The sequence below is a fragment of the Podarcis pityusensis genome (assembly GCF_964106645.2).
Source record: "Podarcis pityusensis genome assembly, chromosome: 3".
NCBI classification, from domain to species: domain Eukaryota; kingdom Metazoa; phylum Chordata; class Lepidosauria; order Squamata; family Lacertidae; genus Podarcis; species Podarcis pityusensis.
The window spans coordinates 99596554-99740732 of record NC_138026.1 but is presented as its reverse complement, the minus strand read 5'-3'; the positions used below and the strand labels follow the sequence as shown (position 1 = coordinate 99740732).

Genomic DNA, 144179 nt, shown 5'->3' with positions numbered 1-144179 from the left:
TGTAAGCATTGCAGCAAAGTGATCTGCGTGAAATCATTTGGGCACTTGCAAGTGCTTTTGGAAGGTTAAGTGTGATTAAATATTATGCCTTGTGTCATAGCAACTTCATATCTCCTAAAAACTATTGTCCATCTCTATTTCATTTATCACCTTCTACACACATCTTAATGTATCTTACAAAAAAATAATAAAAAGCAGTGTGTGTGTGTGTGTGTGTGTGTGTGCCTACACACACACACACACACACACACACAAAAAACCCACAGTAAAGAGCAAACACAGGAAATAATGGCAGATCAATTTAACAGCAATACCAAGTAGGGACCTCGAGCCCATATATGCTGTCAGATTCTGCAAGCTTCCAGACCACAGGAGTAAGTTAAGGTACGATTTATTTTTTATTACCTGGCTGGGATCTTCTGCATAGTTAAACTATGCCACTCATTCCCACAGAGGGCAGTTACGGCCCACCAATGTGGAAGGCTTTAAAGGGGGATTAGACAGATTCATGGAGGAGAAGGCTGCCAATGGCCACTAGTCATGATGGTTATGTTCTGCCTCCACAGCCAAAGGAAACACAGTTACTGGAAATGCAGAAGGGGGGTGCTCTGGTCCTTGGGTCCTGCTCACAGGCCTTCTCCTGCAGCCACTTGCAAGGCTTCCAAAGGAAAGGGGTGGGGTAGCTGGGAACACCCCTACCATAATGCTGTGCAATGACAATTCTGCACTTTCCGTCCTAAATTGATTGACTGGTTTCCGTTCAGCTAGTGCATGGATAGCCAAAGTTGTGCCCAGGGGTGCCTAGGTATCCACAGTCACCTGCAAGGTCCCTTGCCTTGCCTCTGAAAACAGGCTTAAAGAGGCGTTCTATTGCAGCCAAGAGACTAGGCTATTGTGTGTGTGTGTGCCCGTCCCTACAAGATTATTTCCATTTTCAAATCTGCCTACGGGCCCAAAAGGTTGATGACTAGGGCTGCCATATGTCCTGATGTCCCCGGACATTACTGAAATTTCAAAGGCGGAATTGATGTCGGGAGAGAATTTCCAAAAGACTTTGTCCTGGATCTTAGGCAAGTCAATTGAAAAATCAGGGTGGTTTGTTTTGTTTTTGTTTTTTTGTTTTGCATGGGGGGTGGGGGAAATAACTCAACAACCCTGGGGTTTGTCAAAGAAAACCCCAACAATTTTGAGGTGTTCCTTTAAAAAAGCTCAATAATTTCAGTCGTTTCCCAAAAAAAAAAAAAAAGAAAAGAAAAGAAAAGTTCAACAACTTCCAGGGTGTCCTGGTTTTTACACTATTGGTGACCCTTAACCCCAGAAGCTAAAGCATCTCAGTTCCAAGGATTATTTGGAGACTGAGAAATCAGTCAGTTGCACAAAGTCTTTCCCCATGAATGCTGGTGAAAACTCTTGCCTCCTCCTCCTCACCCCTACACACTGGTCCATCATGCGTCACATCTTCCGCTGCATAATTTTTTCTGGTTTCATATTTTCCAGATCAAATCCAATTGCTCTTCTTGATTCAGGCAGCTCTCTTCCCTTTGAAGTTTTGCACATTTGGCAAAGGTCAGGGCCCTCTCCCCTCTCCTTCCTCCTTTGGCTTCTGTATTCAGTCAAGGAACTCGGGGGTTTGTCCATGCCTGGCACAATGAATCAAGCTTCCCTCTCCCCGTCTCCCGGCTTGCAATTGCTGCTTTTCATGCTGCTCCTTGGTCTTTCATTCATTCATCTTCTCTGACACACCAAAGAAATTGGGCGGCAAGAGAGATTATTTGTATTTGAAGCTAAATTGATTGCACATTATGTTTGGGCACAATCTGGCAATCCGAAGCAACACTGATACATCACAAACATTTCCAGCTCCGCTGCATGTATTCATCAGGGCGAAAATCAACTTGTCTCCACATCCTACTGCTTGTCAGCAAGGACCCCATTACAGTCTTTACAATGGTTTTGCCTTGTAGAATACAGGGTCTAAATATCATCCCTTGGTTTCTGGAAGGAACTTGATGACCTCCAGATGTTACTGAACTACAGTTCCCATCAACACCTACCTGCATGGCCAGTAATCAGGGATGATAGGAGTTTCAGTCCAAGAATATCTGGAATGTCAATGGTTCCCCATCCTATATAATCATAGTTTTGGTGACTCGGGAATGTAGGAAGTTGTCCTATACTGAGTCAGACTATTGTTTCTTCTAGCTCAGTATTGTCTACACCAGGATTTCCCAAACGTGGGTCTCCAGCTGTTTGTGGACTACAACTCCCATTAGCCCTATCTAGCAGGACCAGCGGTCAGGGATGGTGAGAACTGTAGTCCAAAAACAGCTGGAGACCCAAATTTGAGAAGCCCTGGTCTACACAGATCAGCAGTGGCTCTCCAAGGTTTCAGGCAGAGTTCCCTACCTGGAGATGCTGGGGGTTGAACATGGGACCTTCTGCATGCAAAGCAGATGCTCTACCCCTGAGCTGTGGTTCTTGCCCTAAAACAGGGGTGGGGGAACCCATGGTATTCCAGATGTTGCTGGACTCATTGGCTATGCTGGCTGTGGCGGGTAGTGTGGGATGTGATCCACGAGAGGCAGTCAAATACAACATTCCTTGTTTTCCTAGAGTGGACATGCCAGGGGATGTTTGGTCCAGCCAGTCAAAACTTCCTGTTCCTCCTGGCTGGAGCATCCTTCCTTTTGCATGTTATAGAAGGTGGGCATGACCTAACCTGTCCAGGTAACAAAAGGACAAGTCACGCAGCACACCTCTCTCTTTTTCACTTCCTTCGTCTTTTGACCAGCTTTTAGCTAGGACTGCTCTGCTAGCTCTCTGGGATTATCCCCCCATATGGGGTAGATCCACATGTACATATTTGTAACTAAGTCTGCTTTCAGGGATCCAACTGTGAACTGATGTAAGTAAACTTCTTCTATTGACTTTGAATGAGATTGTGGCGTCTTTATTCTTTTAAGAGGGATTTAAGGGAACTTACCAGGAACGTATAATTCAATCTAAAGACAGATTGAATTGTATAATAGTGAGAGGCTTACACAAGCTTGCAACCAGTTATCTGCTGTGCATGTAAAAGGGGAATGTAAACTCTGCTAAGTAAAGAAATTTGCTAGAGCAAGTTAGGAAGGATATCAATAAACAATGTATCCTCTCCTGCCACCCTGAACATTCCCACAGGTAGTAGTTGGAGTCCACTAACATCTGAAAAATCACAGGTTCCCCATCCCTTTCCTATAGAGGAGCTGCAGGACTTAAGAAGCATAAGACACTCTCCAAAGAGTGGTTCCACTCATTCTTAGCAAGGTGGTCCCAAAAATAGTGAAGGGCAATCGCATGTTATCTGATTACAGTCTTCCGTGTAAGTTGCTGCAAGGTACCAACTTCTTTCTCTTTCTGCTCTCTTTCTGCAGCTCTCTTTCGAAATTCACATTTCTCCACATTTAATGGTGCAGGTCTCCAGCCCCAAAGTGGAGGAAAGTAGTAGAAATGTGCTTTAAATATACAGGATGGGTGTAACTAGAAGAGAGCAGGAGGGAAAGAGAAAATATGAAAGGATGACTAAGTGCTGTTCTCTTGTATCTTGGTACCTTGAAGCGGAAAATCCAAATTAATTCAGACAGAATCTACCAGGAAATTCTCCGGCACGCATGCTGGCGAAATGAATGTAAACTTCTGGCAGCACAAAAGCAACACATCAATTTGTTGGCTCTTGATGAGCAACATGAAATCATTCGGCTGTGTTATATTGCTTCTAGTAATTCATTTCTACAGGTCAAGAGACAGTTTTATGGAAACATGATTGCAAGCGAAACATATCGCACGTCTGTGTTAAGCCATGATTTAACAGAAGGGTGGGGAACCTTTTCAAGTTCCAAGGCCGACCCTCTAGGCTGGGTGAGTGCCAGGGGTGGGTGTGGTCAAAACAAAAGTCGGGGGATGGCAAATCCCATCTATAAAAGAATGGGAGCAGGCAATTTGGCATAGGCTTCTACTGTATAATATATATATATATATATATATATATATATATATATATATTCTCAAAACAATGAGAAGGAACTTTAGGCAAGTGCAAAGACTCATTAAAATCTTGGTATACATGTAGCGCTTATTGGCACAATAAAGAGGGGGGGAAATCCACAAGTACTGGGCAAGTTGTCCAAGAGTAAAATCCCATGCTAAAGTTAGCTATAGAATCATTACATCAATGTAGAAGAAGAAGAAAACACCATATGCAGTGCTTTTTTCAGGGGGTATTCAAGGGTTTTTAATATTTGAAGTTTTATTGTGTTTTTAATATTCTGTTGGGAGCTGCCCAGAGTGGCTGGGGAAACCCAGCCAGATGGGTGGGGTATTATTATTATTATTAATAATAATAATAATAATAATAATAATAATAGTTGTTGTTGTTGTCGTTGTTGTTGTTACTACCGGCATCTCTTTTTTTTTGTTAAAAAGTGTGGCACTTACTGTAACAGCTTCATGGTGAGTACCAGCACCTATTTTTCTAGTGGGGGAGGGAAGCACTGACCATATGAATAGCATTTCCTCTATGACTGTCTAGAACAGGGGTAACCAGCCCTGCAGAAGCTGTTGGACTCCAGCTCCCATCATCCCTGATCATTGGCCATCCTGTCTGGGGCTGATGGGAGTTGTGGTCCAACAACATCTGGAGGGCATTGCAGAACAGCTACCATGCATCTTTGCTCTTTTGCTCTTTATTCATTTATCAAGACTGTTTTCCTGTTAACAGCAAGTTGTTTTAAACTGGGCTTAACGTTGTGTTCTAATGCTGTAGCCCAACCTGGGACCTTGGGGTGAAGGTTGGGTAATTAATAGTAGCAGCGGTAATGGCTCACACATGCTGCAAATGCTTATGAATGTTCATTTATTTTCAAAAACTAAAAGGAAATAAGCATAGGTGGTGCAAAACTAGCTGAGATGAGCTGTCCATGTGCCGGGCCACCCCACAATTTCAGGCACATACATGCACCATACATGCGTATGGGCATACACATACAATACATACATGTATTGTATGGCCAATACAAACACACACTAACAGACAACTCTATTATAGACCTGTAAGATCCCTTGGATCCTCTGGATAATTTTTTACAATAAGGTCTACAGGATATCACAGAAGGAGTGACCCAAAAAAGGCATCTTCCACTATACAATACGATACGATAATCTTTATTGTCATTGTCCCATACAGAACAACGAAATTGAAAAAATCTACACCAGACATTCAAAAACCAACAAGTCTGCTATCCCAGCTAGGTTAGCCCCTTAAAAACTCTGATACCCCATAACTGAATACAATATACTCCCATAGAGACTACCTTACACTGCGTTTAAAACCAAAATCGCATTTGGATAGAAACTGTTTCTCAGGCGGCTAGTCCTAGTCTTTATAACCCTGTACCTTCTTCCAGAAGGCAGAAGCTGAAAGAGATCATTTCTGGGGTGCACACTATCCTGCACTATCTCTGCAGCTTTCTTATGACACCTGGAAGCATAGATTTGATCCAAGGTGGGAAGAGTGCACCCAATTATTCTCTCCGCAGTCTTTACAACCCTGGATTGTACAGAATTGTAAACCATTGTCCCTGCATTGTGGGATCCACTTCACTCTGCCATATGTGAAGCATCAACCACCAGTTGCTTCATGCGACTTGAAAAGACATATCTTTTCACCCCAGGTTTCCCTGACCTGTAAGACTGGCGCCTGTTATTATATCGGAATTCCTGTTTTCTATCTGTTTGTAGAGCACGACTTTACGGGTTTTCATGTTAAATCTCTGTTTTTATGATCCTGTTTTATTGTTTCTGTGTTGCATTTCTACATACCACTTGGAGATGCTTGAATATTAAGTGGTTTAGAAACACTTTTAAACAAAGAAATAAATAAAATGCATGCGCACGCGCGCACACACACACCCCAGTCCAAGGACTGCTTCCACCCATAAATTTTAATAGCTACTTTTACAGTGCAGATTCATGATGGAACTTGTACAATGCAGAGAAATGAGTACTCATTACAACCATTCTATCCCTGGGAAATGAGCAACTGGGCAAAGTGTATCCTGTGGCCACTCTCATTTTCCAATTTTGACATTTCTGCAGGGGGCAGACGAGATTTAACTGGGAAAGCAAATGCAAACCGTTAACCGTCAGCCCTTCAGATAAAATCCCAAAGTTGGCAATTTGGGGGTTTGAAATTGTAGACTAAGAGCATGTTTCTCATTTCAGCAAGCTGGAATAAATGGCTATTTTTCAAAGAGGCAGTTTGGAACGGGGGGAGAATATAACTGCACCTTTTGAACTTTCAGTAAATACAGCTAGACTTTGGAAAGCTGAGTGGATAAAGATTTTTTTGCCCACAACGTTTCTGATAAGACTGTTTCTCGCTATGATCATTAAAAAATAAAATAAAAAAATGATAGTGTGAAGTAAAGCCAAAAACATTTGTAAGAAATTCAGTTGGTCTGCATGGATTCCCATAACAAAGTTCACTTCTAGGACTCTGACTTGCTTAATTACTGCAGACCTTGAACCTGCAAATTGGGCACGTCCAAAGACTGGCTGCACATTTGACACGTTCTGCAAAGTTTGTTCATCACAAACGTCTGCATTCTCAAAAGTGAGCAATGGCAAACTTGTGACGGCAGGACAGGGTGTTCTAAAATAAGTTATGTCCAAAATACAATATCATTGGCACTTCCTGACCGTCGCTATTTTGGGGTGAGGTTTAGTCACAAATCAACACATTCAAGCTGCACAGTGAATGTTGATTCAGAGCTCCCCTGCTCTGCCTAAAGCAGGTTTTGGTTTTGTTTTGCAGTAAGGAAAGTGACAGGGAATTGTACTGGAAAGTGTGAGATGACGTTTCTTTGGTGCAATGTCATTTAAACTCCCCCCAAACAAATCAAATGTTCAATCAACAGGTCATCTGGAGGCAGCTACAACTTCACCCTTGTGTGCCCTATAATACATTTGTAGTTCCCTGGACCTCCAGTGCCAAACTCTCCCTGGCGTGAAATGCATAATTACATCTAACGTGTAAGGTTTTTAACAGGCTAATTGCATCAGCGAAAGATTGAGAAAATGAGAAGCTGAAAGGAACCACAGCAGATGGATTCACTTTTACAGTTCAGAGTAAAAGGTGTCTCCAGGATCGCTTTATGGGAAAGAATGTGCCCTTTTGCGCACTCCCTTCCTTCATTGTTTAAGAAGCAGCTACCAGGTGGTGAGGTGAAGTTTCCTACCATCGATGGGCCCAAAAACAAATCCCTGGCACCTGCTGGAGAAATAATTGGAGGAGCCCTTTCTCTGCTGGCAGCCTGTTTTATGTGGGCATTCCTAAGTGCTTTAAAATCCTAGTCAGATGTGGGAGTGTTACCTTCAAAGCGTCCTGATAAATTCCAACCTGGGTTAATTCCATTTGTATCTATGTAATTATTTCTCTCTAATCTTCATTTAGGAAGGTTGGGCGGTTTATACACCAAAGGATTGGCTTAAAAACAATAATCAGTCAATGCCAAAGAAAAACAAATTGCGTGCTCACAGTATGCAAGCTATGGTCTTGGAATACAAGTCCTATTTTCATATTGACTTCAACTGTTGGGACCAGAATGAACAGAGCAGAATGGAATGAGAGGCCTCCTGGATCATACCTTTGATTGCTTTAGTTTCCTCTGGGGTGGTATCCACATTTGGCCCCTAGGCCTGAGGTTTCCCACCCCTGCTTTACAGCAAAGATGAAGAAGGACACAACACTTCCTGTCAAGAACGTATTGCCTCACTGAGCATGATTCTCCCAGTGAGAATAAAAGTGGGGCACATACTGTTGTATCTAAAGAGTGCATTAACAGCCCACAAGGCAAGCACACTCTCCAGCATTAATCCCTACAGGCATGCCTAATGCTGTCCTTCTTTGTTCACCTGAATTCAACCTAAAGTGCCCCGGGAGGTTGGGGAATGTTAGGTGATTCCACTGGTACATTTATTACCTGCAACTTTCAGAAGATTGCAATAGGGCTGAGCATAACTGCTGAGGACAATTTTTTCCTTTACACAACCATTTTGCAAAAAGAAAAGCAAAAAGTCGGGGAAGCAGATGTTTTGCTGCAAATGAAAGGGAGATACATTAGCTGGCCAAGAATCCTGGCCAATCCAACAGCCATCTCCCTTCTTCCCTAGGCTAATTGGGTGGCTTTTCTGATCGTGGAATTAGCCCTCTTTTTGGAGACAGGGTTGGGGTGGAGCCCCAATACGTGGCAGGACTATCACTTACCGTACTTTACAGATTGCAGCAGATTTTAAATATGGATTTGTTTATTCCTTCTTTCCCCCTTCCATTGCAATGTTCTGGTTTTGGTTGCTTCTCATCCCTTCCACAACTATGTTTTTCGGGATAATCAAAGGATGGCAGGAGTGCTAGCTTGGCCCCCTGACTGTGGGTGCCTGGGGCTGTGGATGCCATGCAGCGTGCATGGCCCTGGCACTTAAATTTGTGGGTGCCCAGCCCTTTCATGGGGAATTTTGTGGGTGCTCAGGCGCCCAGGAACCCAGGGAGTTGGCACCTATGATGGATAGTGTTTCATTGCTTATGGGATTTAAGGAATGCCCATTCCTTAATGAGTCATCAATAGTGTCTCATCATTCTCTCTCCCCCAGTTCAAGGCCCTAGCATTAGCTTTCTTTTCTGTTCTAGAAGGCTCTAATCTGAAAGCAGGGTTTGCTGAGGCCATCAGGAGAGAGATAATATGTCCCCACAATGCATACTCCGCAACATGTCCAGCCCAGAAACCAGGATGCTCGTCTTCCAACCCACAGTGTCAGGAGAGTCATGTGACCTGCTCAAATAGCACTTTGGGGGGGGGCAAGATCACGGTGCCCAAAATGGCCTCCGTGCTCTCACACAAAAATGGGATTTCCCAGTTTTTCCAGGACAGTTAAAGCAGGGGTCAGCGACGTGTGGCCCATGGGCCGGATGCAGCCCACAAAGACCGTTTTACCAGCCCACGTGCCACCCCCAAACTGAGCTGCCCGCTCTGTGAGTCCCCCACGCACTGCACTAAACTGGTGCAGCGCAACACAGGGACTTGCCTAGCGTTGCTGCAAATCGCGTCTGTGCACACGCAGATACCAGAAATCACTTCTGTGCATGCCCAGATGCATGATTTTTGGCATCTGGGCGTGCGCAGAAGCAATTTCCAGCGCCGCGGACGTGCGCAGACATGATTTCTGGCGTCACGCTGTGCCGGTCCAGCCCACGGACGATCTCCAAGGGAGTGATCCCACCCATGGTCGGTAAACCTTGCCGACCCCTGAGTTAAAGGGTATGCACAATGTCCATTTTGTTGAATATACTATACCTCCAGAAACAAACAAACAAATAAAACCACTGAGTATTAGAAATTAAGGAGAGCCCTGCTGGAACAAGCCAAAGGCCCATCTCGTCCATCATCTTGTTGTCACAGTGGCCAACTAGATGCTTGTGAGAAGCCCATTAGTGGAACCTGTGCGCAACAGCACTCTCCCCACTTGCAATTCTCAGCAACTGGTATTCAGAAACTACTGCTATCAAAGGTCAAGGTAAAGGACCCCTGGATGGTTAAGTCCAGTCAAAGGCAACTATAGGGTTGCAGCACTCATCTCCGCTTTCAGGCCGAGGGAGCGGGCGTTTGTCTGCAGACAACTTTCCGGGTCATGTGGCCAGCATGACTAAACCGCTTCTGGTGCACCTTAGTGGTATCAGCAGTATAGACACTGAGTAATTCTACTAAGTCCAACATAGGGGCTCCCTGTGATCTAGAGCCTGGACTTGGGGTGAGGAAGACACCCATGAGGACTTCCGGGGGAGGCGCCTCCAGCAATGGCAGAATTCCTCTGACCGGGAGGAATCTGCTCCGTGGAAATCTGGGTCTGGCCGCCATGGCGAAGGCGGAGACCCGTTAAAATCACAGGCGGAAGAAGCCTGTGAATGTGGGATTCGGCGGGCACCTTTTGCGCCTCCCCCACTCGTGGGGAACCCCAGTTTTTGGGGCTCCGGAGCGACGTGGGGTGAGCGGCGCGGTGCATCGAATCGTCTGCTTCTTCCACGGAGCGAAGCTGCATAGCTGTTGCCGGAGAGCGCTGACCTTTTCCTGTGGACAATTTGACTTTAAAGGAATTACCCGTGAGTAGAGCTGAAACGGAAGAATTGGATCTCTAAAAGCTTAATTTGGTATCGTAACGGGGAGGTTCAAAACAGGAAGTCCGCCTTCCCTTTTTGTAAATAGACTGAGGCAATGAAGTTGCAAGCTGGAGTCCTGGAAGGTCTTTTGTAAAAGATCAAATTTCCAACGGTAAAGAACATTAAACCCCCTCTTGCAGGCAGGAGAAGAGAGGGGGAAGTTGCGGATTGAGTATGCCTGCGGGAGAGAGCGAAGAGGCTTAAAACACCGCCGCTCTGACCCTGGAAACGGGCTGCTAGTAAGACTGACGGTTTTTTTTTGTTTTTTTTGGAATGTTCATTGACAGCGTTTAGAACGTTCATTGACAGCTAGTTAAATAAGAGAAATACATTGTTTCTACTGTTTCCGGTTGTTTTTAAAAAAGGAGGAAAGTAACTGAAAATTGAAACTAACTTCGGATTATTGAAACTGTGTTTAAAAGAGGACATATTGACTGATACAAATACAATCTGTTTTCCCCTAGTGGAAGCTTTTGAAATTGGTTACTTTATAGGAGCTGGGCTAGGGGAATTTCCAATTAGCAGCTGTAAGTTAAAAAAAGTGTGAGACTTTGGAATTGACCTTGAATCTCTTAAGTGTTATGGCAAACGGAAAGGAAAAAAACAGATGGGATGTCGACAGAGGAGGCCTTAGTGGCTGTATTATTGAAAATAAATGATTCGCTGGAACAACTCCATAAGAAAACAGATGCGATAAATGTGAAATTGGATGTTGCAAATATTGAAACTGATTTAATTGTAGAAAGTTTAAATAACTTGGGACAAATGGTGAATACCAATTCAGAAGCCACCCAGAAACTGATACAGGAATCTACTCTGAAACGGCAAACTGCAGATGAAGTCAGGGAAAAAACCCTTGCTGCTGGATCTAAAGTAATACAACTGGAGAGGAGAGTCCCACCCATACAAAGACAACTTGATGAACATAAGCTGACATTCGTTATGATTGAACTTAAAGAAGAATGGATGAATTTGAGGACCAGAGCCCTATCTGAATTGGAAAAGGAAAGCCTGACAGAGTTTCAGGAGGCGACAGGACAAACATTGGTTGAGAAAGAGAGGTATTTGGGGGTTAGTATGACCGCCAAAAATGTGAATCTGCTTAAGGACAACTGTGAAGGATGTTGGATTGAAGAGAAGGGGGATTTGGAAATATGGACAAATCAGAAGTTGTTACTGTTGGGCCGAGTTATTGTGGTGGGGATGAGGGCTGCTGTGTTGCTGGGGATGTTGCTTTTGTTTCAAACATTGCAAGTTCTGGATGGGATGGAGGGTCTCAGGAGGTGGCAGAGGGTTGCTCCTAGAGTTGTTTGGCAGGGCAGAAAGCCTCGAGTCAAACTTAAGATATTGATGGATGCTAAAGAAGGAGGTGGACCTGCCCTGCCAGACCTTTAAACTTCGTTGTGAACCATCTGCCTTTTGCTGGTTGAGAGAATGGTTGCTTCTTGAAAACATTGAAGTGTTGGACAATGGCAGACGAAGTTGATGGACTATTGGCGGAAATGACTGGCAAGATCCGAGACCAGGGTGAAGAGTCGGTGGAAGAAGATTGGAAAAAGTTTAAAGACTATTTATAGAAATATTGTAAAATTAAGGAATGTTAGAAAAATGTTGGAATGAAATTACATGGCTTTAGTAGAAATGTCATAAGGAATTAAGTATAAATAGATTAATAGAAAATTAAAGGAAAAGTATGGCAAGAATGTGTTAAGATAATTATAGAACAGAAAACAGAGTAAGATGGAAAGGAATTGCTGAAACAAATAATAGAAGTGGAATACAAAAAGGGAGGTGTGAGGAAGTCGCTGGAAATAAGTGAATGAAATATAAGATATTGAATGAAATTTGATTTACTTTATTGTTGTTGTATTGTTTTGTTAGTTTAATGTATTGTATTGTATGTGTTTTTTCTTTTCTTTTAGTGTTTAAATTTTTTGGAAAAGTAATAAATATTAATTTTTTTTAAAAAAAGAGGAAGACACCCATGAGAACAGGATGGGAGCCAGCTTGGCAAGGCGCCATTTGGGGGAGGTGACGGGGAATGTTAGGAACAGTCTCATGCAAGGTCACACTATTCGCCATCTAGCCCGCTCTGACTGGTAGGGGCTTCCAGGTTCTCAAATGTGAGCAACTGTGACCTTCAGCTTGCAAAGGTTTTACCTGTTGAAAGTGCAGCATCCGGGATCATTCAGTTGGTAACTTAAGGGTTAACACTGTCAGGGTTAAAGCCAACTTGCAAAGAGGGAGATGGTTGAAGGTATCATGGCATGATCTTCACTGAGGTAACACACACTCTGGCTGCATAGTTCTGAGGAGTTTTCCTCCTGTATCCTTTTGGTTGAATGTCCTCCTGCTGTGTACAAGGCCCAAACTAAAAAAAGGTAAAACTCTGTTCCTTTCTCCTCAAATTTTACACTCCCTTTGTTCAGTTTGCTCAGCAAAGTGTTATCTGAATTCTTTCCCCCTGGATTCCATTCACATTATTTAAGTTTCTTTGCTAACACTAGCACTGTAGTGAAGGCCCAACCAGCCAATGTCTCATCCTACACCTTTCCCCAACCTCTGCTCATTTATCATTTGATACAGAATATTTACATGATGAATACAAGCAGGTTCAAAGAATGTACAGAAACACAGGGTGTTATGGGCATAGGGGTGACAGAACATGCTCTCTGTACAGTGACTAATGCTGCGGTTGGTTCAGTCCTTAAGTATATCTAAACAATCAGTCACCCACAGTTTATCTGTTATCATACACACACAGCGCCTGTCAGTTGGGTTCACTAGTGTTAGGGTACCTACTTTTCCTTTGTGCCTCCACATTCAAGGCAGGAATACACCCTCCATTAGGTCGGTGTTGTGCATGGTATGTCAAAGGCAAAGTCTGAGAATCAAAAGCAGTTGGAATGAGATTTTCTCATAGCTCCCATATAGTTGAGCTTCCTCCTTTTTTAAAAAGCAATGGGAGTTGGGAGCAAATCTAATCAGAGCAGCAGCACACAAGAGAAAAAGTACAATCCATAGGTTGCCAATGGGTAGCCACATGAGCGCCTGTAGAGGTCTTCCTTATTGCAGATATTAATATTCTGCAGCTTTAAACAATAGGATGCATAAAAACTGACTCCTCTTGGAATAAACATTGTCCAGACCCATAAAGATAATTCAATTTTTTACTCACATAACTTTTTCAAAACAGAACATAAAGCAATCAATTAGTTTCAAAAGACATATGCTTGTCCAAGCATAGGTTTAATATCTTCTTATAAATATTATGAAACTCTAAACCTAAAATCAAAGATCTTTCTCTCCCTGCAGCCTCCATTAGCCTGTAGCTGTTTTTTCTCTCAGAGAGACTCATTTGTGCATCTTTCTCCCACTGTGGCTGAAAACCGGGGGGAAAAACAACCCCAAAGGCAACTCCCTTCAAAATGGTGATTTGCAACTAAATACTTTACTCATGTGATCTAATGTTCAACACCACGTGAAAGAGCAGAGAACATCAACAGTTAATTATAAACCAATCTAAGTGCTGAAATTAAGCTTGGAAGAAACTTTGTGGGGTGGGGTGCATTGGTGGGGGCATTTTTGGGAGGGTCATAGATGTTGAGGCCACTACAAGTTTTGGTTCCCTCCGCCATTGCCTATAGCCTCATCCACTGTCAGATGCCAGCCCCAATTGACTCTTCCCCTGGGTTACTGGCCCTTCATAGAGTAATTTTTTCTTGGCCCTGTCATAAAGGACTGAACTGACTCAGGAGCAAACCTTCAGCAGTTAACGAGCTGTTGGCTAAACCATGAACCTATGAATCTGTCTGAATTTAATCATTGCTCTGTCTAGCGCAGGATAGGCAATGTGGTCCCTTCCAGATGTTGTTGGACTCCAACTCCCATAATCCCTGCCTATTGACCATGTGGGCTGGGGCTGATGGGAGTGGTGGTACAACAACATCTGGAGAACATATGTTGGCTACAGCTGATGTAGTCCGGCAGCGGCTTTCCAGAGTCTCAGGGAGGGATCTTTCTCGGGATCCTTAAATCCTTTGAAGTGGAAATGTCAGGATGCAAACCCAAGACCTCCTGCATGGACGCAGTCTATGCATTATTGGGAAGGGCCATAGCTCAATGGAAGAACATCTGTTTTGCATGCAAAAGGTCCCAGTTTCCATCCCCAGCATCTCCAGCTTGGGCTGGGAGAATCTCCTGCCTGAATCCCTAGAGAGCCACTGCCAGTCAGTCTAGACACTCCTGAGCTAGGTAGACCAAAGATCTGACTCGGTATGAGGCAGCTTTCTAGATTCCTACAGGTTTTGCTTCTCTTGAAATATAACCAAAATGCATTGCTTTTAATAACCAGGCTACTTTCACCTTTAATAACCGGCCATAACAGAACATTGCCATGTTTCATTTTTAATAACCAGCTTAGTGTTTTTAAGACCCCTTCCCCTAGTCTCCTGATTCGCAAAGGAGACCTTGGGCATTTCAATTCATTTCTCAGATAATGTAATTGATGCTCCTGCCTATAAAACGAAGCACAGAGAGATGATGTCTGTGGAATCAATCATTTCCCCCCATTGACAAGTCTGGTTAAATTATCAGGTTGTATGTAATTTTATTTGAGTGTAGGAAAATGAGTGTTACAGCCAAGAGCTTGGTGGGGTTTTCTTTCCTGAGACAATGATTTATTCTTTTTGGCTCCAATAGCTACGGTGTCAGGCATATTTTATGTATCTCCAGCTTTGACACTTCAAACATTTGATTTCCCTTTGCAACTTCCAAGCTAAAACATGTTTCCCATTATGGGATATTCAAGCGACTGCCATACACACACTGACTCATGAAGCTGTTTTTTATTCTCACAAAATATATAACCCCATTTGAATAAAATACAGATGGCCTCCAATGTGTTAAACATAGCAAATTTGCCATTTTCTTTTCCACTGGTCTCTCTCCCTGCCTCCCCCTGTTCCCAGCCCAAGACTTTCTGCTTGACAGCAATATGAAATCTTATCACCCTAAGCTTGAATAGATCAGAGATATAATGACAGCACCATGTCTGAAATGTCATTAATATTTTGTCTGCAGTACAAACTACCATGTATAGGTAAAAATGTGGGGGGGGGGGAGAATGTGAAGATTTTATTTAAGATGTTTTGGGATAGATTCAGATAACAGGGTTCTTTTTCCACTCTGCATCAACATAAATGGTTATTGCAAACGCCAACCTATGAGAAAGGCCACAGCTCCGTAGAATAGCATGATCTTTGTGTGCAAAAGGGCCCAAGATTCATCCTGGCAACTCCATTTTAAAAAAGGAATTAGGTGTGTATGTGGTTGGGACTTGGGATGGGGGAGAATTCAGTTAACATTAAAACACAAAGCTACCTAATTTGTGCTTTCCAGAACAACACACAAACTGAAACGCAGCTGTCTTTCAGAATTTGCACTTCTACGAATTTTGCAATGCAGTTGCCCAGTCAGGTAATGTGTACAAAAATGCATATACTGAGGTAGCATGCATAAAAATGCATATATTAGCAAAAGTAACAGACAAAATTGCATTGTATTATTTTGCAGTTTCTTTGCAAAAATGGGCGCATGTGGGCAAAATTGCATAAAAACATACACAAGTTGTGAGAAATTTGCACTAAAATGCAGATGGATTTTCCGGAGGACCTAAAAAAAAAAATAATTTGCAAACCGATGCGGAAATGTGAACTTAAGTTGGGGAAATAAGCAGCTGAGAACAACAGAAATTGCTAGGCTCACCCACCTCTACCCAAGATTAGAACAGTTAGAACAGTTAGAACAGACTTTACTGGGCTGGTTCTAATGGTGCTGTTGGGATTTGAGTGAAACGAGGTTGTCTGACCAAGTCCTGTGTACAATGGACTGTATAGTCAAACATGCATTGGCCAAGCAAAATATTTTCAGTTTGTTCAGTCACGTAGTACAATAGATAATTTTAGACTCTGGACTTTATAGTCTAAAGTCAGCCTACTTCTTTACATGGTAACATTCATTATTTTGCTTCCTTCGGAATCTGGTCAGTCAGCCCCTCTCTTGCCAATTTTGCTGAGCGGAGCCCAGGACTTCTACTCCAAATACTGCCTTGGCATCACCACTGTGCCCAGCTAACACTCTCTGAGGAATCCCGTCATTCCTATGAAATCACAAAATGGAAACCTTCAGTTTGATTTTACAGCTTTAGAAGGAATTTAAGGGTTCGTCCACACTTTCACTTAACCTATATTTTGATCATATTGCATACTGACTGATTTCCCTTGGGCCCAAAACCTTTTCTCTCTGTTCCACAGCTGTGCCTTGTGAAAATCCAATCATACCAGTTGAACTGAAGCTCGGCTAAACAAAATCTTTCTTCAGATTTTCCGCATATCTAATAAATTCTGATTCTGTGGGTGAGTTCAGATTTTCGCAAGGCACAGCCACAGAGCAACAAGAAAAGCTATTGGTTCCCGGGGGAATTGACTAGTACACAATATGATCAAAATATGAGTCAAGTGAAAGTGTAGATGAGCTCAAAAACTGAATCTCTCCATTTGCCAGTTTGGGACAAAGATTATTAGGAGACTCCTACTACTTTAACTAGTTAATGAAGTGTAATGGTTAGGCCCACTCTGCTATGTGGAAAGAATGATACTGGGGTTTCAAGGTTGTTGTAAGGATGCTGATGCAAAATACTGTATGCACACCTCATTGGGTACGTAAGAAAATGCAGCATGGATACTATTGTAGTGATGTCTTTAAGTCTTCAGATGAAATACATTGCACAGCATATTAAACATCCAGTCAGAATGAAGAGCACAGCAAATGTGTGTGAAAGAGATAGAGAAAAAGATACCCAAGGCTTTCCCATGTAGTATGTGTGGGATGGGTTTTAATAGGTAAGAGAGGATATATTAACTGCAATTTATCCCTCCAGGCGCCCACATGTGTGGGTTGAATGGAGTTTTAAAATCCCATCCTTGGCAGCAAAATTTAAAACATAGGAATGTAAAACCTTGTTTTGAGCAAGTCCACCTATGAAGTGCACTTCCTCTCTTTTTGTACCCCACTTAATAAAGACTCAAGCAACAACTTGGGAAGCAAGTTTAAAAATAAGATTTGCTTACTTTATAATCACACATTGGTTCACAGCAAAGGCAGCAGTAAAAACTATGCAGGCAAAATGCTTATATTTACAGTATAACCAGCTTCATGCATGTGCCTAAAAGCTGGAGCAAGTGGAGGCATGTCTACATCCAATACTGGGCAAAGGAAGAGAGAGAGGAACAGGAAGTACTCTGTGGTCCTTCCTACTCACCCATAAAGCTCACAGGGTGACCTTGGGCCAGGCACTGCCTCTCAGTCAAACCTACCTCACAGGACTGTTGTGGGAATTAAACAAGGCAGGGGAAGAACCATTTATGCCACCTTATTTATTTATTTCTATTTAGGGGGGGACATTTATTTACTGCTGTGTCTTAGAGACACATCACAGCAGCTTACAATAAAGCCATACAGTAAAATCATAACTAGTTAAAAACAACTTAAAAGCAAAAGATTTAGAAACAAACATCAGCAGATGAATGTGGTACCATGAGCTCCTTTAAGTGAAAGAGGGGATAGAAATGCAACAAATAAACAAATAATTAACATTGTTTTGAATTTACTTTTGTCTACCCATATGAAACACTATTTTATTTTATTTTATTTTATTTTATTTTATTTTATTTTATTTTATTTTATTTTATTTTATTTTATTTTATTTTATTTTATTTTATTTTATTTTTAAAGGATAAGCAAGGTGAAGAAAGGGCTTCTGCAGTTTGAGGACCCGTTTAACAAAATAAAAACCGGCTGGGAGCAGACGGAGGGTTTCTGGGTAGCCAAGTTAAAAATGATGTCTGAGCAAGGTGTTATTTGCATGCAGGGAGCATAAAGTATCCAGCGATTGGAGCCGAGAGGAGCAGCAGGATTCAGGAACCAAAAGGAGTGTAAACACAGACAGCCCTGGACTGCAAAAAGGAATGAAGGAAATTCTTAAGGAGCTGGGAACTGAAACAGCATGAGCTGTGCTGTATCCTGATTTGGCTTTGGGGAATTAAAAATTAATCCTTCCTTGAGTCTCTGAGTGGAATTTCTGGTACTGTTTCTGTCATGCAGCCACAACCAGTTTAGCACATGGAGCGAGCATCTACCATGTCTTTGTTCAGGCCTGACTGATATATTTCTTATTTTGACACTTTCTATTCCCTTTTCCCCTTTACACATCACCTGCAGGATTAGATCTGTTTGCCAGCTTGTGCCAGAAGCATGCTTTTCAAGCACTCATATCCTCCTCGGAGGTAGTGTGCGCACATGAATACAAAGATGCTAGTCTTCTGCTGTTATGGGCAAATCCTGTGCAGCTTCCAGCACGGCTAAAGCTGCCAATGGCGGTACATCGCTTCGCCTGACTCTCCGCGGCAAACCGTTCAATATCAGCAGAGGAAGGCTGCAAAAATCACCACAGGGATGCTGTGGGCAGTGCCTCCCTGCTGAGCACACCATGCACTATGGGAAGCCAGATTTCACAACCACTTGGAAATAAGGAGGCGAGAAGGGGGGAAGATCAGTTCAAAAGAGCTAGTGTGACATGGTGGGTAGAGGGTCAGGCTAGGACCTTGCAGACCAGAACTCAAATCCCCACTCAGCCATTCACTTTCTCTCAGCCTCACCTACCAAATAGGATCATTGTGAGGGTAAAATGAATGGGATGTCAGGGTTGGAGTCAGATACAGTCCGTTGTCAGTGAAGTTAACTCTTTATTCAAGGAAACAGCATGCAACTCTGCAACACTTCCCCTATAGAGCAGTTTCCCAGGACTGAAGGTCCCTGCCTTCCATTCTCTCTAAGGCTCCTCCTCTCCTGGATGTTTCCCAAGCAGTCTCAAACTGCGCCTATGCACCTCTTGTCATTGTTCTGCCTTCCTCGTTATCTTGGTGTTCTTGGAGACCGGGGGGGAGGGAGCTTGTCGTAGCAGGAGAAGGAGACTCCTTGGATTCTGCAGCAGCCTCTTGACACACATACCCCTCCTCTACTTCAGCCTCAGAGTCTGAGCTGCTCCCTGTCACAGGCTCTCCCTGCTCACTAAACCCTGTTGCCCCTTCAGCATCCAGCCTAGTGTTATGTACTGAAGTTCTCACCCTGGGCTAGCAGTGGGATACTGTAGATAGTTTTCACTCAGGTCCAAATATGCAAATAAGCAATTGAAAGTGATGTTCAGTGATTGGATAGTTACAGAAAATGGTTACTGTTGCGTTCTAGTGGAGCTCTATATAAGAAGGCTGGCTGAACCCTTCAGTTCAGTTCTGTTCTGTTCTGGCCTGTGAATAAACAAGAGCTGTTTGAAGAATCACTGTATCGTCTGATATGTTCACCCACAACTTAACACCCTCCTTCTAATCTTCTCCCTCAGACCTCTCCTCCACCACCACCACCAATCCCGTAGCTCTGAGCCTTCCTCCTCTGGGGTTTCTCTTGGGGGTTCCCTGGCAGGTGCCTCCCACCACTCCTCTGCTTCCAGCCAGTCCTTGATATAGGAGGAGAATCATGTACTCCACCTTGAGCTCCTTGGTCCTCTTGTGACAACCCCCCCCCCCCGGGATGCTGTTGGCCAACGTGAGACCAGGAAGCTGGACTAGATGGGCCTGAGCCCACAGAATTCTTCTTACATCCCTCAACTTCCATAGCGCTGAGCAAGACATATCCCTGGTCAGTTGTTCCATTACGTCACTTAGTTTATTAACGTCACTTTTTGAGAAGTAATACGCCTCTGAGCATCAGTTGCTGTGAAATGAGACCAAGGGAGGGCTAAGGCTAGAAGAAAAGGAAGAGGAAGAGGAAGAGGAAGAGGAAGAGGAAGAGGAGGAGGAAGAAGAAGAAGAAGAAGAAGAAGAAGAAGAAGAAGAAGAAGAAGCAGCAGCAGCAGCAGCACATGGTTTTTGTATGCTGCCCATCTGACTAGGTTGCTCAAATAATAATAATAATAATAATAATTAATAATAATAATAATAAGTTATTATTTGGCTGAGTTTCCGCAGCCACTCTGGGCGGCTCCCAATCGGGTGTTAAAAACAATACAGCATTAAATATTAAAAACTTCCCTAAACAGCGTGGCTTCCAACGTAATATACAAAACAACAATACCACAGAATATCACACATTAAAAGCGTCCTGATTCAGGGCTGCCTTCAGATGTCTATAGAAGGTCATATGATTATTTATCTCTTTGACATCTGACAGGAGGGTGTTCCAGGATCCGGCCCTCTTTCAGTGCATGTATGACCCCTACCCCACCCTCTCAACTGAGTCTTGGGGCAAACCTATGAATGCATAGATTTAGTTTACCACCGATTGGATAGTAGAGAGAAACAACCACGAACAAGAAGCCCAAAGTCTGTGACATGCTGAATGCTCTTTGAACTTACAAGCTTATTTTCAAAAGATACTGGTTTTGAAAATAGACTTCTGTTAAACATTAACCTATAGCATGTGGTTTTGTGACCACAGAAAGAGAAGCAGGATGAATAGAGTGGCTCAGGAGTGGTGATTGCAGCTGAAACAGATACCAGAGGAGAACGTTGAAACTAATGAATGCAATCCATTTGGGCGCTGCAGTTTTGAATGGCGCTCCAGCCCTCTTCAGTCTTCTGTGTTAAATCAGCTGCATGAACAGAGAAAGGAGGGATGAGCACTCTAGCTCCCTCCCCCTCGCAGGAGGGCCTCTATTCGTCTCCTCAAGCTGGAAGGTGACTGTCTGCAGTCTGGAATATCAGGGTTGTACATCCTGCAGGACCTTCCATGGGTGCCGCAGGGTCCCCACCTCAGCTGAATGCCCTCCAGCTCATGGAAGTGTAGGGAGCAGAGCCAGCATACTCATCCTTGCTCTTTGTTGGATTGAGCACAGAAGATGAACCCATGAGTAGGGCTTCCCTAACTGAAGCACTAAAGGGACTTTGGGGGACAAGGAGAACTGAAACTGCTACAGGTACAGCATAATATCCATTCCACACCTGCAAGAAATCAATTTTTTAATGTGGTGGCCCCCACACACTGGAATTCCCTCCCTATTGACATCAGGCATGTGCCTTCACCGTACCATTTTTGGTGCTTGCTAAAAAAAATTTAAGACAAGCCTATACCAGACGTTAAAAAGTTGGCATATGTTTTAATCTGATTTTTAGCTTATTTTTCCGTCTTTTGGGGGATGTTTTAGATAGCTTCTAATTTTTTACTTACAATTTCGTTGTTTTATTCTTTTTGCAATGTACTCCGAAGATTCGAGTGTTATACAGATTTTATGAAATAAACAAAAATAAACAAATTTCTCCAAATGTCCCCTTCCACAACCATCTGAATATCCCAGTCTTCTAATAATGGAATTTGCAGTTAAACTCCTTCAAATCAGAGCACGGCTGACATTTCTGAAGAACGCTGCCTCTTAGAGACAAAACTTCACCTTCCCCTCCACTCCCCCTGTCCCATTCGATAAGTTGTCCGCCAGATTGCTCATTTCATAAGTTGACAGTTCCTTTTGCTCTCTGTAAATAATATCTCTGTGTTCCGATCTCAGGAATTTTCTCTCCCCTTTATCCCAAGGATCAATTGTTTAGAGCAGAGTTGGTGTCTTCTTTCATTTTCCTACCTTGAAGCTGCAGGAAGTTGTTTAAAAGAAGCCAAGGAAATGTATAAACCAGCTAGAACTTTAAACAGATGATTTTTTTTCTATATATGTAAAAAAACACTTTTAACCACAAATAAATCCTATACATGTAGTGCTCTGTAGTGAGAGTATGTGACATTAACATATGAGAGTGCTGGAGGTGAAATATTTAAACAGGTTACCCAATCAGAACCCAGAGGGTGGAGTCAGAGGGACTATAAAACCAGCTCTGGGAGGGGCGAAGGGGAGAGTTTGTTGGGAGTTGGTTGGAGTGGGAGTGAATTGGGATAGAGTCTGTGGGGAGGTTGAGTTAGTGTAGCAAAATAAGCTGAGTCAGGAACAGTAAGGAGCTAGGAAGACAAGTAATTATCTGAGAGGTGGTTTAGTGAGTGAGAGCAGGTAGCGGATGTTATAGGTCTGGATAGGCACCCCATGATTGTAATTGACCGATACCATTTATGAAACCACATGCTTGTTAAACTGCAATAAATAAACGGAAGTTTATGTTCCAATTTAACCCTGACTGGACTCAGTATTGTACCAGGTAGGGCCTGGGTGGTGGCAGCGAGAAATAAAGTGGTGGCACAGGGATCAATAGACGGTGAAACGTCCGGGGACCCTGTGTGAACTGAACCGATCCTTCTCAAAACAGAAGGGCTTGCTTAACTAGGCCAACGGCCTAGCTAGTCCAGCATCTCTCAGAGTAGCTGATCAGATGCCTGTGAGGAGCCCACAAGCAGGAAGTGAGTGCAATTACACTCTCCCCTCATGTAGTTTCCAGTTACTGGCGTTCAGGCACTGATAGCCTTATCCTCCATATGTCTAATCCTCTTTTAAAGTCATTGAAGTTGGCATCTATCGCCGCCTCTTGTGGAAGGGAGTTCCATCGTTTAACTACCCACAGTGTGAATAATTATTTTCTGTTCTCTGCCCTGAACCATCCAGCACTCTGTTGACTAGGGTGTCCTTGAGTTCTAGTGGAGGAGGACAAAAATGACTCTCTATCCATTTACTTTAATTTAATTTGCTATAGGCACCTTTTTCGCCCGAGGCAACTCAAAGCAATAGCTAAATGAACAACAACCCTCCTCCACGTAAGTACATTAAAACCAAAGGTGGCAGGGAATCTTTCACCATTCCATGCATTAGTTTTATAGGCTTCTATCATGTTCTCTATTACTTGCCTTTTCTATAAACTAAAAAGACCCAAAGGCTGCAAACTTTCTTCATAAGGGATTAGCTTCTGACAATCTGGGGCATCTACAGTACATCTCCTATGGGCATCATAGATATTTTGATGTCCCTAGGAACCACAGTAGGCCGGAAACGACTTGAGTCCATCAAATATGTGTTTGCCACACCCACCTAGAATCATAGAGTTGGAAGAGACCACAAGGGCCATCGAGTCCAACCCCCTGCCAAGCAGGAAACACCATCAGAGCACTCCTGACATATGCTTGTCAAGCCTCTGCTTAAAGACCTCCAAAGAAGGAGACTCCACCACACTCCTTGGCAGCAAATTCCACTGTCGAACAGCTCTTACTGTCAGGAAGTTCTTCCTAATGTTTAGGTGGAATCTTCTTTCTTGTAGTTTGGATCCATTGCTCCATGTCCGCTTCTCTGGAGCAGCAGAAAACAACCTTTCTCCCTCCTCTATGTGACATCCTTTTATATATTTGAACATGGCTATCATATCACCCCTTAACCTCCTCTTCTCCAGGCTAAACATGCCCAGCTCCCTTAGCCGTTCCTCATAAGGCATCGTTTACAGGCCTTTGACCATTTTGGTTGCCCTCCTCTGGACATGTTCCAGTTTGTCAGTGTCCTTCTTGAACTGTGGTGCCCAGAACTGGACACAGTACTCCAGGTGAGGTCTGACCAGAGCAGAATACAGTGGCACTATTACTTCCCTTGATCTAGATGCTATACTCCTATTGATGCAGCCCAGAATTGCATTGGCTTTTTTAGCTGCCGCGTCACACTGTTGGCTCATGTCAAGTTTCATGTCAATCTTCTCTATCCACAATTCTAAGGAAATATTGGTTTGTTCCATAGGTTTCCAAGCTAAAACATGTTTCCGTAGATTTCTAAGCTTGTGCACAATTGTTGGCACCTGCTAGCTGACACCATGCATAACCCACCTTTCCTCCAAAGATCTCAAGGCAACATACACAGTCCCTTCCCTGATCCTCACAACAACTTTGTGTGGCAGGTTAGGCTTGAAAGACCGTGATTGGCTCAAAGTGAGCTTCATGGTTGAATTTGGATTTGAACCTGGATCTCCCCAATCCTGGCCCAGCTCTCTAACCACTACACTGCACCACACCATACCAAAGTTTGACTACCGTTTAATCCTGCCATCTCTTACATTATGCCACAGTGGGAAAGGGGTTTGATACAGTGTTGCAGAGAGCCTATGGGTTATGTCCAATGCCAGGCCTACTCAGAGTAGACCCACTGGAATCCATTGATATGACTAATTTAGGTTCAGATCAGAAGAATCTTTATTTCCACATATCAATAAAATAAAACTTAAACTATACCAAAATACATTTTGGAGGTTTACGTGAATAATCAAATAATAGATATTATCCTAATAGCCCCTACTAAAAAATTAGTTTTAACTGTCACCTGATTATCTTGATCTGCTAGAAGAAAGGACACAGTAGCAATGGTTGAGCGACCAGGCATGGGCAATAGAGGGGTAAAAAAACCACCCTCCTCAAATCTTTATAAAGAGTGCAAGCCAGAAGCACACGATCCACTGACTCAATACTGCCACCTCCACGTGGATATAACCGTTTTTCCAGCGGAATCTTTTGAAATTGACCCTCACGTACAGCTGAAGGCAGAATATTCAATCTTGCGTAAGTGAAAGCACATCTGTATTTTGGAATTGTTAAATTTTGCAAATAGGGTGCCAGCGTGTCAAAATGACTAGGTGGAAAATAATCATGCCACAAACAAAATTTCCTTATCGTGGCCAAATTATTCTGTCGCTCAGTATCATATAGGCACTGTCTAACTATTTGCTTTACTGAAGCCCAGTGTGAATAACTGTTGTGGTGATAAACCGGAAAAGTAAAGCATTTGGTTGGCAATTTTAAGTCCAAGCGCTAAGTGTGTAACGTAGGTTCATTAGTATACTTCATTGCAGAACTTCATTGACTACAAGCCCCACTATACATTTCCAGAGTTCCCTGGGCAGAGGGATTAATTCTTAAAGCTTTCTGCGAATTATAGCTCTGTCAGGGGAATAGAAGTGTTCCATTAAAGACAGCAAAGACAATTTTATTGATTTCCTGCCTGTATTCCATCATGGAACCCCAGGCAGCATGCATGTGGTTCCAGCCGGCCACCCATCCAGGCACTGACCTGGCCCAAACCTGCTTAGCTTCAGCATGAGGCAGCCTAAGGTACCTTCAGACCAAATCTACAGCTCTGGAACAAATCAGTTATAAGGATCAAAGATCCAAAAACAAAAGAGAGTGGGGGGGGGAGAGGGATTGAGATTAAATCACAGCAGTGGCGAAAAAAACAAGTCCATCCATTTCATTTCTTTTTATTACAAAAATAAACAATTTAAGAACCAAAGTACAAAAGATTCTGAATGTACAAACTAGAAAACAGTATGACATTTGTCACTTTTAAACATTTTCTCGCTTGCTTTCACTGAAAGCATATTTTTAGACACACTCTGCCTATTAAAAAAAAAAAGATTTTGCTATTTCTATTGCATTTATTAAGGCTCGGGTTCATTTGCTGTCAAAGGTTATTTGTTCTTAAAGACAGGAAAGCAGCAGCACCTTCAGAATGCAAAAGATCCAGTGGCAGAAATGCACCTTTTGTCGCAACTACTGAAAAATTGTGCTTTTTGAATAGCGGCTCTGCTGGTGTGTCAGGGATACACTTCTCTGTGGCAGTCCCAATGCGACATACGCGAATCAGATGCCATGTTTTCCTTCAGGTGTTCTTCTGAACACATACATTTGCAGAACTTTGGTCAGCATGAGTTATCTACATGGCTTCCTAGAGGGCGAGGATAGGGAGCCTGTGGACCTCCAGCTATCATTGGACTCCAACTCCCATCCACAGATTACCTTGGAAGCTGAACTCCTGCATCTGGAGGAGTACAGGTTTCCCATCCCTATTATAGAGCAATCCTATCATATCCATTGGAGATACCAGCAATCCAGAACATCTTCCAGAGTCAGAGCTGGCCTGGGGAATTTTGCTGCCTAAGACAGAGTACAGGGTGGCATTCTACATACAGAAGCAAACATGACAGGCAGCTGAATCTTACTTCAACTGGGTGATGCAGTAGTGCCTTCGCTGCACCTGAGGTAGCGGGTCTGATGAGGAACAGGCCATATGGCAGCAAAGTGGAATGGCTGGGGAGGCTCAGGAGGAATAGCCAAGGGCTGCAGATTCTGTGCCACCTGAGGCATCTGTCTCACTGGGCCAAACAGTAGAGCTGGCCCTGATCGAGTCCCCAAGAAAGCCCATTACAGTGGTGCCTCGCAAGACGAAATTAATCCGTTCCGCGAGAGTCTTCGTCTAGCGGTTTTTTCGCTTTGCGAAGCAACCCTATTAGCGGCTTAACGGATTAGCGCTATTAGCGGTTTAGCGGCTATTAAAGGCTTAAAGGCTTAGGGGATTAGCTGCTAAAAGGCTATTAAAGGCTATTAAAGGCTTAGCAGATTAGATAAAGGGGGGGGGAAGCGAAAAAAAAATCTCTAGACTCGCAAGACATTTTCGTCTTGCGAAGCAAGCCCATAGGGAAATTCGTCCTGCGAAGCAACTCAAAAACGGAAAACCCTTTCGTCTAGCGGGTTTTCCGTCTTGCGAGGCATTCGTCTTGCGGGGCACCACTGTATTTCAGCCTGACTATCCAAGCCTTTTAAATTCACCCAACACAAACGATCTGCGTTAGCCCAATGTAATGAAATATCACACGAACCTAGATGATACTACTCATTGGTTTTGAGATAAGCAAACAAAACTGGGACAGGCTTTCAAATTAAGACAGCTGCTGATCAGCTTACTGAAAAACCAGTTCCTGGGTTTTGCCTCTTGGTACTCCACTATCCTGTTCTATTGGGATCAAGCCAAGAGTATTGTGCAGGTAAGGACAGGTTTGATTGTCAATGGCTCCCATTAAGTGATATGGGATAATGCAAGCAGGATGCATTTGTCAAAAACTGATTGAGGCAGGGACAATATCTTCCTCCCTTTATACAGCAATAAGGGGTAGGGTTGGCGCCTAACCTCAATGCTGTCTTACACCCTTCTACTTTATCCAAGAGCATGGCTCCCATTCACTTGTATGGGAAAAGTAAATAGCCAGTTAGGACTGAGGCATCATTTGGTGCACTGATAGAGACAGATGCAGTGTGTCCATTTGATTAATTACAGGCACAAGCATTGGGTCTCTGTAGCAAGCGGCTCTCTTTTTCCTCCCTCCATCACAATGATCTTGCTAGTTTATTTTAAACTGGAAAATCGCTATGTTTTTGACTCTGTAGATAATCTGATTGCAACATTTAGTCAACTAACCAATTAGATTTCCGTTCTCTCCTACATAAGAGTGGAGGATTGTTTTCCCTAAAACAATGCCTGCTGCAACATGCACATGTATCATCTTTTTAAAAAGTTGTCCTCTTTTTGAACTATTGCATTTCCCCCCTCTTAGGCAAATAATGCAGATTTATATCCATTTAAGCTGACTTAACGCAAGCTTTTTGTGTGTGGGGAAAAATGTGTGACAACTTTAACAGATGCTATAGCGTTCCATCGCACAAGGACAACCATAATTTTTGGTCTTGCATATTTGGTTCAATGAACAGAAGTACTGATTGTCTCCCAGGAGGTTTCATCATAAGCTTTGGAACTCAATGAGGCTTTTAACAACGCTGCAGTGATTGTACTTGCCTGTATAAATATCTGAACTGGAGGTTCCAAACTCACTGTGAAAATGAACAAGAATTTCCAACCAAAGCCTACGCAAACCCTATACATAGTGAGAAAAGCACACTAAAGGTGGCTGCTCCTTTTTAGCAACCTATAGATAGCCACACAGTGTATCACATTTTGGATTTCATTCTGCTTCTTCCAAGTCACATCTTAAAAATGTCATCCTATTGCACATTCGTCCTGGTCATGTTGGTCTCTTCTTTTTAAGGTTTGATTTCACGCTCTGCAGATTAGAAGGAGTGATATAGTGCAATTCCCCCTCCATCCTCAGTTTCTTTGCGTACAACAGCCGTCTCTACATTGGCGTGCTGACCGCAGTCATATTTTACTAGCTTGCAACTAGGGCTGCAATCCTATGCATGCCGACTGGAGAGTAAGCCTTGCTGAACTTCATAGGAGATACTTCTGGGTAAATTTGCACAGAATTGGACTTGTAGGTCAGGCTAGCTTTCAGTTGATCACTTTCACATAGGTCGTCTTCTCATGATCAGATGCAATGGAAGTGGAGCCCATCTTGAAGTAGACCAGCTGACGACCTAGGCAGAAAACAAAGAAGAACGGTGATTAAAAAAACACAAAAACACTGGAGCTTTTTCAGATTAGGAAGTGATGGGAGTCAAGGAGGCTGCAGAGAACATGTTCATCACCCATGGCCATTTTGAAACAGTAAGATGAGCTCAAAACTCTGCACCCACTGGAATTCTGAAGTGCCCTGAGAATGAGGCAGAAAAATGGAGGCACATTTTGCAGAGGGTGAAAACTTACAAAGAACTGGATGAGAGATTTCAGAACAGCATTCCAAATAATACTAAATGCTGAAATTTCAGGTTTCATGTTCAAATGGGAATAAATATCACGCTATGCAGGTTTCCAGCACTGTGCATAATTTAGGGTGCAATCCTGAAAACCTCTTACTTAGAGATAAGCACCATCGAGTTCAATGATAGTTACTTCCAAGTAGCAATGCATACGAGCTCCCTGTAAACCTCAACAGTGCAAACCTGCATGTTTTTAATTGGGTTTAACTCTTTGAAAGTTCCTCTCCTAGGTAGGAAAGAGGGTTTTTTTAATGTTAATATTAAATAAGTAAGACTGCCAGAAACATGCATGACCTCTAACGTATATCCCCACAAAGATCCCAGAGTTCATTTGAGGCTTCCCTTTGAGTAAAGTAGCATTTGTTCGCATCTGCCAATGTCTAGATGGGAGGGCAGAAGGCTCTGCTTGTCAAAGGAAGATCCTGCTCACATTTCATCCAGCTGGAAGCGGTCATCCAGCACACACACTAATCTCTATGGCACTCGTGACGACCGATAAAGGCAAGGTGCTGGAATGCATTTTGCAGGATTGCTTCTGCAGCTGCTCGGCTGTTTTCTACCTTCTGCCTAAACTTAATACAATTTCTACCCGCCTCTCAAGTGCTTCCATCAGCAACATAATGTTGTGCTCTGGACACTGCCAAGAGAGATTTTGTTATGCTCAACAGCTATATGGAACTCCGGGGAACCGAAATGTGATCGAAAGCCTGGAACATAGGTGGCCGTGCAAATGGGCCCCCATGAAGACAGCTAGAAACATTCCATAAACTTTTGGAATACTGAAGAGTTCAGGGAAAATAAAAAGTTGCTCAGTGAAACTGGCACCCTCTAGGTCAGGGGTCCCTGCACTGTGCTGGTTTAGCGCAGCGCAGGGGGGACTCACTGAGCGGGCAGCTCAGGGGCCCATGAGCCGCACGTTGCCGACCCCTGCTCTAGGTAGAAGAGACCCACCCCTCTTGCTTTCACCATTTTTCAATGGAAAATAAAAGAGGGAAAGGCACTCTCCATGCAGCAGTGTTAGAGGCTGCTGTGACATCAGCAGCAAACAGATCAATCGCTTTCCTCTTATTTTGCATGTTTGAGCTCTGAAAGGAGAACAGGGCCAATCCTATTCCTTAGTGGCCATCTTGCTAGGAGGGAATGATAGTAACTCCAGTCCGCCGGCATTTGTTACCTGTCCACGTTGTCTGATTGGTGAGCACAAAAGCTTTACACTGGGAATGACTCTCGCAAACCTCCATGGCCTCACTAACGTCAAACACGGATAGGAGACATTCCTTGTGATGGTAGGAGGGCCAGCACCTGTAATTCTCATTGACGATAGTGGCTTCAGGCACCTTTCTGTAATCTGTAGGGGAAAGAAATGCAAATATTCCACACGTGCTATTTTTAAGGAAAGTGGGTCCTCTCCAACATAGTCTTAGAAATTGTTACTGGCCCTCTTCTCCGTTTCTGAAATATATTGCTGGTGTGTGTGTGTGTGTTAATCACACACAAAATATCTGCCAAAAGGAATATTTTGCTATGCTCGTTTTGGTGGAGAAGAAAAAAGAAAAAAGTTTGCCAAGAAACTCCATCTGCCCCTAAAATTCTATCCCTCGTCTCCTTCCTGCGTACCGCAAGCCTTTCATTTCGTCGAGCTCTTTATGGAGAGAATGTTCTACTGAGCAAACAACATCCACTTGAATGAACAGGCGACTCAGCCATCATTTGCTCTGAACAGGGGGCTGAATTGTCAGGGCAAGACCTGATCAGGCGCCTCGGCCCTCCTTCTGAGTCAGGAGAGCGTGGCTGTTTTTCTCTGCTTTTGTGAAGAAAAGACAGGTTTTTAATTAAGCAAACTTTTTTATTTCTTCCTAGGAGCAATACAAAAGGGCAGTTTGCTTGATGGGGCCCCCGAGATAAAGGCATGGGGCGGGTTGGGGGGGGAGGAATGACATGGGGTTGTTCAGGACTTGCCCAGCACTGCGGCATTGCCTGTGGATTAGCTGCCCCAATTGGCTGCCGTTCAGTCTCCCTTCTCTGAGCGCCTTTCTCTGTCTTGTTCCCTGTTCAAGGCTCTAGGCCGTTTCCCAGCTGCCTGCAGTCTCCGGTTTATGAATGCACCAGGCAAATCAAACTAATCATTTATAAACATTTCTACTTAGCCAATGGACTCACAAATCACCCTTCCGTTTTTTTGAAACAAAACAAAACCACGCGCTTCTAATTGTACCCATTAAACAAACTGTAAGCTGAATTTCTAGTTTCACAGCCTCGTGTTTTGTTGGAGTCATTTCAGTTCAAGAAGAGGGGGTTGTTTTGTTTTTTTGCCTGCAGCTATGAAATTTCAGCCTGTTGATATTTTGGAACGGGGCTTTGTTAAGGATGCTTCCAACTCAACAGTCACAGAGTTAACTTTTGGCTGCGATTATACACGGGCTTACCTGAGAGGAGGCCTCACGTCCTGGGGACTGCGCACAATCTAACAGACAACAGATTGGTTTATATGAAAATTGCTCCCCACACCATTAAGCATGCATTCCACACACCATCTCCTTGGAAAGTATGTGAAATATTTAGTAAACACACGTTGGTTTCACACAGCCCTTGGCTTCTCCTCCTCTGACAACGAGGAAGCAAAATGCGAAACCACATTCAGGAAGTAGACTCCTGCATTCTCGACAGAGCTTGGGTTCTGAAACAGAATTAAAATTCTGCACAGACGGATCTTACGGCCTGTATTAGGTTGCAACCCTATACCCATGTATCTGAGAGTAAGCCTCAATGAAAATCAGCAGGACTTACTTCTGAGCAGACCTACTGCAGGCTGTCCACATTAAGGACAGTCACAAACTTTGCATGCCACTTGTGGGAGAGAGACATGAAGCTATGCAGGGTGCGAACAGACACCAGGTACTGCCCACTAAACTTATCATCTGAATCCTAAGGGGTGGGAATTTGCTTTTGAAGCCCCCCGCCCTGGAAAAAAAATTATGGTGGAGAAAGTCAAGAGTCTCATGCTGCCAGCAACCACTTTTAAAAGCAAAATCCAGACAAAAATGGGTACCACAGAGGTTCTCAAAATAACTTGCCTTCTTAATTCTGGACCTAAACCCTGATATTTGACACCTTTCCTGGGTGCTGACCAGAAGGATAAAATCCCAAACCTTGGGATCAACTCCCAAGACCCACAAAACCCAACTAATCTTCTGTATTAGTTGCACTGCAGGGGGTTGGACTAAATGACCCTTGGGTCCCTTCTATATATGCCGGAAAGACGACAAGAGACCCTTACGGGGACTTAGCCAGAATGGCAAGAGCACTGAATCTGCAATTCAGAATGAGAACGATTGGTAACCTGAGTCTGGGGTTAAACTAGAGCACTGACATCTCACTGTTCCTTCCCCCAAGGAGCAGGTGAGATTCCCCAGCCTTCTGGTCCTTTTTAACCAGCTCTGGCTCAAAGACTGAAGAGTGTAAGCTGAGCGCTGTTTTCCAGCTCATCTGACATGCAGCCCCACCTCACTCCTCACCCACTGAAGCTCCAGGTTGCAGCTCAAAGCCAAAAGGAGAAATCTGTCATGCTAAAGCAACTCCTGTTGAACCCCAAGGAGATGCCTTCATAGAATCATAGCACTGTAAGGTCAGAAGGTCAGAAGGGGCCACAAGGACATAGCCGTCAATGTTTCCCTTTTTTTTAAGGGAAATTCCCTTATTCCAAATAGGATTCCTCGCAAGAAAAGGGAAAAGATGACAGCTATGCACAAGGATCATCTAGTTCAACCTGCTGCATCTTTTGGTCTGGCATTCTGGTGTGAGTCAGGCGGGTCACACCAGAGTACTGGACCAAAAAAGGGTCAGAAGCCAGGATTGGCTTCTGTAATTCCTGCTTAAAATGGGGCAGTTGAATGGTATGGCATTGCTGTGGGTTGGACGAGATTACCCCTTGGGGGCTGGGACGCTGTGGGTTAAACCACAGAGCCTAGGACTTGCCGATCAGAAGGTCGGTGGTTCGAATCCCCACCACGGGGTGAGCTCCCATTGCTTGGCCCCTGCTCCTGCCAACCTAGCAGTTCGAAAGCACGTCAAAGTGCAAGTAGATAAATAAGTACCGCTCTGGTGGGAAGGTAAACGGCGTTTCCGTGTGCTGCTCTGGTTCGCCAGAAGCGGCTTAGTCATGCTGGCCACATGACCTGGAAGCTGTACGCCGGCTCCCTCGGCCAATAAAGCGAGATGAGCGCCGCAACCCCAGAGTCGGCCACGACTGGACCAAATGGTCAGGGGTCCCTTTACCTCTACCCCTTGGGGGATGTTCTGACCCTACCATTCTCTGATTCTATACAGTATCTGACCAATTTGTTATTATCAAATAAGCAATGTCTGCATAGCTTGTTCTTTTTGCTGCCATTAATTCTGGCTTTTGCCCTACTGCTCTGCCTGCTCGGAAATGTCATTACCAGAGATAGACTAACGGTCACTCTTCTCCCCCCCCCCCCAGCCCCTGTGAGTTCCGTGGTCTAAATAAAGCTCTTGTAATATTACCTAACGTGTTCTGTTCCTGCGAAAAGGTTCAGGCAAATAAAGTAAATCTTTCCACTCCTGGCAGCTTGCAGAGGTATGCGGCACAGACCCATCTGTCAAATTCCTAGAGCCCGGAAGCCACAGAGGTCTCCAAAGGTCTCCGGGCTCTGGACTAATATAAATACTATGTCATAACATATTTAGTAAATGGCAACGCAGGCTGCACACAAATGTGCAGAGAGGAGGGGGACTAGCTGGGTCCCGAGATGAGTCGAGAAATAATTTCTGGTCTCGTTCTAATGAGAACCACCCAACTCATTCCCACTTCCTGAAAACTATACGTGGACTGAAAAATGCAACCACCCGTTGAAATTCACGCTTCTCCTGAATTTTGCATTGCAGCTCCGCAACCGAAAAGCGAGTCCAGTAATGTGTATATTAGGATTAATGTGCACAAAAATGCTATGATGTTTTTTGTAGACTTCTTTTTTTTTTATAGCAGCAATGCATGTGGAAAATTACAACTGGAAAAATGAGAAATGGGGGGGGGGGTGAGGACTGAATCTGACAGATTCATCCATCCCTACCGAGATGAGGAAGTTGCTGAACAGGAGGGGAAAGGTAGAAAGCTGCCATCTGAGAAAGAGAAAGGTTTGAGAAGCACCACAGGAGGACAACTGGAAGGGGGCCCTCTATGAGGACACAGGGCCTCTGTTTGGAGCAGTTTTTGGCAGATTCTCAAGACTGGCACGGAACTTGGAATAGCCACTGATTTTCAACAGTTGTTATTTTTCTTCCGTCTGCATGCTAGTTTAAAAGCAAGGCCAGTGGGGGAACGGAATGTGGTCTCGTCCTCCAGGAAGGAGACAGTGCCCCACACAGAGCGAGATGAGTATCAGCTGACCTTGTGAACACAGAGAACATCACCCGTAAACTGGAAGAGGCAAATGCTGTCAATGTCCAAAAACTATTTCCAGCAGGAGTGAGGAAGCTCAAATGTGGCCCTCAAGATCTTTCTATCTGGCCCTCAGGACTCTCATAGGCCATGGCCTTTCTCTGCAGGCTGCACCCCACACTGGTCCTGCTCTGCATGTTCTTTGGCTGCTTTGACCTGGCTGAAGGGTGCCTTAAACTTATGAGGTCTGTCTTTCAACTCTGATAATGCCCATTGCTAGCCTCGATGGAGGATGGCTGGGATTTAGTTCATTGCACAAAGGTAAAAAAGTCCCATCTATTGTTCTGACACCTTTTGCCTCTGGCCAGGATGCAATATGGCTCCACGGCTGGAAGAGGTTCTCCAACCCTATAGTCACACAGGAAGTTGTCTCACACCAAACCAGACCATTGGTTCCAGGGGATGATCTGAAGTCCTATGAGGCCACCACTTTTCTGAAGCTAAACAGGGCTAGGTCTGAACTGATTCAGAACCATAGGTGCATCACCTTGGGCTCCAGGATAGAAGGAGAGCCCAGATAAATGAAATGAAATATGTAAAATAGATCAGTATTATCTACAAGGAGTCGTGGTAGGTCTCCAAGGTTTCAGCCTCAACAGATGCCAGGGGAAATTTTGTACACAAAGCGTGTGCCATCACTGAACTGTGACCCTTCCCCTTTAAATCACTGGTATTCACCAGTGATTTTTTGGACTTTTACCTATATAGTTGTACCTTGGATCTCAAATGCCTCGGCTCCCAAACAAATCGGCTCCCGAACGATCAAAACCTGGAAGTGAGTGTTCCGGTTTTTTAATGATTTTCAGAAGTTGAATGTCTTGCACGGCTTCTGGTTGACTTCAGGATGCTTCTGCAGCCAATCGGAAGCCATGCCTTGGTTTTTGACCAGTTCCGAGAGTCGAACGGACTCCCAGAACGCATTCTGTTTGAGAACCAACTGTACCTATTCGATTCAAAATCCTAAATTTGCAGTTTGAACTGAAGAGCAATTACTAATTTATAAAATTAGCTTTGTGAATAGCAACATCCCTAGTTGCTTAAGGCAAAAAGCAGGTACGTCCAAGGGAGTACGTAACACTCTAGTTTATTAATGAACAAGTTAAAAAGCACAGGTCTCAATAGCAATCCTTAGGGGACTTCACTGTCTATTTCCCTGTTGTGATATGACAGGAACTATCTGCACTTTCTGGAAAACAACTGATGACATTTTTGTTCCAGAACTTTTTCTCAACGGGATGAATGGGTCTCTCGAGCATGGTGCCTATTTTGAATCTTGCACTGTTTTATTCTAAATATATTTGCAGGTTTTTTATTGTACTGTCCATCTTTCCCTGCTCTCTGCTTCCTGTTTCTTAATCAGTTCCTAACAAGACCTCTCCTCTTATTCCACGACTGCTAAGCTGACTCGCGGGACTTTCTCAAAAGCTTTTTGAAAAGCTACTTTCAAATATCGCAGAGGTGACATAAGTCTCCATCACAGTCTCATCCAACGAAATCAAGCTTGGTAGCACTGCTCTGGAACATCCTGTCCCTCACTGAAGTGGGGAACCACAACAGCCTTAAGAATCTGTGAGGTACCTGCTCATTGTTGCTTCAGCAACTTCCTAAGGTGGGCCTCCATCATTCCCCACTAAAATGATGTGCCAAAGCCCACCCACTGAGTTCATGGCTGAACGAAGGTCTGAAGTCAGGTTAAAGTCCAGTACTCTGTCAAATGGACCACACCGGCTGACAATTGGCAGAACACCCGGTGGAGGAAAAGAATGCAACATTATTTGTCCTCTGTTTTGCTTTGCTTTGCCTTGCCAGAGAGGAACGGAAGAAGCGAGTGGAGAGCAGGCCAACCAATGGAAGAAACACACACACACACCCAAAACGCACTATGCAGGCTGGAAGACAAGGCCCAGGGGATCCATAAACCCGTCAGCACGTGCTAGAAGCCTTGACGCACAGCACAGATGGATGCAAACTATTAGACAAAGAGAAAGAGATGCTGGCTGTAATGGCTTCTTAAGAATTAGGCCCATTTGAAACAAGAGCTTTATGACGAACTCATAAATATCACTAGAAACCTATGGCAAGTGTGCCTCTCAGGCCTTGGAGGACTATACTATAGTCGCATGGGTATTTAAAGTATACAGAAAAATTGAACGGGGATCCTTTGTGGGGGGATTGTACATGCAATTAAAGGAGATAAGTAGGTTCAGACTGGACCACCAAAGGACTAAATTGGGCCGCTCTTCACAATCCACACTTCCTGCTCCGACCTGGCTGTTGCCATAGCGACAGGTGCCATGGCACATGGACTCTGGGCGGTGGAATATGTGGTCTTCCTGTCTGTGGTTTCATCTAAATCCAGCAATGTGAGTGGGCATTTGGGGAGGGGGTGTGTATAAACTCTACTACAGGAGTTACAAACCTTCCAAGTGTCCCTATTTTCCCACGTACGGTCTGGGAATCAGTGTGTTTTTACATGAGTAGAATGTGTCCTTTTATTTAAAATGCATCTCTGGGTTATTTGTGGGGCATAGGAATTTGTTCTTTTTTTCTTTTTCAAAATATAGTCCAACACCCCACAAGGTCTGAGGCACAGTGGACGGTCCCCTGCTGAAAAAGTTTGCTGACCCCTGGTTTGCTCTCCTCCAAGGAGACCCACCTGGCTTCACCCTTGTCAGCATTCTGGCACCAGTAAAAAATTATTTTCTTTTCACAGGCCTTTGGGCAAGACCAATGATTTGGTATTGCATTGTTAAATCTGTTTTAAATATGTTTAGTGATTTCAACATTATATTTTTACTTAGTTCTAAATTGCTTCAGGACTTTATTAGTGGGAAGCAATACATAAATTTAATAAACCTAAACCATATTTTCTTCTTCTACTACTACTATTATTTCACCCCCCCCCCAAAAAAACTCCTGGTAATAGGATGCCATTTGGTGACACAGGCCTTATTTCTATTCAATGTACTCAGAACTAAATTTAGGAATTCCACCACAATCACCCCACTTAGAAAGGTTTGGTTCAAGCCAGGATTGTTTTGTCTCGCCCAAACTTGAAACCTGCTTAAATGGTGTCCATGGAATTTGAAGGCTCCTTGTAGCAACTCACATCATAAAAAGGTCAAAGTTCTGCTCAATTTCCAGACTAATGGCGTTAAAAACCTATAAATAACCTGCCTAATACTATAACAGTGGCAATAAATTCACACATTCAGCTACACACACACACACACACACACACACACAGAGTGTGTGTGTTTGGCATGGCATGGGTTAAAGCTACCACTGTAATGTCACATTATAGAGATTACAATGTACTCATCATCCTAATCCCAAACTCTTATTTCTGCTTAAAACTATTATTGTAAAGTTCACAAGACAGTCAATGAAGTGAGGGTACTCCCGCAGTGCCAAAATCTGCCCTCCAATTTCTCAACAGTTTCCATTTTCCTAGCTAGCAGACCCTCCTAGTGTCCCTATTTTCCAGGGACGGTCCCGGATTTACAGAAGTTGTCCTGGATTTTGATTTGATCCCGGAATGTCCCGCTTTTCCTTAGGGTGTCCCTATTTTCATCAGAGAAATTTTAGAGGGTATGGAGTTATGGGACCCCCGAGACAAGGAGACAAGTAACTATACAACCTTTAGAAGACATCTGAAGACAGCCCTGTATAGGGAAGTTTTTTTCAATGTTTAATGTTTTATTATGTTTTTAAATAGGCTTGAAGCCACCCAGAGTGGCTGGGGCAACCCAGTCAGATGTATAAATAATAAAAAAATTATTGTGTTGTTAAATAGGACTCCCTATTTCCATCGGAGAAATGTTGGAGGGTGTGAGCTAGTTCTCAGGACAAATTAAGAGTTTTGAACTTATTGGTGGGGGTGGGGATAGCAGCAGTGAGATACCTGAAGGTGCGTCTCCACCCCCATCTTTCTGCCCAGATGCTGAGGTCCAGCGCCGAGGGCCTTCTGGTGGTTCCCTCACTGTGAGAAGCAAAGCTGCAGGGAACCAGGCAGAGGGCCTTCTCGGTAGTGGCACCTGCCCTGTGGAACTAACTGACATTTAGAAGACATCTGAAGGCAGTTTTGTTCAGGGAAGTTTTTAATGTCTGACATTTTAACGTATTTTTAATCTTTGTTGGAAGCTGCCCAGAGTGGCTGGGGAAACCCAGCCAGATGGGCAGGGTACAAATAAAAAATTGTTGTTGTTGTTGTTGCTGCTGCTGCTGCTGTTATATTTTTCTTCTTCCACCATTGGTTCCAGCCACATCCTCCACTGTCATGTGGCCTCCAACAGATTAGTCTCAAGAGACTGAGGGCCCCCCCAGTAGAAAAAACAGTTCCCCCCCACACACACACCTGGAGGCAGAGACACCTTTCTCATCATCTGCTTTTAACTGGTATTGCTGGGGGCTGGACTTAGTGCCTTTTGCAAGCCCTGCTGCACTCCATCACGGTGCAACAGTCTCTCTCCCTTCTTACTGGTAAACCAAAAGCCACCTTGGCTCTCTGCACTCAGACAGGCATGCCAGCCTCTCCCCAGACTCGGTCGCAAGCATACGCTCTGGGACGTCAATTTAATATAAATTAGGGAAAACAGGTTGCGGTTTTGTCCTTTTAGCCTGCTCGAGTCACCCTCCACCTGAATTTAATCAGTCCTAATGGCCATTTATTTCAGCCGCAGCAGCCCAATTGGGTGTGTGTGCGTGTATGTGTGTTTTACTACCAACTGTAGCTACCAGTTGGAAAGCTGCCCAGTCTCCTTTTCTATTTATCACCTGCCAATATGCCCTGGTCCAGGGACACAGCTGCAGCAACGGGTAGCCTTGACAAAGAAATCGCTTTACTCTCCCTGCCGCCACCCATCTGTTGTAATGGCAAATTAAATACCAAAGGCAGGGTCCAAAGAGAGAAGTGGAAGTGATTAGAACTTATTTGCAAAATGGCACAGCATTATAGCTAGGGGAGCTGCTGAGGCGGTGCCAAAATGGAGGGCAAGGATTTGCATAAAAGTTACATATGCTAACCGATAGGCCTAAATACAAATTCATAAATCATGTAACTAGAAATACAATGCATCTCAGCATAATGGAAAGGATTGTGACCAGGTGGCCTGCTCAGTTTGCTGGCAAGGCGTGGATGGGCAACTTCAAGGTCCTCCCAGCTCTCCTTTCTTACGATTTCCATCTTCAAGGTGGACTTGCACCAAACAGCCCTTCAAACAGTGGCTGCCTCAAAACAGAGGACTGCCCTCTTTCTGTGAACCAGGACACGCGGCCATCCTATTTACAGCTCCTAGCTTCCTCTGGAGCAGCAGTTCTCAACCTGTGGGTCCCCAGATGTTGTTGGACTATAACTCCCATCATCCCTAGCTAGCAAGGCCAGAGCTCAGGGATGATGGGAGTTGTAGTCCAACAACATCTGGGGACCCACAGGTTGAGAACCGCTGCTCTGGAGTAAAGAGTGAAAAGACATTAAAAACAGCATCTGTAGCAGTGAGAGCGTTACAGAGGGAAGAGGTAATCGACGAAAACCTCTCTCCTCCTTTTCCATTACAGGATGCCACTATGACAGTCATTTTCAACCAGTGTCCTGTGGCACCCTGGGGTGCCTTGAATTCTGGTCAGGGGTGCTGCAGGAAACACTGGCCTCTGTGCCTCTTTCCCCTTCCCTTCATCCTCTGATGTCCTCTTGTACTTCTGCCTGCCAAAGGCTTGCACAGCTGTTTATTGCAGCAGCCCTGGCTATAAGGAAAGCACCTCTCTTGGGCGGGGGCAGCTTAGAGATCAGGGATGGCAGCAGCAGCTGACCGGAGGACTCCCAAGGAGAAAGAAGAGAAGAGGAGGCGGCTGAGAGAACACTCCCCAAGGGAGGGTGTTCGAAAAGGGGCAAGGGGCTGCCAGCTCTGCAGGCAAGGGGTGACACAACTGGGCTCCTGAGCCCCACAGGGGTGCCACAGAAAGAATGCAGTTGATCAAGGGAGATGTGGACTCAAAAAGATTAAAAACCTCTGCTCTCTGAGATCCAAAGAACATGAGCCTGCTGGATAGTCCCTCATCCTGTTCTCACAGTGACCACCCAGTTGGCTATGAGAATCCTGCAAGCAGGACCAGGATGCAACGTCAGTCACAAACAGAAAAGTTTCGCCCATGCTTGGAAGTACGTCTTCAGATACTGCCCATTAATATCAGGGAGATGAATTTTCCAAATGGAAGCAGTATTGGCATAGCCATTTTCTAGATAAATATACATAAAAGCTACTCAGAAGCCTTTTTACTCCTGTTGATACTGTCAAGAGATAATATGGGAATAAGCAAATTAAAGAACTGGAACCCTTGTTTCTAAAATTTGGAATATTTGTTTCTAGTTGTTGTGCCACCTATAAATATATTCAAAGGCAGGTGGTTTATATTTTGATCCATTAGCCCTCCCTGTTTACAGTCTTTTTTGTTTTGTTTTGTTTCAGGGTTTATTGCAACCTGTATTTAAAAAACACCTGTAGAAGTATTCTTGAATTCAGCATCATTTTAAATACTCCAGCATCCAGATAACAAACTTCAATAATGGGGTGATTTACGATTAGGGAAAACACACATGACTATTAAATTCTCCCCCCCCCCGCAACACGCACACACGCATGCTTTGTTTCTGTATCACTAAAGCGAAGTCCAAAGTAGAATATAATTTACGGCACTATAAAAAGTTTTACAACCAAAGCACAGTGAAAGCTTAAGACCCAAGTCCTTCTGTAACATGACCAAGATTTATCTTGTTAACGTTTATTTATGGGAAAGCTCAGATTGACAAGAACTTTCATGAAGTTGCTTTTCCACTGACACTTTCCCTTACTAACTGGGCATGGGAAAAGGCTTTGGGAAACAGTTCGGGCTCAATCGCGAGGCTATTCTAAACATTTTTACCTATACATTGATAAAGAACCTTCAGTCCAGCAGCAGCAGAGGGCATTCGAGCGTTGAACAGGAAAGGCAGATTTGCTGCTGCCACTGAAATAGATGGGATAGCCTGCATGATACCACGCAGGATTCTGGACCAGGGATGAAATGTGCAGATAATTAAAAACTATTGTGATTTAAAGCCCAGCCTCTTCTGGCAGTTTAGGGAGAACTATCGTAATGGTTTCTAAACAAAATGGATCTCAGCCGATGCCAAAACAGAGGTAGTTGGATGCTAAGAAGTTGCTGTTACATGAGTTTCCGAGGAATAAAAACTAAGTCTGAATAGATGTTACTCCAGCTGAATGTCAGCGTAGCTTTGCTCCATCTTAGCAGGCCAACGCACTGTTTCTGTTAGGGTGAACCTTGTACTATTCTAATGATGCTGTTAAAACTGGATTCAGCAGACACCCCAGAATAATTCCCAGCATCCTGGCACTCTCCCAACAAAGGATGGATTGTGCAGCTGAAATGCAATTGGGCTGTGTTGACACTGTCACTCAGCAAAGTGCGTGATGGAAAACGGCAAAATATGAAAAGTTAAAGGAGCACCTGTACCAACCTTTCCTGCCAGTTTCTTACTAAGATGTTGACCCTGGAGCTGTCCACACTGACAAGCCTCATCTCCTCCATAAGTAATTATGGAACCAAATGGAAACCCAGTCAAGAGCTCTGGACTTTTGCTTTCAGCCTAAGGGGTGGTTTCAACCCAACAAAGAGGAATGGAACTACTCCCACAACAGTCCCCTCACTAAAATTTCTACTTTGCTCATCCCTCTTGTCTTTAGCCATACACAAAACCTACCCATAGGGTGGTTGGGAGGTCATCTGACTACCTGGATGCTACTTGATAATACTTCTATAGTTCTGCTGCCCATATGATAGCACCATACAGCCAAGAGACCTCAAGCCGGGATAAAAAGACACAGACAGATTGATGCTCAGTGACCATTAGGAGTCTGTGACCCCAAATCCAATGACACCTTTACCAACCCCACCCCTGAGCTGTCAGTGAGCTACCAGAAGGTGTGCTGGAAGAAGCAAGGATCACCAGTGTTGAAGCAATGATTCTTCAACATCAACTTCGTTGGAATGGCCATGTTGTTTGGATGCCTGATTATTGTCTTCCAAAGCAACTACTCTGTTCCGAACTTAAAAATGGAAAGTGTAATGCTGGTGGTCAACAAAAGAGGTTTAAAGACCGTCTCAAGGCAAATCTAAAAAAATGTGGTATAAACACAGACAACTGGGAAACACTGGCCTGCGAGCGCTCCAGTTGGAGAACAGCCTTTACCAAAGGTGTCATGGACTTTGAAGACATTCACACTCAGGATGAAAGGGAGAAATGAGCGAGGCGGAAGGCATGCTTGGCAAACCCTCACCGTGATCAACTCCTGCCTGGAAACCTATGTCCCCACTGTGAAAGGACATGTGGATCCAGAACTGGTCTCCACAGTCACTTACGAACTCACTGTTAAGACTGTCTTCATGGAAGACAATCTTACTCGGCTACGAGTGATCGCCAAAGAAGAAGACCAAAAGGTGGCACTGCTTTGAATTCTCACCCTCCATCAAGACCCATGTAGGACTGCAACAAAACAACCAGGCCCCTAGCCAGAAAGGCAGCATGCAGCCATCCTGAGTCAAGACTAATTTGCTGCCCCGCAGGGAGTGATACTTTACCTGACCGGGGTGTCCGTGTAGAATTCTGGAGGTACATGCCACTCTTGTATAAATGCAAAACTCTTTCAAGCTGAGCAGCTGTTTCGTCTATTCCCCACTGAAGTTCTCCTATAACAAGGGAAACATCTTAGGGACAGCAAGAAACCTGGTGTACAGCAACAGCTAGGGGAGCTTTAGACAGGCAAGGTGTAGCTTCATTGTGGAGGCTAATAGGGGGCAAAATGACAGAAGTTGGGGCAATAGATGGAACAGCAAGGGAGAACAAACGAAACTATTATTAATCACACTTCTGTCTTTCTCCAAGGAGCAGCAAATGGGGGGCCCTGGCAGACTCTTCCTATGTTCTTAACGTTCACATTCCCCCCCACTGCTGGGGGATGATAGACCTCTCTACAGTCATACCTCGGGTTACAGCCACTTCAGGTTGCATTTTTTCGGGTTACGCACCCGCCGAAACCCGGAAGTACCAGAACAGGTTACTTCCGGGTTTCAGCGGTCGTGCATGCACAGAAGTGCTAAATCGTGCTTTGCGCATGCACAGAAGTGCCAAATCGCAACCCACGCATGCGCAGACGTGCCGCTGCGGGTTGCGAACGCTGCGGGTTGCGAACGTGCATCCCGCACGGATCACGTTCGCAACTCGAGCGTCCACTGTACAGTGGTACCTCTGGTTACGAACTTAATTCATTCTGGAGGTCTGTTCTTAACCTGAAGTACCACTTTAGCTAATGGGGCCTCCCGCCGCCGCACGATTTCGGTTCTCATTCTGAGGTAAAGTTCTTAGCCCGAGGTACTACTTCCAGGTTAGCGGAGTCTGTAACCCGAAGTGTTTGTAACCTGAGGTGTTTGTAACCCGAGGTACCACTGCATTGCCTTCAAATCCTGCACCCGGACTTCTTGAACACAGGAACAGCCCTGATGGATCAGGCCAGTGGCCAACCAGATGCCCATGGCCACAAAGCAGGATCTAAGCGCCACAGTGCTCTCCCCATCCTGTCATTTCCAGCAACTGGTATTCAGAAGCATTAATGCCTCCGACCAAGGAGAGCACAGCCATCATGGTTCATAGCCGCTCATGATGGCCTTATCCTCCACAAAGGCGTCTAATCCTCTTTTAAAGTCATCCAGGTTTGCAGCCATCACTGTGCTTCCTGTAGGAGCAAGATCCATCTTCTCTGTCTCTTCTCTGTCCTGGATCTTCCAGCGCTCAGCTTCATAGGATGCCCATGAATTCTAATGTTCTGACGGAGGAAGAGCATCGGATTGACCACAGTGGGATGCAGGATGCTGGAGAGAAGGGAAGCTTTCAGTTTAATCCAGTGGAGATCATGACACGTTTCTTACCTGTAGCATTGACAATCGCATCGAGCAACGGCCTCAGGGATGAAGGGGCACTGTGCGGCAGAAGATAAGTAAAGAAAAACCTACAAAGAAGTGAAAGTTGTTAGTTTTGCGAGTTTAGTAACCGCAGGACATCATAAATGAATAATAAAATTCCAGTAATTTACAAGTCTCTGAGCTATGCAGGAAATAGAATCATATTCTATAATTAAATATAGAGCTGCGGCTATATTCACACAGCTGCTGGGTGAAGCATAGACAGAGCTGCTTTGGACAAGGCCACCTTGTAACTAACTACCTGTAAATACTTTATTAATGTAGAGATTTGAAGTAAAAAAACACACACACCATGAAGTTGATCTATTTGTAAAGCTGTCTGCCTCTGCTTGGACAAGGCTTTTTATTTATTTAAGGACTGTAAATTCAAAACGTCTTTCACGTGTCCAATCCCAAAAAGCAACCAGCCAGATTGACATCAAACCACTAATATTTTCCAGTGCTTCCCAGCAAAGTATTGGACATATGACACAATTTATGTAAGGTACAGAATTCAGTCGACAGAATTTGGTTTATAATTCCAATTCTCTCTTTTTTAAATGAGCCTATGCATAATTTGCTACACAAAGGCTCTAAAGTCAGGCAATAACTCTATTGTCAAAATGTCACTAAGTTTTTGAGTTGTCCAGAACTTTTCTGGAGGCTTGATGTTAATCAAACTTGTGAGTTGAATAGGAAAAGTTGAGCAAGATTTGTAAGCTGAAAGTCTGGAGCTTATAATAGTCTCAAGATGGGGTGCAGGTAATGTTAAGCAGAATCAACTAGACTCCAAAAGAAGAATGGATACAAAAACTTTTGGAATATACAGAAATGGCAAAACTTACCGGAAAACTAAAATTTTTAAACCACAATGGCATGATTTATCAAGGGATATGAAGTTTGAATTTCTTCTGCCAATCCCATACTACCATTGCAGTCTATCAAGTCTCTTTTCAGAGTTACTTTTAACAAGATGGACAGTATAAACAGACCGATGAGTTATTAGGTCATGGGCAGATTGGTAACATAAATAGGACGTTTCAATGGATGATGCCCTGTCCCTACACCTGTCCTAAAAAGTAAGAAATAACATTTTCTCTGCATGCATAGATCCTGCTGTCAGTCATATAAAAAAGTCGCTCACACCTGGGGGAGAAAATAAAAACACTTGCTGCACATGTGTTAAATGAAGTCATAGGAAAGAATTAATATAAGATTTGTTGGTTTGCAGATAGAATACAGAGCTGGGTTCAAGTTAAAAGTCCTTCCCAGGTCTGATGAGTGGTTTTGTATGAGCCACACTATAAAGAGTTGCTTTATTTTATAAGGTTCCCAGGCAGTCTCCCACCAAAGGGACTGACCAGACCTAGACATGCTTAGCTTCAGTAGATTGCTACATTGCATGACTTCAAACCATGCCTTGAGAACATGAAGACACATGGGGAGTAAACACAGAATCCTGATCACCAAATGAACCATAGAGAGTCAAGGCCAAACTACACTTTGCACTACTCACACAAACACAAAAACAAAATGCTTTTTAAAAAAATATTTTCAAGAAAAATCAGCTGCAGGGCTCATGTCTTGAAAATGTCCCCAATTGCCTGCAAAATGTACTGTTTGTGGCAAATTTCACCTTCAGAAGCAAAAAGCTAATGGGGGATTTTTTTCAGCAAGAATCTGTTGCTGTTTCCTACTTCGAGTTGGGAGTACGTTGCAGTTCAGGGCCCTGCAGCTGATTTTTCTTCAAAACAAACATCTTGAGCGTGTTTTTGGAGAAAGTGTGAGTAATGTAACACTTTAAATTTAGCATTTATTTGGCCTTCAGAGCCAGACTGTGTTTGCTGCGCGTGTTTAAAGACATCCCTTCCAAATGTGGTCCTTCTGGATAATCAAGAAGAAAATAAGTTGTGAGGAAGTTACACCCCCTGTCCTAATTTCATGCAGCCCACCAGACACTGTGGGACTCTCCAGGCCCCTCTTTTTTCAGGGTCTCTTTCTCTTTTGTGTTCTGTGTGAGCAGAGGCACAGAGTTTCATGTGAAATGAGGGAGAACTTGTCACCTGTGCGCGTGACATCACGTGTGTCAGGAGGAGGCCACAAGGCCCACCATTACTGCGACCAGGCCCTCAAGATTTGGAGGGGCTCAGTCTGCACACTTTGGATGGCAGAGCTGTCATCAACCCTATAGAGTTGGTGCCTAGGTGTGTAAGAAAGTAGGTGAGAAAGTGGGGAGACTGAGAAGGGAATATGGCTCCTCCATAGTGAGTCAGATAGTGAGCCCAGGGTGCAACATTACCCTGGAGACGGATGAAGCTGGAATGGACAGGATGGTGGAAGGTGGCACAGAGGGTGAGAGATGAGATAGCACAGAAAAAGAGGGGATGCACTAGGCAGTCCTGCCCACTTTGGGATCTGGTGTTGCTCACTGTCAGCATGCAGGCCCTAAGGCAAGAGTGGGGAACCTTGGTCCTCCAGGTGTTGCTCAGCTATAGCTCCCATCAACCCTAACAGTCAATGGGCAGGGATGATGGGAGTTGTTGTTCAGCAACACCTGGAGGGCCACATAGGGAATGTAGCCTATGGTAGGGTTCCCCACTCCTGAAATAAAACCATCTCTAACATTCAGAAGGGTTCTGGAGGTGGATCCCAACACTCCCAAGGAAATGTGAACCTCAACAGGGGGGAACCAAAGGTTTCCCACTCCTGACAGCCCATAGCCATTCATTTCCAGGTGCTTCGATACCTGTAGGCATTGTAAAGATTCCTCTTCTCATTCATACTTTGGCATTTGCCCTCAAGAGAACAAGGCAGGCTGAAGTTTCTGGCCGGGAACTCCATGAAACAGTCTCTGCTGCTCGTGCAGGAGGCCTCCTCAATGCTGGCGTCATCCAGATCCGTCACCTTGAGCTCTCCGTCCACAATCACAAACTGCCGGGGTCGGAAATCCAAGAGAGTCACGGAGCCAAGGGGAGAGTGGGCCAGATAATGCAGAAGCTGAACTAAGCTGAAGCAGATCTGAAACAACAAGAGCCACGTTGTCACGCCTGGCTTCCCTAACAAGGCCGTCCTAGAAGGATCTGTTTATTGTTGCAGAGCATTAAAAAAAAAAAAAGACAACAGCCCTTTCATCATTAGAAACAGATTGGGTGATTACAAGAGCCAAGTGCAACACAAGAGGATCTCTCCATCATTTCCCCTGGTCTTCAGCACACACGTTTGTCCCTTTAGATGTCCCAGGGGGAAGTGTAGGCTTACGGCATAGGTGAACACATTAATCTTTGGAATGCCAACACACCATTGCAAGACCCATTGCAAATCCCATCTCTGGCTTGGCTTACTGGAGGAGTGAAGAGCCAGTCGTGCTCCATATATTGTTGGACTACAGCTCCCATCATCCCTGACCACTGGCCATGCTAGCTGGGGCTGATGAGGGGCTGGGGACCCCAGCAGCATCTGTAGGGCTAGAGCAAGGTTTCCCAAACTTGAGTCACCAGCTGTATTTGGATTACAGTGCCCATCATCCCTGACCTGCTAGCTAAGGATGATGGGAGTTGTAGTCCTAAAGCAGCAGGAGACCCAAGTTTGGGAAACCCTGGGCTTGAGCTTTGGAGGCAACCAGAAGCAGCATCAGGAGACAGCATCCTCAGGCAGCTAGTGGGGCTCCACGTGGCCCCCCTTGCTGTGCTGACACTTGCCCTCGACCCTCTACATCAGGTGGCTAGGAGCTGCCATTAAAATTGCCCACAACACAGCATCACCCAAGGGCAAGGGAAGCCAAAGGAGTACCCTTCAGATGTTTTCAACTACAATACACCAGAGCCAGCATGGTCAATGGTCAGGAAACACGGGAACTGGAGTCCTCACCATCTGGAACGCACCACTGCGGGAGCTCAAAGTTGCTCCATGCTGATCACAGTGCTGCCACTTGCCATTGTCACATAAGCCCACCACAGACCACCGATATAGGAGAGGGTCCAGCAGAGTTAGTGCTGCCACTTCACCCAACCAGCTGCTTTTGAAATGGCTTTGAGACAGCAGATGTGATCCTCAGAGCTGGTCCTACTGTTGGTCAAAGTGAGACAACTGCCTCAGGCGGCCAATGCAAGGGGGAAGGGGGCAAGTGGCAGCCTCTGGTCTATTCCCCCTAAGGCCACTTTCCCTCTGTTGGAAGACACAGCTCTGTATGCTTCATGGTCTGTCCCAGCCACCCCAAACTATCATGCTGCCTCTGGTGCAGTGATGTTATCCTACCACAGGGGGCAAAGTAAGATTCAGCTGCCAACTGTCTTGCACTGGTCCTGGGGATCCTGTTCCACTCTGCACACATATTCTGAAACCTCCACCAACGGTTAATGCTTCTTCAAATTGCAGCTTTGAAACTCTACTTACGCGAAACCTGTCCTCCCAGGAAATCTGTAAAAGCTGGATCATCTCCAGGGGTGAGCCCAGTTCTGTGATGGCAGTCAGGGTGTCTGCAATGTCATTGCTGTCTTGGTAACAATATCCGTGAAGCTGCAAATGTGGATGGGGGAAAGGAGGCATTAGTACATTATTTGAACGTAAGCATGCTTTAAATATATATATATATATCATCAGTGCATTGAACTCCCCCTCTGATGTGTATTAGACACTAAGAGGGACTCACCTGACAGTATGACTCTTTTGGTATACTTCAGTTTAGGTAGAAGGAAGGGGGGTTGTTTGCTTAAATCTGCTGCTACCCAAAAGTGCCCCCGCAAGCAGAAAGCTAGTATCTCAAGGAGGATGGAGTGAAGGCTAGTTTAGAAATTTTAAGTGCTTAGATACAGGGAGGTTTTTTACAGGTGGAAGATAAGCACCATCAGCTTACAGGCTGCATCTAGAGGGGAGACCTTTCCACATGTTAGATGATACCCAGCACATTAGCTCAGAGCCTTCAGCCTCCAGATGTTTTGGGCTACAACTCTCAATCATCTGTGTTGTCTGGAACTGATGGGAGTTGTAGTCCCAAACATCTGGAAGATAAAGGATGGGGAAGGATGGACTACATCAATGAATCCCCCCCCCCCCCAAATGCAGCTTGACAGACAAGTCACAAAATTTATTGATTGGTTTTTTTTAATAAACTAAAGAAAAGAAACACTGAAATAAAACCTGTGCTGTATTCATGCACTGTTATAATACAGGAGGGGGAAAATCTTCAACAGCAAATAATTTATAAAGGATTCCCCTTAGATCAGTAGTGTTTTGTTTTTGTTTTTTTCCAAATAGCATGTCAAGGAACCCTGGTATTTGTTCAGAAGTGTATTTGAAATTCCTCAATGAAAAGATCAGCATTTATTTTCTAAAAACGGTTATATCCTACCTTTTCAAAAGTTAGGTCCTTGGTACGGTTTGCCAACATAATATGAAACAAGGGGGACCCACAACAAAATCTTGCAGTGTGCAGGGTTTCCTGTTCAGTCCAGCCCATTCCTTCCCCCTCTTGGTTTCCTATGCCTCCCACTACATTCAGATACAGTGGTGCCCCGCAAGACGAATGCCTCGCAAGACGGAAAACCCGCTAGACGAAAGGGTTTTCCATTTTTGAGTTGCTTCGCAGGACGAATTTCCCTATGGGCTTGCTTCGCAAGACGAAAATGTCTTGCGAGTCTTGAGATTTTTTTTTTCGCTTTTCCCCCCCTTTATCTAAGCCGCTAAGCCTTTAATAGCCTTTTAGCAGCTAATCCGCTAAGCCTTTAAGCCTTTAATAGCCGCTAAACCGCTAATAGCGCTAATCCGTTAAGCCGCTAACAGGGTTGCTTCACAAGACGAAAAAACCGCTAGACGAAGACACTCGCGGAACGGATTAATTTCGTCTTGCGAGGCACCACTGTAGCATTCTGAGACCACTGACCATGCTCAGGTCCCACTGAGCTGTTGCGGGAGTCCCCTTCCCCCATAAACCTCAGGATTTTGCCAAGCTTGACAATACAGTGGTGCCTCACAAGACGAAATTAATCCGTTCCGCGAGTGTCTTCGTCTAGCGGTTTTTTCGTCTTGCGAAGCAACCCTATTAGCGGCTTAACGGATTAGCGCTATTAGCGGTTTAGCGGCTATTAAAGGCTTAAAGGCTTAGCGGATTAGCTGCTAAAAGGCTATTAAAGGCTTAGCGGCTTAGATAAAGGGGGGGGGAAGCGAAAAAAAAATCTCAAGACTCGCAAGACATTTTCGTCTTGCGAAGCAAGCCCATAGGGAAATTCGTCCTGCGAAGCAACTCAAAAACGGAAAACCCTTTCGTCTAGCGGGTTTTCCGTCTTGCGAGGCATTCGTCTTGCGGGGCACCACTGTACCTCTCTCTTGCGCAGGGCATGGGGGATATTGATTCCAACATGGGACCCATGGGAGCAGCCATTTAAAAAAGGAGGGAAGGGGGTGTCTTGGGAGTGCACAAAAAAGTGGGGAGTCAGAATCAGCCCATGTATAAGCCACCCCTAATTTAGATATTTCAATGCAGTCTGGCCTATTTACAATCCTGAGCAATTAAGCAGTACAGTGGTACCTCTAGATGCGAACGGGATTCATTCCGGAGCCCCGTTCGCATCTAGAAGCAAATGTAACCCATGTCCGCACCTCTGCGCGTGCGCGGGTCACGTTTTGGCGCTTCTGCGCATGCATGTGACATCATTTTGAGCATCTGCGCATGCGCAAGCAGTGAAACCCGGAAGTCACGGGCTCCGTGACTTGCGGGTTGCCGGGGAGCGCAACTTGAATGCGCTAATCTCGAAGCACATTCGACCCGAGGTATGACTGTACAGGTACCTCTGGTTACGTACTTAATTCATTCTGGAGGTCCGTTCTTAACCTGAAACTGTTCTTAACCTGAAGCACCACTTTAGCTAATGGGGCCTCCCGCTGCTGCTGTGCCACTGCTGCACGATTTCTGTTCTTATCCTGAAGCAAAGTTCTTAACCCAAGGTACTATTTCTGGGTTAGCAGAGTCTGTAACCTGAAGACTCTGTAACCTGAAGTGTATGTAACCCGAGGTACCGCTGTATTGGAGGAGATGGGCAGTAGAACCAGGGAGAAAAAGGGAAAGAGAAGCTGCCACAATCTTTCCTTCTGTTATAGCAAAGAGAATTTTACCGTGCAATGCTATACAAAGGGGAAAAAGGTTAGCCACCCCTGCTATAGATGTCTTACTCAGAATCAAATGTTTCCAGAGGAACTTATTCCCAGTTAAGTCTGCACAGGACTTACTGCCACTTTAAAATGTGCGAATGAACGTTCACCAGCTTTGACTCTTGCAACCCCATGCTAGAGATCTGTCATTGTCTGGGGAAACCGAGCCTTTCAAAAAATGCATGGTTGTATGAAGTAATTACTCCTTGTCTGAAATAAGTGCCTTTGCACATCAAAACACTGCTTTTAGGAAAGGGAGCATCGGACAAATGGGAATGTTAAAAGTGGGGGGGGGGGAGGAAACTGAAACCAGCAATAGACACTTTGGCATCATATCTGTACTTGTGGCAGTTTTCTTACACCTTAATTTCTGGGGCGGAGAACTGGGAAGAGAGTGTTAGGCCAAGCAAGCAGGAAAGAAGCAAAAGTCAAACGGAAGCAGGAGGCAGCTGGCCTTTCAGGTGGGGAAAAAGAAGAACATTAGCAGTGGGAACTGTGTTGAGGAATTGCCTGGAGTCCACCAAGACAAATTAAAAGTGATGCCAATTCTGGGATGGAGGCCTACATATAACAGCATGAAGATTAGCCATTAATTCCAGTGGTTCCTACCAGTAGCAGTTTTCAATGCCAAACGGTACTTGTTACAACAACGTGAAGAAGGCAAAATCCTTTGGAACTGTGCACCATTTGCAGTGACCCCAGACCCCAGATTGTCAACCTTTGTTCTGGAGAGGGCTGCATTTTGTTGGGCGTAGTCTTCCAAGGGCCAAATTCCAGGGGGTGAAGCTTGCAAACCTGCATCTCGCTCGCTCTCTCCCTTATTAATTTAATTTAATTATTATTATTGCATGTATATTCCCCCACCCTTTCCTTCAATGTGATCAAGGTGGAAAACACAGTTCTTTACCCCTCATTTTACCTGCACACAACAACCCTGTGAGGTAGGTTAGGCTGAGTGACTATGGCTGGTCCCAAATCACCCAGTGAGCTTCATGGCCAGGTGGGAGTTCAAACTCTGGCCTCTCGACCTCACTCTAACCACTATGGGTCTCATTTCCACCTCTTTCTGTTGCATCAAATTCAGGGCTTCTCCCACCCATCTAATTATTCCTTGGGCACATCCAAGCAGTGTCTATCTGCCACATTTTACCGCTGCACCACTAGCCAGGCCTTTTCCGCTCCTTCAGATTTCTTTTGGAGGTGGGAGAGAACAACAAATTACGGCGACGAGAACAAACCCTTTTTCAGACGCGCCCCCTGCCCAAACAGAAGCCAAAGGTCAGACAGGACACAAAACCCGACATGTTCGAAACACAAAATAAAAGACCCCTAGTAAGCTGTCGTCAATGGGCAGAGATAGACAAACAGAAAACCCTTTCTGGCTTAAGTGAGATTTCCAAAGCTGGATTTGTCGAAAAGAACACATGCCAAGAAAAGGCCTTAGCAAAAGTGTTGCTTTTCTATGCCCAGAGAGGAGGAGGAAGAGGGAGGGACAAAATGTTCCAAAAAGAGAAACAGTTAAAAGCCAGCTTCTATGTAGCAAGGATGATGCAAGTCCAGAATAATTCACAGAAAGGCATTTTTCCTATAATCCAACCCAGCACTGCATGGAGGTGTTCTGCTCTAGTTACCGCCTCTGACCACTCTCCCTCGCTGCTCCAAATGCCTGGAATTCCCCTAGGAATTCTCTTCCAAACCAAACTTAAAGCCTGCTACATCCACAAATGCTTTGACTTAACCCCTCAGCTTTCTTCCCCCAAATGAAACAAACCCCAAGACTGGGACCTGGGAGACTCAGGGTTCGAAGCCCCACTCTGCCGTGAAGCTCACTGGGTGACGTTAGGCCAGTCCCTGCCTCTTAGCCTCACCTGCCTCACAGGGTTGCTGTGGGGATTAAATGAGGAGGGGGAGAGTCATCTATGCCACCTTGAGCTCCTTGGATAAAAACACAATAAATACTCAGAGTAGACATGACTGAAGCTAAATTCACTAATTTCAATATTCAGTATATCTGAAGGAGCGTCTCCACCCCCATCGTTCTGCCCGGACGCTGAGGTCCAGCGCTGAGGGCCTTCTGGCGGTTCCCTCACTACAAGAAGCCAAGTTACAGGGAACCAGGCAGAGGGCCTTCTCGGTAGTGGCACCCGCCCTGTGGAACGCCCTCCCACCAGATGTCAAAGAGAAGAACAACTACCAGACTTTTAGAAGACATCTGAAGGCAGCCTTGTTTAGGGAAGCTTTTAATGTTTGATGTATTACGGTATTTTAATATTTTTTTTTGGAAGCCGCCTAGAGTGGCTGAGGAAGCCCAGCCATATAGGTGGGGTATAAATAATAAAATTATTATTATTATTATTATCATCATCATCATCATCATCATCAATGGGCCTACTTAGAGAGATATCCCCACCCCAATAATTTGTTTACTTATACTAGTTTTAAATGTTTCCCAGATTTTATCTGCATGTGTTTTCGTTACTATATACAGTTACATCAATGGTTTTGTGTGTATTTTAGCTGTGTTTCCTGACAGTTTAGTTGTGTACACAGCTTAGACAGTTTTGATCAAGTGGTCAAAAAAATCTTGCTAAATGAAAATAAATACACACTGGCACACAGTGTAAATTTCAATGGGGAACGCCTGCCTTTTGCTTACGTTACTGTGGAAGCGTCATTTATTCCAGTGGCACTTTATAAATAATAATGGAACTAGGGTGTCTGACAAATTCCAGAGGGAGGGGAGGAACCACTATGAATCTGCCCTGCCCCATAATGCTGAGCCCCAGTTCTCCTCCGGATTGGTTCACAATCTGAGCCACAGAAGGACACCTTGGCTGTCTGTGCCTGGGCACTCCCTGCCTCCCTGCTTAGCCTGGCTGCAATACCGGTGACAGCCCTAACGTAAGAACATAAAAATAGCCAATGGCCCTTCTAGGCCAGCATCCTGTTCTCACAGTGGCCAACCAGATGCCTGTGGAAAACCTGCAAGCAGGATTCAAGCAGAAGAGTCCTCTCCCCCTCCTGTGGAATACCAGCAACTGCTATTCAGAAGCATTACTGTCTCTGACGGTGGAAGCAAAGAACTGCCATTCAAGTTGCTGGCTCCTGTGGGTGGGAGTTCCACAGTTTAACAATGTGCTGTGTGAAGAAGTCCTCTCTCTTATCTGTCCTGAATCTTCCAACAGTCACTACCTGGACTGGAGATGCCAGAGAATGCAAAGCAGGTGCTCTAGCACTGAGCCACAGCCCTTCCGAATGTTTGAATAAAGGGCTTAGCAAATGCCACTGAAAAATATTCTATTACTCCACTTCACATACTCCACCACTGTGCCATGCTGGCTCAGAAGCAGCCAAGTTCTGGAAGATGCAAGGATGTTGTTAGGGAAGAGCGAGAACATTTGGCCCGACTCGGCCTTTCAGATCACATTCTTTATTTTGATAATTATCTGCTACTTTTCCCAAGAGGGAATCAAACTAAAAAGGTGGCTTAAAATAAAAAATAAGTTGTTGGGTTGTTGTTGTTTTATTTTTAAAAAAAGATCACAAAAAAGGAAAGCTAACAAAGAGCAGTTAAACAGCATCACATTAACTGTAGTCAACAGCAGCAGATGAAAAGCCTATAAGACATGTTTCTATTCGTCAAGATTTTCTCCCTGCTGCTCCAAGAAGCATTAAAAAATAATAATAACTGCATCAAATGTTTTTAACACAACGCTTTCGGAAATTGCATCTTAAAGAATACACAGGTTTGCCACAAATACATACACACAAAGGCACACTCCCCACCAAAAAATATAATCACAACTTCAAATGATGCCCCTGGAAAAAAAATCCCCAAATCCACAGCTGGGCAACTTCTGTGTCACCTGATAGCAGTGGCTGCTGTTTGGTTGGTCTTAATAAAAGTCATCACTCAAGCTGTGGATTTTCATTTTTGAGTTCTTCTCTAACAGACCAACATAGGTACCTTTGCTTTATCTGTTCCCTGAAAAACATGCTATTTTCCTCACAAGCAATACCATGAGGAGGTATATTAAAATAAAATCTATTTACTTTATGAATTGCTTCCCAAAAAGCATTTCAAATTTATCTAATTTTGTTAAATGTATGTGCCATTTAAATGTGTGGGGGGGGACAAGCTTCAAAGCAGTTCACAAGAAGAATAAAACACAAGGATGAAATCAGTAAAAAATAGTTTAAAATACCTATTTAAAACATAATTTAAACCAACAATAAACATTATATATATATATATATATATATATATATATATTCTTAAAACACCTGCCGGCATTCTACATATCTTGCCAAAATGAAAAAGGTTTTTGCAGTTGCCAGAAAGAGTACAGTGAAGGCGCTTGACTGATGTCAATAGGCAGGGAGTTCCAAAGTCGCCACACTGAAAGACTCATTTCCTACAAATGTGGAATGAGTGTTACATAGCAGTTGTAACAGTGTCAGTTCAGCAGACTGAAGCGGTCAAGTGGGCATCTATTGGGTATGGATGCACTTAACAAACTACAACGCCCAGAAATCTTTGGGGGAAGAAATCATGTCATTTTAAAGCAGTATTCTACTGCTTTAAATGTGTAGTGTAGACAGGACCATAGTGAAAGTGCAAAGAATTCAGAGGTAGGAATCCCTGGCTCTCCTTGCATAACTTCCTACAGTGCTCAGTGTTCCCGGGCTGGCGAAATGGAATGACTCTTCAACCAGATCTTTAGATGCACCCTTTACATCATCGGCCTGTTCCGACATAAAACTGCCTTCTGTTGTAAACCTCAGTTGTTTCGAAAGGGTACTGAAATTAGTCACAACGGGTCCAAGAACAGGCCTTTTGTGGTGAGGATTTTGAAGAAAAAGCAGATGAGAGTTGTCACCCGCTCCTATTAAAGAAACAGCAAACTGGAACAGACCCCTTAGGGAGTGATTTACATGAGACGAATAACAGAGGGTGTCAAAAGATGCAACTTGATAAATTGGGCTGCATTTATTTTGAGAAAGGGCAGTTTGGAAAGCGAGGGAGGTGGAGCCTTTTATTCAGCATTATCGTGTACATTTTTACCTGCTTCCTCTTAAAAACTACACTACCTCGCCTTCCCCAATTTCCCCCTAAGCCAGAATTTGCAGTCCAGCCCTTTCAGAGCAGAGACCTCCGGCACTCGTCTAATAATGACACGGATAGTTATGGCTGGTTTGCAATTGTATCAGCTCTGGGCTTCCAACAGCAGCAGAGTTCTTGCTAACAGATCCTTTCCTCACTCTTAAAGGCTCAGGATAACATCTGGGCCTTTGGGGAAGCATTTTCGCAAGAAAGAAGCACTTTGTGTAATTCATCTTTCCACGCCAAGCTGCATCTGTCTTCTCCTTCAACCCACCTCCTGTCTCCTGCCAGACCCCACCAGCAACCTTCCTTGGACCGTGGTGGACTCCAGCAAATTGCCAGAAGGTGGCATTGCTTTGACCTCACCACCTCGCTCCACCCTCCATCAAGAACCAACCAGGATAATAATAATAATAATAATTTTATTATTTATACCCCGCCCATCTGGCGGGATACATGCATCACCTTGAGAAGTCTTGTCCACAGCAAGAAGACAACCAACCCTCAGTGAGAAATCTTCTGCTGGGGCCATCATGAGTCAGTGCAAAACAGCGAAGAAGAAGAAGAAGAAGAAGAAGAAGAAGAAGAAGAAGAAGAAGACTGCAGATGCTCCAGTAGGTTTAACTTCATGGTTACTTATCACAGAAAATTTAACTACATTATTACCTACTTTTAGCATCTTTGTTTCCTGCTTTTTCCCCAAGGAGGTCCAAGCAGAACATGGGGCATCACGCCCCCCCCCCATTTTGTCCTCATGTAACCATGGGAGGTAAGATTAAGATGGTGATTTATCCTCACCCTTCTTGAATGAGCAGAGATTTGAATCAGCATCTACTGGTCTGATAACTCTCAAATCCATGACATCACAAGGGGAGAGATGGTTTGATATCTAACCTGTGGTTGGACTGGGCCCTATGTGTGTGACTTTACTGGCAAATCAGAAAAACATTTATCATATTTAATCAGTAGCTATTCTACTAATACAGGCACCCCCAAACTCGGCCCTCCAGCTGTTTTGGGACTACAACTCCCATCATCCCTAGCTAACAGGACCAGTGGCCAGGGATGATGGGAATTGTAGTCCATAACAGCTAAAGGGCCGTGTTTGGGGATGCCTGTACTAATATGTACCCCAAGGAGGCTTTCAGCAAAACAAAAAACCACCACACCAAAGAAACACATAAAGACAAAAATTATCACATGTTAAAATGACTTTTTCCATTTTTTCCCATTGCCAGCAACATTCCAGATGTATACATCTAGGATTGCCAAGTTCAGCCCCTAAAAGCTAGAAACAGAGGAGTAGAAGCTCATTTATATCAACATGCACCAAACACACACACACACCTCCAATAAAGCCTTCACTACACGATGGGGGGGGGGGAATGAGAGAGCTGGTTGGACAGACCCCGTTCCCAGGGAGCCTCTACCGGGTGAACAGAACCCTAAGAGAAATACCCCACATTTCCAAAGTCCCTTGACGGTTACAATCAGCTTTCCTTCCAGTTGGCGCTAACATCAGAAGAAGAATTGTTTGAGACGAGCTGTTTATGACCGGCTGAGCCCACATGAGGCTTATAATTATGTTTGATTACAGTAAATCAAACATCGCTATTGTCTCTTTACAATCACAGCCATTGTTTGAAATTAACAGCTAAGTTACTGCAGTTACCAAGCAAAGGATTTCTCTGTCTTCTCCAGACTGGGAGGTGGCGGCAGGTAGAGAGTCAATATATGAATATGCCTGCTGTTTTCCACAGTATTATATAAAAATCCAGGACTTTGGCGATTCTTCCCCCCTCCCCTCCCCACTTACAGGTCAGGAGAAAAGAGATAGACAGGCCATCAGCGGAGTTTGATGGAGGAGGGCTGCAAAGCAATTAGTGGGACTTCTAAATCTTCAGATACAGTAAGTCAGTGACCCAGATCCCCCCCTTTCTCAAATGCCCCTCATTATTAAATCAACCTTAATGAGAGACTCTCCTCCGCTGCTGCTGCTCCACCACCTCCCTTCATTCCAGAACAAACAACATTCTCATTTTGATCTGCACCTGCCCATCACAATGGCTGGCGGGGGTGGAACCACACTTGGTGCAAGATGTGGAGGAATTGAAATTGACAAGCAACTTGAAATGCCCCATAAGGCGTGTGTGTGTGTGTGCGCGCGCGCGCATACACACACACACACATTTTTGTTGTTCTTATTTAGAAACAGTTGTTATTGTTATTTAGAAGCAATAGTTGTAAGGGGGCAAGCCAGCTCATGTATTTTCTTTTCAAACATTTTTGGGTACCGACAGGCCTTCCACAGCTGAACTCTCCCCCATATCCCTTCACCTTGTTCTCTGTGTTTCTTCTGATTTTCTCAGTGTCCACAGGGCTGGGGGCAGCGCCCTTATAAGAAAAGGCATGGGCTTGTTTAGTTTCGGGAAAAAGAAGGCAAGTAAGCGGGGGACATCATAGAGGCGTGATTCAACTGAATTATGTTTTTTCTCCCTCATAATACTAGAACTCTGGCCATCCAATGTTGAAAAACTCAGGACAGACAAAACCAAAGCACTTCTTCACACAGCGCACACTTAAGCCACAGGGTCTGCTACCAACAAGGGGCAGGGATGCTGACAAACTCAAATTGCTTTAAAAGGTATTCGTAGACAAAATTGTGGAGGATAAAACTGTCAATGGCTAGCCTTAATCAAGCATAGTTGTGATGGTTGAGGGTGACCTCTGGTGTCGGAGGCGATATGCTTCTGAATACCCGTGGCTGGGAAGCGTAAGTGGGGAGGGTGCTCTTGCCCACTGGCATCTGATTGGCCATGGTGAGGAGAGGATGCTGGGCTGGACAGGCCATTGGACTGATCCATTGGGGTTCTCCTTACATTCTCATTTGGCACATCTGGACTCCTGAAGGCAAATGCTTATTTATTTTCTTTTATTTATTTATATATGTGTGCGCCTGTCAAAATTTAGTACACAAAAAAGGAAAATATGGTGAAATTCTTTCTTTTTTTTAACTCACTAAAAAAAAACGAATCAGTTTCCTTACATTTTAGGGTCATCATTCGACTAAAGGCATCCATGCTGATTCAAATTGTAATCGATCACTCAATTACATTTTCTTATAAATTAAACAGCTGTTCTGAAGCATTTGTGCATTCAGTCTATTTATATCCCATTAAATGCTTTAAGAAAAAAAGGGGGGCACTTTATTTTTAGAATATGAACTAGCTATTATTACCTTTAAGAAAAAACCCCAAGAGTCAAAAACAGACATTTAGCTGCCTGTCTGCACCCCAGCTGAAAAACAAAAGTAGTTTGTCCATGTTTGCATAATGTGACGTTCTTATTTCTAGGCGCCAGGCAAAAAACATTCCTCTTTAACCAGGCCTTTGGTTGATTGACATCCTATGCCTTTAAAATGGGGGGGTGTAATTGGGTTGTTTTGCTTTTATTTTGATAATGTATTTTGCGGTTTTATATTCTGATTTAATCCTGTGAACCACCCTGAGACCTGCGGGTATATGGTGGTATATAAAATATAATAATAATAATAATAATAATAATAATAATAATAATAAATTTCTGCCTCCCCTCATCTGCTGCCATTCCCAGCTGGCAAAAGAGGTGCTTGGATTTAAAATAAATCCACTCTTCTGTGAAGAATCACAGAAAAAGTATTCAGCCAAAAGTCAACCTAACGAAACTGCTCTTGAAGCCAGTCTAATCTCTGTTGGTAGGAGATTACAGTTTTGGAGCTGGCACTGTGAGTACCCAGCCCCAAGACATCCTAGTTTGTTCTTCCTGCAAATATAGACAGCCCATATATATTCAATGATGTACCTTGACAGGTGAGTGAACTCATGTGGATTATAGGGAGAGAGAGAACATCCTTGAGACAAAAAAAGTCCCAGGATATGCAAGGCCTTCAAAGTTCAAACATGCACCTTGAATTGGGCCCAGAAGCAAACTGGTAGTTGTCATAGAACAGGATAAGTATCAGAAGGCATGCATCAGTTTTCTGCACCAGGTAAGAAGGCTTCCAAGTCGCCTTCAAGGGCAGCCCCACAGAAACTGTGTTGCAATAATCAATCCTCGACCTCCCAGAGGCATGGGTCACCAATGGAGCAAGAGTTGTCACGTTCAGAAACAGTAAAAGCTTTCTAGTGATCCAAAAATGGGGAAAGAATGTCAACCTGCCACTGAATTTACTATTATATTTTCACTGCGAAGAGAAGGATGCCACGTGGATTTCAAAACTCATGTATGGGATTGTCTGGAGCCAGTACTGCTTGAAGGGAATTGAAAGGGTAAATAGTTTGTGTTGAGTGATCATATATATATATATATATATATATATATACACACACACACACACACACACACACACACACTGAGATTCCAAGCCACGAGTTCTGATTTCTGATTGGAGATTACAGGCTGCTCCAGAATAAGGGGCTATTTGTGGATAAATAGGCTAATTCACTAATGCTTTGGAGGCCCATGGCAACCTGTCACTCACCGTAGATGGATGTGCTGCTGAGCTGGAGAGAAGAGCAGGAGAATGGGTGGTCTCCAGTGTATTCCCTGCACTCAAGGAAGCAGTAAAAGGAAAATGAGCTTCTGTTCTTGAAAGCTCTCTACACTTTCTCTGGACACTAAGAGCTTTGCTTTAGGAAGTTCGCCTAAACAGGTTGGGTTTATTTAGAAAGGCTGTCCCCTCCTGTCAAAATTAAATCAGAAGTCAGAAGGGCCTGGGGTAGGGGTGCCAAGGGATGGAGTTTCAAGCTTTCCCAGAAATTTATATAAAGAGATCAGTGAAGTGATGCTTTTTGCAAGAGGCTGGTTTTGCCATTATTCACTTCAGAGGATGAAATCAGAAACTAAGATTATAAGGCAGAAGAAATGTTGTCACACAAATGCATGCAAAATTAATCCATGGAAGTCTTGGCCAGAAACTCAGATGGGGAAGAATGAGACAAATTCATGAAGGAGAGGCTAATATTCATTATTGTTCAAATTATTATTATTTTTCTTTGTTTGTGTGTTTATATTATAATATTCGCATTGCATCTTTTTTTTTGACAGGGTGGTTTTCTAAGAAATAAAATAAAAGCAATTGAGGGAAGGGGAAAACAACATGTAAAACCAAAATAAGATAAACTGAAGCAAAACCATTAAAAAGGTCTAGAAAATATGAACGACTCCACTGGCACTTGGAAAGATGGACAGAGTAGCAGGCACCAGGTGAACGGCACCACTACCAAGAAGGCCCTGCCTCTCTCATTGCTAGTATAACACCTTAACTCAGATGTGGGGAACAAACAGAAGGCAGCCTCTGAAGAAGGCTTGGCAAGGACCAGGGGCAGAACATCTGCCTGGCATGCAGAAGGTCACAGGTTCAATCCCTGGCATCTCCAGGTAGGGCTGGGAGGGTCCCTTGATCTGAATCACTGCCAGTCAGTGTCAACAATGCTGAGCTTGACAGACAGACAGTCTGTCTCAGCATAAAGCAGCTTCCTAAAAACTTAAACACAGATAGGCTTAGATGAAGGCAGGCAGTCCTAAATGGCATCTCCGAGCTTAGAGGACCCTCTTTATGCTGAGGCAGAAGTGGAGAGACAGTTTGCAGGGGTTTCTGCCTTTAACATCATCATTGTTATTAGCAGTAATAGTAGTAGTATTTAATGAAATACTGGTTGATGCCAAAAATAGGCTTCTAAATGGCTTCCAAAATATAAAGGCCAATTGCACAAAGATTAAGATATAGACATTCGTAATTAAAATATACACTAAGGCAACAGTGCAGCAATTAAAACAGGAGGCTTCGGGCTGTGCTGGGTGCTTCTCAAAAATATTGGGGCTGGCCAGCATTCAAAATAGGATTCTGGACTAGATGGAACTTTGCTGCAATCCAGCAGGGTTCTCCATAGCATCCTTGCAGAATCCAGCTTCCAGCATGGAGACGAGCCCAGTTGAAAAAGAAAATCCACTTTAAAGCTAAAATGGAATGAGACCCACACTTAAACCATATTCCAAAACCTCTCTAGAACAGAACAGATTCAGCCTTCTAGACTCTTAAATGGATTTTGGCTTGTCTGGGGGTTTGTTTGTTGGAGCGTGCCATTAAATCCCGCTCAGTTTAAAAATGGGAAGTTCTAAAGCAGAGGCTCACAAACTGTGCCTACAATCTTCATTCAAGGGGCCACACAATGTGCCTGCAGATCAGTGGTTGAAGTTGGGAAATGGGCACATCCATTTCACTGAATATTTGATATTAATTTTTAAGGTACTTTTTAATTGCTTCTTTTCTTTCTTATATTGCATTTGAAGTCTAAGGAATTGCAGTTGGTACAAAGGGCAGAAAAATATTTAAGTGGTCCGCCAGGACCCCCAGTAATTTTCAAGTGGTCCGTGGGCAGAAAGGGGAGCATTTGGGCACTGCTGCTCGAGAGCATTCTTCTGTAGGGTTCTAGACAGGTCGCTGCTCACTATTTTGGAGCAGAAAAGAATCAGACTGGAATGTTCACAGTACATTTGTAGCTTGATACAACCTCAAAGCTGACTGAAATCCTTTGGCGGGGGGGGGGTGTTCTCAAAGCATGAATATTGAATACACAAAACAGAGAGCCGCACTCTGGTCCTACCCCAAACATCCTCGGAAAAAGCTATTTCAAAAGCGCTCAGAACAACAATAGATCTATCTGTGGGAGTGGGTCCTCGATAATATCCAGCTAGATCTACTGGCTTCCTTTTTATTCAGATGCTTTGCCTGTAATGCCTTAGGAAGCATTTAGTGCTTGTCTGCATTTCACCAGGATTTTTAAAAATGAAATTATGCTGGCGGTTTTTCTTATTTCACATCCGCCTTCCCTCCAGTGTGTTGGGGATCCTGCTCAAGTAAGCCTTACTGAGCCTGCGAGGAAGCCAAAGCAATCTAAACCCCATTGGCAAATATGGTTCTGATTATTTAAATGAAATTTACTCATAATTGGGGTGGCACTTAATCCATGAAGTTGTAATTGACCAAGGCGGGAGAAAGAGGCTCTGAAAGGAGGTAACTGGATGGCCCTTGATTCTCTTTCAGGGTCCTCCCCATCAGGATATTTGCTCACAAAAGGAACTGGGGAGGGGGAAGAGAAGATAGGCATTTCTGAGACGTGCTCCATGGAATTACAAATAAGAGGAACAGCTCATTGCGCCTCCTCTAATTTTCATGGGCCTAATGGAAGAGACTCGCTCAAAACAAATCTTTTTTCTGCAGAGCGGCTGGGTGTCTACAGAGAGAGAGGCTAAATGCCCGGCTTTTGATAGAGGCCGAGCTTTCATTGTGCGAGGAGGCCAGCCAAATTCTGTGTGGGTCCCCCACCCCACCGAAAAGCCCACATAAGCTCTTGTTAACAAGCACAGTCCTTAAAGAGGCCTGAAAGCGATGGCTACAGCTTGAGATGAAGTCGGATCCTGGCTGTCGGAGAGACCCTGCAGCCCCAATAAATTGGCCTCTGGGAATTCTCTAGGGTTGGTATTCCTCGGGGTAAGCCCATTTCAACTCAGCGAAACTTCCTTCCCAAGGACAGGTTAGATTTTGCCTTAAGCGTGACTTTTTCTCAAAACTGGAGCTAGTTCAAAGACGTGGCTCTGTCCTGAGCAAGGACCTGAAAAGGGATCATGTGTAGGAAATGTAACTGAATGAGAGGCTGTCGGGGTATTGCTTGGGGGGGGCGGAGAGAAGAGGGGTTTACAGTCAGGTTTGTGCATGTTGATTTGGAAAGCAAGACCCATCAGCAGATTCACTGTGGATTATTCCCAGGCATAGGATGGCAGCCAAACAGTGGCAAGGGGAGGGAAGAAGGGGTACAAACAGGGAGTCTCAATCTCTCTCTCCTTTATCTGAGAATATGACATTGTCGACAGGCCCAAAGCGGAAGAACTTGCGCACATCCATCTCCAGCGAGAAACACAAGGTGAAACAAAGTCCTCTTTAAAAACAACAACAGAGGGGGATGGGGAGGGAAGCTTTAGCTGTCAAGCTCCATCGACTGCCTTGTCTGCGCTTTTGACAAGACCAATCTGATGTGCTCCCGAGTCAAAATTGCTAACAGAGACCTCCTTCTCCTCTCGCTGCTGTTTCTGGAGAGGGGAGATCTCTCTCTCTCTCTCTCTCTCTCTCTCTCTCTCTCGGGTCATCTCCCCTCCCGACTCCTCGCCGCCCTCCCCACCCCCTCTCTGGCAGGATCGCAGCTATGAGCCGTTTCTCTTTCTCCTTCCTGAGCGGGAAGCGATTGCCAAACCGGGTCAAAACACCTAGATTCGAAATTGCGAAGCCTGCCTGGTTCCTCCGAAGAGACACAGGCTAGAGTCTCTGTTCTCAGGGGCACCCAAGCCGATGGGAACAGGCTCTTGCTCAACTGCTTTGCCGATCGCCGCCTCCTGTTACAGAGCAAGGGGTGTTTGGCATCGAGGCCGCCAAGACTCTTGTTTAGACAGATTGCCCCTCCACACACACGTACTCACCAGGATTTTATTTTGGTGGTTCTGTATTACAAGTGTATTATAGCGGGTGGTCTTTTTTAAAAAAGAAGAAGAAGCTATAAAGCTCCTCTCGCATACGAACTCCTATCGACTTCCGGTGGGTTTACTCGCGAGTAAGCGGGAACAGGATTCCCAGCTTAGTCGTTTTCAGATCCCATGCCATTTCAACGGGAGAAAGTGAAGGCTTGATTTAATGCATCCGCGGTGGGGTGTGTTTGTGTGTGTGTGAAGTTTGCAAGTGATTCAGTTTTCCAGAATACGGTGTGATTTATTACCCATAGACATCAACTGATGGATATTTGCACAAAACTGGAGAATGTATGAGCTCCCTGTCCCGAGGAGCACCGGGAACAGACATTCGGGCACCATCGGGAGGCTTGACCTCCGCAAGGAAAAGGGGTTCTTTCTAATACGAGTATTTAAAATCCCCGATTCAAACCTGCTCGATCTAAGATCGGCCACGATGCCCTCGTCGGCTAAGAACTGCGGCTGAATGTTATCGAGGCCCCGTGTCTTGCTGAACGCAGACACCTTGACTACCCACAACTTAAAGCGAGCGCTTAGCGGTTCCGAGTCTGCAGCTCGGCTCTCTCCATTAAGCGAAAAGCCAAGGATCTCTTCCAATTAGGCATTCACGGCGCTAGTCCTCCGGGTGCGCTCTTGTGCCGCCGTGCAAGCTCGGGCAGAATCCCACTGCGCGCCGCGCTACTGAGAGAACCGACGTGGCGGACCTGTGAACTCAGAGAAGGTCCACACCGATTCGACCCGACGCCTAACCTCCCAAGAGTTGCTGAAAGCTTGCCCGATTTCTCCCGCGTTTCTGGCACTCCCCTGTCTCCAGCTCAGAGAGAGATTAAAACGGAGAGCTGGTTGCGGTTTCTACACGTCTTTGCCTCCTTTCTGCTGCCAGAACACGTCGCCAGCTCACGTCTACACGACTGTGGTACTCGCGGGTTTGACTGCCACCGTCGCGGCTTTGTCAGAACTTCATTCCAAGAAGCGTTTCCCCCAATCGACGTAAGAAAAGTCCTATTTGTCTACCCCAGCTCCTCAAGTTTTCTTCTTGATCCAAATGTTTAGGCTCTTAACACAGCACAAATCATCAGGTAGCAACAGATAAAGAACTCTGTGCGACTCCCAAACTTGGCACGTTCTGCTCTGGACAGAATTTCCTCTAAGCCTCCACCTCGCTAGCTGTGTATCTCTGTGTTGCGAAGCTACCTTAAACCAGGGCAGACCATTGATCCATTTAGTTCCATATCGTCTCCACACTGAGCTGCAACATTTCAGGCGCGGTTCCCACCCCAGCTCTACTTGAAGATGCTGAGGATTAAACTAAAGACCTTTGGAGCGCAAAACAGACTGGTACCAATGAGCTAGGGCCATTCTTCTCTCTTTTTAAGCAAATTTAACAGGAGGCGAGGTCTTAAATCTACTAGAATATTTCCAATTTTGGCTTCCTCAGGATTGCCGCCCTCTCTAGCGCAATAAAAGCAGCCAAATATTTCTGATTTATCCAGCATTCTCCCCCATCGGATTAGAATTTCCGAAGTTTAAGGGAAATACCCCCAGAACAGCTGTCTCAAGCATCCCGACCCCAAAACACACGGAGGAACGGCAACATCCTATGCATGTATACACGGAAGGAAGTCCCATTGAACTCAATGGAGCTTACTCCCAAGTCTGCGCGTTTAGGACTGCTACCTGAGGATTAATCAAAGCGATTTAATTGGCACATTAGCGTAAGGAAGCAAATCTCATGGAGTTCCTTTAAGCTTCGTTCGCCCAATATTTTAGGCTACAGTTTGTGCCCGGACTCAAGGATAAGAACACCTTCCACGAAACTCACTGGGACTTCCTTGTGAGGAAACAGCGTTAGGTGTCGAGGATCGGGAAAGCAGTCTAGCCAAAATCACGATACCTGATCCTGATCCTATTCACTTTTTCCTGGAAGTGCAAATTCAGAGAGTTCTCTGTCACACACACCCAAAATATCATCTCTCTAGGATTTATTTCCGAATGAAGTTCATCGGTGGCCAAAATGGGCTTCAGAACTATAAATCTTGGGTTGGAGAGCATGGCAGCGCATGTTTGCCTTCGGACAGATCGCAAGCGAGCTTCCAGAAGCAAACGGGTCTCGGATCTGCTGCCAGACGGCTCGATCCCCAATCACACCTAGGTGCCATCTTCGCCTTGGGAGGAGCGAGCAGCAACAGCGAGAGGTCGCACGTGGCCGGCCGCGCTGGTAAACTTCCCTAACTTGACGCGTCAGGAGGACTGTGGTGCAGATTAACTCTCCTTCCACAAACCAGCCAGTTCCAAGAGAGCCCAATTAAAACATCATTATTCCAGAAGCAAAGAATACAGCCCCGCCGGGAATTGGCAGTACAATGGCTTCCCTCCCAAAATTCCCCCTTTTTTTCCTAATGCAATTCACGTCTAAACAATTTTGCCCATGAATAAAGCAGGATCTCAACAACAAAAAATCCAACCCCAAGGTTTAACTGGGTTGCTCCACTCAATCGCTCACACAATTAATAAAGAATAAAACCAGTGTGTCTGTCTGCGTCTCTCTACCTCCCCCCCCCCCCAATTCTTCACACCGGGGATCGCCCCCCAATTTACCTGGAGGATGTTGGGGTGTCGCAGCCTCTGCAACAAGACCATCTCCTTGGCGATCTTGTAGGAAGCCAGGCGGTAGCAGCCTTCCAAGGAGCCGTACAGCTTGACGCAGTTGTCGATGTCGTGGCCGCCGAAATCGACGGACTTGAGGGCCACGGCCAGGCTCCGGTTGAGCACGGCTCTGTAGACGGCCTTGGTGTAGCCCGAGCCCAGGTAGTGCACGTTGCTCACGTTGCCGATGTCCCGGCAGCCGAGCGCCAGCGGGCCGAGCGAGAGCTCCAGCTGCGCTCGCGGGTGGTCCCAGGGCGCGCCGCCCCAGGAAGGAGCCCGGGGTCCGGGCAGCTTGGGGCGGCTGCGGCTGCTGCTGCTGCGCTCCGTGGAAGAAGAAGACAAGGAGGAAGAGAGCCGCTGCGGAGCGAGATCCATGAGCCGCCGCTCCAGGGGTCGCACTGCCAGGCGAGCGCCGGCGGCAGCTGCCTCCCGAGGCGGCTGGTAGCGCAGCACCTCCTCGTAGCGCTCTCGGATCTGCCGGGCGAGGTCCTCGGGGAGGGGGCGGCTGCTGCTGCTGCTGCTGCTGCCGCCCGCCTCCCCCGGCGAGCCCGCCAGCGAGTGCGTGACGCCCGCGCTGAGCTGCTGCTGCTGTTGCTGCTGGGGATCAAAGGCCGGGATGAAGAGGACGTTGAGCAAAGTGCCCAGCAGGAAGGACATGCAGAAGCCGGCGGCCACGGCCAGCTTGCGCCGCTTCATCGCCCCGGAGAGCTCGGGCAGGGCAGCGATCGCGGCTCGCCGCTGCTTGCCTCCGCTGCTGCCGCTGATCAGCTTGGCTGCCGCGAGCTCCTTTGCAACATTCCAGCTCCGCAGCAGCGACGGCCAAGGAAAGAAAACCACCAGCGGCTCTCCCAAAAATAAAAGCACCCGCCAGCCGCCTCTTCACGCTGCCCGGCCGCCGCTCCGCTGCCCTGCCACCCTCATGACACTTGCCTCCTCCAGCGCCGCCTTTATAAAGCCTCCCCGAAGCGCTTATTATTAGCTGCACCCCTGCCAGGAGGGAGAGGGGAGTTCGCATTTGGAACGGGGGAGGGAAATGTATTTGGAATCCTCCGAGCGTTCTGCACACATGGTGACGCCGCCTGATTGGCGGCTCGGCGCCGCCCGCGGAACGCGGAGGGCGGCACGGGGGTGGATGGGAAACGTAGTCTCCCGCTCGGCGCGGAGAATGGAGAGCGCGGGGAGGGAGGACTACGGGTCCCAGAGGGCGCTTCTGCGGAGGAGAGGAAAGGCTCCTGGAGGAGGCTGCCGCGGACTCGATAACGGTGTCGCCCGCAGAAGACGGCGGTGAATGGGACCGTGGTTGGGGCCCCTTCTTGCCCGGCGGCTGGTTCGCGGCATCGCCGCCTGATCCGCAGGGAAGGGAAGGGAAGGGGGTCGTCGGAATGCGGAAAGTAGAGTTTATAAGCGTCAGGAGTCGGAGGGCGGGAGGTAGGGATGGGTGCCTTGGAAGGTTGTTTCTCTGCTTCGACCTTTCTGGATTTGGGGATCCGACTGCCCCAGGGTGTCCATCTGAAGACAGGAGTTCATCCCTTTACTCTAGCGCACGTGTGCGCGTGTCGTAGCCAGACGAACTGACATCCTCTATCTTTTCCAAACCTCTTATTTTGAGGATGCTGTGACGATTCTATCTATGATCAAGTTGTGATTTTGTGGGTGGGTGGGGTGTATTTTTAAATGCTTCAAGAGCTGTCCAGATACTTCCGTCGCTTTCACCCTCCCGCCGCGCCCCTTCATCTGCCGCCCTCCTGGCATTGTCCCATGAATCATACGCGTGAAGGAGCCTCTGTGGAACAGGCAGCGCCCACGTCGGAATGCCGATGTGAGCCAGGGAAGTGGGCAGCAGAAGAAGGATGGGTGAGACGAGGAAAGTTGCTTTTCTCCCCCCACTGCTGACCTTTCAAAAATATGTCCCAAACCGAATATCAGCTTCAGAATTGCATGAGGTCATTTATTCTTTATGGCAGCGCTGATTAACCGCTTTCCCTATTAATTTGTACATATTTAAAGTTATGGACAAATGCAGGAATAAACGTTTATTTCAGACTGTGCTTGTGCCACGCTCGCAGCTGGCCCTTGTACTGCTAGAGATCAATATCAAATATCGATGGTTGCTTACGTGAGAAGGAAACAAGGTTCACGGGACTCAGTCGAGTTTACTCCCGTGTAAACATGGATGGTTTCCTTAAAGTCAGTGGGTAGGATCCAGACTTGGTCCCGTTTAGGATAGGCCCACTGAAATCAATGGGTCTACTCTAAACATGTCGGTGTTCAGCATCACCGCTCAATACAGGTTGGCATTTTAAGGCTACTGAATGAAGCTCAACCTTACTTTACCTCCCCTACCCCACCCCCCGCCAGCCAGCCCCATAACACCTACAAATTATGGGTCGTTTGGAAAGCCATTTGTGTAAATGGGAGGCGGGGCTCAGCCATCGGCGCTGAATCGCCTTTGCCTGGAGGGAGAGACATAAATCCGATTTAAAATACACAGTTGCAACAATGCCGCGATAAATCGCCGCGATTAGGTTGGCCGAGGGTGTTAAATGAGGCGAACAGAAAATTTACTTTTCCGGACTTGCGAACTAGGCGAGTCTTAAATGGGCCGGGCGCCTTTCATTAAGGCGAGTGAATATTTCAGATTTCCCTGCTCAGTCCCCTGTGTGCCTATCTGCTCAAAGGTAAATCGCGTTGAGGTTAATGGGATTGCCTGAGACTGCAATCTCAGACATACTTACCTGAGAGTAAACCCCACTAGACACAAATGTTTTGCTAGTAATAGAACTGAGATGCATCCAGCGGGACTTATTTCTGCATAACCATCAACAAAGGATTGTGAGGTTTTATCTCATGGGCGGAAGAGCTACAAACTTTCTCTGAGCGACAGAGTGCTTAAACCTCCCTCTTCAAATACTGTGCCTTGATCGATTTCTCTGGTAAGTGGAGAAGTTGATTCCACACACAAAAACTTCGGTAGGAGGGAGGGGGTTGTCCTGTGTCGTGACTAGGAAAGAAGTCCCCAAAAATGGTCCTCAGAGAAAGCTGCAATGCTAAACCTACAGCTCTCGGGCTGGGGCTGGCCTTGATCCCCCGGCTCAGCTAGGACGTGAATTGCAGGGTCTGGGTGTTAATGGTGCGCTTATCCATCAAGGTCTGCATGACGGCGCTGTTAGCAACTAATTAGCAAACACAAAGGGAGAGCGCATCAGAGCTGGGGAGAAGGGCGGCGGCTCCAGGCAGCCGGCTAGAATCCAGTCCTCAGAGAAAAAGGGCTGGCGGAGTGTGGAGCCGCTCATGTCACCCACACAAAAGAAAGTGGCGTTGAAACTGTCAGTTGCCACCAGCCGGAAGATTTGCGGGCAGCAGAATCAATTAATTTCACCTCCTGGGTTTTGGTCTTCGGTGGAAAGGCTTCTGGCAAGGGAGGAAAACAGCGCCATCAGCAATGCATTCCTCTCTTCAATTTTTATAAATTGTGGCTACTATTTTTTTTATCAGTTGTGGCTACTATTTTTTTATGAATTCAGGTAGTCTCCGCAGAGAAGCTCACCAACCTCCCCCTTACAATATTTTCCATACTAGGTTAAGACTTGATTATCCACCCAGGCTTTTTAAACCTTTCTTTTAAAACAAACCATGGGCCTTTGAAGGTGGTTTAATTAAACTTTATAGCTACCATTTATTATTATATATTATATTGTTTTATGTTATGTTGTTATGTTATGATGTTATATTATTAATGTAATATAATATAAAATAGGCTTCTATCACTGAAGGTGAAACCCACAAGAACCCCACAAGATTCATCAGAAGTGTGAACTGTGGATGCACAAGTCATTCATGCCTTCACTTTTGCCACTTTGATGTAACCTCCAAAGTTAAGCTTAGGTAAAGGAGACTCTGGACTCCCCCCCCCCCCCCCGCGCTTTGTACTCTGCTGCCTCCATGCTAAATATGTTTGTGTGCATATGTCCTGTTGATTTTGAGAAAGTGTATTTAGCCTCACCATAAAGATCCCCTAATGACTTGGGAAGAAACCCTGTTTATTTCTGCTGGACTTGCTTCCAAGCAAAAAAGTGTGTCTGGGATGAGACTACGCAATTTGGGAGTTGATTTAATCTACATCAGCAGGGTTGAGTTCTGTGTGGTTTTACAATTAAGGCTGAATTTGGCTTCTTTGAGAAAGTCATAAACCTATATTTGTTTTCAAGGACAAGGAGAAATGTATGAAAGGCACATATGTGTGGTCTACCATACAGAACACAGACACTTATTTGTATGTATAGAGATAAATAAAATGAATGGAGATTTACAGTGAGGAGACAGTGACTTATCTGTCTGTATAGAAATATTTGGGGATGACTGACTCATTGACTCACTCAGGGGAATAACAAGATTTTATTATTATTACTTTTTAAGGCAGCTGTGTTGGCCCATAAGCCGGGGGGGGGCTCTAAAATCCATAGCTGGACAATGTACCTGTGCATGCTCACAGCCGGACCAAACAAAATGTAACAAAATGGTGCACAAGCTGTCAAGTGTGCCATAATTTTTTCCATTGGGCTAGAGACATTACCCAAAGCAGGAGTTAAGGGGAATAAGGGAAAGGGGGTTACAAAAATCAGGCAGGATGTTGAAGCCTTGAGGTCTGCAGTTAGACTGGATTAATCTTTACTGCATGCTTGCCCATATCTGGTTAAACCTAGGATTACCGTATTTTTCACTCTATAAGACGCACCAGACCACAAGATGCACCTAGTTTTTGGAGGAGGAAAACAAGAAAAAAAATATTCTGAATCTCAGAAGCCAGAACAGCAAGAGGGATTGCTGCGCAGTGAAAGCAGCAATCCCTCTTGCTGTTCTGGCTTCTGGGATAGCTGCGCAGCCTGCATTCGCTCCATAAGACGCACACACATTTCCCCTTACTTTTTAGGAGGGAACAAGTGAGTCTTATAGAGCCAAAAATACGGTATTTTTGGACAGTAATGGATTGTCAGAAGCTGTAGGTGGTGCAGAATGCAGTGGCCTGACAGCTAGTAGGAGCATCTGGCTGAGAACATGGGACACCATTTTTACAGCATCTATACTGGCCGCCCACCTACTACCAAGCTGGGCTCAAGGTTCTCCTATTAAGTTATAAAACCCTGAGCAACTTAGGTCCAGAATACGTCAGGGACAGCCTGAGCATTTATATCCCAGCTCAGTCACTGAGATCATCTGCAGAAGTGTCGTTGCTCATTCCCCAAGTTGGCAAGGGCCATTTGACAATAACAAGCAACTGAGCATTTAGTGTCATCGACCGAGTATTGTGGAATACTCTGCCATACTCAGAGGAGACCAATAAAGCCTACTTAGGTGGCACTTAGGTGGCTACACAGCCCAATCATTCTCTAAAATAGTGTATATATACAATGCATATTATTATTATGTATTCCTCCAAGGAGCTCAAGTGATCACCATGGGTCTTCCCCCGCCCACTCAATTTTATTGCCAAAACAGCCCTGTGCGGTAGGACTGACTACCAGGGTTTCCCAAATTTCGTTCTCCAACAGTTTTTGTACTACAATTCCCATCATCCCTGACAACTGATCCTGCTCGCTAGGGATGATGTAGTCCAAAAACAGCCAGAGACCCAAGTTTGGGAAACCTTTGGCTAGCCTAAAATAAGCCAGTGAGCTTCATGATTGGGTGGGGATCTATGCCTGGGTTGATACAGTCTTTGTCCATCACGCTAACCATCGCACCACATATTTTATCAATTTGATATAGCACATGTACCAGAAAACTCACCGCGCCTGTTTTCTGGTAGGATCCACATCTCATCCAAGACTCCAGAGCCACAGTGAAATTCTAGTGACAAGCTGAGGATGCCAAGAGTGAATCTGAATCTGAACTCCCATCAACAATATGTTCCTGATTTAAATGTAATATTCTTTTAATTGGACGGCATGTAAACCATGAAGCGGTAATTAAAAGAGGGTGGGAATCTGGTAGATAACTTGCAGAGAGAATCTGAAAGGCAAGCGGGCAGACTCATCCAAGACCCTCAGGGTTCCCCCCCCCCACCTCAGCCTTTTCTAACTTTAATAACTTCAAGTCTCCAAATAGTATTTTTTTTAATGAAGCACTCATGGATGATACACTCAATATGCTACGTATTAATTAGACAAACATGAAGGTTTTAGATTACACATGCAGAGCCCTCAGAAGAGGCTGCCGATCTCCCCCTTGCCGTATTTCCTTTTCATTATCCTTCGCTCTGATGCCTAAATTTAAGCACTCTTGATCAAACTCTCAGTGAACTAGGCCACTGGTTCCCAGACTTTTTTGGGCCACTGCCCCCTTGGTCCCATAAACTCATCCCCAGTGCCCCCTACCCCTGTTTACAAAACACGGTTCAGAGTAGCACTTTTCACAGCCCACTAAGGAAGATAGCAACACAATAAAATCCAAAACAGGAACAATTAATTGCAACTTTATTCAAAATCCACTTTAAACTATTTCCTTTAATCAATTCAACAAAACTGATGAACTTAGCAGCTTTTTCAAAGTCTGATAATCATTGACACCCCCAGAGCCCCCCCCCCCATTCCTTGCTTCTTAGCACCCCCTAGGTAATCCAACCACACCCTCCATGGGGCGATACCATCCATTTTGGGAGCCACTGAACTAGATGTTTGAGAGTCGGCGCCATCCCAATGTCTTTAAATTGAGGTTTAAATGGGAGGTTAAATGTGAAAATGCCAGAGAAACAGCTATACAGTTAAGTTGGTCCTGAGACCTTGCGCTAGGAATGGAAAGGAACAATCAGGTTACACAAATTAAATAGGTTAAAAAAAAAAGGTAAAGGACCCCTGGACGGTTAAGTCCAATCAAAGGCGACTAGGGGTTTGCAGCGCTCATCTCGCTTTCAGGCCAAGGGAGCTGGCGTTTGTCTGCAGACAGCTTTCGGGTCATGTAGCCAGCATGACTAAACCACTTCTGGTGCAACGGGACACCATGACAGAAACCAGAGTGCATGGAAATGCTGTTTACCTTCCCACCACGGCGGTACCTATTTATCTACTTGCACTGGCATGCTTTTGAACTGCTAGGTTGGCAGAGCTGGGACAGAACAATGGGGGCTCAGCCCGTTGTGGGGATTCGAACCACGGACATTCTGGTCTGAGCCCAAGAGGCTCAGTGGTTTAGACCACAGCGCCACCCGCATCCCATTACAAATTAAATATCAGCAGCCCAGAGTGAGGATAATACATCAGCATTAAAGGGCTCCCATCTGAGACACTTAACAACCCAGTCATATGTCAGTGGTCCCAATGAGTACAGTCTGCACATCTCATGGTGCTCCAAAACCATCCTTGTGACAGATGGAAGGAGGGAGACGCTTGCATGATACGAGGGAGAGCAGAAATGGACACAAGAGGCTCAAAGAGGACCAAGACACATTGAGCTGTCAAGCCCAAGAGTCTACCAATAACACGCCACCTGCTGGTGTTTGATGTGGCCAGCATTTTCCAAAGCAAAATGCCAAGCCACCCATCTTCTGTGACCCTCAAGAGTGGTCAGGCAAATTTTGGGGGTTCAGGCTCCTGCTGCAGTTTATCTGCCACACGCACAAGACAGCTTTCTGTTGCTTTGCCAAGTTTAACAGGGCAGCTCCTGTTCTCTGGAACTCCCAGCCTATTGAATCCTAGAATTGTTGAGTTGGAAGGGATCCTGAGACTCATCTTGTCCAACCCAGTGCAATGCTTCATTGTACTGTTTTCAGCACTTGCTATATATATATATATATATATATATATATATATATAACCCTGCCCAAACATGCAATATTATTATGTACTTATGCTTTTTACCATCTGCTGCACTATTTGATATTGAGTCTCCACCCCACTTGGAAGAAAGGTGTTCATTGGTTAGAAAGATCCCAAGACTGTTAATGTTGTTAACACAGGTGGACTCTGTGATGAGTCCTTGCCTGTCAGAATACCACATTCACACCATACTTTTAAAGCACTTTAAGCAGTCCTGGCTCCCCCCCCCCCCAAGTGTCCTGGGAACTGTAGTTTGCTAAGAGTGCCAAGGAGTTGTTAAGAGACTCCTATTCTCCTCCCAGAGCTACAATTCCCAGCATTCCCTGTGGAGAGGAATTGACTGTTAAACCACTTTGGGAAATGTAGCTGTGTGAGGGGAATAGGTGTCTCCTAGCAACTCTCAGCACCCTTCGCAAACTACATCTCCCAAGATTCTCTAGGGGAAGCCAGGACTATTTAAAAGGGGCATCATAGCACTTTAAATGTACAGGGTGGAGGGCTTTCTCGGTAGTAGCGGAACACCCTCCCATCAGATGTCAAGGCGATAAAGAACTACACAACTTTTAGAAGACATCTGATGGCATCCCTGTATCAGGAAGTTTTTAATGTTTGATGTTTCATTATGTTTTTATATGTGCTGGAAGTCACCCAGAGTGGCTGGAGAAACACAGCCAGATGGGCGGAGTATCATCATCATCATCATCATCAAAGGCAGTTTCCTGTGTTGCAGGACAGAAAGTGGAAGAGGGAAATATATAAAAGAATATAAAAGAAGAATATGCTTCTTAGCAGATGTGTGTAACATCCACGTTACCAAGAGCTGGCAGATGCAAAAATAAACAAACAAAATCAGTTTTGAGTTCCACATGCAACAACACCCTGACAATCTTGTTAAATCCCTTCCAGGAGACAAGTTGTTGCAACAGAGATGGTGTCCTGCTCCTGATTTTTTATTAATTATAATATTCCATCTAACAAATATTATTATTAAAGATTTACTTTGTTTACAAAAGTAAGTGCATTGTCTCTTTCTTCAGGTTGTGCTTTCATTTTTTCAAGCAGCCCACCATGCGGAGAAGGATCAGTCTATCAGCCTCTTTTACACAGAGCTGGCTTCTTCACGGTTATAATTTCCCTTGATGGCTGGCGTTGCTTCCAGACACCTAACAGCTATTTACCCATCCCTCCCCTCTTAATCACAGAACCCATTTAGAGAGGGATTAGCAGCTTTCACACATAAGCAAAGGGAAAACCTCCCATCGAGAATACAATGGAAGCTTCTTCCCCCTTGGTGGTTTCTTATCAGATAATGGAACAAACTCTGCCTTATTGGAAGGCTCTTGTTTAGCCAGGTATTTTGCATTACAATCTTACCTGAGGTGGTTCAGGAGCAGGAATGTCAATAGGCCAAGTTGTGGGGGAAGGGGGAGGAGCAGAAAACAGCCAGGAGGAGAGGCTGTTTTGAAGACCACATGCTGGTAGCAAAATGAGTTGCTGTTGTTTTTAATTTAGTTTTCTGCAATTAAGGAGGCAAGAACACCCTCCTTGATCAGAGGAGAGATTTGCCTAATCCAGAAACTGCTCACAGTAGCCATCCAGGTTGCTCAGGGAAACTCAAGAATGGAGTATGAGAGATTGCTGAATGGAGAGAAATCAGTAGAGCATGAGACTCTTAATCTCTTAACCTCTCAGGGGCAGGGGTTCCAGCCCCACGCTGTGCAAAAGATTCCTGCATTGCAGGGGGTTGGACTAGATGACCCTTGCGGACCCTTCAAACTCCACAAGCCGATGATTCTATGAAAGCAATAGTTATTTCTGATCACTCCCACCCACCCTAGTATCTGTCTGATGCTCTGACAGGTCCCCTCCTGCATTTGATGAGGTGACTGCTTCAGACTATTTAGATATGCCATCGTTAATTTCTCCCGTTCTTAAAAAATTATAATATTCCATCTAACAAAACAATGCTGTCCAGGGTTGTAAAGACTGCGGAGAGAATAATTGGGTGCACTCTTCCCACCTTGGATCAAATATATGCTTCCAGGTGTCATAAGAAAGCTGCAGAGATAGTGCAGGATAGTGCGCACCCCGGAAATGATCTCTTTTAGCTTCTGCCTTCTGGAAGAAGGTACAGGGTTATAAAGACTAGGACTAGCCGCCTGAGAAACAGTTTCTATCCAAATGCGATTTTGGTTTTAGACGCAGTGTAAGGTAGTCTCCATGGGAATATATTGTATTTAATTATGGGGTATCAGAGTTTTTAGGGGGCTAACCAGGCTGGGATAGCTGGGATAGCAGGCTTGTTGGTTTTGAATGTCTGATGTAGATTTTTTTCAATTTCGTTGTTCTGTATGGAACAATGACAATAAAGATTATCGTATCATATCGTAAGTCATACAGCATCATGTCTTAATTTAAAGTCATATTAAACATCTAAAGGGCTGTCACGTTGAAGACGAAGCAAGCTTGTTTTCTCTGCTCCAGAGAGCAGGACTTGATTCAATGGATTCAAGCTATAAGGAAGGAGAATCGGACTGAACATCAGGAAGAACTTTTTGACAGTAAGAGCTGTTCCACAGTGGAACGGTCTCCCTCAGGAGATTGTGAATGCTCCTTCATTGGAGGTTTTTAAGCCTAGGTCAGGTGGCCATCTGTCATGGATGCTTTCGTTGAGATTCCTACATTGCAAGGGGCTGGTCTGGATGACCTTTGATGTCCCTTCCAACTCTACAATTCTGTGATTCTATGAAATGCTGGTAAGGGTCGTGGCTCAGCGATGGGGCATTCAGAAAGCCCCAGGTTACTGGTAAATCTCTGGCATCTGGCCTGGGAGGGGCTCTGAGATGAAATGCTGGAGAATTGCAGCTGCAAGTTAGCAAACAACAACAACAACAACAACAACAACAACAACATACCCCGCCCATCTGCCTGGGCTTCCCCAGCCACTCTGGGTGGCTTCCAACAGAATACTAAAATACAGTAATGCATCAAACATTAAAAGCTTCCCTAAACAGGGCTGCCTTCAGATGTCTTCTAAAAGTCTGGTAGTTGTTGTTCTCTTTGACATCTCGTGGGAGGGTGTTCCACAGGGCAGGTGCCACTACCGAGAAGGCCTTCTGCCTGGTTCCCTGTAACTTGGCTTCTCGCAGTGAGGGAACTACCAGAAGGCCCTTGGCGCTGGACCTCAGTGTCTGGGCAGAATGATGGGGGTGGGGACGCTCCTTCAGGTATACTGGACCGAGGCCGTTTCGGGCTTTAAACAATGAGCCTGTTGGAGCAATGGTCTGGCTCATTTTGAGGCTGTTTCCATTCCAGCCCAGTATTGGAATGATGGGGGCAGTGGTATAGAGGATGGGGAGCTCAATTTCAGGCCTTCCCCCCCATAGAAGGAGCAATTACATCATCTTCATGAGTACCAGGGTAGTTCTTGGAGCTCGCTCTCCCAGGAGGCAGTGATGACAACCAACCTAGATAGCTTTAAAAAAGGGTTAGATAAACTGATGGAGAGGGCTATCACATGATGCCCATGTTCTGCCTTCACAGTTGGAGGCAGCAATGCTTCTGAATACAGTGGTAACTCGGGTTAAGTACTTAATTCGTTCCAGAGGTCCATTCTTAACCTGAAACTGTTCTTAACCTGAAGCACCACTTTAGCTAATGGGGCCTCCTGCTGCCACTGTGCCGCCGGAGCACAATTTCTGTTCTCATCCTGAAGCAAAGTTCTCAACCCGAGGTACTATTGGGTTAGCGGAGTCTGTAACCTGAAGCATATGTAACCTGAAGCGTCTGTAACCCGAGGTACTACTATATCAGTTGCTGGAAACCACAGGAGGTGAGAGGGCTCTTGGGCTCGCGGGCCCTGATTGCTGGTTTGTCACAGGCATCTGGTTGGCCGCCTGTGAGAACAGGATGGCAGACTAAGATGGGCCATTGGCCTGATCTAGCAAGATGTGCTTAGGTGAAACCTTCTCCCCTCCTTTCCAAAACTGGACTTTTTACAGTGAGGAAACAAGGGTGGAAATGCAATGGACAGGGTGGGGTAACAATGCAGTGGCTAGCAAACCACACCCCCGAAATGAACCAATTGGGATACATGTGCAGTAAATGGTCAGAGTCATAAAGCCTGCCAGCAAACAAATCTTTTTTTTTTAAATAATATTTATTAAAGTTTTGAGTTTACAAAAAGGCAAAAGAAAAAAACACCAAATTGAACAATAACAAAACCAACACATCACAATAAAAAACCAAAAAATAGGAACAATTAAAAACAAAAGAAAAAAGAAAAAAGAAAAAAACAAATCAAACCTTCCCATAACTTAGCTTTCATTTGCTTGTTTCCCTGACCTCCTCACACCTCCCTTTTTTGTATTCTAGGTCAATTATCCATTTCAGCAAATCCTTTCGCTCTCTTCAAAATTTTTATCCTGAAAATTTATCTTGATCTTGATATAAGTTTACTTTCCCTCTTTTCACCAATTAACAGTCTATTTTTCTTTAACTCTTTGATACATTTTTGCTAGAATCACCTAGATTCATTCCAACATCATTCTAACATTCATTAATTTTGCAATATTTCTGTAAATAGTCTTTAAATTTCTTCCAATCTTCCTCCACCGACTCTTCTCCCTGTTCTCGGATTCTGCCAGTCATTTCCGCCAGTTCCATATAGTCTATCACCTTCATCTGCCATTCTTCCAGAGTGGGTAGATCTTGTGTCTTCCAATACTTTGCAATAAGTATTCTTGCTGCTGTTGTAGCATACATAAAGAAATTTCTGTCCTTCTTTGACACCAATTGGCCGACCATGCCCAGGAGAAAGGCCTCTGGTTTCTTCAGAAAGGTATATTTAAATACCTTTTTCATTTCATTGTAGATCATCTCCCAGAAAGCCTTAATCCTTGGGCATGTCCACCAAAGGTGAAAGAATGTACCTTCCGTTTCTTTACATTTCCAACATTTATTTTCGGGCAAATGATAAATTTTCGCAAGCTTGACTGGTGTCATGTACCACCTGTATATCATTTTCATTATATTCTCTCTTAAGGCATTACATGCCGTGAACTTCATACCTGTGGTCCATAACTGTTCCCAGTCAGCCATCATAATGTTATGTCCAACATCTTGTGCCCATTTAATCATAACAGATTTTACCGTTTCATCCTGAGTATTCCAGTTCAACAGCAAATTATACATTCTAGACAAATTCTTAGTTTTGGAATCTAACAGTTCTATTTCCAATTTTGATTTTTCCACCTGGAAACCATTTTTTTTATCCAAATTATATGCCTCCATTATCTGATAATAATGAAGCCAATCTCGCACTCTATTTTTTAATTTTTCAAAACTCTGCAGTTTTAATCTGTCTCCCTCTTGTTCCAAAATTTCCCAATATTTCGGCCATTTAGCCTCCATATTGAGCTTTTTCTGAGCCTTCGCTTCCATTGGTGACAGCCACCTTGGGGTTTTATTCTCAAGCAAATCCTTATATCTTATCCAAACATTAAACAGTGCTTTTCTGACAATATGGTTTTTAAACGCTTTATGTGCTTTGACCTTATCATACCACAAATATGCATGCCACCCAAAGACATTGTTAAAGCCTTCTAAATCCAACACATCAGTGTTCTCAAGAAGCATCCATTCTCTCAGCCAGCAAAAAGCGGCTGATTCATAGTAAAGTTTTAAGTCTGCCAGCAAACAAATCAGGATGACTGCTCCATAACCAGGTCACCTGGAAGCAACCCAAGGAACACAGGGTGGCATTTTGTCCTCAAAACAACCCTAGGTGACAGATGATGCCATTGGTAACACAGACATGCATACCCCCCAGTCTTGTCCAAATCCAAAGCACTGGGCTTCCTTATATCAGATTGGCTTCCTTGCTGCATATCTCCCAGCAAACCATTTGGCGAGTTAATGATGTGTTTGGTGAAGATGAGCTTCCCTTTCTCTCCCTGTGTCTGGAGGCAGAGGGCTTCCTTGGATGATCCCCAAGCCTGAAGGAGCTGAGGAAAAGGAGGGGGAAGAAAGGGAAGTGTGGAGGGGAATTTCTGTTCACTGCACAATGCTGACTGGAAAGGAATGGCAGTGCAGTAGCCAATGAGGTAGGCAGGCAGCTCCCTTATGCTGAATCAGAAGATTGGTCCTCATAGCACTGTGATGCCTACACCAGGGATGGGGAAGCTGTGGTTCTCTAGATGTTGTTGGATTCCCAACTCCCATCAGCCTCAGTGCAGTCAAGGATGATGGGAGGTGTAGTCCCACCAGATCTGGATGGAGGTTCTTCATTCCTATGGCAGCAGCTCTCCAGGTAGGAGTCAGTTCCAGGCTAGGTTTGCTGCCTGTCTGAATAGAATAGAGGACGTAGTAAAATGCTATGTCCTGTAATGATATAGTTTTGTCCTGTATTTCAGGTCCTCTCTCTCTCTCTCTCTCTCTCTCTCTCTCTCTCTCTCTCTCTCCCCCTCTCCCTCTCCCTCTCCCTCTCTCCCTGCCAAGTTAGGGACTGCCTCCAAAAAGCATTTAAGGTCTGGGTAGCCAAGAACAGACAAATTTACAAACTTGGGTGGGTGTAGGACTGTCTTAAGCATATCCGGCTCTGTGGTGCAAAGCTCCCTCCGGCGCCCCCCTCCCCCTTTTCCCAGAGTTTTTTAGAGAGAGCAGTGCTGCCGGCAGGGCTGGAGGACACGGGGAGCGGCAGGAGGGCGGCTCCTCCTGCGGGGAAGAGTCAGAGGCTGGACGCGGCATCTCTCGGCCCAGCTGGCCACGGCAGACGGAGGCTCCAGGTGCGGCGCTGCTTCAGCGAGGCATGGCGGAGGTGGGCGAGGGTGGTGAGCTGATGCCAGGAGGCGCTGCGTCCAGCCTCCGCCTCTTCCCTGGTGCCCTCCATAACTTGGCACCCTGGCACCCCGCGCCACTAGCCTCTATGGGTAAGACAACCCTGTGTGGGAGGTCCAATTCCAGAGGGACCATCCTATTAGGCTGCAATGGATTGTAATGGATTGCTCTTCACTTCAGCACCAGATTGAAGGAGGGGGGATCATCCCCCAACTTCCCCACCCTGGCCTGTATTTTGTTGGAACAAAGATGCAACCCTAATTCCAGCCCTACCTGGAGATGTCAGGGATTGAACCTGGGATCATCTACATGGAAAGCAAATGCTCTACCAGTGAGCTATGAGCCTCTCCCTCCCCTTGGGGCTTGGTCCAATGCCACGAGTCAGCGGTGTCCACATTTCCAAGAAGGCTGTCCACTGTCCACATTCGCACCATACTTTTAAAACTTATGGACAGGAAATGTATTAGCTGGAAGTATGACAGATTTCGAACCAGGGCACTGCCTAACAGTGTAGCAGCTGCATTCTATACCAATTGCAGTTTCTGGGATGTCTTCAAGAGCAGCCCCACATTGAATGTCAGGAGGTTACTGGAGCATGGATTACCATGGCCAGAGATTATCTCTATCTAGGAAAGGCACTATCTAGGAAAGCCGCTGAAGATACCTGGGGTTCTAGTGACAAAGCTGGATCTAGAAGCCTCCCCCTCCCCAAGCTATGGACCCGAGAACTGCCCAAGGAGAGTACCTCCATGTTGTCAAGGATCAGTCTCAATTTATTAGCCCTCATTCCTCCAATTACAGTGGCCAGAAACCAGGCCAGCATGTCCTCAAACAATAAAAAGAAATATAGCTGGGTGTCCTCAGTATGTGCTGACACCCAACTTCAGGTTGCATGATGTTGGCAGCTTCATAAATTCCTTGCCTGTACAACTCAAGTCTGCATGCACAGAGAAGGGGGACCATTCAAACAGAGTGTGCCTAGCACATTCCTTCAGTGAAGTGAAAGGCTCCTGGGGAACTGACTCATCAAGGCATGAAATTCCACAGCAAATTTAACCCAGGTCTGCTGGACTCAGCTTGGGTTGGGGGGTGACCTCAGTGATAGTTGAGGTTATTTTTCTCTAGGCTAAGGAATCTGATGTAGCCACAGATTAATATGGAATAACAGATGGGACAAGATAGCTCAAATGCAGGCATGCTCAATTTGTGACTCACTAAGCTGAACACACATCATTGGTTGTGTATTGTGGCCTGCCAGATGGCTTAACCTCTTGATTGGTTTGGTATGTGGACCTTTGTTTAGTTGTTGTTTTTCTGCAGTCATGGACAGCAGTAAGATCTTGAGGCTTAACAACCTCCTGGCTATCTAACCATGATTGGTTTGGTGGGTAACAAGCTGTGCAGGTCTGATCTTAAGGATACCAAGGCCTGATCTTAAGGCTACCAAGGATGCCTACTACCTAAGGATCATCTCTTTTCAGTCTTGGAATGAAGGGATCTAAGAGTTCCAGACCAGCCAATGAGATGGAGAACAGGTAGTGGCAGCTAGGAACATAGAGCTGAAAGCTGAACAAACCAGCCACACATGGTTATGCATAAAGGCAACATAAAGGTAACTGCCAATGATTTGTTCCACTCCTTGCATTACTAGGTCCATTGCTCTCCATGAATTGTTGGACAAAGTCTGATGCGGGGAGCCTGCCTTACTCCTGGAGACTCCCTGTGTGATATAGAACTGTACAAAACTAGGATTCAGCCCCAACCACTCTGTTCACCCATTCCCCTTACCATGCAAGAGGCATGCTCCAACAGGGTGACTTAATGGAAAGTGTGAGTTAAACTATGGAGACATCAGTTCAAATGGTGACTCAAACCTGAGCCAGCCACCATCTCTTAGCCCAGCCTACCTATACAGGGCTGTTGTAAAGATAAAATGGGACAACATCATACATTATCACCATCATTTTATGAATTGCCTTGTACAGATAGGGGAACCTGTTGTATCTCAACCGCTAGAGAAAGAGTAAGATATGCATGTACTCAATGAATAGAACAATTGCTTTTATGATCTGGGACAATTCCTTGTGGCTGCCTTTTCTAGGGGTTTATGGGGTGATGAGCCTTTGACCATTGACCAAGTTTGACCATTGACCATGCTGGCTTGTCAACCACAAGGGCACTGCCAATTCCTGCAACATTGAGAGCCCATCAGTTCCATAGGAGTGCAGGTTCCATGGGGGGGAAAACAATGGTCCCAACCTCGTTCTAAGACTGACACTAGCGAACAACCCTATGTATGTTTACTCAGAAGTAATTTCTACTGTGTTCAATAGGACTACGAGGAAGTATGCTCAGGATTCCAGTCCCAGCTTTCTATGTGCCTGTGTTTAACTGCATAGAGGACATATGCATGATTGCATTGACAAACGCTGCAGCCGAGACAGAAATGGAACGGCCAACACATGTTTTCCAACACATGAAAATGGGCCACGGATTTTGTTCCATTTTATGTCATTCTTCGCTCTGGGCTCCATTTGAAAGTCTGTGTTCATCCTTCAGCATATCAGTTCCCGACACATCCCACAAAATACTCCACTCCTTTCAGTCTGGAAGCAGGCCTTTGGAAGACAACAAATCTGGAAAACTTTGATGTTCAAGACGTGCTTTTTCAAAAGACAGAAAACATTAGCAGGTCCACGTTTCCTATTGTGAGCCCATTTTGGATCTGCAACTGATCAATGCCTTTGCTTACCTCTGCCTAATGGACTGGGACGGCTGCTCCAGACACCTAACTCAAAATCAGGAGTGCATTTGCACCAGCTGTCTCGAGTGTACTTAATTATACTAGTCTGGAAGGAAAATCAACAAGCATTTATAAACAAAGCTACTGGCTGGAGTTAACAGAGAGCAGCAAACACAGTTCCTAACACATCAGGAATATGTGTTTGCTACCACAAGGAAGGGTTAGATTTAGGTGAGGAAAAACAACGCAGCAATTCCAAAGTCTGCATCCAGGTCAGGCAGACGAAATATTGCTAGATTCTCCTAAACCAGGTCTCTCTTTCTCAGTTCCAATGTAAATTAAATGAACAGATATTATCTTGTTTCTGCTGGGGAGGGGTGGCTTTTGCAACATATGGAAGACATAGTCAGAGTTGGGCGGCTTCTGGCTGCTCTTTGTTCATGTTAGCCTTTTATTTATTTATCGGAAGATAACATTTATTTATCTCAGCATCCCCCTTTAGAAAAGCTGGAGAAAGGTTTTTTAAAAACATTTTAAACATTCGTTCCTTATTTGATCTCAACAATCCCTATTGTGACCAGTGTTTAACAAGCCAATGCAGAAAAATTAAAACCAGGCTCCCTTTCTAAGCATGATCAAGTCTGCAGCAATATCTCAATCCAAACTCCTCCTCTTCTTCTTCTTCTTCTTCTTCTTCTTCTTCTTCTTCAACTTCCCTTTAGTGAAAATAATTTGTCGCTTCCCAAATGGCAGCGTTGAGAATGATAAAGAGGTACACATCCTTGATCATCAACAAAGGAAACAAATTGGAGATGAAAGTTAGGTCACACCCACACCAAATATTTAAAGCACATTACATCCCCCAAAGAATTCTGGGAATTGTAGTTGCTGGGAAATGTAGCTCTGTGGTTCCCATGATTATTTGGAGGAAGCCATGTGCTTTAAAAATATTGCGTGGATGTGGGTATACCTTCATGCTGGGTGCTCTGGTCTGAGATCCACCAAGAACATGGGTGAACACATGGCCTTAACTCCATAATTATTTTTTAATCAATATTTGAGGGAGTAAACCATAATATTAAATACAAGGTACAGTGGTACCTCATGTTACGTACCGTCCCCCTTATGAATGCTGCAGGTTACGCGCTTCGCTAATCCGGAAGTAGATGCCTCTTGTTGCGACCTTTGCCCCAGGATGCGAGCGGAAGTCGCGCTCCGGCGGCGCAGCAGCAGCAGGAGGCGCCATTTAGAAAAAGTGTGCCTCATGTTACAAGCAGTTTCCAGTTACGAACGGACCTCCAGAATGGTCCGTAAGTACGTAAGACTGAGGCATGGCAACAAGTATTTCAGAAGTAGAAATCCTTGGAAGTTCAAGACTTTGGACTATTGTTTATATTATTTCACTCTTTGGTGGGGGGGAACCACAGACAATATTTGACTTCTGAAAGGCAAAGAAGAACTGCAGAGCTTGCATGCCATCTGCAGGAACTTCATTTCATATGCTCCTAATGACAATATGCATTGACACCTATGAACAGCTGTCTCATAAACTTGGAAAGCAAGAGGTGATTTAGACATTACATTTATTTTGAGTTTCTTGCACCAGCGTATGCTAATTATTATCTTATTTCCTGCGCATAATGCTTCAGGGAACCCTGAATTGAAAATGTAAATCAAATTTATGCAATTTATATATTCTGTTAAATAAAATATACTTTCTTAAAAGCATACATAAACCTTTGGTTAGCAGTAGGCATGGATAAATTCTCTCCTACTCTGTGGATCTATACATGCACAAACCTGAGAAACATGATAGGTTTTCTTTTCTGGTCCAGAATCGTACCTATGTGCTCCCAGTGCCACTGGTGAACCAGCCTAGCTCTTACTTTTCTTAGCTGTTGAAAGTGGCTGGGGTGAAGGCGTCAGTGCCTTTAGTACCATTTGTTGGTTAACGTATTACAACAGTTCAATTAAGTATATATTGCAGATGTACCCAACATGCAAATCAGGCTCCTTCACAGTGATGCATCTTGGGTTTCTTGCAGTAAGAATCCACTACCAGCCTTCACCACCAGGCAGCTTCTGTTTTTCTCTTCAGCTGTTCAAGCAAGGAAGTAAGGAAGTGGGCAGACTCCAGCTGTTTGGATATCTGAATCTGTGGAGCAAGGTTTGGGCATAATTCTTTATGTTTGGATAAGTGAATTTTCACATAGTGAGCATGCCTCTGCATTTTTGTACCCATTACTTGGCTGGAAGACTGCATGGCAAAATTTGGAGAAGAACAAACCTTGAAGGACTGCATATTGTTTCAGAAAGTATGGATTAGGTAGGTTCATCTTTAAACACAAACTGAATCAAATTTCTCCCATTCCTAATGAACACACAGCAAAATAGGCATGTGGGATTCTTGTGCTTGGTGACCCATGCATGATTAGCATACTTTTTTCTTTCATAAAACGGCTATCCGTGTTGGAAACTTGTCACATTTGAAGCAGTTCTTTGATCCAGCTCACAAGTTTTGAGATGTAAAAACTGGACAGTTCCCGGCGAGGAGGGTCATACAATCTGGAGAGAATTATAGAGCATCTAAGCACAAGTAAATCGTAAGGACAAAGAGGCACAGTTTATGAAAGAATAAATCTTGTCTGCGTAACCTTTTGCAGCCCTAGGAGTTAATAAAATAGTGGCTGAAGGAAAACCATGGGATGTAATTTATTTAGACATTTAGAAGGCATTTGGTAGATCTAACTTCACAAGAGGTTATTAAGGAAATTTGGTCACCCCCAGAGAGTGAGAGGTAAAGAGCTGTCATAGAATCAAATCTACTTATAATTAGCTGGGAATAACTGGTCAATTCTAGAGATTGAAAAAGATTAATAACAAGGTACCCTAGAGATCATTATTAATAAGCTGGAAGAAAGGCTGGATTGTGAAGTGGCAAAATCGCCTGTCAGTATGGAATTCCTTCAGTGTGGCAACAGACAGATTTGTGAGGGAACTGGAGAAAGTTTAATAAAAACTACAGGCCTGTGTCATCTCTCCCATAAAAATGTGCAGCAGAAGAAATAAACTGAGCATTGTCTTCAGGATATTATTTTAGACTCCCCCCCCCCCCCCGTTTCATCTCCATCACTTTAAGCTCATCACCATCACCTGCATTTGTTAGCCGCTTTATACAAAAAAAAGTATCAGAGTGATATAACAAGATAGATGACAACCGGATAAATACAAGCAGATAGAAACCATTCTCTTTCTATATTTTCTGTATGTGCCATTGGCACTCCAGTGGAACCTGCAGTTCATTGGAGGTTTTTGAGCAGAGATTGGATGGCCATCTGCCTTGGATGCGTTAGTTGAGATTCCTGCATTGATGGGGCTGCACTAGATGACCCTTCCAACTCTACAATCCTATGAAATGCTCCTCATTCAATATTCCAGCCACTCCACACTATTCTCTACCCTCAGTTTCCCATCCTCCCCTTCTTCTGCTACAGAAACACACACAAACAGAGAGAGAGAGAGAAAGTATTCCATGCACACTGAGCATGCTCATTCCTCATTGGGCTGTTTCAGGACCCCTCCTTTACAATCCCCACTGAAGATTTTTCTTTTGTACTTGTATCAGCCATGGGGTTCTTCTATGTCTGCTACGGATGCGGGTGGCGCTGTGGTCTAAACCACTGAGCCTCTTGGGATTGCTGATTGGAAGGTTGGTGGTTCGAATCCCCGCAACGGGGTGAGCTCCCATTACTCTGTCCCAGCTCCTGCCAACCTAGCAGTTCGAAAGCACGTCAAAGTGCAAGTAGATAAATAGTTACGGCTGTGGCAGGAAGGTAAATGGCATTTCTGCGCGCTCTGGTTTCCGTCAGAGTGTTCCGTTGCGCCAGAAGTGGTTTAGTCATGCTTGCCATGCTGGCTCCCTCAGCCTGAAAGCGAGATGAGCGCTGCAACCCCATTTGACTGGACTTAACCATCCAGGGGTCCTTTATCTTTACCTATACAGTGGTACCTCAGGTTACAAACACCTCGGGTTACAGACTCTGCTAACACAGAAGTAGTACCCCAGGTTAAGAACTTTGCCCCAGGATTAAAACAGAAATTGTGCGGCGGCGGCTCAACGACAGCGGGAGGCCCCATTGGCTAAAGTGGTACCTCAGGTTAAGAACAGTTTCAGTATTAGAAAAATGTTGGAATGAAATTATTTGGCTTTAGCAGAAATGTTAAAAAGAATTATGTAAGAATATGTCATGGTTAAGAGAATTTGGTATAAATAAGATTTAAGTTTTAAGTTTTAGGGCCTTTTATGGTAAGATAAGGTTAAAATAGATTAAGGTAATTTAATGACAGAATATTATGAAAGATGGAAAGGATTTGCTGAGATAATTAACAAGTAGAATACAAAAAAGGGAGGTGTGAGGAGGTCGATGAAACAAGGTAATGACAGTTAATGATTTGAGAATATTGGATTTGTTTTTAATTTTTTTGTCTATTTTTGCTTTTTGATTTTGATGTATTATGTGTTTTGTTTTTTTCTCTTTTTGATCTTGTTTTTTTATTGATTCGTATTGTTTAAATGCTACTTGTTTTTTCCTTCTTTTTTTTCTTTGTTTCTTTGTAAACTTAAAATTCTCAATAAATATTATTAAAAAAGAAAAGAAAAAAAAGAACGGTTTCAGGTTAAAAACGGACCTCCGGAAAGAATTAAGTTCGTAACCAGAGGTACCACTGTATCTGCTAATACCATATTGGCCCGAATACAGTCATACCTCATGTTACGTTTGCTTCAGGTTGTTCGTTTTCAGGTTGCGTCCTGCGGCGACCCAGAATTACCAGAAAGGGTTACTTCTGGGTTCCGTCGCTCGCGCATGTGCAGAAGCGCAAAATGGCATCACGCGCATGCGCAGAAGTGGTGAATCGCAGCACGCACATGCGCAGACACACAGACATGGGTTGCGTTCTTTTCAGGTTGCGAACGGGCCTCCGGAATGGATCCCGTTCGCAACCAGAGGTACCACTGTGTAAGCCGCACTCCTCCCCCCCCCCAAGTGTGGCTTATATTCGCGACCTTACAGTATGCAGCCAGGAGTGCGGGGCAAACAGCGGCCCCCACGCCACGCATAGTCCCCCGTCCTCTCCCCCAAGGCTAGGAAGGGAGAGAGCAAGGAAGGGTTAGAAACCAGAAGCCTTTCTTTGGGGAATTATGGGATTAGAGTTACCTAGACAATATTAAAAAATATTTATGTACGACTATTGCCGCTCAAGTGATTTTTGCCCAAAGATGGAAAGAAGAAAATGTCCCAACTAAAGAAGAATGGCAACAGAAGTTATTAGAGTACTCAGAAATGATGAAACTTACTGGAAGAATAAGAAATCAGGACGATAAACTCTTTAATGTAGAATGGAAACCATTTATTGAATAATTACAAAATATTGTAAACAAAGTAAGGCATTAGCAGGATTAAAGCGGAAACATGCAGTGACAAAAAACATAGATTGAATATTTGGGATAAAGAATAGTTAGGGATAACTTGGAAATGCAGTAAAAACAGTGTAAGTGTAAGAAATTGCAGAAAGAGGGGAGGAGAGTTGAAATATGATGTGGAATAATTCAAATTTATGTTTTGTGTTTGTTGCAAAATTAAAACTATAAATAAAAATTATTTTTAAAAAACAATGGCTTTGCAAGATGAACAATGGCAAGGCACTGGGGCTGCGTGCACACAACTTTTTATTCTGAAATTAATAGAAAGTTATTGGGGGTTTTCTGCATAGTCCGCACACAGTCTTGATCTGTGGCATATCTGTCATCCTGGAAAAGCACTTCTTGAGAAACTGGTTTGATTCCGAGAAGAAAAGCACATTGCCGACTGATGACCCCATGGCATGTCCGTTTGAAAACAGGTGAAAACGGATGTAGGTGGTCCTGGCAACAGGGTGAGTGTGTATCCACACCTGCCCAAGGAAGTTGTGGGTGAACATGTACCAACGGAGCACTCGTCACTTCCTCCTTCATTGACCTGGGGCATGTGCATGAAGGAAAAGGCCCAGATACAGCCCCAGAGTGTTTCAAGGTCAGCCAGCAAGCTTGAAGGATAACCAGGGAATTGAACTTCTTTCCCTCTTGTCTTCTTTCTCTCCACTACACCAAAAAAGCAAGCGAAACCTTTCTGTGAAGTCTGGCATATTCCACTACAGAGTGTTGTGTCTAGAACTGGAATGAACTGACAGGGAGGAATGTCAGATTTGAAACCTTCATGTGGAATTTTGCACTTCACTTGCCCATTTTTGGAATTTAAACGCCCGACCCTAATATCTCAGAGTTTGATGTTGTGAGTAACTTTTCCAGCTCCTGGGAGACTTCTAAGATTTGGGCTGTGCTGATGTTTACATTTTAGCAATGTCTACAATTGGAGCAAAGATTTTTCTTAATAAAAAAAAGTTGGAAAACAAGATTTTCCCTCTTTATCATCACATGGCTGTGTTAATACATTGAGCGTTTGAGAGAAGTGAATTTGGCGTTTCACTGATATTTGTAATGCTCTCCTAAACTCCAATTGGGGCTAAAGCAAATATGTGGGGTGGGGGGTGGTGGTAATCAGGTTCGAATTCAGTTGCTCCACTTTTAATTTGCATGTGGAGAGTAGGAACTGATAACAAGCAATGGAGGTTTTTAAGCATTGCAAGGGGTTGGAATAGATGACACTCGATCAACTCTATAGTTCTATGATTCTAAGTGTTCTTGTGCTCATGTTCTGTTCCCTAGTTTCCCACAGGCATCTGGTTCATAGCTGTCAACTTTTCCCTTTTCTTGCGAGGAATTCTATTCGGAATAAGGGAATTTCCCTTTAAAAAAGGGAAGCGTTGACAGCTATGATCTGGTTGGCCACTGTGAGAACAGGATGCTGAGCTAGATGGTTCACTGGCCTGATCCAGCAGGCATTTCTTATGTTCTTATGCACTTAACTCCACAATGTCTCCCTTGATCTCCAAACAGAAGGTTCACAGATATGTTGCTATGGGTTCCTCCAGATGACCTATTTATTGAACATTCACCCAGTGTGATGTAGTGGTTAGACAGGGGTCAGCAAACCTTTTCAGCAGGGGGCCAGTCCACTGTCCCTCAGACCTTGTGGGGGGCCAGACTATACTTATGTGTGATATTACGATATTTTATTTATTTGCATTACCCAGAGCCTGTTCTACTAATGAAGCTTAGAATGGCAAAACAAGGCTAATATTCTGGAAATCCTTGTCTTAGACTCTTGTGAAAGGATTCTGTGGAACTATAACAACCCTTCGTGTGGATTATCGTGTGGATTATTGGACTCTGTGAAGGACCAGGTGCGCAGCCTGGGAGTCATTTTGGACTCACAGCTGTCCATGGAGGCACAGGTCAAATCTGTGTCCAGGGCAGCTGTTTACCAGCTCCATCTGGTACGTAGGCTGAGACCCTATCTGCCTGCGGACTGTCTCGCCAGAGTGGTGCATGCTCTGGTTATCTCCCGCTTGGACTACTGCAATGCGCTCTACGTGGGGCTACCTTTGAAGGTGACTCGGAAACTACAACTAATCCAGAATGCGGCAGCTAGACTGGTGACTGGGGGCGGCCGCCGAGACCATATAACACCGGTCTTGAAAGACCTACATTGGCTCTCAGTACATTTCCGAGCACAATTCAAAGTGTTGGTGCTGACCTTTAAAGCCCTAAACGGCCTCGGTCCAGTATACTTGAAGGAGCGTCTCCACCCCCATCGTTATGCCCGGACACTGAGGTCCAGCGCCGAGGGCCTTCTGGCGGTTCCCTCATTGCGAGAAGTAAAGCTACAGGGAACCAGGCAGAGGGCCTTCTCGGTAGTGGTGCCCGCCCTGTGGAACACCCTTCCAGCAGATGTCAAAGCGATAAACAACTACCTGACATCTTAATGCAGCCCTGTTCAGGGAAGTTTTTAATGTGTGATATTTTACTGTATTTTTGGTTTCTATGGAAGCCGCTCAGAGTGGCTGGGGAGGCCCAGCCAGATGGGCGGGGTATAAATAATAAATTATTATTATTATTATTATTATTATTATTATTATGAACAGACAGGTGGAATAGACACTTATACATGTATGGACCTTATGCATGAACTGATCCACTGGGTCTTCTGCTTTTTTTCATTGAACTTTGAGACTTCCATTGAAATCTACAGTTTGATACAATGAATAGTATACCTTACTTATTCAAAAGTACAGCCGGTTAAGTCTTGTGTGTTTATTGAGTATGTTTCAAGTAGCCATAGGTTTGTTGTTGTTGTTTTGCCCTCCTACTTACAGCCTATCAGTTTTCTCTACCATAGACTCGCAGTGTTGCCCTGAAGAATCCAGCAGGGAAGAAGATGATGAGGGGGCGGAGACTAGGACCAATTCACTCTGACTGTCATTTGCTCTGGCGCCACCTACTGTTGGCCTCCCTGCCTTCCACCCTACCACTCTCAGCGGTCACTGAGCACCCCTGCTCTTCAGCCTGTATTGTCAGTGCATCATTGCCTCTGTGCATACACAAAGTGAGCTTCCCTCATTCCCAAACCATGACGGAAGCAGTACAATTGGCAGAGCACGTTATTTGCAAGCTGGCCCTTGAAGCCGCAAATGCCCACAAAAAACAACACCAAAAACCTTTATAAACCAGAAACTCTCAGCCTTGGAATGGCATGTCCTCTGGGAGGAACTGCTTTCTCTCTCTTCCCAGACCTCTCGTGCTTCCCTCTGAACTCTCCCAGCTCTTATAACACCACTCCCTTCAGTTGGCAGCAGTGTGTGAAGCTAATTAACCCCTCGGGCCAGCAGCTGGTAGTTGATTTATTGAGAGCCTCACCCTGCAAACACTACAGAGGACCTCAGTCAAAGGACAGCTTTGTATTCCCTCAGACTCATTCCCACTCATTCTTTTGCACTCTGTTGGCATGAAGTACTACGTCACTGCCACACCGTCGAAGCACACGCACACACAACTAGTCATATAGTATCAAGAATTAAGTAGAAGCACCAAAATCCTTCTGTCTCCCCTCAGTCTTTCTAAGGCCACATTCACAACATATATTTAAAGCACTATGACACCACTTTAAACATTCACAGCTTCCCCCCAAGAATTCTGGGAACTGTAGTTTGTTAAAGGTGCTGAGAGTTGTCAGAGGGCCTCTTACTCCCCTCACACAACTACAGTTCCCAGAGTGGCTTCTTCTTCGCATGAAATTTTGGTGACACCAACTCTTGGTCTCCTAACAGCCCTCAGAACCCTTAAGAACTACAGCTCCCAGAATTATTTGGGGGAAGCCGTGACTGCTTAAAGTGGCACTCTAGTGCTTTAAAAGTAAGGTGTGAATGTGGCCTAAATAATATTCTGCTTCTCTGAACGATTATCTGCCTTTTCCTCCTCAATCACTTTGGTGGTATGAGCAGGGCAGGAGCCATTAAAAAAATTGAGAGCAGGGTGCATGTGGTAATAAGAGGGGGGCAAAGACATTTGAATTTTCCCTTTGGCGAAAAACATTCTGCCTCCCAAAATACCTTTTCGCCTTAGGATCTGAAGTGGAAAAGCCACAGCCGAGATACCTGAATATGCAGGTTTCAGGATCTTTCTGCTACTAGCATCCAATAGACCAGCCTTCCCTAACCTGGTGTTTTCCAGATGGCTAGAGTCCTAGCCAGCAAAATAAAGAAGTAAGGAAACGTTCTAGAACAGGGGACAGCAAACTTTTTCAGCAGGGGGCTGGTCCACTGTCCCTCAGACTTTGTGGGGGGCCGGACTATATTTTGGGGGAAAATAATGAATGAATAAGGCAAGGCAAGGCAGTATAAGGCAAGGCCACTGGGCCCATCACCTCCTGGCAAATAGAAGGGGAAGAAATGGAGGCAGTGAGAGATTCTTGGGCTCCATGATCACTGCAGATCATAGAATCATAGAGTTGGAAGAGACCACAAGGGCCATCGAGTCCAACCCCCTGCCAAGCAGGAAACAGCAGTCACGAAACAGCAGTCACGAAATTAAAAGACGCCTGCTCCTTGGGAGAAAGGCGATGGCAAACCTAGACAGCATCTTAAAAAGCAGAGACATCACCTTGCCAACAAAGGTCCGTATAGTTAAAGCCATGGTTTTCCCGGTAGTGATGTATGGAAGTGAGAGCTGGACCATAAAGAAGGCTGGTCGCCGAAGAATTGATGCTTTTGAATTATGGTGCTGGAGGAGACTCTTGAGAGTCCCATGGACTGCAAGAAGATCAAACGCATCCATTCTTAGGGAGGTTAGCCCTGGATGCTCACTGGAGGGACAGATCGTGAAGCTGAGGCTCCAGTACTTTGGCCACCTCATGAGAAGAGAAGACTCCCTGGAAAAGACCCTGATGTTGGGAAAGATGGAGGGCACAAGGAGAAGGGGACGACAGAGGACGAGATGGTTGGACAGTGTTCTCGAAGCTACAAACATGAGTCTGACCAAACTGCGGGAGGCAGTGGAAAACAGGAGTGCCTGGCGTGCTCTGGTCCATGGGGTCACGAAGAGTCGGACACAACTAAACGACTAAACAATGAATGAATTCCTATTCTCCACAAATAACCCAGAGATACATTTTAAATAGAAGCACACATTCTCCTTATGTAAAAACACTAGGCAGGCCCCACAAATAACCCAGAGATACATTTTAAATAGAAGCACACATTCTCCTTATGTAAAAACACTAGGCAGGCCCCACAAATAACCCAGAGGTGCATTTTAAATAAAAGCACACATTCTACTTATGTAAAAACACGCTGATTCCTGGACCATCCACGGGCCGGATTTAGAAGGCAATTGGGCCAGATCTGGGCCCCAGGCCTTAGTTTGCCTACCCATGTTCTAGTCACAGCTGTCAACTTTTCCCTTTTTTTAAGGGAAATTCCCTTATTCCGAATAGGATTCCTCGCAAGAAAAGGGAAAAGTTGACAGCTATGGTTCTAGTAGATGAGGGTGAGAAGAAGTAGGGAGCAAAGAAAATGCACACAAAAAAACCTAGCTGGGCAGCACAGGCTCAATACATTTTGAGATAAAACAGCAAGCTTTGTCCACCAAACACCCTCTTTCCACAAGCCAAGGCACAAAGTGCCCAAGTAGAGGCTGGTTATTTTGCCACCCGAGGCAGAAAATCCTGCAAGTAGGCCTACTTCTTTCTGGTGGTAAAAATACAGCAATAATCAATTAAATCGCTAGCTATTTGCTGCTCCGGATCAGCTGCCTGGAGAAGCGGGCATTCACTTTTGCCCACCCATTGCACAACATAGGAAGCTGCCTCGCATCAAGTCAGACCCATTGGTCCCTCATGCTTGGGACTGAGTACCCTGACTGACAGTGACTTTCCAGGGTTTCAGGCAGGGAGTCTTCCCCAGCCCTACCTAGAGATGCTGGGAATTAGAACCTGGGACCTTCTGCATGCAAGGCTGACGCTGTACTACTGAGCTACGGTCCTTCCCCACCTCTGTGACCCACATTCCCTACCATTTTGCTCTGCATCTTGCAAGCCCATCATGTGGCCACTCTCAACTCCAAAGCTATTCTGCAGCTAAAAGATAGATTCCTTCTGTAACCTCATCCATGGTTGTTTTCTCTTCCTCCCACTTGCCCTACGCTCAAAGTCAGCAAGAAGACAAAGATGGCAACGGCCATGAACGTTCAAACCGATGTTTTCCCACTGAGATTTACGATTATGTTTTTAACCGACTGGTCACTTCCAAGGACGGACTTTGGGAAGCCATGAAAGATGTGAGAGATGTTAGGTAAACAACCATTTTTTAAAGGCAGCATGACAGTGAAAAAGAGATAATTTAAAACACTATGGCCTGCATATGCCTTACGAGTGAGTATAGATTAACTTTTAAATTCTCCCACTGTCACTACCCCCATCTCAGCATCTTATTCTTGGTGGGTGATGAATCGCCTCCGCTTCCATAGGAAGGCACTACAAACTAGGCCAGGCTATTCATCTAGCTACTCAACTATGTATTTACTGAGTATTGCAATTACCATATTTTTTTCTTCTATAGGACGCCCCCATGTATAAGACCCACACTCAATTTTTGGAAAATGAGGGGAGATGGCCCAAAGTTGTTGAGCCTCTCCCCCCCCCCCACGTTGTTGAGCCTCTCCCCCCCCCCACAGCTGCAGGCAGGAAACACTTCCTAGATCAGTGTTTCTCAACCTGTGGGTCCCCAGATGTTGTTGGACTACAACTCCCATCATTCCTAGGCAGCATGACCAGTGGTTAGGGAAGATGGGAGTTGTAGTCCAACAACATCTGGGGACCCACAGGTTGAGAACCGCTGTCCTAGATCATTTCCTGCACACAGCGGCATCGGGGGAAGTTGCACTCCTGCCAACAAGCTGGCTGGCGGCGTGCAGCTTCTCCCCCCCCCCCCATGCCACTATCCGTGTATTGGACGACCTCAGTTTTTTGCCATGATTTTTGAGTCAAAAAACCACGTCCAATACACGGGAAAATATGGCATATCCCACCTTTTGAGCCAAGGAGTTCAAGGTGGCCTAAATGGCTCTCTCCCTTCTCATTTAATTCCCACAACAATCTTAGGTGAGACTAATATGCAATGATTGGTCCCAGGTCACCCAGTGGCAATCATGGCTGAGAATGGGGATTTGAACCCTGGTCTCCCAGGTCCTAGTCCGACACTCTAACCACTACACCACACACTGTCTATCCTGTTGGCAACAGTTCTTCAGGGTCTCCAGCTGAGGTATTTCCTGTCACAGGTCCTTTAGCTGGAGATAGCAAGCATTGAGCCTGGGGCTTTCTGCATGAGGCAACAGGCAAAACAAGCCAGACTATAGGAAGTCAGCGTAATTTATGCTGGGGTAAACGTTGGTACAATTCACCTCTATTCCAAACTTAGGCCTGGCAGAGGGAGAAAAAAGCCTTTTAGAAAGCGTTTAAATTGCACCACGCTATTTGCCAGTGAAACTACCGCTGGCTTGCTAGGTCATGTGACAGGGCTGAACAGCATTTGGGATGGGGGTACGTTTTCCCCTACCACACCTCTGGAATAATAAAAAATAATAAATTTTTATTTGTACCCCGCCTTTCCCGGTTCAGAAAACCGGGCTCAGGGTGGCTAACAACAAATTTAAAACACTTAATTGCTGCAACGGGACGCGGGTGGTGCTGTGGGTTAAACCACAGAGCCTAGGACTTGCTGATCAGAAGGGTGGTGGTTTGAATTGCTGCGAAGGGGTGAGCTCCCATTGCTCAGTCCCTGCTCCTGCCAACCTAGCAGTTCAAAAGCACGTCAAAGTGCAAGTAGATAAATAGGGACTGCTCTGGCAGGAAGGTAAACGATGTTTCCGTGCGCTGCTCTGGTTCGCCAGAAGCGGCTTAGTCATGCTGGCCACATGACCCAGAAGCTGTATGCCGGCTCCCTCGGCCAATAAAGCGAGATGAGCTCCGCAACCCCAGAGTCAGCCACGACTGGACCTAATGGTCAGGGGTCCCTTTACCTTTACCTTTAATTGATGCAACAAAAAACAGCATAAAATACAGTATAAAATGTGAATAACAATAAATTCAGAATTCAAAAATCAATTTAGGGGGGAAATCCATCCAATAAACATTAGATCTTTCCCTGAAATTTGGTGAATGTTGGCAGCCCCAGGTGTCAATAAAAGGCAGTTTAAGGGACAAGCAACTAGCAGACAGTTCTGTGCTAGCTTCCCAGCCACACCCGGCAGAAAGGGGGGTGGGGACCAGGCAGAATCTGCAAACAAGAAGCTTTTAATTAAAGACACAGGAAACCTGGAGTACCTCAAAAGAATTCTGTTTCTCCACACTGGACAGGCTGGTGTTCAAAGTGCATTGGCATTTAATAAACTAGGTCTGAAAAATATGAAAAGGGAGTATAGAAAATACTACAATGCAGCAATTTTTCAACAGTGTCATGCAGATTCACCATAAAAAAGGAGTGAATGAAGAATGGCAATTCCAGAGAAAAGGGCTAATTTCTCATTTAACCTAGAGGAATTGGTTGAATGATGTGCAGCTCATTTTCCCCCTGCAAATGCAGAGGACATTCTTCACTTTGCACACCCTGCTGGGCAGCCAATATTCCCACATGGTTCACGTCGACTGCTAAGCTACTGCTCCAAATTCACAGAAATTAAACTTTCCATCATCTGGTTTTTATATTTGGAAAATGTCAGCTATACTTCCTATCATTGTTGCTTCAATGGCTGTGGCCTTCTGTGAATTTCAAAACACATAACTCAGCTCTCGAGCATTTCTTTTGTAAATATTGATAATGGTTTCAAGTTCTTTATTAAATAACTTCTTAAGGAGGTTGAGGACAAGGCGCTATTTTTTCATGCGCTTGTGAAGATAAGAATCATAACAGATCTCTCCGAACCACAAAACACATGGGTTTCAGGACTTCGCTGTGAAGGGTAGTTCCCCCCCATTCTATTATAAAAGTTCAGTTTGAAACACCCTCCCGTCCCCCCAAAAAGCAATTTGAAGATGCCAAGATACTTCAAGAGGTTGTATAATGTTTGAGAGCATATTAAAACTCCCATAACACACTACATTCATTGTGTTTTGCTGGAATGACTATAAGAACATAAGAAGAATCCTGCAGGATTAGGCCAGTGGCCCAATCCTGTTCTCCCTGTGGCCAACCAGATGCTCATGGGAAGCCTGCAAACAGAACCTGAGAGCAACATCACTCTCCCATCCTGCCGGTACCAGCAACTGGTACCCAGAAATAACTCTTACATTAAACATTAAAAAGCTTCCCTATGCAGGGCTGCCTTCAGATGTCTTCTGAAAGTTGTATAGTTGTTTATTTCCTTGAAGGGAGGGTGTTCCACAGGGAGGGTGCCACTATCAAGAAGGCCCTCTGTCTGGTTCCCTGTAACTTCGCTTCTTGCAGTGAGGGAGCCGCTAGAAGGCTCTTGGCGCTGGACCTCAGTGTCCGGGCTGAACGATGGGGATGGAGACGCTCCTTCAGGTATACAGGACCGGGGCTGTTTAGGGCTTTAAAGGTCAGCGCCAACACTTTGAATTGTGCTCAGAAACATACTGGGAGCCAATGGGATTGTATGATAGGAAAGTTGCTTCAAAGCTGCTGTGAACACAGCCACTTTCTCAAACTCTTCGCATCTACTGATGTTCTGTCTAGCGACATACAAATCTGTCAATCCCCCTTCCTCATTTTTCCAGTCTTCAGTTCACCCCATTTTTGCAACAGTTTGCAATTTTTTTAAAATCCATGTGAAAATATATCCTAATATTTGGTTTGGGGTTTATTTGTTTTTTTGCAATTTCCCCTAAGAAGTGTGCGTGTGTGTGTGTGTGTGTGTGTGTGTGTGTGTGTGTGTAATCTTGCAAGGAATGTCCACAAATAAAATGCATTTCTGTAAGTCCTGTTTGACGGAAGTCCAGCCGTCATTAAATGGTGCACAGCATTAAAAAAAAGGACACAGAGAGCCAGCAATATTTTCAGGATGGTATGAGCAGCTCCTTCGACCACTCTCCTCCGATTTTATTCTCCTTTGTTCCCTCCTGTCGCATGGCCGTTTGCCAATGTCTCACGTTACCTCATCCGGTCATGGCTTTTACCCACCCATCGCCATATAAGGTAATTACTGCCCAGAGGGGGAACATAACTCCATATAAGGTCAATACATTCTATACATTGTAAGGCAGAGAGTGCTGGTCAGCCGAGGTCAGGGGGCACCCTGCAATATTACAAGCCTCTGCCATGGCTTTATGACTCCCACATGCCCTCTTTCTTTATTTTATTAATCAGAGTCATATATGTCAGTACCAATACGGTTATATCGAGCGCGATAAGCGACTCTTGTGAGGCCGGAAACAGGCTGCTGACATATAGACATAAACCATGCAGTACATATAGAGATTAAAGAAGGAATGCATTGTATACAGCAACACAAAATAACGCAAATAACTACTATAAGGATCACTAAAATCAATAAATGTCGAAGCCAACTTCCATCCGGAAGCCAAGAATATAAGAATTCTGATTCCAAGCTGCATGGTAGCTTCCTTTCTAGTTTATTAGCCATGCACTGGTGTCACTCCTATAGCACTGAGATTGGTCACTGTATGTTCCTGTAAGAGAACAAGAGCTATTAAAAGTGAAATTCAATGTATATTGACAGTTTGGATATATGCCCCATGATTCTTTCCCCTCTTTAATTTGAAAACAAATGGGGGCAGGCTCATGGAGTGTCAATTGTACTGGAGGCCAAAAAGATTGCTTAGGGGATATAACATTTGTAAATTGAAAAGATCCATTAACAGGCACACCATGAAGCATTAAGCCTGAATGACGGGCAAATGGCGGCATGTGCATACACAACCAACATTTAGAAGCATGCAATAAACTGGCAAACATAATCATATCTTGTACAAAAATATTATCCCTCCATATCTTATGATAATTTTCTCCCCTAAAAGTCTTATTCAAAAACGCTGTTCTTCTAGTTCGAAAGTGGCTGAGCCGTGGATACTGCCAGCCAGAGTAGGATTCAGGCGACAGCTGCTTGCCAGCCGATAAGGTGAAATATGGTGGTTGCAACTGGACTGGGTCGTCTGCTTCTCTTCCTTGTATAACGGTGCAGGAAAAGATGGCAAGGCAGATGGTGAGGAAGGCAAAGACTGCCAGATGCAGCTCGTGTGCAGCACCTCTAGGTGGCGCATGCGGAAAGGTTTCAATGCTTCACCCACAAAATGTTGACAAAGTGTAGGGGAGTTCCGCATGCCCTGAGGCAAGACAACCCACTGATATCACTGGGTGGGCTGCGAATTGTTATATACTGGCAATGTAAAAGCAAACCGTTCCCTGTCTGCTGGAGCCAGTGGGATGAAGATGGTTCAATGTGGCCGAAAGTCAATTGTTCAGAAATAAGCTGTTCAGAAACAAGCTGGTGCCGCTGCTGCGGATTTTTCTTTTGGTAGAGGCCACTGTTCTACCCACACTCGGGTTTCGGTGATCCTGGTTTGCCACACTGGAAACACGTTTTATCGGTGGCTACAGGCTGGTCTTTATTTAGCGCTGCTGCCAGCAGATGAGCCTTGTGGGTGGCTGTACCTACAGACTGACAAATGCGAAGCATGGCTGCTGTGTCTGTGGTAGGATTGTGTATTATCGGTCGTAACGCAACCTTACAATCCTCAATGGCATTTTCAAAGGCCAATTGTTTGATAATTATTTGTTTGGCTTCAGAATTTTCTATTTGGCGACTCACTGCTGTAAGCAGCCGGTCCATAAAGGAAGAATATGATTCTCTTGCCTCTTGCCTGATTGAACCCCATCTAGACTGAATACTGGTGGGTTCTGGAATTTTTCTCATTGCTTCTTTTGCAGCAAGAGCAGTATCCCTCAATAAGATCTGCAGCAGTGTGGCTTGCACTGAAGCCTGAACAAAGAGACCACGCCCCAACATGGCATCTATGGCATCTGCGAGGGTAACGTTAGGGTTATTACCTCTGACCTGTTGTAATAAAGCCGGAGCATAAGCACGGCAGGCGATTTCCCATTCGTGGGCAAACAATACGCCCGCTGATGGAGGTAACACTCTATGGGCCAAAAGCTTTATGTCATCAGGAACCAAGAGCTGGGCTAATGTGGCTTCCAAAAGCGCCTGCGTATATGGGGCTTGGAGTCCATTGGTCTTTACTGACTGCTGCAACTCTTTCAAGATCTTAAAGTCAAAAGGTTGGTGTTGGGCTTGAGTTCCTGCTGGAGCGCCAGCAGGGGGCACAATAACGGGAAATGCCACAGTATCCTGAATTAAGGAACAGGCAAGGACTGCACGTTGAAAAGGGGTAGCCGGTTCTATCAGTGAGGGAGCAGGATCATTGCCAACCAGACCATGGTATTTTTGCAGGATTGGATCCTCTGGCGAGGAACTATAGTCCGGATGCTTGGGGTCTGGTGGTGCTGGCAAGGCAAGTATCGGAACAGACAGTAACACAGCAGGCTAGACTAAAGAAGCTGGAGGTGATGTTGGCAATACAGCCATGGAGATATTTTTTGGTGATAAAGAGCCCATGGCGTAACGAACCTTGCACCATGCATTTAGAATCCGAACACCAATGCTGGGGTGTCCATGAAAATGTGCTCCAATCTTATCCCAATGTTTTAATTCCCAAGTCCCATCTTCAGGAAACCAGGGACAATGCTCATCGATGGCCAGAACAAGCTGTATCAAATCACCCTCAGGAACTTCCAATTTGTTGGAGGAGAGGAGAAATTTTAATTCGACCACTCTCCTCTGATTTTATTCTCCTTTGTTCCCTCCTGTCGCATGGCCGTTTGCCAATGTCTCACGTTACCTCATCCGGTCATGGCTTTTACCCACCCATCGCCATATAAGGTAATTACTGCCCAGAGGGGGAACATAACTCTATATAAGGTCAATACATTCTATACATTGTAAGGCAGAGAGTGCTGGTCAGCCGAGGTCAGGGGGCACCCCACAGTATTACAAGCCTCTGCCATGGCTTTATGACTCCCACACCTGTTCATTTTTATCTAATATACTTTTCTTTTTTCTTTTGCAGGGTTTGGAAATCTCCATTGTTAAACACAGAAAAGACTGAATTTCAAGGACAGCTGTGTATTGGTTTGCATATGGATTTGGAAAGTGCAAATAAGTTATATTCACATTAAAATATGCACCAAATAAATTTCTCCTCCAGAGTTAATTGTGCCTTATACACAATTGAACTGATTTGTTAGGTAGTGAAACTCATCACTGGTGTACCTAGTGGAGCGTGCAGAATTTATTTGGCTCTGACTAAACGGGCAAAATGTTATTTTCCATGTTATGGAATTTTGGTGAGTTGATCTGTAGTTAGCCAAGGTCTTTGGCAGTAATGGCTTTTTAGCAGCCTGTTAAAAGGTCTCTGCAGAACTGTGCTGTAAACTTATTATTTTATTGACTGTGTCTTTTACCAGAGAGCATCCCTTTGTAGTGGAGACAATAAAATATATTGGAGGAGTTCACAAGAGAAAGCTTATTTGGAGACAGAGTTTCTTTCCCCTTCCAATTAGATTACAGGCGTATTGAAAAAGGGCTTCCTTTAAAGCCAGATACAGAAATTGGAAGGAGGGTGTTTTTAATGGAATGGCAATAGGAAGTCTTTTCGTCTGCTTTGGAAAATATTAACCCACATGAGTTTTGACCTCTGTCTCCTGCATTAAATCTAGAGAGTGAATGTTTACTTGCAGCATTCATCTCTTTCAGAAACTGCACAGTGTCAATTGCAGTTATTTTCCTTTGATAAATTGTATTTGGGAGTCCAGAGATGTGGTCCTACATTAAAAGAAACAGGCTGCAGAGCTATTTGGGCCTTTTAAATAAGTGATCTACATCTGAACTTGAAAAAGCTGACATTAGGGATTAAGGCAGACAAGAAAAGTCTAAAAACAGAGAGGAGTTTTCGTTGGCCTTTTCGGTTCATTGCTGGCTTCTGTAGAATGAGCAAAGGGCCTCCACAACTTCACACCTATCTCTGAGCCCCATCCCCAGAGATGGGCTTTGGTCTCTCAAATTTCAGCAGCACCTTGTGTGAGGCCAAAACCTGGTGTCCCACCACCTCTCACTTTCCATTCTGCTCAATTCACTACAGCAGGGATGTCCAACCAGTCGACCACGATCAACTGGTTGATCCCCGGCAGCTAGCGGTCGATCGCGGTCGATTGCAGGCTCTATTTCCTCCACAGGGGGGAAAGAAGATCCGGCCCTGCCCCCTCACCCTGTCCTTCATTCGCACACGATCGCAAAAGTGGCGGACGGTGGTACAGTGGTACCTCAGGTTAAGTACTTAATTCATTCCGGAGGTCCATTCTTAACCTGAAACTGTTCTTAACCTGAAGCACCACTTTAGCTGCTGCCGCGCCGCTGGAGCATGATTTCTGTTCTCATCCTGAAGCAAAGTTCTTAACCCAAGGTAATATTTCTGGGTCAGCGGAGTCTGCAACCTGAAGCATATGTAATCCGAGGTACCACTGTATTGCTGCTAGTGATCCTCTGGTGAGTGATTTCCCCTGTAAGAAAAGAAAAAGGAAAGGCACGTAAGTCTGAATGTTTCCAAACTTTGACCTCCCCCCCTAAAAAAAGGTCAACAATTTTGGTCTGTCCCCCCACCCAAAAAATGGGTAGACCACTGCCAGCTTTTTATTCTGGGAGTAGATTGCAGTCTCTTGGGAGTCACTGCACTACATCCTTAGGCTCGGTGTGCAATGCAGCAGAACCTGTTGCGTTCCCCTAAATCCACTTTTGCCATTCCCCAGCGTTGCCTCTCTTGGCCAGGGATGAAGCTGTCAACTTCAGTTTCTCTCAGTTGCTCATTTTTGCAATCTTAAGTTCGGTGCTGCACATTTCCACATCAGTTGTCCATTTTTTCCTTGAAGAAAGTCCTCATGAAAATTCATCAACATTTTCGTATGATCTCCCCTTTATGTGCCGCGTTATGATATTCCATTTTTGCCTAATAGGTACGTTTCTGCAATGCAGCGTCCCCTAATATAATGAAAGTTTTGCACGTTATGTTCACTAATGCACACATTTTATATGCAGGCTTTCCCCTAGTATATGCATTTGTGTATACATTACTTGTCTGAAGGACTGCGTTGCAAAATTTGGAGAAATGTGAATTTCAAAGGATGGCTGCTTTGGCTTTGGCTGTTTATGTATGAGAGCACCATGAGCTAAGTTAATGGTAAATTAAGCTTTACAGTGGTACCTCAGTTTATTAACTTAATCTGTTGCGGAAGTCCATTCTTAAACCGATACTGTTCTTTTTACTCTCTCTCTATATATAGATAGCTTTTTTCATTCTTAAACCGAAACCATTCTTTTTGCTATCTATCTATATATATAGATAGTTTTTTTCATCTATACATCCTCTAACAATATTTCTCCAACAGTTTTCCATATTTTCCTCCCCCCTCCCCTGGACTTCCCTCATACTCCCATTTTGTTTTATTTCCATATTGTTCACCCTGCGTATTGTTTCCCCAAAATTTCCCCAATACATATAATCTTATTTTTTATTATATACAATTGTGATTGTTTACTCAAACCTTGCCAGTGAGTCCAGTTCCTTATATTGTCTCCTCATAAACTGAGGCGCACTTTCCCTAATGAGGCCTCCTGCCACTGGTGCCTTTCCACCGTTCGGATTCCGTTCTTAGCCCGAGGTAAAATTCGCAAACTGGGACGCTGTTTCCGGTTTTGCAGAGTTTGTAAACTGGACTGTTCTTAAACCGAGGTACCACGGTATTTATGATGAGCTATGGGAGCTTACTCAGAGTAGAAACCAATTTCTCTAACCAGGCCACACCTCCAAGCCAGCTCTCCAGGAGCTGGCCTCCCGGGTCATAGCTGTTTCTCTCAGGGACATGTGCCAGGTGTTTAATTCATAGAAACATAGAATTGTGGAGCTGGGAGGGTTCCTGAGAGTCATGTAGTCCAAACCACTGCAGTGCAGGAATCTCAACTAAAGCATCCAAGACAAATGGCCATCCAACCTCTGCATAAAAACCTCCTATGGGGGAGAGTCCACCACCTTCCGAGGGAGTTCGTACAATGGCTGTGTTTCAATTTGTGTGTTGTTTCATGAAGTGTGGCTTAAGTAGGCTTCTCTTTAAATGTGAACTGAATCAAATGTCTTACCCATCCCTGCTCTTGACCCTACTGAATGATACTGATTGGATGTCACAGTGAGCCCAGGAAAGCGGATGTGCCACCGCTTAACTTGTTACCATTGACTTAACTCTTCTCATGTCATAGATGAGTTGGGTAGCCTTGGCCCAGACTGTTGACTGATGCAGCAAACTTGTGACGCAGAAACTTATTGTTAAACAAGTCATTTATTGCCTACCCACTGTGGGCTTTTAAATAACACTAGGCTGGTTTAGTTCTGTGCAGAGGACTCTGCTGCTGATGTTGGATTGATTGATTGATTGATTGATTGATTGATTGATTGATTTTAAGTTGTTTCTTCACTCTGTGTTTGGATACCTCTTGAGAGGTTGTAACCAAATTTTGCACAGAGTTTCCTGAGATGAATAAGTAGGTTTTTTTGTCTATGTTTGGATACAATTGAACAAATTCAATCAAGGTGGTGGGCTGAACCTTTCAAAACTGCACTGATTTTAACTACTGATTTCAAAACGGCACTGATTTTTTATTTTTTTGCTTTCTTAGAATTCCCAAGCAGCACCAGGTACGAGGTTGCTAGTATTTTATATTTTACAGCTATGATTTTAACTATCAGTGACATTTTTAATGTAATGTTTATTCGTGTTTGGAATGTTATTTTAATGCTGTTGTTTCAGTAAATTTCATTTTTCACGCACACCTCTATTTCATGTTTTGCTAAGCTCCTTGGAAGGTGGTATAAAAATATCTTAACTAAACATTTTCTAAAAAATGTAGAATTATAAGTGTGCACGTTTACATTAAAGTCATAGGAACTACATCTAAGCAATGTTAGTGGAGCAAGTCCTCTCTTAACTTCTACGGGATTATTTCATTTCATTCTATGATAATAAGTACAACCTAATTAGTACTAAAGTGACAAATTCAGAAGCGGAAGGGCCCTTTGTGACAATTCCAGACATACCCCCTTCTTATAATTATACAAGGCTAATAATAAGATTTACTACTTTTTATCTACTATTTATTGTGCACATCCATGGGCAAATGAGTTGGAGTACTCTAGTATCTTTTTTCAGGGTGACTTAAGTTGACTTTTCCTTGAAGTTTCAATGTACATAACAGAAGTTGCACATTAGTCTCTTGAAACTGAATCACCTTTTGTTTTCAGGGTTTTTAAATCCTTTGTTGTTGTTGCTTATTAAATTTATATACCGCCCTTCGTCTTAACATCTCAGGGCGGTTCACAGAATAAAATACAGAGCATATATTTTCAGGGTTGCAAAACAACCTCTGCTTAGTGCTCTTCCTCCAGAGTCACCCTAGGAGCCAACCCTCACCATTTTCACTCTGATGGCTCCAATCAGCACAAAAGGTGATATTTCTTCTCAGTGGCTAAAAAGCTCCACTTCCATGCTGATTGGGCAGCTCCAGCACATTGCAGACAGAGCTCCTGCTGCAGAGATAGTAACAGGGTCTTCAACTCCACAACCCCAGACAGCTACACCTCTGATCCTAATCCACAAACACACACATATGCCACAGCAATAAATGCCACTATTATTTGGCCTTGTGGATGTTCACATATCTCTATCTTCTCTTGAAGATGTGAAAGTGACTCCACTGATGAGTCTAATGCTGGACTGCAGCATCCCTGGAAGGAGAAAAGTCAGATCCCAGGCTGTGCATATCATGTTGCAATCTATACCCTAAATGCCAGCTCTTACCAACACACTTTCACTGTGTATAGAACTGACCGATACAGCCCTTTCGGCAATCCTCAACATTTTCATCACCACCACAATCTTGTGAGGTAGGTCATTATTCAACAATACCATCTGGGGAGTAAATAGAAAGGGTGGAATTTGATTAATGCTGACCTCCCAAGTTGACAGAGCGCAATGGAGTCATCATGATCCAAAGTAGGCTGCTGAATAAGAACAGAGTTCCTGGTATAATATCATGTAATTATCTCACATAAGATAATTGCCTCTCATTCAACAGTGTGGCATCCTTTCTCCAGAAAAGAAAGTAGGCTAGAAAGGAAAATATAGGCCCAGTGTTGACACCCAGTATGCTCAGACAGTTCCCAAGGCCCCAAGGATCCTGCCCAAGCCATCAGCACTGACACCTGCCCCAGGTGCCATGTGTTGAGCAGCTGTGTCTGTGAGAAAATTTCCTATTTTCCACAAATGTCCTGGAGCAACATAACATTGGGGGAAATTCAAAATGATGGCTCATAGCCACCTGCCATTGCCACCAGGTAAGGTCATCATCACAGGACCACCAAGGTCAGAGGAACTCAACAAACTTCAGGGAGACATGAACTTAGTCCAGGTCTCCCCCAAAACCTGGAGCTGCCCTGTGTCTTAGGGACAAGTTGCTCTATATGTCAGAGAAGACCCAGAATCCTTTTCAGCCTGAGGACCTCATTCCTTTTGGGGCAACTTTCATAGGGTCACATGCCAGTGTGGCCAGAGGGAAAACTGGGTAAAGAAATGAATGTATACCTGAAGGAGCGTCTCCACCCCCATTGTTCTGCCCGGACGCTGAGGTTCAGCACCAAGGGCCTTCTGGTGGTTACCTTGCTGCGAGAAGTGAGGTTACAGGGAACCAGGCAGAGGGGCTTCTTGGTATTGGCGCCTGCCCTGTGGAACACCCTCCCAGCAGATGTCAAGGCAATAAACAACTATTTTACTTTTAAAAGACAACTGAAGGCGGCCCTGTTTCAGGAAGTTTTTAATATCTGATGCTGTATTGTTTTTAATATTCAGTTGGAAGTTGCCCAGAGTGGTGGGGAAACCCAGCCAGATGGGTGGGGTATAAATAAATTATTATTATTATTATTATTATTATTAAATGTACATTTTGTTTTGTTTTGTTTTGTACACTGCCCTTCATCCGTAGAACTCAGGATGGTTCACAACATAAAATTACAATATAAAAAACATATAATAAAGATAAGAACAAAAGCAAACTGATAATTCCCCCTCCCACAACAAATTTAAAAGCACATTGTATGTCAATCAGCCCAAGGCCTGGTAGAAAAGGAACATTTTCACCTGGCACTGAAAGGTGGATAATGAAGGCGCCAGCCAAACCTCCCTGGTTGCCAGCAGTATGCTAATGGCACACAGCTCTACTTCTCCTTATATCTGCAGGTGTGGCAGTGGAAGTGCTGAACCATTTGTCTTGTCTTGGAAATTGACTGGATGAGAGCCAATTAACTGAAGCTCAGCTCAGATAAGACTAAGGCACTGCTGGTGGGTAGTTCCCTAGACAGGATGGCTAGGAGGTTGCCTGCTCTTGATGGGGTTACACTGCCTGAAATTGTTCTTAACCTGAGGTACCACTTTAGCTACTGGGGCCTCCCACTGCCGTCACGCCGCCATCATGCGATTTCTGTTCTCATCCTGAAGCAAAGTTCTTAACCCAAGGTACTATTTCTGGGTAAGCGAAGTCTGTAACCTGAAGCATCTGTAACCCGAGGTACCACTGTAGTCTAAATTCTGTCACCTATGCTCTGGTAACCTCTAGGTTAGATTACTGCAAAGCATTAAATGTGGGGCCGCCCTTGAAGAAGCTTAGGAAACCTCATCTGGTGCAGAATTCAGTAGCCAGGTTGCTTGCCAGGGGAAGACATTTTGAGCAATATAACGCTGATCCTGGCCTCACTGCATTGGCTGCCAATTAGTTTGCAGCCCCAATTCAAAAGGCTGGTTTTGAGCTGCTGTGCAAACCCCTTGCCTGAAACCCTAGAGAACCTCTGTCAGTCAGAGTAGGCAATGCTAGATGGACCCATTAGTCTGACTCAGTATAAGGCAGCTTTCTATCTTTGAAGATCGTAAGCGAGTCTCATAAGCAACTCTTCGACAAGTCTGACTTAGTTTAATGAGGCTTACTCCCAAGTAAATGGATATAGAATTGCAGCAGCAAGAGCTTTAGTTGTTAAAAAATATACATGACAAATTTCATTATTTGCAAAAGAGGACTGGAGTGGCTGGACTGTTAGGACAATTAAAATGTAAAACTATTGTTGGTGGGAAGGGGGACTGGAGATAAGCTTTCCTGTACTGTTCTTCACCGCAAAACATGTTGGACAGATTCCCTGAGCCAGTTTTTCCACAAAGGGCATCCAAAAAGCTATGTCAAATAGAGTTCTTAGTCAAATCTTGGGTGCCTTTCAGTGGAAAGGTGGAATATAAGCATCTTCATAAGCAGGAAATATATGAGCTGAACTTCTGCCACTAATCCAAAAATAATAAATTAAGTTTCCAGCCCTAGGCATCAGTTTTTAAAGACCTATAATGTTAAGATGATCTGCTAGCAAAAATACACAATTTGTTTTACTAGAGCTAGCCTCATTACTCTAGGAACCAAAATTATTTATTTATACTTATTCATTTATGCAATATACACTTCGCCTCCCCACCCATCCATCCAGATAGCTCTCATCTGGGGGAGGACTGTAAGTGGGTTCAGCCAAATATACTTGCAATCCCTTTTCAGACCTTCTCACTTAACACAGAAGGTTGGGGGGCACATACAGTTGGCTTGCACCATCCTGCTCCCTCTCCACCCATAAAATTCACAGAACATGACAAGGAGGTCATCTTGAATCCCAATTTTGTCTTTGATGGCACTGTCATAGAATCATAGAATCTTAGAGGTGGAAGTGCAGAACCTGACATTTGTCCCTATTAAAATTTATCTGTCATCTGCAGATTCAATGAGCATCCCCTCAATACCTTCATCCAAGTAATTTATAAAGATGTTGAACAACAATGAGCCCAGGACCAGACAGTCTTTACCTGGGGGTGCAAGGGGTGCAGGGCACCCGGGCGCCGAATTCTGGGGAGCGACAGGTGCCCACCGCTGAAGCCCCCTGTTATGTACTGAGTTGAATAGGATCCAAAATGCAGCAGTCTGATTGGTCTTAGAACAATAGGATTCAGAATGCAGTAGTCTGATTGGTCCTAGAACAATAGGATCCAGAATGCAGCAGTCTGATTGGTCCACAGTAGCCACCCAATCCAGCTCCAGGTGGAAGGGAATCCGCAACCTGATTGGCCTACAGGAGAATCCTGGAATTAGCCAATCACATGGGGCCCATTGTGTAAATAATGTATATAAGGCAGACATTCTGGGGGAACTTCCATTCCTCCTCACCACTATGAGCTGAATAAAGAGCATGAAATCCACTCTCGACTCTGAGTATATTTCACCACTCTTAACTATCTATCTGTTATGAAATAATAAATAATTTTGATCAAGCTAGAAAAACAAAATACATATATACCTAGGTATTACTGAAATGTATACCTACTGTTTCACTAAAGGACTTTCGACTTTGTGCGCTCATTTACCAAAAACGCGCCACAGCGATGCTTGTCATTCACAATGGCAGTGCTTGTCAGACTTGGGGTGCTGGACTGATCTTTGCACTCCGGCGGCACATATACTAAAGACTCCTCTGGCCGGAACAGAACCCTGAGGTACCCCACTTGTCACTTTTCCCCAGGATGATGAGGAACCATTAGTGAGCCGTCTTTGGGTTTAGTCAGTCAACCAGCTACAAATCCATCTAAGTTACTTCGGCCAGCCCACATTTTACCAACTGCTCCACTTTGTCAAAAGCCTGACTGAAATTATGATACATTACTATCAGTCTGATTCAATATAAGGTAGCTTCCGATGCTTGTACGAAAGCTAATTTCATGGATGGCTTTCCAAAAGCCTCCAACTAGCTCTGCTCCCAGAAACACAATATTGGGTTAGGTGAGGGATGGGGAACCTGTGGCCCTCCAGTTATGGTTGGACTACAGCTCCCATCATCCCTGGAGCTTTGGCCATTCTGGCTGGGCTGATGGGAACTGGAGTCTAATGACATCTGGAGACTCACAGGCTCCCCACTGCTGGATGTGGTGAACCCTTCACCTGATCCAGCAGGACTGTTCCTATATTCCTAGACTAGCCTTCCAGCTAGCATCCTACAGTAGCCTCTTGGCTAGAGCTTCCCAAATATAGTACAAAACAGACGCATGAACCCTCATCATTCCATGTAACGACATGCAACTTGCCTGCCTTTTTTTTTCAGGCGGAGAAGTGCTGTCCATGCGGGGAACATCCGAAGTGGCTCTTAGACGCGGTCCGTGTTATCTCCTCCACCTGGGATGAGCCCCCTGAGACCGTCCTCTCGGAAAGGCTTCCTGCCTATCCTCCCCTTTGCTTGCTGGCAGGAAGAGGGAAGGAGTCATTTGTTACAGGTCTGTGAGACCTCAGCATCACTCGCCTGCCAATGAAGAAAGGGGATGTGGGAGGAGAGGCAGGGGTCTGGCCATTCGCTGCCTCCTTACTCCACAGGGAAATAAGCGAGCAAGGAACATCTGCTTACTCTTATATATATATCCACTGATTAAAGCCAAGGCAGACTGTGCAGTTGTGTGTGTGTGTGTGTGTGTGTGTGTGTGTGAGAGAGAGAGAGAGAGAGAGAGAGAGAGAGAGAGAGAGAGAGAGAGAGGACTGTTCTTTCCTTTCTCCACTTGCATGCTGGAGTGATTCATGTCACAACTTAGTCCCTGTGGATCTTTTTTTTCCTTTAAAGTATTATTAAATGAACTGCAGACTGGAATTGCTGGCAAATTCCAGAAATATTGGCTGGGTGATCTCCAACTAAGTCATACTCAGGCCATTGACTTCAAGGGGGTTTGCTCTGAGTATGATTTAACATAATAAGAGCCTGCAGGATCAGGCCAACAGCCCATCTAGTCCAGCACCCTGTGCAAGGTCAAAATCTGATGCCGTCCACCTCTTAACTTCCAATTCACTGCATCATAGTTGCCCTCAGTGCCCAGGGCAGTAGAACCAGTTTCATAGCCCTAAATCCACCTTTCTTCCAACTTGTAAAGGGTAAAGGTAAAGGGACCCCTGACCATTAGGTCCAGTCGCGGACGACTCTGGGGTTGCAGCGCTCATCTCATTTTATTGGCCGAGGGAGCCGGCGTACAGCTTCCAGGTCATGTGGCCAGCATGACTAAGCCGCTTCTGGCAAAACCAGAGCAGTGCATGGAAATGCCGTTTACCTTCCTGCCGGAGCGATACCTATTTATCTACTTGCACTTTGACATGCTTTCAAACTGCTAGGTTGGCAGAAGCAGGGACCAAGCAACGGGAGCTCACCCAGTCATGGGGATTCAAACTGCTGACCTTCTGATCGGCAAGCCCTAGGCTCTGTGGTTTAACCAACAGCGCCACCCGCGTCCCTCCTTCCATCTTGTGGTTTCCAGCAATTGGTATTTAAAAGCACTGCTGCCTCTAGCATCATGGCTAGTAGCCTTTAATAGCCTTCCTTGAATCCCCCTTTAAAATCCATTTGATTGATGGCCATCACTGCCTTCTGAGAATAAAGAGAATAAAGCAATAACATTACCAGTGAAAACAGCTACAAACAAGTATTTAACACAGGGAAAAATAAAATAAAATCAGCAATAAACTAAAAACAGATATAAAAGTATACACTGACATTCTGCATGTTTGGGAAGGCTTGTCTCAACAGAAATGCTTTTTTGCAGATGCTGAAAAGAGTGCAGAGAAGGTGTCTGCTTGATGTCAACAGGCGGGGAGTTCAAAAGTATAGGTGGTGCCACACTAAAATATGGCTCTCTTACAAACACAGAATGGGTATAATGCGGATATGTGGCACCTGCAGCCATATCAGTTCTTGGCAAAATAATAATGCATTGGTGGTTGATTTATACTGGTCCGTTTGCATGTCATTTTATTCGTTGTTCTACCATGCTTCTCTTCATGAGAAGAGAAGACTCCCTGGAAAAGACCCTGATGTGGGAAAGATGGAGGGCACAAGGAGAAGGGGATGACAGAGGATGAGATGGTTGGACATTGTTCTCGAAGCTACCAGCATGAGTTTGACCAAACTGCCGGAGGCAGTGGAAGACAGGAGTGCCTGGCGTGCTCTGGTCCATGGGGTCACGAAGAGTCGGACACGACTAAATGACTAAACAACAACAACACCATGCTTCCCCAGTGCTATCACATTATCACTGTCTGGAGGGGCTATAGCACAACAGAAGCTGAAGACGGTAGCAGGGGGGAACCCCCAGAACTTTTGTAGTGTGGAAATTTGTATGCATTTCAACAGGAAGTTACAGGATATGCACTGACTGGAAATGAACAAGTAGCGTTAAAAGGAGGATTGCGTATGAATGCCCCGCAGGTGTCATGAGCACAAATCATCATGGAAGCATAATTAAAAGGCCATATTGAGTAGGGGTAGGGAAGAAATTTGATGCGGTTTGCATTTAAAGCCAAGCATATCAAATTGGCACTTTCTGAAGCAATTCCAAACCTAAACATAGCCATCTTTCAAAATTCATGCTTATCCAAATTTTGCAGTGTAGTTGTCCAGCCAACCACTGTTTTTCTTTATTAAAAAATATGCATGCATTAGGTAAAGTGGATATAAAGATATAAAATATGCATGCATTAGGTAAAGTGGATATAAAGATGCATACATTAGTGAAAATGTGGAGAATTTCCTCCTAAAGTACTGAAGGATTTTCACGAGGATTTTAAAGAAGAAATTCAGCAAATTGCCGCAGAAATGTGGAGAGTCCAATTTAAGATGGGGAAAATGAGGAACCAAGGGGACCGAAAGTGACACATCTGTAATCTGGAGGGGCCCGAAATCGAAGTTGAATAGATTTTCTACCCAGTGCCTTAGTCCTCACTTTTCCTGCCTTGATGTAAAATCAAAGCCTACATGCAGCTCTCAAATTAGCAATCAGTCAGTGGAGCTAAGAGCATCCAAAAGATTTAGCAAATTTGTGGCAGCTGTTTTCTCATTAGGAAGGATCTCAGAAACATGAGTCAACCCTTCCTACAACTTTTTATTTCCCTGATCCTTTAAAAAAACAAAAAAACCAAGCATTGTTTAACTATAAAGAAGTTCCTATGCACTTGCCTGGTGGCTGTGAGCTTTCCCCAAGTTTCCTCTCTGAGTGGTTTCCAGTCGACGGAATAACCTAAGGCAGTGGAATAGTACTGCTACTCTATAAATGTTTTAAGCCACTGAAGCTGGTAGTGTATACCCTTATTTGAATTAAATTACCTCTTTAAGAGAGTCTTTTAAACTGGATGACTTCATGTAACTCATTACGTTTAAGAGGTGGTTTAGCATGGCATGGTGTGTGTTTTTTCAAAAAGAATAATCTATTACATTACCGGGCAATTTGTTAGGCCTCTTAAAACAAAATGCAATTAGCAAGAAGGAACTCTGCCAACGCCCTCCCCTTATGAGACTCGGTGAGGAAGGGACCGCTTCCCTGCCTCTTCTGTTGACTGATTGATTTTGAAATATGTATATAAACGCCATCTGATCAGCACCTGCTTTCAGGGCAACTTGCAAATCCGAGGGATCCATCTCTGCAAGAAAAGTTATAAAGACACACATGAACGAATGCAATACCACAGCACAGTAAAATGGGTTAAGAACTTTGCTTCAGGATGAGACATAGCTGTCAAGTGTCCCTTATTTGAAGGGACAGTCCCTTATTCCAGCGCCATGTCCCACTGCTGTCCCTTATTGATGGATGTCCCTTAAATGTCCCTTAAATTTCAAAAGAAGCAGCTCCTCTCCCTCCCTCCCTGCCGGCCAGGGAGGAGGGAGTCTCCAACTGTGTTGCTTGGCTGTGTTGCTCACCCAATAAGAAGTCTAAGAACGACGGGGGGTGGAGTTTGCATGCCTTGTGTGTGGCTAGTTAATGCAAGCTGAGGGGGGGGGGGTTGAATGCTGGACGCCATTTTGTTGCACGTGCTGCTGCAAACTTTGCAGTGCAAAGCCAGGCTGGGGAGCCATCTTAAGTTGAGGCTGCATAGGCCTTGTGGTGCATGTGATTCAGATTCTATTCAGTTGAACCTCTGGTTACAAAGTTGGTTGGACAGTGTTCTTGAAGCTACCTAGCATGAGTTTGACCAGACTGCAGGAGGACAGGAAGACTGGAGTGCCTGGAACAGGTGAGGCTGCAGGTCCCTTATTTTGGCTGCTGGTCCCTTATTTTCAATGCTGCTGGTCCCTTATTTTCAAATCTGTAAGTTGACAGCTATGGGATGAGAACAGAAATCGTGCAGCAGTGGCGTGGCGGCAGCAGGAGGCCCCATGAGCTAAAGTGGTATCTCAGGTTAAGAACAGTTTCAGGTTAAGAACAGACCTCCGGAACGAATTAAGTACTTAACCACTGTATATATGACCAGCGGTGGCTGGTGCCCATAGAGACCACTGAGGTCAACAGCAGGTGGACCCAGAGCCAACTCATTTTACTCTTGTCCCCATCTTCTTCCCTGCTGAGTTCTACAAAGGCAACACCACAGAGAGAGGTGAGGCAGAGTGCCATTTGCCCTAATGGGCCAAGCTGCACTGTCCTTGACACTTACCTACTCCAAACGTCCTTTTGGCATGTGGAAGAGGTCATGTGAAACTCCATTCCCCTCCCCGCCAAAGCTATCCCTCTAAGTGGTTTCATGGTTGCAAGCCAAGCCAACGAAGTCTATATCTGGCCACAAGGATGTCAATTAATGCCAGTTATATTGTTAGGAATGTATGGATTTCAGTCACTGCTAATTCCACAGTCTTCTCCAAAGAGACAGCTTGTTAAGTGAGACGTGTTGGCCAAGAACATGAAATGTTGTGAATTGCTCCTCTCTAATGGCGTGAGAACCGGGATCCCGACGTTTTGTTTGTTCTGGTAGGGTAAGTTCAGCCTTTGGTGGGGAGGGGGGGACTCTGCTTTGCAGAGGCACTGCTAAAGTGATTAAAATCTGAATTTACACATGTCTGAGAAGCAAGATGTGTGTTCTGCTGGAGTGAATTAAGGCAAGCAGATTTCCAACGACACTTTGATAGCATGCCAGCTGCTCTCCAGCCATTCCTGACACCCTTCTTTATTTCAGATGTTAAAAAAAGAGGGAGAGAGAAAAGAATTGGCAATGCTTTTATTTAAATCCAATATCGGTCTGTGTTGCTTGAAGTGTAATTGAATAGCTGTGCTTTTAAAAAGAAAAATGTCAGGGGGTAGCATGGCAGTAAAGAGTTTGTCAGTAGTCTTGTCCCCTGTAGACAGGGCCATGACTTGTAACTAAACGATGGGAAGAATCCATAATCCAGGCCCTTGTCCAGAGAATGCTAGTTGCATTTCATCTTGGCTGTCACTTAAAGCTCCCTGAACCTCTTTAAAACTGAGTTTCCCTGTCGCTGTTGCTGCAAGACACCCTGAATACTTCTTCACTCAGACTCTGTCACAAACTCCTATCCCACCAATGCAGTTACATGCATTCCAAAAGCCAAGGGTAGTGTGGCTTTTATGGTACAATTCCCTAGTAAATTACTCTCTGAATCATTCCTTTGGGTGAGATTTTGGGGGTGCCATTTAAATATACTAGTGGAACCAGAAAACAAACGGGCTGTCATTCTTCAGCCTTTTAGGTTTTAGTGTTCCTTACTTCTTGCATTAATGAAAAAAAAACAGGTAGAGGTTCTCCAATCTTCAAACGATGCATTGATCTTGTTTACAGTCATACCTCATGTTACGTTTGCTTCATGTTATGTTCTTTCAGGTTACGTCCCGTGGTGACCCGGAAGTACTGGAATGGGTTGCTTCCAAGTTTCGCTGCTCGCGCATGTGCAGAAGCACTAAATTGCGCTTTGCACATAAGCGCCAAATCACACCGCACACCTGCACAGATATGGCGCTTCAGGTTGCGCTCTTTTCATGTTGCGAACAGGCCTCTGGAATGGATCCCGTCTGCAACCAGAGGTACCGCTGTATATTACTGTAGTTTGCATCATTGTGTTTTTTTCAACCCATGTATTATTACTTCCTTTTTCTAATCGACTGAGCAACATGGAGCATTCAACCTTGTAAAGGAAGGCTCCAGGTCAATTCCACATGGTTTTTTATTTTCATTAGTAGTTGCATTCGTATTACTGCCATGCTCTTTGGTAGCACAAGAAATCCCAATTTCTTCCACCTCTCCACATCACAACTTTTCTTTGGCCTTCTTGTTTTGAGCTGCTAATCTTTGCCGAGTGCTGTTGTTTCCTGCAACCTGCACTGCTGGGATGTTTACTTCCTGGATTGAATTCTAGTGTAGCTGCTACACTAATCCTTAAATAAATCTTTTTCGGTTTAACTCTCTTCCCTTAACCCTATCGGCCAATGTTTACACTAATTTAAATGGGCAGGATATTAGATTAACGTTAATTGATGGAGTCAACATACTAATCCAGTTTCTACAGGTTTGCACCTTTGAAGAACATATTAAGCACAGCCACATAAATTACCCTTTCTCATGGACACAGTAGGAGAGAATATGTTTAAAAAGAGGCCTGCTATTAAGTTTTGGAAACCAAAGATGCTTGTATTGTGTGCTTCTCAAATCTGGTGAAATATAAGCCAGCTCACATTGTTAAGCTGCATTCAGTTTCCCTCGCACACTCTGTGGCCTTGAATTCCAGAAGGTCATTTGAAATGAGCTGAAGCAACCTTTTACACTAACAAATGGCATATTTCAGAAACTCAGCGCCATATTATTTGGTATCTGGGGGTGTCTGGGAGACAATGATAAGAATCTTAAGCGATGCACTGGTGTGCTTTCCATCTAAATAAAGGAAAAGGATCTAAACTACAAGCCACAAAGTAACTTTTAGTGACTCATACTATTGTTGTGACTGCAAACAAAGGTTGTAAGAGTGCATTTGCATTTTTTAAAAAATAGCATGATAGGAGACGACCATGTCTCCTGCTTTGCAGAAGAGAATCTTTGGTTTGAAGGGTTCTCCAATGACAGTCCTCTGTTTGAAGGACTATCCAGTTCAAGTCTGGATAAAAGATGAAGAACCAAAAGAAGGGAGATCAGGGTCCTTGAAGTTGTCCCTCAACTGCTTGCACAGGTCTTCTTCCTTGCAGTCTTCTTCTACCTACCAATCCTACACATAGACAAATGCAAGTTTGCAGCTCTATATACTAACTGTGAACTCATTTATCACAATTGCAGAGTGGGTATTATGTGGCACCTGTAACAAGTGCCAGTTCAGCATATCGAAATAGTCTAGTGAGGGCATAAGGAGTAAGGCAACCCCACAAGCAAACTAGTCTCAAACTGTTAAGGGCTTTACGCGGTGGCGCTGTGGGTTAAACCACAGAGCCTAGGACTTGCTGATCAAAAGGTCGGCAGTTCGAATCCCCACGACGGGATGAGCTCATGTTGCTCGGTCCCTGCTCCTGCCAACCTAGCAGTTCGAAAGCACGTCAAAGTGCAAGTAGATCAATAGGTACCGCTCCGGTGGGAAGGTAAACAGCGTTTCCATGTGCTGCTCTGGTTTGCCAGAAGCGGCTTAGTCATGCTGGCCACATGACCCGGAAGCTGTACGCCGGCTCCCTCGGCCAGTAAAGCGAGATGAGCGCCACAACCCCAGAGTCAGTCACAACTGGACCTAATGGCCAGGGGTCCCTTTACCTTTATACCAACAGTAATACCTGGAACCTGGCCAGGTAGCAAGTGCAGATCACTGAGCAGAGTTGTGCCAGGGTCTCACACCTGGCAGCAACCATGCTACAGCCTTCTGCACTAACTGCAGTTTCTGGGACAAGTGCAAGGGATGGAGTGCATTGCAGTAATCCAATCTTGAAGTCGCCAGGGCCTGTATATATGAGGCTGCATTCAGTTAACCCTGATTTCCTTACAAGGCAGGATCTGCAGCACAGCTGAACCATTTGTATATCGGCGTAATAAAGTTAACAGCTTACTATTAATTCAGTTACAGTCCTAAATGGTGCTTTGTTGTTAAATCCAAGGCAACCCACAGCCCAGGTTACAGTCGTTCCCCTACAGGGTAGGTGTTTATGGGAACGGTAGCACCAGAAGTTTTCCTGGAGCCCGCAAACCTAATTTAGCTGCGGCGATGTGAAATTACTGACTCAACACTCCTGTAGCAACGCATGTTGCAAGAAATCGCAGGAAGACAGATGGAATGCTTAGCAGTTTAACCACAAAGGAATGCTTGGATCTGATTACCCTTAACTGTTAATCTGATGATCATCAGTTGTGGCGTACAATAGAAGTCAAACCGCCTTGTGACTGTACTGGTGAATAATACTATAATGTTACTAGGAGAATTCTTGTGTACTTTTGCCTTAACTCAAAAGCTCCCAAATTTTAATTAAGGATGACTTTACTAGGGGAATTTGGGCTTCGTTTGCACTCAGCTTGCCAATCCATTGGCATTCTACTGCAAAATGATGTTCTTTCAGGGCCAAACTGCACATGAAGTTAATCACATGTCCCCGCCGTTAAGCAAAGGGTGGGTTTTTTATTATAATATTTTATTTTTTCCCCTATGGAAAGTTACATTTGTTACTCAACAATTATATTCCAATTAAACAAAACTTGTGAATTCCCACTCACCCAACATCAATGTTTATAACCCAAATGACATACAATTGCGTTAAGGTTCTGTCTTATCTAATTTCATCCTCTAACACATTCTGCTATTTTCTTACACTTCAAACCCCACTGTGGTCTTCACATATGGCAAATAACTTTTTATATAGACTGGGAAGTGTTTCCAGTCTTCTTTAAAATATTAGAAATTTGCGTCTTTTATCAGTGCCATCAATTTTGCCATCTCTGCATATTCCAAGATTTTCACCAAACCATTCTTAGTGCAGGGCAGGGGGTTTTTTGACACCCAGTGTGAGGGCCAGGTTTAGATTAGGACCCTGGGGAGCGGCAGCGGGTAAAAGGACTTTAACCCTTTGTTGTTCTTGTTTTTATAATTGCTGTAGCAGTAATGCTCACCCCGCCTAGTGATCTACATTCAGAATCTTGGGATAGAAGGAAGGGAGAAATATTTCTTAAAACACAGATACAAGGCGAATCTTGAGATCCGTGTACACTCCTATTGTCTTGCCTGAAGGGCTAGAAACATGAAGGAAGGAGAAACAGAAGGAGTAGAAAGGTGGACTGAAAGGAAGTATAGCAAGAACTGAAAGGAAGTATAGCAAGAAAGAAGGGAAGAGAAAGGAAAGAAGAGTTCATGTTAAGCTATCAAACTTGCCCCCAAAGGAAGCAGTGGTGACCACCAAACTAGATGGCTTTAAAAAGGGGTTGGACAGATTCATGGAGGTTAAGGCTATTGATGGCTACTAGCCATCATGGCTATGACTCTGCCTCCATAGTTAGAGGTAGCAATTATTCTCTGAACGTCGTTTGCTGGAAACCACAAGAGGTACTCAAAACTTGCTTGTGGATTCCCCACAGACATCTGATTAGCCACTGTGAGAACACAACATTGGACTAGATGTGCCATTGGTCAGATCCAGCGGGCTCTTCTTATGTTCTAAGGAAAGGAGAAAAGAAAGGAAGTTGAGTTCCACATGATGTCAAATTGGTTGTTGTATACCAAATCGTATGCACTTACAATATTTGTTTCATTAAAATATTTGCTCCAGGAACCATAGTCAACGTGCTTAGCGATACACCATAATAGCAAAGATAAAACCATTTAAAACAACTACTAAACATTACAAGAGAAAAAATAATAAAAAAGAGCTGCAGCAAAACTAGATCAGGACAAACTATTAAGTGGATTTAGCCAAAATCGGAAGAGGACAGGAAGGTTTTTGCTTTGAACAGTAATGTCAGCATAGGCTTGCCATATGTCAGGAAGATTCCTGACATGTCCTGATTTTTGGGTGTCGGGGAATTTTGCCGAAGTAGCAAAATGTAGGGGCAAACCCGGATGTATGGCAACATGATGAAAAAAGCAGCAGAAACGGCTCCAAAAGCTTAAAATCACTATTTTGGGGGGAGGTTTCCCAACAATTTTGGTGGCTTTCCTAAAAAAAAAAAAGCTCAGAGCTCACCTTCACGACCACCACTCTGTGGGTTCAAGGTGGTTTGTGGGAAATGCTTCAGGGAACAAGGCTGTGTGCATGGGGAGTGAATAGTCATCTCTACTTTCTCGGCCTCTAGGGAAAGTTGAGCAACTGAAAATCATCAGGCTTCCTCCCCTCCCCCTTCCTCTCCTCCTCCTTCATCTTCTTCAATTCCCTGGGAGCAGAATTGTATCTTTGGCAAGTTTTTGAAAAGTTGATTGCTAGGCGGTGCAATGGATGAGTAAGCTTGCCAACTGTTGCCAACTTTCTCTTCTCTTCTGGTAATATTTCCCTCTGGTATCATTGTCAAGGAAAGGGCTGTGTGCTGGTTGTTGCTTCATGAATAATTGCCTTTCATCTTTTAATGGGAAGATTTCAAAACGGGGAAGATACAAATGATTTGCCACGGCTGCAAACCACCGCCACCTCCTGCAAAAAAAAGGGGGGGGGGAGAGACAACAACACATGGGTAAAGGAAGATAAAAGAGAAATGTCTCCATTCACGGCTTAACCTGCCAAAAGAGTATATCATGACCCCAGTTTTAATTACAAGGTACGATAATGAGTTTCATCCAGAAATAGCCGCTCTAATTAAATCTCTAACTGCAGTTTCCATTCAGCCTTGGTGTTACGACCTGAGGGGAAAGGAAAATACTTGAAAGGACTAGCATTGTAATACCAGCATCTACTTCTCAGACTTCTTAACCACAAACAAAGAGTGAACGGAGCAACAACTTGAGGCTGCATGGGAGAATGGAGATCCTTTGCGGGTAAGTGTGTGTGTCGCCTCTGCTATTTGTTTATCTGTTCCTTTATTGTCTCCGCTGCCTTTCTACCCTTTCAGGCAGGGAGAAACTGAAGTCCCATTTTAATGCACATCTAATTCATACTTCTCAGGACAGTATGCAAGATATCCTTTGACATTCGCACTTAGGAACATGGGAAGCTACCAACTGAGTCAGACCGTTGGTCCATTGAGCTCAGTATTGTCAGCGCTGATGGCAGTGATGTCTCCCCAGGACTTCAGACCAGGAGAATCTGAATTTTGTGATGCTCTTCTTCCATACAATAATGTGTGTGGAAATGTGTGTGTTAGGGAAAGTGTTCGGGGGGGGATGCATACATTAGTGAAAACAACAAAAGTGTGCATTATATTCGGGGAAACGGCTTGCAGCAACTGGGTATGCTAGGAGAACTGTGCACTGAAATGCCAACTTTTTTTTTTGGTAAGGATTTAAAACACACACACAAACTGATGAGGAAATGTGGCAAGCTCAATTTAAGACCAGCCAATTTTAGTTTCTCATTTTTTCCTCATTTGTCAATCCCAACTTCCAGGGTAGCCAAGGTGGTTCAAAATGTTGACAAATCAGCTAATAAATACAATATTAAAGCCACCTTCACAAGTAAAGTTTATTGACCCAAACAGCCCTTAGAGGGGGAAATAAACTGAAGTTTGGCATAGTGCATGAGCCTTAGCTTCCACCCTTCTCTTCCTCTACCGTCAGAGGAATTATGCCTCTGAAAACCAATTGCTGGAAATCACAGACGGGCAGAGTATTTTCTTATGCTCTTGTGTGGAATGTTGATCCTGCTTTGTTGCAAAGCGCTGAGAAACACAAGCTCATGAAAAACATTAAGTCTCTTTCAGCTGTTGTGCCATCGGTAGCAGACACTCACCTACCTACAACGGGGCACACGGCATCACAGTCTGCACATGACATTCAGACGATCCTTTGTTCTTGAAGACATTGTACATCTTGAGTGGGAGCACATAAGGATCCATGTCTTTCCACCATGCCTGAGGAGGTAGGTGCAGTTTGTTCCCCATATACGCAGCCCTGTTCTGGGGCAGAACATTAGCTCAGTCAGTAGAACATGAGGGTTAATCTCAGGGACAGGGGTTCAAGCCCCAGGTTGGGCAAAAGATTACAGGGGGTTGCACTAGATGTCTCTACGATTGTATGAAACCCTCAATCTGCCCTGCTGAAGGGGGTTTGGAAGGAGCAGAGATTGCCTAGGTTCCTTCCCAGTTCTGATGTCTATGCCGGCAGGAGAACTCTGCCTTTGGCAGAAACCCTGGTGGTGAGGAGCATCACAGTGTGTGTTAAATGTTTGGAAAAAGTCAGAAGCCCAAGGCAGTATAAGTTCCTCAACTATGTTCATTTAACATTGTCAGTGACAACAGCTCACTCATAGGAAAACAAGAACCAAACTGACTGGACAACACAATAATAATACCAAGCGTGAACTGACCGTTGACAGCTGACAGTTGAAAATGCATGCCTCTATGTCCCTGGGTGCCATCAGACCTTCCAGTAGAGTGATGGCGGAACTTCCCAGCACTGTCAGTAGCACATCCACCTTGTCTGCCTCCCTAGTGAAGCCTTGTAGTTGGACGTAGCTCCTTATTCGGCGGAGCCACTGCGGCCACTCTGCAGGATGGCTCATATCGAAGTCCAGTGGTGGCCAACTATGACTGGTGGCCATCCTTGGATCTGGAGCAGTCACTTGTGCGATTGTGAATGGTTGAGACTGCAGGCGCAGCCTCATTTCCAGGACTATTTGCTAAGACCAGCGTGGCGGTGAGGTCGCGCTTACTGCGAGGCGGCAGCTGGTGGTGCTGCGGTGTGGTCTTGGACCTCTGGCAGCTGGCGGGAGCTCATCAATCCCATCCTTGTCACCAGTGTTAAATGTTCAGAAAAAGTCAGAAGCCCAAGGCAGTATAAGTTCATCAACTACGTTTATTTAACATTGTCAGTGACAACAGCTCACTCAAGAACCGAAAACAAGAACCAAACTGACTGGACAACACAATAATAATGCAGAGCATGACCTGACCATTGACAGTTGACAGCTGAAAGTGCATGTGCTCACTTGCCATTAGAACGTTTGTCCACCAACACTTATACGATTGGTTAGAATGCGCCTTGTAACATAAAATGTGTTAAACCCAATACATAACAGTGTGTGCCCAAATGGCAGTTGGAAGCTACAGGCAGTGACATCCTCATCACTGGGAGTGGCCAGTAGAAACCCCTGAAGAGGGCATTTCACAGGTAAGGGAGTTATTTCACAGGTGAGGCTGGAAGGTAGTGCAGCAAAAGGGAATTTCTTCCCTGGCTGTGGGTGTGCTGCCCCATACAGCCCCACGACTGCCGGCCAGCACTTAGGACTGAAGTCGTAAGCACTTTTTGCAGAATACCTTGAATTCATCGGGGGATGTGGGAGCATATGTCTAATCCCATTTCCCCCTGCGTTCAGCTGTCTGTCTGCATAGAATCTAGGTACACATACCACAGTGCCCTTAGAGTAATTGTTTAGAGGACATGCAAAGCCCTTCTTATCCTTTTGGGATTTATCCTGACTCCTCTTTGGCAGAGAGACAGAAGAACTGACAGGGCTTCTAAGTTGGCCCGGTTAAATAAATACAAACTAGATCTTGATGTTGCATGGATAGACGTAAGGACATAAGAAGAGCTCTGCTGGATTAAACCAAAACCCCATCTAGTCCAGCATCCTGTTTCTCAGTGGCCAGCCACATGCCTATGTCAATCTCACACTCAGGTCTTAAGGGCAACAGCACTTTCTCCACTTGCAATTGCCAGCAGCTGGTATTCAGGGCATATTGTCCCCAACACTGTGGTGGTACATAGCCATCATGGCTGGTAGCCACTGAAAGCCTTATTGTCTATTCCCCCTTTAAAGTCGCCCACCACTACATCTCGTGGCAGTGGTGACAGCTTAACTATGCACCTGTCAGGACTTCAGCCTACACTCGAGTAGGACTCTGGCAGACACACATGCCCGACTGGCATGTTCCCTCCCTCCTGGTTGATCGTTCGGGAGCTTCATAAGCTTTCTTCAGCCCGAACATCACAGCGACCGATGCCAACCGACACCGGCACACTTAGGGATCCGCAAAGTTTGTGCAACTTGCGTGACAGACCTCAGCAACTCCGCATTTTGGCTAATCTACTTTATTTACATATAAACACACACGGAGCACTGTGGCTCCCTCTCTCTCTAGCATCAGACAGCAAAGAGAAAAAGAACAAAGGACAATAGTCCCACTTCACGGAACATAGTAACACAAACATCCTGTCTCTGTCACTTCCGACTCTGTAGAGTCAAAACATACACCGTCTTGGGATAGACAAAAATCCCATGACTGCAGTCATGGAGCAGGAATTCTAACAGCGTCAAGTGATATCATTTGTCTGTGATCAATCTTCCAAGATTTAGCTTCATTGGATGGCCCCACGTCTAATATTATGAGAGACAGAGAAAAACTTGCATAATTCTGCACATCTCTATCATGTTTCTCCCCCTACCTTTTCTCTAAACTAAAAAGTCCCAGTTGTTGCAAATTTTCCTCACAGGGGGTGCGTTCCTCCAGCTTCTCAGTTGCCCTTTTCTATATATTTTTTCCAGCTCTACAATATGTCTTTTGAGGTGCAACGACCCAAACTGTACACAAAATGAAATGACACGTGTTTGAATGTATGAATTATTTCCAACAAAAAATAGTGTGGTTTGGGTATTGTGAGAAACTCAGTCCTATCAGGAACAACTGTTTTAGAACATTCCAGATAATTCCGTCACACGGATCTGCTGTGTGATGGCATTGTGCCAAGAAAAGCCATTTTAAAGGAGCCCGTGGCAGCCATTTTGTCTGCACTGACACCAAGCTGAAATCCCTTTTCTCTCCCTGCTCCCGCTCCCCTCAAAACCTCTCTCAGCCCAAACTTGGCTCATGCCTGAAAAATATCTCTTCATTTGTCATGAGTTGTTTGACATCATTTAACATTCACCCCTTCACTCAAGACGCTAATAGGGACCATTCTGTGTCTGTGTGCAATCAAACCTTCGGGTTACTATAGGTTTTTTTTCTGAAATAAAGAATTATCTCCCCCACAAATAAGTTTTATGGTGCTTAATTTCTAGTTTCTGTAACCACTGGTTTTCTTCAGAAATAAGGTGAGAAGAATCTTCTAGACCCCACTGTATGTCACAAGAAATGTGTTAAATACTCAGCCTTGTGTATTGACCTAAGGTAAATACTCAGTAGCCTGTATAAACAGCCAGCAGTTAAGTCTGAGCTAAATAAAGTCCAAAAACGATGTTTAAGCAGTGAGAAAGCAAACATCTAATACAGGTTTTTTCATGTTGTAACCTGTTGTTGTTATTCCTTCCCAGAAGAATCCCTTAAATCATTTCTCAAAGTTCCAACCTTTGGGCGGCAGCCAATTTTCCAAATGAATGAGGTGTTGGGGGATGTCTCAAATGGAAAAGCAAGCTGGAAATTTGAGGGGTTTTTCCTTGTTTGCTTGCTTTAATGATGCAGCATTTCCACACAAAGTGGGATCCTGTACAGTTGATTTCCAAAAGATCCTGCCACTTCAACTACAGTTTCCTTTCTTAGCAAAGAGCTAATCTGTCTAGAAGAGGAAAAACAATTCCAGAAGGAAGATTTGTATGTGGTATACGTTTTCGTAGAATAGAGTCCACTTCATCAAAAGTATGATGTGTGTATGAAGGTGTATGTAGGCATGTATAGAGAAAGTTATATTGAAAGTCGTGCCAAAGGCCAAGAAATGCAAGAAGTATAAATGATATTGAAGTGCCCATCTGAACACACAATAGTTAAGAGTTAGGATGGGACAAGGAGTGTGCATGCCAGCCCCAAGGCCTCTTTCAACACGGCCAAGTCAAGTGTTTGCAGCAGCTCACAAATGGAGGATGGAGTCCTTTAACAGTGGAAGCACCTTCCTGGAAATTCAATTGTAAGTTTGAAATTGAATTCTTGAGTCTACTTCACGATTCTCCTGCCTAAAGCATTCAGAGCTGTGTCAGACATGCAAAAAATAGATTTCCCAAGATATGCCACGGAGATGTATTTCATGTGATTCCCATTAAGTCTGTTAAGCCCTGTGGCTACACATTTCACCCAGTACGTACAAGTTCATCTTTATCTTCTGACAAGGGTCAACACACAGAATTGTAAGATCAAGCAGTTATTAAGAAAACATGAGTGTAAATTCCACCTTTGTCCCTCATGTCTCTCTGAGGTGACCCGTTTAAATATGCTTAACATGTTTTTATTGCAAATAATTTTCAGTTGAGCGGAGGTGGGAAATTTCTGTTAACTATATTTCGGGTTTCTAAATTGATTTTGAACCATTTGATTGGCAGATGTGTACACTAGATATCATACAAATGTTTTTTAAAAATGGCCTCTGTTAACTATTGCAGATTTTTTATTTTAAAAAATCATTTTTTTCACCTTTCAGCCAGCAAATGAAATCAGTTCCTGGTATTGTTTCATTAGCTATGAAACTCAAAGTTTTTCCTCATAATGCAGCAACAGGGATTTCTTAAGTTGAGCTGGAGTAGTGGCTTAAAACTTGAAGAGGTCCATTCCAGGTTCAAACCTCACCTCTCCCATAACTTCATTGAGGTTCTTAGGCAAGTCATTTTTCCATCATCTTTTATGATAATACTGGTCTATCCTACAGGGCTGTAGTAAGTATTACTGATACAATGCCCCAAAGTACTTTTGGCTACTACATCAATGGCACACCACTGTGTAAATGCGTGAGGACACACAGGGGAAGACTCAAGAGTGAATAGCAGCCAATTCAAACATATATTCATATTGATGGAGGAGGCAAGGTTTGAAGAGGATGCCGGAAATTCCACCACATCCTTACCTAGCAGCTTTGTGTTGTTCCAAATCTTGGCCATGATCCAGCAGGGAAGAGTGATGCATCCTTAACTTGTAACGAGTTTGACAGGATTTAAGTGTTGACTAGAGTTCGGGGGGGGGGTTCCCCAAAATGGCTTTTGTTAAATATTTTCTTGGGCTTCTTGTTTCTATTTTCAGCTCATAAAGTCCCTTCTACAAATCAACTATATTCGATGTGAGACTTTAACGTTGTATACAGCCTTTACCAAAAGTGTCATGGACTTTGAAGATGCTCAGATTCAGGACGCAAGGGAGAAACATGCTAAGAGGAAGGTACGTTTGGCAAACCCTCACCGTGATTCAACTCCCGCCCAGAAACCTATGTCCCCCACTGTGGAAGGATGTGTGGATCCAGAACTGGCTTCCACAGACACTTAACAGAACACACAAAGTTATGAAAGATTTCCCTTCTCCCCTGCATACAAGCATAGGCAAGACTTCATGAAATGTGTTTGATTTCTCAGAATTTTAATTCTGGTGCTTCTGAAGCAAAACAGTAAGATAGAAACTTGGAAAAATCAAGCTGGCAAACCTTCTTTGAAATCAATTATTGCAAGAATAGACCGGGGGTTTTTTGTTTGCTGTATTGAATAAATCTGTTAGACACACAAAATGGATTAATTCAAGTGAAAGTTCTAATCTGGCTAGTAAAATAAAAATATTTACATATCAAGTCTCTTTTTTGTGTGGAGAATGTTTCTAATTTGCATAGGTAATCCTTTGAGCTTGTATGCGGATTATATCAAACATATGTGTCATATTCATGTCAGATGCTTTAGATTATAAATTAGAGAGAGAGAGCATCTCCACAGATTTCCAGTTCCATTTTTAAGCTCATTTGCAAGTATCAATGAAGATAGCCCATCTCAGCTCCAATTCTGGATTGCCCTGCCTTCTCTCTCACACACACATGCAACTTTTAAAACAAAATAGTAATAGCAATATACTTAAGAAAAATAGTAATACACTTAAAAGATCCACATGTTTCTACCATTCTAATGGGAACACCCTTAAAACATGGACATTCCATTTAGATTGTTTGAGACCGATCAATAAGTGGTCATCATTTGGAAGCAGTATATGAGCAACCCACAGGACCATTTATAGACATTAACATTGTTTTTTACAGACAGCTACTCAGCTATACAAAGAATTGTTGATTTTGAATTATGGTGCTGGAGGAGACTCTTGAGAGTCCCATGGACTGCAAGAAGATCAAACCTCTCCATTCTTAAGGAAATCAGCCCTGAGTGCTCACTGGAAGGACGGATCCTGAAGCTGAGGCTCCAATACTTTGGCCACCTCATGAGAAGAGAAGACTCCCTGGAAAAGACCCTGATGTTGGGAAAGATTGAGGGCACAAGGAGAAGGGGACGACAGAGGATGAGATGGTTGGATAGTGTCTTCGAAGCTACCAGCATGCATTTGACCAAACTGCAGGAGGCAGTGAAAGACAGGAGTGCCTGGCGTGCTCTAGTCCATGGGGTCACGAAGAGTCGGACACGACTGAAGAACAACAACTCAACTATACAGCTTGTTAAATCTCTGAAGTAACAGGAACCCAGCATTAAAGGTCCTTATGGAATAATTACCCGGAACATAGGTGCTTAACAATGATTAAAAAATAATAATGGGAGAAGCGTTTGCATGTCTTAACATTAATGGATCAGGGTAATGGGTTAAGAACTGTTCATGAAACGGACATGCCCTCCCTGTTACATTTAAAAGATTAAAAAAATCTATCAGTCCATGGCAAGGACACAAAAGAAAACAGAGTAAGAGAATTAAACACATTCTCGCCTTCAGGGTCATGACCCAGAGAAGCTAGGTCAATTGCTTAATCAGTGGCAGGGATAGAGAACATGTTGGGTTATGACTCCCATCATCCTTGACCATTGGCCATGCTGGCTGGGGCTGATGGGAGTTGGAGTTTGACCACATCTGGAAGATCACAGATTTCACATCCCCAACGTTATGGCATGGGTGAACTCTGCAAAATGTGTTAATTATGCAAATAAAGCACCTTGGGTTTTTGGTTTGGTTTTATTTTTGTTAAAACATATAGATTGTCCATCCAAAATGGGTTTGGTGGCTGCATTCAACTGCAAAATACATCTGATCACCTTTCCTTAATTTGCTTAATTCATTCTGAATATGCTAAGGATGGGAAGGGCAATGATCTCTGTCAGGTTCAGTAGCCTCATCTTGGAAGAGTTTACCAGTCATTGCCCATGCACTTAACCATAACAGAAGTGTACTTTATGAAAATGAAAGCTGAGGTGCTCATAATAAAATATTTTATTTTTTAAAACAAACAAGCAAGCCACCTTACTTGTATATCCCTCCTTTCCTGCAAGGTGGCATATATAGTCCTTTCCTCTTTATCCAAACAGTAATCATTGCTGCATCAGCTGCGGTGTGATGCAGCTCAGATCAGGTCCTCTCAAGAGGATCCAGCAACTTTGGATCCAACAGATCCATGGCTGTATTTGTTCCACCCTTGCCCTGCCTCTGTAACACCTCATTTCAGGGTTCTAATTTTGCTGTCACCAGCAGGACACCTTGCCACTGTTAGTTCCACTATTACCTTGTCTAAGCAAGCTACCTTCCCCAAAAGTCTTTTCTGCTGTTAAAATCCAGAGGGGATCCTCATGATAGTTCCATCATCCTCAGAAGTTCCGGGGATGGCTGCCCAGAAGAAGGCATTGGGGGATTCCCTCCCTACAGAGGAGCATCTGTTGAAAATGCACCCCTTTAACCTGGCCGTCAACATCTGAACTATAGTAGGACCTATCCTCTTGTGAAGGAAATAATTGTGAAGGAAATCAGCCCTGAGTACTCACTGGAAGGACAGATCCTGAAGCTGAGGCTCCAAGACTTTGGCCACCTCATGAGAAGAGAAGACTCCCTGGAAAAGACCCTGATGTTGGGAAAGATGGAGGGCACAAGGAGAAGGGGACGACAGAGGACGAGATGGTTGGACAGTGTTCTCGAGGCTACCAGCATGAGTTTGACCAAACTGCGGGAGGCAGTGGAAGACAGGAGTGCCTGGCATGCTCTGGTCCATGGGCTCACGAAGAGTCAGACATGACTAAACAACAACAACAACAATCCTCTTGTGACTGTAATTTGTTTTAAACTATTCAGTAATGCACTGAAATTACCATTACTATTATCATACAATGATGGCAAGAAGGTAGATGAAGTTGTTCCAAACAACAGCAACAACTTGAAAAGCTTTCCTGCCTCCCTTCCTGCTACATTACATTGCTGAAAAGGAACGACTGAGAGAAAACCAGGCATGGATTTTTGTGTGAGCTTGTCTCTGGTACTGATCACAAATTCCTAGACTGAGCATGTGCACAGAGGCATCTAGGTCCTTAATTTTTAGCATCAGTCTGCCTGGGAGAGCCACTATTTTGCTCCTGACTGTGGGTTCTAACAAAGCAGATCCTGCAAGTCTCAAGTCTGTCCATCCCTGGTCTAAACTACACCTAGATGAAAGGGAGAGCCATCTTTTGGGAAAGGCAATTTATACAAACGTCCTATCTTACTCAGAAAATTTCATCCTTTTCTTTCCTTACTGTGTGTGTATGTACACATATGCGTAATTCAGTTGCTAAAGGCCTGAATTGTCAGGATCGATCAGGTCTCAGGAACCAACAGATGGTTTGAGTTTATATATAAAAAAGTTACCTTGATAGAAATAATGAGCTGTTTTCATGAAGATTTGAGTCCATTTCATGTGAAAATGGGGAAAAAAGTATCTTTTTATATTGCTTCCATACAGCAGCTTGATCCCAGAATTTCTCACAAGGGTTAGGAGCAGGGAGGGAAAGGGGGACAACCATTGGTTTTTTGTTCCAACAGCTGCCATTAATAATCCCGACATTAATAATCCTTTTAGAAGGTGCCCAGAGAGTATTATGATTGCCACTATATGAATGCCTAACACTTCAGTCTTAAACATTTTGCTCACAAACTAGGGCACTTACGTCCACTGGGGGCTAAACGGGAAGTAACGGGATGGTTCTCAGCTGGGATTGTGTGGGTGGGGAATTGAGGAGAGGGTTTGCAGGAAGGTAAGCAGTGGATGGAGCACTCCTCAACTCGCACACCCCATATTTGGTTAAAACCAGACAGCAATTGCTCCCTTTGTATATCATCAGGACAGAGCTGGATTTAAATACTACTGGGCATGAAGTTGTATCGAAATAAATGGGTATCCCTGAATCAGTATCCCTGATTCATTATTGGACTGTGGGGGGGAAATTGACAAAATTTATGTCTAGGTGTTTTTAATAGACAGCTGCCAGTATCACTGTGCCTTAATTTACACTATCAGGTCCTGCCGTGTGAAATTCTGGTTGCCACATCTCAGAGAGAATATTATAGAACTGCAAGAGGTGCAGAAAAGAAAGCAAACTCCTTCAAATGGATGTGTGAGGTGTTAATAGAAGATGACTGTTACTCATACCAAAAAGGTTGATTTCAAAAAGCTTAAGGAACTACTGGGTGAGATCTCATGGTCAGAAATACTCAAAGAGAAGTAAGTCTAAGATGGATGGGAGTTTCTTAAAGGTGAAATATTGAAAGCACAAATACAATGAGAAAGAAAAGTGGGAGGCATCTAAAGAAACCGATGTGGCTGCATAAAGAGATTACAGATGAGCTGAGATTGAAGAAGGGCATGAGTAAGAAAAAGGGGAAATCACAAAGGAAGAATAGCTAGCATTGCAGGGAGAAGGTCAGGCAAATCAAAGCTCAAAATGAGCTCAGGCTAGCAAAAGAGGTTAAGAATAATTTTTAAAAGGTTTCTTCAGCTATGTTAGATGCAAGAGAAAGAACAAGCAAGTAGTAGGTCCTCTGTGTGGAGAAGACGGAGAAATGCTGTTGGGTGACAGAGAGAAGACGGAACTGCTCAACAGCTACTTTGCCTCTGTCTTCACCTAAAAGGAACCGAGGGGATGCTCATCAAATTTGCAGATGGCACCAAACTGGGAGGGGTAGCTAATGCCTCAGAAGGCAAAATCATGATTCAACATGACCTTAACAGACTGGAGAACTGGGTAAAACTAACAAAACGAATTCCAGTAGGGACAAATGTAAGGCAGGAAGAACCAGCTGCACAAATATAAGATGTAGGACACCTGGCTTGCCAGGAGTACATGTGAAAAGGATCTAGGGGTTTTAGTGGACCACAAGCTTAACATGAGTCAGAAGTGATGCTCCTTGGAGGCCAGATCTGCCTCCTCCTCAGCACCCCTCCCGATGCTGCCTCTACAGCAGCCTCTTGGCGAATAGGAGGCACTGCTGGCCTCCCTCCACCCTTGTTGCAAATGTAGGTCTTTATTCCCCTCCTGTTCCAGATGTAGATCTTCACTCACAGATTCTTCCCTGGCAGGGTAGGGGTGCCATTTTGTAGTTCACCTCCGTTGCCAAAATGTCTTGGGCCGGCCCTGTTTGATAATGTCTCTTGCTGAATTGGTTCCTTTTGGATGGCTAGGTAGGAGTCTCAACTCCAGGTCCACCTACTTTTTTCTCTGCTTCCTCTCCTCCACCACCAGTGGTATGTGGCCTCCAGAAGGTTGTCCATGGGAGAAAGCTGAAAAAGATCCCTCCTCCCTGGTCTGCAGGTCCTTTTAAAGGCACTGGACGGCCCACAGGCTGAGTATTCATTTGAAGTTTCCTTTCCTCCACCCTGTGTCAAAGCCTTGTTGTTTTTTCCCACTTGGAAAAAGGCTAGCTATACATCATATTATTGGATTCACTTGAGAAACACAACACCCCTTCAGCAGATGGAATCCTCTTTACATGTTTCATCAACTACTAAAAACATCAAGTACAAAGCTAAAAGTCTGTAGCTGAGGCAGTAAGTATTGCTTTGTTTCTTTTCTGGCTGGGGCGATGGGTCGATTGCTTCACCTTTCAGCCTTGCTCTTAGCTAAGCGATTGGACTGGCTGGGAGTGTTGGGAAAAAAGGAAGAAAGGATTTATTGGTCTATAACATTCCCTTTAATAATGAACTCAGATTGTGAGTGCCGACGGAAATGTAATCAAAACGGCGTAGGGAGGAAACACAAGGAAGGTATCAGCATGCTTGGGGGAACTCTGATGTTTGCAGAAATACAAAAGCTGGAAGAGACCTGAAGGACTATCAAGTCTAGTCCCTGCTGTTTGCAGGAAACCCAGAACTACCACATCCCTGATAGCCTCAGCTCAAAAACCCCTAATGAAGAACTGTTAGTTTATTCTGAAAACCTATATCCCATCCTAAGACCCCAACAGTTAATATATAAAACAATACACATCAAAGCAAAATAGAATATCAGCATTACGAGGAAACAGTCAGTTTGCTGGAGGATGCATGGTGGGATATAAAATTTAAAAATAAACAATTTCAGTATCCTTTTTTTAATGTACTGTCAATGGTGTGTCAAAACTACAAAACTGTGTGCCAAAAGCGCTAAGCAGCAGAATGCATTGATGTAGAAAATAAATTAAATTAGCCAAGTCCTCAAAGCTGGTAGCAAGTGTGATTCCATTAAACTCAGCCAACATAGGAGCAGGGATGGGGGGATGAGTCTATACCCAGTCCATGTCAGTCCATACATTCCATTCTAAAAGATGCATTCCTATGCATTCTAACCCCAAACATCCACTTTTATATGCATTTTGATACTTTCAGAGCCTAGAACTGTATTGCAAAATTCAGAGAAGTGCAAATATCGAAGGATATCTGCATTCCAATCTGCATATTGGTATGTAAGGTGCAAATAGCGTTGGCTCACTGTAAAATACAGACCTAACAAAATCCTCAAGGATCCTGACATAGGGGCAGCATAAGATGCCTTAAAAATTCCTTCACCCCCTTCCCATTATATAGGGAGGAATTCAACATCACGTTCTTCTGATAGTTCCATCAGCGAAAGCATTTTGACTTGCCTGGTGGAATGACCAACCACCCCTCCTTCCCCTCATGTGCTGTTTTGTGGGTTCTCCCAACATCCCCAAGCCAATTTTGGGGGGTTCCGTGGGAGAAAAGTGGGGGAAAGCTCCAGTGCACAAGTGGAAGTCCTTGTGCAGAGCTTCCTTTGATGGGACTCATGAGTTGAATCCCACCCACAGTGCCCAACAGCTCACTTCTCATACAGGATATCTAGTCCCTCCCCAAAAGAGTGAGGATATTATTATATTATATTATATTATATTATATTATATTATTATATTATTATAATATACTATCTTTATCTTCCAAGGATCTCAAGGTGTACATGGTTCTTCTCCCCATTTCATCCTCAACAACCCTGTGAGGTAGGTTAGGCTAAGAGATGGTAACTAGCCCAAGGTCACCCACTGAGCTTCATGGCTGAGGGGTTTTGAACCCTGCTCTCCCAGGTCCTAGTCCAACACGCTAACTATTACTCTACAGCATGGGTAGGCAGACTAAGGCCCGCGGGCCAGATCAGGCCCAATTGCCTTCTGGATCCAGCCCACGGATGGTCTGGGAACCGCCACGTGGATCACCAGAGCGCGCGTTCTTTCCCTCTCCCTCACACGGTGGTGGCACCGCTACCACCTCCCTTCCTCCTCCTGGCTTCTCCCCGCCCTGCCTAGAGGAGGAAGGGGGCTGGGCTTTGTTGGTGCCAGCAGCAGCAGCAGCGCTCAAGCAGCCGCCATTTTAAGCAGCCCCTCTCCGGAGCCCTTTCGCATGCAGCTCATCGTCCCTCCGCCGCTGCCGCCAGCCCCTGCCGCTCGCAAGACACAGGTAAGCAGCCATCAGGGCTCATGGTGCTCCTGCATCATTTCCCAAAAAAAACATAGTCCGGCCCCCCCACAAGGTCTGAGGGACAGTGGACCGGCCCCCTGCTGAAAACGTTTGCTGACTCCTGCTCTACAGGCTATCTTGCTTATCTGGGTGGAGGATGGAGCTGAGCACCTGAGGGTGTATAGTAACTAGCTTGCTGTACAAAGGTCAAGTTTTCAAGTTTTGCTCTGCCTATTTTTCGCTCTGGCCCTATGCAGGTTCCCCAGAAGGCAATGTGGCCCCCTGCCTGAAAAGGTCCCAGGAATTTCTTCCAACAAATACGAGCAAACAAACATAGAATTGTAGAGTTAGAAGGCCGTCTGTTTAAAACGTCGTCAGGAGCAGATGTTCTGTCTCAGAACAGGAGCTTGGGATCTTTGATCCACGGAGTCCCTTTTGAACAGCACATCTCATGATTTCAACTAGGGAAAACCAGATAGGGATGGAAATGTCTTCCTCCACAAGGAATGTCCATGCGGCATCCCATAAAAGGAAAGTGTTTCCGTACACCAACCATAAATGTAACCATATGTGGTTTCGCATACAGGTTTGGCTATCCGGAGAGGCCGTCCAAAGATACCGAGAAACTACACATGTTGACAGCCCCTTAAACCATAGTGGGAACAGAAATTGTCAAGCTGATACCTGTTTGGCATCATTTAAATTGAAATATGGACCATCTCCAGTCTTCAAAGTAGGGAGCTCCAGATGATAATGATGGATTAACAATGAAGGGGAAATGCCACAGCAGTCTGTTATTTAGATTCTACATTTGAGAAAGAAAGAAAAAATCATTGGGGGCACACAACGTTTTTCATAGACCTGTCAATTGAAGACAGCTGAGAAATGACAGTGCTGGGAATGTTACAACAACATGACATTTTACCTTCCCCACTCCACTCCCTGATCACAACGTTTTGGGGGTGGGGTTGGGGTTGGAGAGAAGCAAAGCATCTTTTGTTTTCCAGGCTGCCTCCACACTCTTGTAAAAACATATAAGAATTGTGTATTTTTAAACCATCAAGGATTGCAAGTTCAAAGAGCGGCACCCTTCACAGTCAATTTCTTACAGAATCACATGAGTGCCATTTACAAGGCAACTCTGCTGCTCAGAAGATTAATGTAGTGCCCTTTCAACTACGGATGCCATATTCAAATGTGGTTCCCATTAGAGTGATTTAACAGTATTCCAACATCAAGCCGCACGGATCTGTGTTTTCAGTGGTTCAGTTCTGAAATTGGGTGTCTGCACCGTTAGGTCATTTGAAGAAGCTATCCAGCTACGTAGCTTGCTCAGCAGTGCAAAAGGCTAGATTATCCCAACCACCTTCCTTTTCCTGATTCTTTGTTGTTCGTGTTCCGTAGCCCATTGGGGCATTCGGGGAAGATGATTCACAGATTCTTCAATACCAAGAAGTTCTGGATGGTGAACAAGGGCAGCCTTGCAATGAGGCAAAGTGAGGCAGCTGCTTCAGGCAGTACATGCCAAAAGGTACTGAGCAAACAGACCTGTGTGATTGTACCTGTCATGCAATACATCCTGAAACCCCTAATCTAGCATGCTCCCCTCCAGTGCAGGATGATGAAGATGAATCAAATGCCAGCAGAGTTCAGCAAATCTATCAATAGATGTACACACTATTTGGCCTGTAATTAGGGACTGGTGAATACCTCACCTTCAGTTTTTCCTTTTCCCAACCATCAGTTATTCATATTTCCACATTATTGTTATTATTATTATTATTAAGTTCCTTGTGGAAATGAATTAGGATTGCTGGGGCAGGGGGTGAATTTCTCACAATAAGCACATGTTTTCATGCAATTTTGCCTCATATACACATTATTTGGCCTGTAATAAGGGATGGGACAGCATGTCAATTTCAATTTCTCATTTTTCAAGTCTTCAGTTCAGTTCACATTTCCGCATCAGCCCGTGGCTCTTTGTGAAAATGCACCAGCATTTTAGTACAAATTTGTATGCAATTTTGCCCAATATCCACATTTTCCCAATAGTGCCTCTCTTCTATTCCTTTGTGCTGAATTTGGGAATATAAGCAACCGCAGTCCTTATGTTCTACTCCTGAAACACTTGTGTTGTTTCTTTAAGTACCCCCAAAACTGAATTTTCTAGCAATAAACTTAAATAAAGTTTAAGGGGTAGACCAATTCATGGAGTCTATCAATGGATGCTAGACATAGTAATATGCTGCCTCCAGAGGTGGCACATGTCCAAGTTCCTGTTGCTGGAGACCACATGTAGGGAGAGTGTTTTTGCCTTCATGTCCTGCTTGTGGGGCTTCCCGTAAACATCTGCTTGGCCCTTGTCAGAAACAGGATTCTAGACTACACAAGCCTTTGGTCCGATCCAATAGGATTTTACTTACGTTCATTGGCCAGGAAAGAACCATAAAACAATGGAAGCGCATCTAGAGTGAGTAACATTTCTGGCCAGAGGGCCATATTCCCTCCTGGACAGCCTTCCAGGGGCCAGATGGTGGTGGTGGGATTGGGGCAGAGGCAGAGGCAAAAGTGGGCAAAGCAGCAATAGATAAACTTAAATCTGAAATCTCTCCCCCCCCCCAATGCTGTATTTACTCGAGTCTAATGTACCATCGAATCTAATGCGCACCTCAATTTTCAGAACCTTGAAACCAAAAAAAGTATTTGCTGGCAAATGTATATGTGCAATTGAATCTAATGTGCACCTTAATTTTCACAATGTAATTTGGCCAAAAAAGGTGAGCGTTAGATTCGAGTAAATAAGGCATATTAACGTTTATGTATGTAACAACAACAGCTAAGATTCTATATGTGAAGAAATGAAAGAAAGAAGTTCCAACCAAAGAAGAATGGATAAGTAAGATAATGGAGTACACAGAACTGGCAAAATTAAGAGAATCTAATGACGAGCGTTTTATGGAAGAATGGATGGCTTTTCTGGACTACTTGAAGAAATATTATAGTACAGTGTACTATACAGTGGTATAGTACAGTGGTTCCGGAGCCCTGTTCGCATCCTGAATGGAACGCAAGACGCGACGGCGCGTCTGTGCATGCACGGGTCACGTTTCGCCGCTTCCGCACATGCACGTGACGTCATTTTGAGCATCTGCAAAACCCGGAAGTAACACGCTCCGTTACTTCCGGGTTGCCGCGGAGCGCAACTCGAATGCGCTCAACCCGAAGCACATTCAACTCAAGGTATGACTGTATGATGAACTCGTGAGCAGGAATTGAGCTATGAGCAGCAGAAGTACTTAGATTATAGTACAGTGGAACCTTGGTTGTTGAATGCTTCGGAAGTCAAACATTTCAGCTTTCAAACGTTGACAACCCAGAAGTGAATGCTTCCATTTTGAAATGTGCCTCAGAAGTTGAACAGTTTCTGAGGCACGTTTCTGCATTTTTTCAATGGATTTTGCCGACCAGCAATTGCGCCTCGGTTGTCAAACGTTATGGAAGTTGAACGGTCTTCCGGAACAGATTATGTTTGACAACCGAGGTTCCACTATATTGCGGTTATGATTTGATAGAAGATAGGGTGCAGCAGAAAGTGAGAAACAACAACTCCATAAAAGGGAGGTGGGAAGTTGACAAAAAATAAGAGAAAAGACGAATTTGTGTTTTGGCTGTATATGTTTAAAATGTTGAAACTTAATAAAATATAACTGACAACTTAAATCTGCACAGTAGGGTAGTTTCTAAATACACTCCATCCAGACAAGCAACAGGCATCACCAGAGTTCAAAACCACATTCCAACTCCAGGCAAAAACCCTCAAGGAGGGTAGAAAGTGAAAACAGAGAGTGGTAAGGCCTGCGGGAAAGCGGTGTGTGGCTTGGGGATAGTCCCATTGGCCAGGTAGAGAAGTTTGCACCTGGGCATAGCGTTCCCAGGTGCAAAGGGATGCGAGTGGCGCTGTGGGTTAAACCACAGAGCCTAGGACTTGCCGATCAGAAGGTCAGCGGTACGAATCCCCACGCTGGGGTGAGGTCCCGTTGCTCAGACCCTGCTCCTGCCAACCTAGCAGTTTGAAAGCACGTCAAAGTGCAAGTAGATAAATAGGTACCACTCTGGTGGGAAGGTAAACGGCGTTTCTGTGTGCTGCTCTGGTTCGCCAGAAGCGGCTTAGTCATGCTGGCCACCGGCTCCCTCGGCCAATAAAGCGAGATGAGTGCCGCAACCCCAGAGTCGGTCACGACTGGACCTAATGGTCAAGGGTCCCTTTACCTTTACCTTTTATAGCGTTCCCCATACCCCTATTCTACCAGTCTATCAGTAAAAGAGTGTTCATGTGAATACACTCAATAAGTTGGGAAGCATACAGTAAGATGCTACTTACATTCTGCACTCAAAAGTGAGGGGTGGGGGGTGTCAATGTAAATATACACTCTGGGTAGGCAGCTGAACTGAGTGTCTCTCTGGTCTCTGCAGCTAACTCAGGAGGGGGAAAAGCAGTAATATAAGCCAGTGACAAAGTCCTCTGTAATGTAGTTAGCCATAAGTAATAAAAATAGGGGACAATGGGGTTTTTCTTTATAATCAAAGGGACCAGTTACTCAGCTTTTCCACTTCAAAGAACAGAAAGAGAAGACTTTTGTTACTCTGAGCAATGAAATGGGCAGGAAATGGAACTCTGTGGCTCAGCCAAGCATTAAGCCTATGAACCTGAGATAGATTTTTCCCTCTCCAGAAAATAGGGGTGGGGTGGGGGACTCCTCAAGAAAAGAAAGGTAATCTTCTGTTCAGGTGGAAAGGCAATTTCTTTCACTCTTTGGAGGTCAATAAGATATAGAATGGCAGGTACACGAAAACCAATCCCGTCGCGTTTTCAGCCTTAAGCCGGTCATTTTTTGTAAGAACGATATTGATCATTTAGAAAACAAGACTTCTAGTCATGCTGTGGCTCAGTTGTTTCATTAAAGCACTTAGGAAAGAATTGTGTACATATATAGTCCAGGAAAAGGATACAGTCACTACATCTTCTGCATTACCATCACCCATTCTTCTCAATCAATCATTTGAGTATCCTGCTATTTGCATGTATGTATATTTAGAATACATTGCATACTGCACCAGAAAGCCAGCCCCCCATTATTATTATTATTATTAATTACTTCTTATATTAGGAAATCAGTGTTATCCATTTTTAATTCCATCATTTCATGCACATTCCAGGTGATCCTTGCTTCCAGATGTCACTGGAAGAAAGCTTAGGACAGCCGTATGCAGGTCTGAAGGATTCCAGTTCAAATCCTAGAAGTGGCAGTGGGCAACAGGGGATGGGGGTCTGTTTTGATATTATATTTCATGCTGAGCATAATATTTAATTCAGTCTAACTGCCTTGGCTTTCCACTCCCATCCTTCATGCATTCATTCACTCTTCGTACGCTCATGATCTACACAGCTTTGTACAACGCCTTGTTTCATAGGTCAATTATTAACAGTGAATTAAACACTTCCCTTTAGTTTGTTTTAAATGCCCCTGGGTTTTGTGTAAGGTCAAACTGTTCCAAGACATTAGGTAAATACCAGTTCTTTGTTCGCTTTCTCCATGTACTATTTTTTCCCTTTCAATAATCCCCTTTACAGTGAAGAATCCATCAATTATTATTTTCTTTCCATGGTGCTAGTACAACATATTCCCAGTGTCAGCTTGCACCAATATGGAAAGGCACCCATGTGTTGAACTGGGCCATCACAAAATGAATGGAACTAGTGCCACACTGAACGGTATTCCAGACCCGAAAGTAATGATTCTGAGATGAGCCTTCAGCCCAATTTAGAGATCTTCTTTGTGGTGTGGGGCCAACTTCTTAATGACCCTGAACAATTCAGTATCATCAGCAAACTTGGCCACCTCATGGCTTGTCTTTAACTGTATAACATTTATGAACAAGTTAAAAAGCACAGGTCCCAATTTCACTTTTGAGTTCTTTGAGATCACTCAGCTGGATACCATCTGGATCCAGAGATTTGTCAGTTTTTATTTTGTCTCATTAGGCCTAGAAATTTGTTTCTCATGACCAGCATTTGCCTTAGTTTCTCAGACTCCATTCCTGCAAAAGTTAATTCAGGTCCAGGGCTCTGGCCTTTATCTTCTGCTCTAAAGTCAGATGCAGAATAAGAATAAGAATAGTTCAATATCCCTGCCATCTCCTTATCCTCCTTTAGCAACTTTTGGCTCCCTTGTAATCCAAGGGTCCACCTAGCTCTCTGGAGGGTCTCCTGATACTAATACATTTAAAGAATTGGTTGTTGATGATCATTAGTTTTTTAACATACACATATACCCACTCACCCAACAATCCTGATTTTCTCTCTTAAAAATATATATATATTCAAAGTTTCAAAAAGAAAAAAACATTTTTTTACACACACACACACACACACACACACACACTTGTTTACATTAAACCATAGTCCGTACCAATACCTTTATGGGGTTCCCTGAACCCCCGGACTTCCCCCACCCATCCCTCTCTTGGCTTCCAAAATTTATCTTCCTTTTTTAACTGCATCTAATTGCATTTATCCAAATTATTATACTTCATTTTTATTCTTTGTTGTTTTAAATTACAAGTGCTATGTCAATCCTGCTAACATTTTTAGATTTTTACACTGTTCTTTAATATATTCTATAAAGTTATGCCATTCTCTATTGAATTTGTTATCCTCTTGGTGCCTGGTCTTCCCAGTCAGCCTTGACATCTCCACATAGTCCATCATCTTCATTATCCATTCTTCTTTCAATGGAGCTCTTTCTTCTTTCCATCCCTGATTTTCTCAGGACATCATGGAATTACAGAAGCCCTCCTGGCTTCTGATTGGTTCCTGGAGCGTTCTGTTTTGGTGCCACGCTCTCAAGTGAGTTGGCTGGTTTGGCCCTAAGACTCTAAGTTCACAGAGATAGAGAAAAGCTA

The 144179-nt window shown here is 44.4% G+C and overlaps 1 protein-coding gene and 1 long non-coding RNA gene across 2 annotated transcripts; one reads left to right on the top strand and one right to left on the bottom strand.

Moving 5' to 3' along the window:
- Positions 1–26825: 26825 nt before the first annotated feature.
- Positions 26826–68716, bottom strand: PKDCC (protein kinase domain containing, cytoplasmic). The gene is made up of 7 exons (XM_081000542.1): positions 67612–68716; positions 48603–48725; positions 46957–47228; positions 44178–44257; positions 42834–42941; positions 29916–30089; positions 26826–28459 (listed from the first exon to the last, which is right to left on the bottom strand). Exons 1-7 carry the CDS (start codon positions 68353–68355, stop codon positions 28374–28376), a joined length of 1587 nt encoding a protein of 528 aa, XP_080856668.1. The 5' UTR covers positions 68356–68716; the 3' UTR covers positions 26826–28373.
- Positions 63663–76392, top strand: LOC308474408. Its single transcript, XR_013984704.1, has 3 exons — positions 63663–63972; positions 73426–73580; positions 76115–76392. It is a non-coding gene; the product is annotated as an uncharacterized lncRNA (long non-coding RNA).
- Positions 76393–144179: the final 67787 nt, after the last annotated feature.

Bases quoted from the DNA above. Each gene is read 5' to 3' on its own strand.
- PKDCC (XM_081000542.1), bottom strand. From the start codon at position 68,355: ATGAAGCGGCGCAAGCTGGCCGTGGCCGCCGGCTTCTGCATGTCCTTC. The intron at 42,942-44,177 runs GTAAGAAACGTG...CCCTTGTTATAG, and splicing joins TGCGATTGTCAATGCTACAG to GAGAACTTCAGTGGGGAATA. The intron at 28,460-29,915 runs GTAACAAATGCC...TTTTCTGCCTAG, and splicing joins CAATCAGACAACGTGGACAG to GTCGTCAGCTGGTCTACTTC.